The sequence below is a fragment of the Esox lucius genome, chromosome 3 (genome assembly GCF_011004845.1).
Source record: "Esox lucius isolate fEsoLuc1 chromosome 3, fEsoLuc1.pri, whole genome shotgun sequence".
Lineage (NCBI taxonomy): Eukaryota > Metazoa > Chordata > Actinopteri > Esociformes > Esocidae > Esox > Esox lucius.
This window is the reverse complement of record NC_047571.1, coordinates 21,742,481-21,868,852: the sequence shown is the minus strand read 5'-3', so window position 1 is coordinate 21,868,852 and position 126,372 is coordinate 21,742,481. Positions and strand designations below refer to the sequence as shown.

General features: G+C 41.7%; 5 protein-coding genes and 1 long non-coding RNA gene across 15 annotated transcripts; 4 read left to right on the top strand and 2 right to left on the bottom strand.

The window, feature by feature from the left end:
- Positions 1 to 18,911: 18,911 nt before the first annotated feature.
- Positions 18,912 to 54,537, top strand: LOC105020799. Of its 3 annotated transcripts, XR_004575623.1 has the most exons (5): positions 18,912 to 18,967; positions 19,234 to 19,256; positions 31,722 to 32,298; positions 43,318 to 44,416; positions 54,108 to 54,537. It is a non-coding gene; the product is annotated as an uncharacterized LOC105020799 (long non-coding RNA). The 3 variants fall into 3 exon arrangements; XR_004575622.1 differs by lacking the exons at positions 18,912 to 18,967; positions 19,234 to 19,256 and adding an exon at positions 23,712 to 24,277; XR_004575624.1 differs by lacking the exons at positions 18,912 to 18,967; positions 19,234 to 19,256 and adding an exon at positions 28,405 to 28,572.
- Positions 54,538 to 64,976: 10,439 nt separating this feature from the next.
- Positions 64,977 to 79,481, bottom strand: slc25a42 (solute carrier family 25 member 42). The gene is made up of 8 exons (XM_010888089.5): positions 79,064 to 79,481; positions 74,754 to 74,922; positions 72,583 to 72,697; positions 72,466 to 72,491; positions 72,182 to 72,348; positions 71,747 to 71,863; positions 69,323 to 69,474; positions 64,977 to 68,708 (listed from the first exon to the last, which is right to left on the bottom strand). The coding sequence occupies exons 2-8, from the start codon at positions 74,835 to 74,837 to the stop codon at positions 68,383 to 68,385; spliced, it is 987 nt and encodes a 328-aa protein (XP_010886391.2). The 5' UTR covers positions 74,838 to 74,922; positions 79,064 to 79,481; the 3' UTR covers positions 64,977 to 68,382.
- Positions 79,482 to 80,688: 1,207 nt separating this feature from the next.
- On the bottom strand, positions 80,689 to 86,033 carry armc6 (armadillo repeat containing 6). Of its 2 annotated transcripts, none has more exons than XM_010888027.4 (8): positions 85,949 to 86,033; positions 84,796 to 84,959; positions 84,531 to 84,610; positions 83,669 to 84,224; positions 83,429 to 83,574; positions 82,921 to 83,052; positions 81,829 to 81,966; positions 80,689 to 81,697 (listed from the first exon to the last, which is right to left on the bottom strand). In XM_010888027.4, the coding sequence occupies exons 2-8, from the start codon at positions 84,914 to 84,916 to the stop codon at positions 81,482 to 81,484; spliced, it is 1,389 nt and encodes a 462-aa protein (XP_010886329.1). In that variant the 5' UTR covers positions 84,917 to 84,959; positions 85,949 to 86,033; the 3' UTR covers positions 80,689 to 81,481. The 2 variants fall into 2 exon arrangements, with proteins under 2 accessions (XP_010886329.1, XP_010886339.1); XM_010888037.3 differs by lacking the exon at positions 85,949 to 86,033 and adding an exon at positions 85,830 to 85,939.
- Positions 86,034 to 86,277: 244 nt separating this feature from the next.
- mau2 (MAU2 sister chromatid cohesion factor) lies at positions 86,278 to 94,506 on the top strand. Of its 3 annotated transcripts, none has more exons than XM_020045486.2 (19): positions 86,278 to 86,801; positions 87,038 to 87,055; positions 87,245 to 87,310; positions 87,662 to 87,757; positions 87,930 to 88,024; positions 88,316 to 88,343; positions 88,639 to 88,791; positions 89,181 to 89,327; positions 89,430 to 89,520; positions 90,008 to 90,111; positions 90,205 to 90,282; positions 90,496 to 90,570; positions 90,665 to 90,748; positions 90,853 to 90,902; positions 91,000 to 91,077; positions 91,716 to 91,827; positions 91,925 to 92,015; positions 92,088 to 92,215; positions 92,409 to 94,506. In XM_020045486.2, exons 1-19 carry the CDS (start codon positions 86,568 to 86,570, stop codon positions 92,484 to 92,486), a joined length of 1,806 nt encoding a protein of 601 aa, XP_019901045.2. In that variant the 5' UTR covers positions 86,278 to 86,567; the 3' UTR covers positions 92,487 to 94,506. The 3 variants fall into 3 exon arrangements, with proteins under 3 accessions (XP_019901045.2, XP_010886379.2, XP_010886370.2); XM_010888077.3 differs by having other exon boundaries at positions 88,636 to 88,791; positions 90,496 to 90,561; XM_010888068.3 differs by having other exon boundaries at positions 88,636 to 88,791.
- A 2,232-nt stretch (positions 94,507 to 96,738) lies between these two features.
- On the top strand, positions 96,739 to 118,098 carry LOC105020742 (transcriptional repressor p66 alpha). 5 transcript variants are annotated; one of them, XM_010888013.4, is made up of 11 exons: positions 96,739 to 96,930; positions 106,143 to 106,673; positions 107,998 to 108,127; positions 108,861 to 108,989; positions 111,528 to 111,602; positions 111,858 to 111,986; positions 112,265 to 112,474; positions 113,537 to 113,810; positions 113,945 to 114,354; positions 115,960 to 116,086; positions 116,682 to 118,098. In XM_010888013.4, exons 2-11 carry the CDS (start codon positions 106,147 to 106,149, stop codon positions 116,816 to 116,818), a joined length of 2,148 nt encoding a protein of 715 aa, XP_010886315.1. In that variant the 5' UTR covers positions 96,739 to 96,930; positions 106,143 to 106,146; the 3' UTR covers positions 116,819 to 118,098. The 5 variants fall into 5 exon arrangements, with proteins under 5 accessions (XP_010886315.1, XP_010886290.1, XP_010886306.1 ...); XM_010887988.4 differs by having other exon boundaries at positions 96,740 to 96,930; positions 115,960 to 116,203; positions 116,682 to 118,097; XM_010888004.4 differs by having other exon boundaries at positions 96,741 to 96,930; positions 112,289 to 112,474; positions 115,960 to 116,203; positions 116,682 to 118,096.
- A 2,086-nt stretch (positions 118,099 to 120,184) lies between these two features.
- ndufa13 (NADH:ubiquinone oxidoreductase subunit A13) lies at positions 120,185 to 121,500 on the top strand. The gene is made up of 5 exons (NM_001310896.2): positions 120,185 to 120,299; positions 120,697 to 120,775; positions 120,884 to 120,955; positions 121,074 to 121,143; positions 121,272 to 121,500. Exons 1-5 carry the CDS (start codon positions 120,206 to 120,208, stop codon positions 121,389 to 121,391), a joined length of 435 nt encoding a protein of 144 aa, NP_001297825.1. The 5' UTR covers positions 120,185 to 120,205; the 3' UTR covers positions 121,392 to 121,500.
- Positions 121,501 to 126,372: the final 4,872 nt, after the last annotated feature.

Genomic DNA, 126,372 nt, shown 5'->3' with positions numbered 1-126,372 from the left:
TGTCAACCCACCAGCGGTAATTCATGTATCATTCGGTTTTTATAGCATAGGCGTTATTCATGCCGAATAAAATATGGTTAATCTGGTTAATATAACAATATTTCTGCTGCACTGATTAAACCTTTTTAACTTTTCATACGATTCCTAAGAGTTAACGTCTAAAAAAAAACTATGTTAACACTGGCTATGATATTATACAGGGGACATAAATGAGCACTGTGAGCTCTCATGTTCTCTGGTAGCCAACATTTTCTTTGCCTTATTGGAACCCAGTTGCCTGCTATGTATCATCAGTCTAACTCAACATGGTGGCAGCTCTGGTCTCAGCGCAGCAGTGTAGTGGGGTCAGTAGCAACACAGCAACATCCATACACATTATAAGCCGCACCATATGGGGAGGAAAATGTATGTTTGGTGTTGGTTTTCATCCCACTATTGCATATTTCAGAAGATATACATTTGGGCTGTGTATCTAGTGGAGTATCTAGATTTTGTTTGGGGGGTGCATTATCAAAGACACCAATTCGGATGGTCACATAGCAGATGAGGGCTCTGTCACGAATTTGAACGCAAGGGTTTTCCATCAGATATCTGCTATGGTGTAGGTCATCATCCACATCAATGACCAATCTTAATTTAAACATTTCAAATGAACAAAGATGCCGCCATATCAACATATACAAAATGAGAAAAACAACAAGTTTTGTTTTTTAAGCCTTTTCATATACATTAACCTACGTGGAGTACTGTACCTTTGATAAAACTGAAGTGGGTTTAGTTATGTGTTTCAGAATGATTAACCAATATATCAAGAGGAAGGCCTAACACTATTGTGCATTATTCATTATCCTAGAGGAAGGTAAAGCAAGTTATAAAAATATAATTATTTTTATAACTTGTGACAAATGTGACTGTGACGAGAGATTTCTGCTTCCAACTCATCATTCAAACTATAGAAAGATATGACTGAGTATGGTTCAAATCCACTGAAATAAGTTGCTAGCTTTAAGAGCAGGTTATAGGTGGTTTGCCATGCCTCTGAAAGCCATCTCTGTTCAAATTTAGAAGAAGTCTGAAAGTGTATGTGATAGTTGGAAGGACTTATCTCACTTATTTTATCAAGAGGAAAATGGAGGAGACATGGTACTTTTCGCTGATGTCAATTAATAGGAATAATACTTTGTATTATTAATGGTTTTATCTTGGTCTCTCTGTCTTTCCCACTCTCACTCACCCACTCACTCACACACACACACATACACACACACACATTCACCCAGCAAGGCCAATCAGAGCAGTCTAAGTGTATGTGGTGACTTTTACAAATGTCAGGCGTATACCCAAACAGCCATAACGGCGTCAATCACACACCAGAGAGAAGGCAGCCGTCCACAAACATGGTCATGTCTGGCACAAAGGCTTTTGGATAGGAACCCCCAAGTATGATCTGCAATTATCAACAATTATAGGATAACAAAAGTAAAGAATGAATCATGATAATATATCACATCACCCTGGGCCTTTTCACCCTGGGCAAAGCCACACTATAGACCTGGCCTAAACTAACACTTGGTTTGGACCGTGATGCCATATTGGTTAATGGGTGTCACTGTATGTGAGTGTGTGTGGGTGTGTGTGCATGTATGTATGGTGTGTGTTTGTTTGCTTGTATTACCCTCACTAGATGCAGCCTTTGTGCTGATGGGGCAGTCAATCAAACTATCGCTTGGCAGCCATTCCGGGGCTGAGTGTTCCCATGCCAACAAGCCCCATCTGTGCAGCAGCAGTGAAACTACCACGGAGAAGGAAGTGGGGGAGACGCTGTGAGGTTTCATCTGACCGTAACCACGGAGCATACCTCCACACTGTCTGATTAAAGGTTTCTTTCATTATGTCTGCTGCTTTATTGGACGTGACTCAGCCAAGTTTCCATCTAGTTGTGGTTTTTAGGCATTGCAGCTTTTAAAGACATACTTACATTTACATAAAGCCCATTCCCAGTTCCAGGTCACGCCAGATCAATAACAGATGCCCATTAGTGCACTGGGATTGTCCACTGGTTTAAGCCACTGTAGCCTGGGTTCTAATTTAGGTTTCGCTCATTCAGCAAAACATTCCTGTCCAATAAAGTGTGGAAATGCCAGAAAATATATATTTAAAAGAATGTAATTGTAAAATCTCACCTGAGATTATATGTTTATAATCAGTGGTCTGATTGAATCCTGGCTTCAACTTATGTATATGAAGGCACTGTACCTATGTACTGCATGTAGCTTGTAAAACACTAATAGAGACAGATATCCTACAGAGACCAGTGAAGATCAGTTTGCAGATGTACATAAGGTGGATATTCTTTGCATCAAGATCGTGAACAAAAATACTAAGGACTTTGTACTGTTTGGTTCATTGCTATGTTTGTCCCACATGTCCTTCAAAACAGTTTGGAAATGCAAATGTTTGGGATTGAGAATTGAAAACATAAAAAAACATAATTCGTAGCAAGGGATCCACATTGCAATGTTATTCCCCCTCAGCTTCAAACTGTTGGAGCCAAAGCAGGAAAACCTTTGCTTTTTTTACTTCAATTTGGACCGGCAATACTTAACATGGAACTGAATGTGCAGTTGGGCAATATGCAATGTCACTTTTTAGAAAGGTGGGAGTGGAGGGAAGAAAAAGAAGAACAAAGAAAGGGTGAGAAGAAGCGATAGAGAAACAGACGTCTTTTGTCTTAAAAGGTCTGGAAATGTTTAAATTATATAACATATATATATATATATATATATATCACAGCGTTATTCTGTTGTAAAATGTACATGCTGTTTAATGATGTGAGAGCCATAAAAGAGCTTGGGCAACAGCTTTTTCCATCCAAACAGAGGAACGAACACAATTAGGCCCTGATCCACCTAGGTGCTTAAAATTCAGGTCATGCACAAAGTGGCAGCTGTGTGTGGGTGTGTGTGAATTCGCATTTGTGTGTGTCTGTGTGTGTAAGCATATGTGAGATTTATTTGGTATGCTTATGTGAATGGAAGTTTCCACACTATTTAAGGTCCCTTGAACAGCATATGGGCCATGCTCCCATTTGAATTTGACTCCTCCACTTCCTCTACATCCAGCTCCTAGTTCTTATAACTCCACACTCTGTTCCTAGTTTCTGTATAACGACACCCAAGATCCAGTCCCTTTAACCCAAGATCCAGTCCCTTTAACCCCAGATCCAGTCGAGTCCCTTTAACCCCAGATCCAGTCCCTTTAACCCCAGATCCAGTCGAGTCCCTTTAACCCCAGATCCAGTCCCTTTAACCCCAGATCCAGTCGAGTCCCTTTAACTCCAGATCCAGTCCCTTTAACCCCAGATCCAGTCCCTTTAACCCCAGATCCAGTCAAGTCCCTTTAACCCCAGATCCAGTCGAGTCCCTTTAACCCCAGATCCAGTCTCTTTAACCCCAGATCCAGTCTCTTTAACCCCAGATCCAGTCACTTTAACCCCAGATCCAGATCCAGTGTCTTTAACCCCAGATCCAGTCTCTTTAACCCCAGATCCAGCTCTGAGTCCATATACCCCTACATTTATTTATTATTATTATTCATTACCATTTTAAGTAATTTTACCAGGCAGCTTTATTAACTAACAATTCTAATTTTTAGGAACAACCTGGGAGGGATGTTACGGGAGAGGAGCAACAGTTAGGGTTGACACACAATGCTCTTGATATTACTTATAACAAAACATATATAAATCTACTGGTAATGCAATGGTGATAAACTACACTCATGTGGAGAGGAAACTTGCCTAAGACCTGGCAATCAGAACTATGGGCAGACATGGTGTTGAGTCACACACAATTCCCTTGGGCTTTCAATTTAAAACAGATCCCTTAACAGATCACTCAGGATATCTGAACTGGTGACGATCCAGCAAAAAAAAAAAGATAGGAGCATCCTTTGCGTAGATCTGTTCCTGTATAGTTGTTATGGCTTGTAGTTTTAATCAAGCAAGGCCATTGGCTGCTTGAGAATTTCAGTGTCATTGCATCATCACTGGTGTTGATGTTTGACGGGTTGTTGGGAAAGGGTAACGCTCACCTTGTACACTTTTCCATTCTTCTGCATTCAGTTTTACGTTAGTTTTATGTTCAGAGAACGTTTGGAAACAAAGCTCTTTGAGGTCACACCGGCTAACCTTTCAAACAGGTTTCCCTATGGTCGTATTCATTGTTCACAAATAATTTCTGAGATAATTTCATAGCATCAGCAAAACAAAAAAACTTTTCTGACCTGGAAACATAGGGCTTTGTTCCCAGACCAACTGTGAAAATAAAAAACATATGTTCCTACAACTTCCAAGGAACCAAATGTGCTAGCTGGTTAGTGTACATCTGCTCTGCACGTATTCATTAATGAAAATGAAAATCATTGTTGTCTGTCAGTCCAGATGTCTATTTTTCTTAGTGATCATTCCTCTTTCGGTCTGTCTTTAGCCAGTGGTCCAACCATATTTTGTTAAGCAGAACAAATACAAAATGGCCATGACAGTGTATAAGCCCTCCGTTCAGAAGTGGCTGGACATGTCTGTTGATCATTTGGCTCCAAGACAAACATCGGGTCAATATTTTGGTCATATGCCAACACAGGGTGCAATAATGATAATAGCTGTATGTCACATGCTAGCATGACCAGGCATCACATAGGTACTTCACTAGTTCACATCACATCGTCCCAATTTTGAGTCATTGGCTTTGTGCAAAATCATGTGGTCATAATGATATTATACAGCAACAACATGCTTTACTTCAATGTAAATAACACAACACTAGAACCTGTTTACATCACAAACTAACGTTATTTCAAATAATTTTCTTCTGATTCAATTAATTTAAACCTTATAACTAAAGGCTGCTGTGCTAATTATCAGAACAGTTCTCACTATCTCTATACAGCCTGTTTTGATGAGTTTTTCTGCTGTGTTTACCATAAATGAAGTTGGTTACATCCGTCACCCTCTGGATGTGCTTTGCATTGGGGTAGATTTTGTGTTTACTTCTAATAATGTTTTGCGTTTGCTTCTCCTGTCTCCATGTCCTCTTCCTCCTCACTGTCTCAATCTCCTTTTTTCTTCATGTCTGTTCAATAGAGACATAAGGTTTCTCCCGTTTCTGCAAAGAATGCCTCTTTCTGGGGGGATGAGGTAAAAGTTTGGCGTACTGCTTTGTTGGATTACTGTAGCAGTTGATCCTTGTCCAGTTCCTTGTCTAGCTTTAACTCTGGCAAATAAGTGGTGTGGTGTTTCCAATTCAAGGATCTTTTGTAGCTGTCCTTTTGTGCATTTCTTTTGTAAGCTTCTGGACATTTACTGAGGTCAGCCATTTTGGGGCCAATTTCTTCTCAAGAGTTGGTATGGGGGTTTTCAGCTGTCATTTGAGCTCTGTATGCCATGTAGCCAACAAATAGAGAGCAGGAGCACTGGCAAAGCAGCCAGCCCCCATAGGCACTGCAAGGCAGGAGGGGTCCAAACAGTCTGGGGGCCCATAGCCTGTCATGTCTATTATATATATATATGTGTGTGTGGGTGTGTGGGTGTGTGTGGGTGTTAATAATGCTGACAGCAAGGTGTTTGTGGTGTACAATAATTTACATAGGTAAGTCAGACAGGCAATATAATATGTGATACTATATATCTCTGGTAAATTTTTCAACATGCTTTTAAAATTGCAGTCTGACTTTGGTGAATACCAAACCAATTTTGTGCTGGATGTGTAATATTTAGTTTGTGTGCATAATCTATAAGTAATATCACCATCATACCTCTGTTAGCCATGCAATTCCAAGTTTGCAAGTCCCTGGTTCTGATGACATGGGACACATGTCAGCATTTATACATGTCATACTGTAGTACACAATCCTTGGGTATCCATTTTGGCTCAACAGGCCAACCTATGGCCAAAATCTTTTTTCTGAATGTCCAGAAAATTGACACAATACTGATACCGGCTCAGGTTTGTGTGTACTCATATCATGTACAAGAGCATGGTCAAGTACAGTGTCAGAAATATCATTAGAGATCAATGTCTTTCTGTCTCCTGCTCTCCCTCGTCCATCTCCTCTCATTCTTCCTCTACCTCTCTCTCTGATCTTGTCATTCATTGTTCCAAATGCACAGATGAGTTGAATTGTCGCCTTTTCTCATGCCAGCATACTGATGGCTTGTTGTCTAATGATGCTTGTTAGTGTTTACAACTCGACAACCGTTTATTGAGAGTGTTAGAATTGCAATGGTTTGTTGCTGAATGGCGGTGTTTTCTACACACTGTTCTGTACTTGTGCTTGAGTAGTGCTTACAGTTTTGCAAAAAAATAGTGTGAATGGAACAGAGATATGTGTGAAAACAAGTGTTGGGTTAAATTTGTCAAATGATTAATATGGGGCCCTGGTGGAAAAAAGTTGGGAACCGCAGCTACAGTATAAAGTATGAAGTGCCAAACATATTCCTTTAAAAAATGCTTAGTACAATATACCTTAAACAGAATACAGTAAACCATAATTCTCTTGGCAGCCTAGTCCTTCTTGGGGTTGCCTATTGAGCTGTATGAAAGGCTATTGGAAATGTGTTCATAGTAGGTTGCTGGCTGTTATAATGCAGTAGGGTTATTTTTAAGTAGGTTATTATCATGTTAATCAGGTATTATCCACAGAAAAGTGTCATTGTTCCAGATCACAACATGTTGCTGAACTAATGAGCAGCATGATTTTCCATGTATTTAGTGGGTCCTTTTATTTAGATGGACAATGTCTACTAATGGGTATCTAAATAAACATAACATATACATGGGTGTAGCTCACTGTAGTTTTCTGTAAGCTATTTTGGTTAATTGGATCTCCAGTCTCTTTTTGTTTACTGTTAACGTTCCAAGCCTAAATCTAGATTGTGTCATGGCTTTATTGATATGTTGTAATAGCACTCCTACTTAGTGGGCTACCGGTGTTTTGTGTTCACATTTATTTATTCCATTCCCATTGTCTGTATTCTGTAATAGTTTCATCAAAACTGCTTTCACAGAAAGCATCCACACTCCTTATTTTGTTTTCTATTTCTCGTTCCAATCATGTAAAAGCCATGATGGAGCCTGCAAGCGACTGACCCACCTCCAGGAGTCTCTGGAATCGGAAGTGACAAGGCACCCCCTGATGGACCCCAACACACAGTCAGTACACCTTCACCAGGATGTGAACACCTGATCTTCTTTCACCTTCAGTCCTCATCCTGAAAGATGTCTTTGGGCCAACATAAACTGTTAGCCATGGTTCAGCCATTATAAACGTTAGCCATGTGCAAATGCCTTATTTGTTGTTTGTGTAATGACTAGCGTTAAAGGCCAATGTTATTTTAGTTTCAAATGTTTTTTATGTATTTACTTTTTATGGCTACAAAGGTTTTATAAGAAATATTGATCAATATTATGAACAATGTGAAATGACAGTATATATTAGCTTAGTATAGTAAAGAATAAACATGCTCACGCTCCCCCATTATTAATGTTTCCATTTTTATCTGGCAGTTGATAATTTTAGCTGAAGCTTGTAAGAAAGAAAAGACACATCTCAGGCTTTTCCTCAATGCTTTTCCTCAAGCCAATTTGGTTGTAAAGTAGTAAGCTAACGCCTTGCATTGAAAGAGACAAACATTGCTTGTTTTTTTAAATGCCTTGGTCGAGTTTATCTTCACATTCATGAGCTAGCTTAGTCAGCATTATAGCCAGAGACAGAAAGGTTGCCCTGCAGCATGAATATATATGGTGAGTGAGAAGGTACTGTGACGTGTCTACACCTTCTCCACCACCAGCATCGCACCCCTAAACTCCATTAGGCCCAGCAGGTCCAGGTGATACAGGACCATGGAGAGCACCGTTTCAAATGCAGACAGAACAGCTGCCTAAAGGAGCCCCAGCCGCAATTTCTTCAGCCCCATCAGAGGCTGCTTAAAAGGGCTAATGAAGATCTAAACCGATTAAGAATTGAAAGGGTGTATTGAGATATGCCATTGTATATCATTGTGTATGGATATTCATGAGAAATTCTTGGTGAAGTGTAATGGAAGCAACTTGTGAAGAAATGTAGCATGTTTGTTAGGAGTGCAAAACAAAGGAAATGTGTAATAAGTTACTATTTATTAATGCAGTGTGTTTCTTTGCACAGTGTATTGTACACAAGTCGACATTGTGTGTCACATCAGCAAAGTCTTACATGTTATGTTGAAGAAAAGTAACCAACATCTTATTATAAACCATATGGGCTGGACTGTGGTCACATGGTCTTCTCTCCCACCCATCCTACCTGTCTGTCCTACACACACACATTATATGTATGAAAACACTCACACGCTCTCACACACACATTATATGTATGAAAACACTCACACGCTCTCGCACACACAGACTTTCCTCTCCTCACTCTCTGGAAATAGCCCATCTGCTTGGCTCTTTTAATTACAAACATTTGATTTGTCAGCACATTACTGTATGTGCTGGCCATATAAAATAATGCTGTGTGGGGAAAGGGAGACAGCCAAGGGCACACTGTACTGTTACGTGAACAGGAAAGTGGTACAGGAGCTCAACAGAAAAACTTGAGTGGTACACAACTCTGTTCAGCTTCTACAGTACATCTGGAAAGTATTTAGACTCCTTAACTTTTTTGTTAAGTTACAGCCTTGTAACTTAACAAAAAAGCTATCTAGTGTTTTTCAAAATGCTATCTAGTGTTTTTCATCAGCAATCTAAACACCATAACCCATAATGACATCTCTCTAGAGATGTAGTTTGTGTTGCTCCATTCATCTTTCCCTCAATCCTGTCAAGTCTCCCAGGTTGCTTCCCCATAGGGATGGTATTGACCAGATGATGAGCAGGGCCTGGTTTCCTCCAGATGTGACGCTTGACATACAGGCCAAAGTCTTGGTTAGACCAGAAAAGCTTCTTTCTCAAGGTTTGAGAGTCCTTTAGGGGACCTCTCCGGTCCTGTACTTTAACAGATTCCTGTCTTGGACCTTAACGGATAGTTCCTTCAACCTTGTGGCTTAGTCTTTCCTCTGACATGCATTGTCAAATGTGGGACCTTGTAGGCAGGTGTTTGTGCCTCTCTAAATCAAGTCCAGTCAATTAAATTTACCACAGGTGGACTCCGATCAAGTTGTGGAAACGAAAACATGGTGTACCTCAGCTAAGTTTGGAGTGTCATGGCAAAGTATTTAAATGTTTTTATGATAATGTATTTTTAATACAATGTATAGATTATTTATTGGTGAGACGCTCAAGATATTGACACTGCATTCAGAATCTCATTGTTTGGATGCTGTCTACCTCGAGCATCTCACTATGTGGATGCTGTCTACCTCCATTATCTCACTATGTGGATGCTGTCTACCTCCATTATCTCACTATGTGGATGCTGTCTACCTCCAGTATCAAACTATGTGGATGCTGTCTACCTCCAGTATCTCACTATGTAGATGCTGTCTACCTCCATTATCTCACTATGTGGATGCTGTCTACCTCCATTTTCTCACTATGTGGATGCTGTCTACCTCCATTATCTCACTATGTGGATGCTGTCTACCTCCAGTATCTCACTATGTGGATGCTGTCTACCTCCATTATCTCACTATGTGGATGCTGTCTACCTCCATTATCTCACTATGTGGATGCTGTCTACCTCCATTATCTCACTATGTGGATGCTGTCTACCTCCATTATCTCACTATGTGGATGCTGTCTACCTCCAGTATCTCACTATGTAGATGCTGTCTACCTCCATTATCTCACTACGTAGATGCTGTCTACCTCCATTATCTCACTATGTGGATGCTGTCTACCTCCAGTATCTCACTATGTATATGCTGTCTACCTCCAGTATCTCACTATGTAGATGCTGTCTACCTCCATTATCTCACTATGTGGATGCTTTCAACCACCAATATCTCACTACTATCTCACTTAGTCCATCCACAGTCTCTCTACAGACTCAGTAGAGTGTAGTCTGGTCAGACCTTTCACAAGGTCGCACAGCTTGCTAATATAAACAGACCACATGAGCCACAGGAACTACATGGCTGAATTCGACTCTCTGGGGTGAGAAATTGGTCTAATTGTAACCTAGAGAAGACTCTAGTGAGCCAAACTTTGCTCTGTTGAGTCAGAGTACATCCTCACATCAGGGCATCTTCCTTACTGTTCCTCATTCATATCTTTTTCCTCTTCCTCTTAATGGAGTACTTGACTATGGAGGGAACATAATTGGTGTATATCATGTCTGAGAGATTTCTAGGACAGTAATATTTGTTCAACACATAATTTGTCAGAAGGAGCGAGGTATGTTTTTTATGATCCAAAAACCCCACGGTATTATATTACAGTGTGGTTTGTTGGGCTGCAACTGAAAGAACAAGCAGTCAAGTTTTGTTTCATTTTGCTAATACTCATGTTGCACTCATCGCACTAAGTCATTTATATGGAGTTGCAGTTGTCCTTGATTGATAGAGCCATTGGATGTCTTTCAGCAATGTTTCTCTCAGGTGATATAATGATAAAATGTATAAGGGATCAACATTTTGCCTCTTTATGAAAAAAAATAACTACAGCTCTGGGGACTTGACTTCCTGCTCTGCCATAGTTTCTTCCCCTCCCCTTCACTCTGTAGGTTTTTTCAACATCATCCTCCGGTAGACTGGATAATGCTAGCTAGCGAATTAGCTTACTTTAATAAGCAACACAATGACGTTTTACACTGTCAAATGTTCACTTCACATGTACCATCCACATCTCTACACCTTAACACTATTTAGTGTTCACTTCACATGTACCATCCACATCTCTATACCTCAACACTATCTAGTGTTCACTTCACATGTACCATCCACATCTCTACACCTCAACACTATCTAGTGTTCACTTCACATGTACCATCCACATCTCTACACCTCAACACTATCTAGTGTTCACTTCACATGTACCATCCACATCTCTACACCTCAACACTATCTAGTGTTCACTTCACATGTACCATCCACATCTCTATACCTCAACACTATCTAGTGTTCACTTCACATGTACCATCCACATCTCTACACCTCAACACTATCTAGTGTTCACTTCACATGTACCATCCACATCCTTACACCTCAACACTATCTAGTGTTCACTTCACATGTACCATCCACATCTCTACACCTCAACACTATCTAGTGTTCACTTCACATGTACCATCCACATCTCTACACCTCAACACTGTCTAGTGTTCACTTCACATGTACCATCCACATCTCTACACCTTAACACTATTTAGTGTTCACTTCACATGTACCATCCACATCTCTACACCTCAACACTATCTAGTGTTCACTTCACATGTACCATCCACATCTCTACACCTCAACACTATCTAGTGTTCACTTCACATGTACCATCCACATCTCCACACCTTAACATTATACATTGTTCACTTCATATGCACCATCCACAATTTTACACCTTAAAACTATTCAGTATCTACACACTGTTGCTGTCATAACACTTTTTCAAGTCTGACAAATGTTTGAAAATGCTTTCTGGAGGGACGCTGGATATTTCTGCCAGAATGCTGGAAAGTCTTGGTTGGTGTGGCGTTGCCAAGTGAGATACAATATTTGACCACAGGGGCGCTTTAAAAAGCTTGGCATACAAGACCTAATACACTAAAGTTTAATAATTTATGCTGTTGTAGCCCTTCCGTTGGGCCATCTGGTTGGACTGGTGAGTGCAATAGGAAATAAAATGTATCTCACAGCAAACCTTACTTACTTAATAGTGATTCTGAATTTATTATTTCATTACTTAAATTAGGTGTGTTGAAGTGGAACCAAATCTCAAACTGTTATTGAGCAAGGCTGGCCAATGGTCTATGGTCTCCCCTAGGATAGAATCTGTTTCGACAATTGATTGAAAGGTACCGCCATCTGGTGGAATTTGTTGGTGACACATCGAACATTCTCACAGAAAGGAGAAAATACAAAGCATTGAAAACACTACTGGGCCAGAAAAAACCCTAATGACATCCAGTGCCATGCATGGGAATATAGATTACATGTATATTCATTACAAAATTGTATCAAAAATAAGATCTCTGTCCTTTAGACATCTGCCCCTTACTGAACAATGCCTTGATCATTATAACATAACTAAAATATATAAAACAGTTATCTTGGTCCTCCACCAACCCCTACAGCTCACCCTTTATTCATTAATTTCAGTTACCTAGCGGCAATTATCTGGAATGAACTGCAAAAGACTCAACAACTTGACACTAAGCTTACAAACAAGCTGCTTATCAACACACACAATATCTGTGAATGTTTTGCTATATGTAATGTAATTTCATGATTATGTTAATGTCCCTTGTGTATAGTGTTTATTTTATTTATAATAATAAGTAATACATAAAAATAGAATATATTAAACAAATGTAGTGGGCATAGTCTTATAAGTCTCTCTCTGATAGATGCCTGTTTACTGAAGGCCACAGAGAAAGAAACTGTTCAGGTGGTGCAATTCCTGATTCCTGATTGTCTTGCATTGGCCCACTGTCCTGCTAGAGGAACATTGTTGTAACAGTGGGTAACCATGGTGAGATAGTTCAGATATTTCCTTTTTTGTCCTCCCTCTAAGGTTGTGGCAGATAACAGTACCTAGGAATTCTAATGATTCATCTGGACTTCAGCGCCATCAATCTTAATGGAGAGAAGTGAGGGGCGTTCCCTAAATTCCCCCACCACCTCAACTTATTTTGACTTCAATAGACCACCAGCTGGCCAACATCTTCACAATACATTGACAACCAGGAGAGTCATCTGCAAACTTGAGTAGTTTGACAAATGCATTGTTAGAGGTACAGTCATTGGTGCAGAATAGAGAATTGGGTCACAACCAAGTTGACTTTGGAAAGGGACTGCCAGTGGGACTTTGGACAGGGATAATTAAGCTGAATTTGGACAGGGACTACCAGGTGGATATCGATCAGGGACAACCAGGTGTACTTTGGTTACGGACAACCAGATTGTCTGTGGGCAGTACAGCCAGAGTCATCACATAGACTTTATGTCAGCAACACGATCAAATAAGTTTTGGGTAGGAGTGCTGTCCACTCACAGGGACAGCAAACTGACTGTCAAAACACTTGGCCTGGTTGTGGGGGGGTTCCATGTCATTCCCTGTGTCATTCAAACCAATGCAGTTGAAAAGATGCGGAACAAGTTGAAACAAAGTGCACATCGCCTTGCATTGCAAGCTTCTTGTTCACACCATTCCATGTACAGAAGTATTCATACCCTTTGCCAAGACACCCAAAATTGAGCTCAGATGCATTCTGGGTCCTTTGATCGTTCTTGGGATGTCTCTAGAACTTGACTGGATCCTCCTGGGGCAAATTCAATTGACTGGACATGATTTGGAAGGGCACACATCAGTCTTTATAAGCTCCCACCCTAACAACGTTTTGGAGTTTCTCTGCAGAGATGGGACGACCTGTCAGTAGGACAGCCATTTCTGGAGCACTTCATCAATCAGGATTCATGGTTGAGTGGCTAGACAGAATCCTGATGAGAAACGAATTCCCACTCATTACCACCTGGCTAATACCACCCTGACTGCAAAGCATGGTGTTGGAGCATCATGCTGTGGGGATGCTTCTTAATGGCAGATACTGGGAGACTGGGAAGGATTCAGGGGAGGAAATGCAGAAAGATCCTAGAAGAAAACATGATCCAGAGCACACAGGACCTCAGACTGGGGTCTTTCAGTACAACAATGAACCGAAGCACACATCCAAAACAAGGCTGGACTAGCTTTAGGACAAGTTTGTGAATTTCCTTGAGTGGTCCAGCCACAGGCCGTATTTGAACCCCACGGAACATCTGTGACAATACCTAACAATCACAGATTCTTTTTTTTTTTTTACGAATTGGTGCACATTTCACTCATTAAATCATTATGATCTATTTTGTGAAGATCAATGTAAAAAATCTATTAATTACAAATTGTCTATGGCCACAAAATGTGGAAAAATTGAAACGGTCTGAACACTTTCTGAAGTGTTTTCTTCAAAAATCAATGGCTAAAGGCCAAGTTTATTTAACAGTCAAACAATTGATTTAACCCCTGCAGATTGTCATTTTAACCACTTAAGTGTTGTCTACTAGTTATCCAGATGAGTCAAAAACAGAAAAAGGGTTAGGTTAAAAAGGGTGAATAAGGACAAAAAAGGTTTCTAAATCACTAAAGCCAAAAGCAGAAATGTTGGTGAGATAGACAATATGCATTTAAGCAATGCAGAACGGATGTCCTGTTGAGCTAAATTACATGTACAGCCCAAAGGCTGGAACAAAAACCTCATTGGCAATCCCAGAACTACTCAACCTCTAATTCAAGGGCTATTCTCATTTTTCCCACAAAGGGTCAGGCTTTCCCATATAATAACACAGCCACCATGTCAGCCCAAGCAGAGGGAAAATATGCCTATGTAGGAAGTTCACCTCCTATTCAATCTTCTTTTATTCACGTTGACAAAAGAGACATCAAATGAAGAGGCGTGGGAAAATGCAACGATCCACTTCAGAGGCCAGTCACTTGCTAATATATGCAACAGAGGGCTAAAGCGGGTGTAAGCTCTGTCAGTGATGGCGGGTATGTTTGGGTGTCCAATTTACCATGTGCTCTTTCTTCGTCAGTATATGACAGTAACCCAAACTTCAAATGATTCATTCCTACAGGGCAACATAACTGTTAAACAAGACAACTAAATAGCTCTTTCATTTCATCGCCCTGTCCGACATTCTCTATTTACGGAATACTACTGCAGATACAATATATGACAAAAAGAGGTATCTCATTAAAATATTGAGGAAATCAATAGTAATAAAGTATTTCTATGTCTCCAATAGCAAATTGAACATGTGTCCCTGAGCCTTATAACTCTTTCCTTCTATCTCAGTTGGACCCCAAAACGGCATCCCGCTAAAATAAATCCCAAATGACCCGTCTCACCCATGGCTGCTCACCCTTTCCCACCCAAATCAAAAGAGGGGAGTCATTGGAGGTCATGTCTGGGCAGGCCCCAGGAGAATAGCAGGGTCTCTGTCTGCCTGCCGGCTCTCCAACGGCCCTCTACGGTCCCTATAGCAACAGTCAGACGAGGAGAAGGCCCCAGACTGGGGCGTCCAACCAGATGCCCATAATTAATGTTATTATACGGCAGTGTCAGCCCTGCCAGTCTCCCCTCCACTGTGGCAGACTCTCTCACAGACCTGTCAGGACCCTCTAGGGCTGAGTGAAAAATGACTGGGCAGTGGGGGGCTGGTGGGGGGGGTTGGGGTGTGTGTGTTTGCGTTGGTGTGTGTGTATGTGGCTGTGTGTAGACTGGGTGAAAGATGGCTGTCCAGCGCCTGATTGCCTAGGGCAACGCTGCCATAGAACATGTATAGGGTAACTACCGTGGTTCTGGTACTACTGCTTTAGGGCAAAAGTTCCAAAACCCTTTTCCTTTTTAGTGCCGTGATCCACTTACAACCATTCAATTTTTCATGTGACCCGCCAGTTAATCGTAATAGAGACTCTGGCCGTAACCCTGTATGAAATGGACAACACCTACAAATCAGTGGGCCCTGACCCACCATTTAGAGAACAGTGCTTTAGGCTTCATACTGGCTACATTGTCATGTAGAATTGGTTCTGTAGAATTGGTTGTACCTTTTGTACCTTTTGTGTGTCCGGAGCTGCACCACAATGTAACATATCAACCTAAGTTCCAGGGAGTAGAGTGTGTTTATTGATTGACAGCTACTCATTAGGTTAGTGTTAGTAAAATATAGCATTAAACGAATTGTAGAGGTTCTATCTGTAACAGGGGCTCTGTGTCCACGGCCAAACCAGTTTAACGTGGTGCTGAGCTGGTGGCTGGCAGTAATCCTGTGAAGTCACTGGCTGGCTGTGTGGATGTCTGCTCTACACGTTTGACTGACACTGACTGATGGGGTTTCTATCTAAAACACTGCTGATATGGTAACGCTCGAGTTCACTTTATAAATGAGTAATTGCGTGATAAAATATGGACTATTAACCATAGCAATGCTGGCGTTTTTATATGATCATAGCTGTATTTTCATTCAAGTGATCCACTGGGTTTGGATAGCAGACATTTCAAAAATACTACTCAACAGCAGTCACACAATGACTAAGATATCATAACCTCTGGATCTATAGATCCGGCCCTGAACAAGTTAATCTGATCAAACCTGATTTGTTTAAAGATGGATCAATTTGCTGTTTGGCTGAAAACAACGCACTGTCCTGGAGTTCATCAAAATGCTCTCCGTCCAACTACACACACCCTGCTCCTAAAGGTCAAGGGTTCGTCTGACCCCTTGCCCCTGGTCAGTCCCACTTGTCTGTGATACGTAATAGGCTGTTTGACCACAACCGATCATGACTAGAGTCTATTGAGTTCTCTTGTGTTCTGAAGGGCCATAGTAAGTTAGGGCAGCTGACGCAGTACTAGTCAGGGACTCCAGCAAGGCAGGTAGTCTGTATAAAGGAGACAAGTTAATGGATACACAAGGCTTGCTAATTATTAACAATGGAATGGACTTTTGGTTATCATTAGTCTGTATGGCTCAGTATTTGTTTTGTGCTCAGTGGATTTAATTGCAAGTGGACCACACAAGTAACTGATCCACAATATATATACATGCATAATAAATATATACAAATGGTATGTGATACACATTGTTTCACATTTGTCTGGTCCATGGCACCTTTGGTGCGTGTGTTAAGCAGTGCTCTCTAACCCTGAACCTTGGGACCCTCAGAGAGTATTTTTTTACTTTCAGCCCAGCACTTATTTAACCTGATTTGCCTTGATTAGCTGCATTAGCCCTGGGGCTGGGACATAAATGTGCATATCACATCCTGTGGATTTAAAGACCAGTGTTTGAGATCTCTATGGAATTTATTCTATTTGGGGTTGAGGGGTCATAGATCCAGACACCATTTATGGGTCCCCGAATACAGAGTATAGGGGGGGCCAGTGGGTGTCTGGGCGAGGCCAATTATGGGGTGGCTAGACATCACTGTCACACTCCACTTCTCCCCTCTGTGGTGTCTCTCTTGTGAACATTGAATTCATCCCATGGTCCTGATCATGTGGATGTGAAGTCACTGGTGGCTTACTCATCATAAGTATTAGGGTTTTTTCACTACTTTTGTGGGGTCCGATTTTTTAAAAGTGCTGATCTTTAAGTATAGTCAGTAATAGGTTTAACGATATTTTCTATGCCATGATATCTCGTATGTGCTGAATGTTGAATAAAGCAGAATGAACTGAAAGCTTAACATGGTTTGGAGTAAAGGTTCAATATGAAGAAATATGATTTTAAATTCAATGAGTGATGTATTTACAGGAAGATGTAAACCTGTACTGTACCTTTTTATATGTCCAGAAAGTATGACTGTTCCTCCATAGCTTGCTTCTTCGTTGTTTTCTTCATCTTAGCGTGTAAAAACCTCATTACAAATGTGGAAGATATTAGGAAGGAATTAATGTAGAGGCTGCATGACTTGAGGAATAAAGTCATTCTAAATGCCATGATGAGACAAATAAATAAAGGAGAGCAGTAAAACAGTAACAGGAAAATATGGATAGGGTTTAGGGTTGAGAAAATATGTACAGGGTATATATAACCTCAGGTACTATACCTCAAATTATTCTATTCATTAAAACAAAAGCTTGAGTATTACTCTGGATGGTTGTAAGGCTGGATAAGAAAACATACTGTCTGTTAAGTTGAAATACTGTCCAGCGATTTTGTACCACTTTGGCTCACAGTAAAATGATTAAAACGCCAACTCCTAATGCACTCCCCTAAGAAGGTTGGAGGGGAAGTGTGGTCCCCTTGGTGTGAAAGTTCAGAATTGGAGGCCTTTGTGTGTTCAGTCCGTTTATAAATCAGATAGTTAAACAAAAACAATCTGGGCACGTTTATAATCCTCACAAAGTGTTATGTACGTTGATTTTAGGCAACGTGTCTTAAGTCGAAATACCAAGGCGCAAATAGTTCAGTAACTTTCACGATATCCTTCAGAAAGTAAAATGTGTCCATGGGTTCTTATTATTAAGACGTATGTGTTGATCTAGATAATGTACACGAAGTTGCTTAGTATTAAGACGCATGTCATGATCATGATTATGTTGACGACGCTATTATTTCGTTTTTCAACATAAATAGTTTTTCAGTAGGCCGAACAAATACACAGAAAATACAACAATAACGTCCAAATAACCTAATGCCTCATATGCGACCTGTACCTTTAAAAATCAAAGGGAGCCGAAAATAACTTTAGAAAATAACATTTTTTCTCGGATCAAAATAGCCTTTATAATGTTAAGTTTAGGCTTTACGCCTTATACTAAAGGCTACGATAATGTATGATGAGAAATCCATATAGGCCCGCGCCTAATGCAAATATTCTCAAAATGTTTATTAAGGATATTTACTTGTTTTATTTGTTATTATTTCAAATTACATTTTGACATCCACAACGATTGACATAATAACGAGTTTCTCAACGCTAGAATCTCAATGGGTCGACGAACTCTCCCACGACAGTGAGCGCGCGGTTTTTTCATAATGAGCCGCGCAACACGTATAGAATTGCAATGGAGGCTCATGCTTTGAGCTTGAACTTGACCGTCGGAATGTGCCTCGTGGGAACCCAGGCGCGAGTTTGCCCCCTCCTTTTATGATGCACAAGTTGGTGTCAACTCTTATTATCATAAAATCCAGCCTGCTTCAAATTAAGGAACGAGTCTAGAGGTACTAGGAGTCTCTCATACCCTAAAGACAGAGGAAGAATGAACAGCTTTCTCTCGAAGAAACCATTGGGTACGTTATTTGATAGACATTTCTGCATTCCTACTTGAGTCTACTTCTGCAACGCCAATTTTTTTTTAAATGTTCTTCATGATAAGAAGGCGCTGTAATAATAGCCCTACCATAGTCAAGTCTACAGAGTTTAATTAACATTTGCAAGACTTATGTTAGTCGTGCATGTATTATAAAAATGTTGAGGATAATCCAATTCGGATTAAATTATTGAAAAATGTTTACCTTTTCATAAATGTAATTGACATTTTCTTATTTCCTTGCAGATGACTTTAAGACATAGTAACAGGTAATTAAAAGAAAGATTACATATTTTTAAGTGTATTTTTCAGTAGATTGTCATTAGATTGTCATTAGTTACTTATATTATATCCAATGTATATATCTATATATTCGGTGAAGTGTACTTTATAATTTTCTGTTAATTGGGGTTTTTGTGACGCATACATTACTACATTGTCTTTCAAATGTTTCCTGTTTAGTATCCAATTGGGATTCAGGATTATTAATTATTGTAAAACTATCAATCAAACCTACTTCCTTTGGCAAATAAGTCAGTGCCGGTGTAAGTGCATATAAACGTGACAATAAAAGTGAGCAATTTTGAGCATTTTATTTATCTCATTCCGTAGGAGAAGTAAATACATAAATAATCAGTTCTTAAACTTATTTTACATTTTACTTTGACTATCTGTGTATTTTACACCCCTCTCAAAAAATAATAGATGGGAATATAACTCAGGTAACTGCAGCTAGCTTCGTGAATTTGGTCAAAGAGGAGTCAAAGTGGAGTTGAGGCCTGCGGTTTGGACAGAAATGAACGCACCAACTGAAAGCCCTGCGGTGGAATTCAATACCGTCTTCTTGACCAACAGAAACACTGACATAGTTTGACCTGGATATTTTACATTTTAATGACACCACGCTGACACCCGTAACGACAATACATTCTCACTTCATAAACGGGCGATCAGTGACGCTTTTGGGGGAGGAACTAGGTAAACCTTCAATCTGATTCTGCCATAACGAGCATGGCTGCTGTGCAACGTTCAAACATTGTGTTGCGTGGCTATTCAATTGCTATATGGCCCAACTGAGCCAAAATGCTGATGTTTTTATTGTCTTCTTGGCCGTCAGTAAATCAAATAATTGTATTTACTGGCCAGAGATTTTACTTACTCGTTGTCCATGATGTTCTGAATTATTCAGGTATTTAGAGAATGGAAATTAGAATATTTCGCCCCGCCCTCTTAAGGATTGTAATTATATAATGATGCGGTAGAAGAGTTCACCTCTTCACTGTAAACCCTATGTCATTCCTCAGCACACACGTATTGAGGTTAACACTTTGACAGTCAGCCAAAAAGACTTTTTGTGGAGCAAAATGTATCTACTCTTCTTTAAATAATAGTTTTGGGTACATTATTGTTTTCACCGTTCTCCTATGTTGACAGACATTTTTTACCAACATGCTTTCTGTACAAAATTTAAACTCGGGACACCATACTGTTTTGATCATTTCTACCTCAAGAGACAGGTATTTTAAAGAGGAATTTGGTAATCTGTACAGAAATTGTAAATTGTGTTGATTAAAGGTGTGAGACAGCCATAATGTACCACATCATGAAGTATAAACATAATATAAACATCCTAATAACGTCTAACAAAATTGGCATGTAAATGCCCTCATTCACAAAAACAGAACCACACTGATGTTAAAAAATATGCAGTTATTCTTCAGTGAGTTAGTTAATTTGGACACACTCAAAATACATCTTGCAGTAGAACACCATACCGCAGAAACTCTTCATTGTAATGTTTCGTTGTATTTTTAATTGACCACGTCAGGCACTTACAAAATACCTTCAAACTCTAACAATATGCCTAATTTACTTGATGCATACTGGGTCATGACATTAAACTATAAAACATGCAATAAACTACAGCTTATAGAATACATTATATGTAACACTGATGCACACACTCCCATGCAACATCATTCAAGTGGTATATCTTTCCTTCACTGAAATATAATTTGTAGAATGGAATATTATTTGTATTGTCACATATGTAGAGTATACACACAATTAAACTTTATTCGAAATGTATTTACATTTAAATACTGTTTAAAATTGACACCTCTGTACTTTTGTCAACATATATTATTTAAAAATATGGAATTGTACAAATAATTGTAGAACTTGATTGAAACGATGTACTCGTTCTTCAGCATGGTTTTAAATGGTATGATTAAACTTGTTTTTACAACAAATTACCCAAAACTTAATGCATATAGTAGTTAATTTGGGAGTAATTTAGCAATAAGGTATATGGCATTAAAAATAGCCCATATTTGCCATTTTTAATTAAGTGTAGGTTGTACATTTCAGACTACAGACATATACATTATGTGAGTTGCTAAATGATCATACATAGGTTTAGGATTGAATTGGCAGGTTAAATTGAAAGTAAATTCAACATGTCCCTGTGATCCTTCTGACTGTTAAGGGAAATTCTTAGTGAATTGCGGCATGAGCTGCACACGTGAGCTGATGGCGCTTTTTTTATTTATTCTGTAGGTAAAAGGTGATCTATCTATTCACACCTATTTACGATAAGGCTTCTGTTTAACTATTTTAAATATTAATGATTACGTTACTTGACATTTTGTCTGGCTTTTATCATTTTTAATAACGAAGTATATCGGTAAATTGAAGACATTAGAATTAAATGAATCACAGAATCGTGAATAGAGAAAATAGAAGTGGTTAATTGAGTCGTGACTGCCATTCTTCTTTGAATGTGTATAGAATCTTATCTGACGAATCTAAAATCTATCTAAAATCAATTAATAAAATATTGTAATTAATAATGCAGTTTGGATAACAGACTACCTACACAATACAGATACACTCGGAGAAGCAATTATCCTAAATCTACACAAATATTAACTACATTAAATATTCACATTGACACTAGCTGTTAATCATTATTTTTTTCGTTTTATCAAAAATAACTGACAAATTGTCCTATATTTTACTCTAGATACATTTGTTTATACGTATGGTTGAAACTACACTATATTCCAGTCCACTGAAGACAGTGTTCATGTCTCCTCTCACCAAAGAGTGTCGCTGTTCGTATCACTACTGTACAGTAGGATCGTTTCATATGGCAAAGCAAAATTACATAGTCCTGCCCAGTAACCTCATATTATTATTCAACTTGCCAACCAAATGTGTTATGGTTTTATGGGTTATTCATTTATGTTTTGTCGATGTGTTGCCAATTTTTATTCTGCGTGATGCGGTGGTTCTACGCTAAATATATCTGTTATGCTAGTCCTAAATGTATTCCAATATACTGTCAGGCTACTGTATAGGCCATTAGGCTGAAAAGAGTACATTATTGTAAAATAGTCCCTCGGGTGGAATACATGGATTTTAGTTGAGTTGGCTAAATATGTCAACAATTATTTTTACTATAACCGATTTGAATGCTGAAGATTATGATCTGCTGCGTTCTCGATCGTATACCTAACTAATGTGGTTCATTAAAGTGTTCCTCAAGCCATGTATGAATAGGGCAACAGTAATTAAAACTAACGTTCACTAATAGATAATATAACTAATTAATATTGTTTCCTATATAGGTGTGAAGTTCGATATTTACTGTATATTTAGTTAGTATTATTATTATCAGATTGAGAATCATAGGAGAATAAGAATTAGAATACAACTTTTCCATATGCAGTGTGTGTGCATGCGTGGGTGGGATCTTTTTTGTTGCTAATGTGTTAATTGACTTCATCCCACTTTTACATTTCTTAAATGATGCCTAGTTAGGCTATCTGAGAGTGTAGCATTGCATACCGCTCTGAACGTTGCTATTTTACAAAGCCATGCTGAAGTAGCCCCTACACCATATATGGTAAGACCTTCGGATGGCTTCCCCAAACCATTCACTTACCATAATGCGCATTATAAACCAGGTGGTTACAATCCTGAATGCCGATTGGCTGTTGTATGTGCGAGAGTATGAAATACTACTAAATTAGTAACATGTTTCTAATAGCAGGAAAGCTGGTTTGTTGCAAATGGTAACACTGGTTTGTTGCATATTGCCAACTATTATATTATGTTGTCTCATCATTTTGCTATATCCAGGCATTCCGCGATGCGTCGTGCTTATGAACAGCACGTGAAATATTGATCAAATCTCGTGCCTCATTAATTATAGTCATTTTCATATATCCCGCGAGAAGCGATGGACCTATCACTGCCTGAAAGAATGCAGAGAGCCAGCCGCTTTATGGGGGAGTAATTATCGCACTAACTTTGAACTTAAGCGTCAACCCCACCTCTGTACCGCAGTTTCAGGCTCGTGGTTAATGCCTGGCAGTTTGCCAAGCGGACCAAGTTACATGGTAATAAACAATAGCATCGGCATTAATTTGTTCTCCCATCTGTATGGCCCTCCGAAATAATCAAACCGACGAAAAAAATATTTTATAACTGGCAATATGGGCTAGCCTTCCTATAGGTATGGGCCTACGGACATCTGGTTCTTCTGATATTATTGTTCAATATTTGTGCAAACAGTCATCTTTTGACAAATTTGATATGTCACCTCCCTCCTCCTCCACCTCTTCATTCATCCATCCCCTCCCCTCTCAATCCCGCTTGCTGCACTCTCCCTCTCCCTATTTCTCGCTGTCTTCCTCACGCACCCCTTGCTCTCTTTCTCTGCCTGTCTCTCTATCTGTCTGTCTCTCTCCTCTACACTCGGTTGTGTCTGGTGGAACAAAAGCGATAGAGGATGTACATTTTGAGAAGCACAGAGAATAGGCCATCACGCACAGTAGGAACAAAAGCCGTCATCTGTGAAAGAACCAAGCAGTCGAGCTGTGGTGGTTGAGTTTCTGGCCACGTTCGCCGCTGCCGCGTGAGAGGAGGGGACGCAAAACAGATTTCAACCGCCTCTTCCTATCTCTCTCTCTCTGTCTCTCTCTATCACGCACACGCACACACACACACACACACACACCAACACACGCTTTCTTTCTCTCTCTCTCTGTCTCTCTCGCTTTCTCTCTAGTCTACGCAGGGTAAAATACTGTGAGACTCAACAGTGGAACCATAGGGTATTACTTCCTTCTCAATCAAGCACACTAGACACATTTTTTAGGAACATTTTAGAGGGCTAGCAGTCATTGGTGAGATTGATCAGGAATAGAAACATTATATATATTTTTACAATCATTTCAATGATTCTCTGGCATTGTTTTGGATTATCAAAAGAGGCTCAGTTGTAAGTACGAATACCTTTCTATTTGTAATATTCTTACTCTGTGAAGAGTTTAGTTCGCCTGATGATTAATTATATTGTAGGTGTATTTTATCATAATTTTATCTGAAATGTTTCCATTTCTATTCTTATTATTAACTTATCCAAAAGAAGGGTAGGTTCAAATAACTAATTCAAAGTATCACAGCCTATTAAATAAGGTATATGATAGGCCACCTTATAACTGTTAGGTTATGGAGTTCAGTTAGGGGATTGTTCAGAGCCTGGGAAAGTGTTTCGGGGCCTAACGAATGACGTGCTGACGCTAGAATCTCTTGTTCGAGGAACCTCGGGGCTTCCAGACGTTATTGTTATGCAAATGTGTTCCAGCTCGTTGTTGAACTTGATGTTGACTTCTTTCTTTGGGGGCTAATTTTTCTCGGTCACTTGTTTGTGGGAAAATCTTACAGGGGTCTTCAGGGCGGGTATTTGTAAATGGGTGTGTGTATGCCCGTTGACAATACAATGCACACCACTGAGGATTAAGTAGGCCTACAGACTTCATCCTTTTTTACAGTAATTTCTTAACCCAACATTTTCGTGTCAAGTTTTACTCATTCAAATGCATATGGGTTTATTTAAAATATTTTAGTTAACTGTATTTGCTTGAATGTACTGAATTTATTGTGCTAATTATTATTCTCAGCGAATCTAGAGTAAGTGCAGCTTTATGCAGATGGATATCTGCATTTTATTTAATTGGTGATGTGGCACGGTATACATCAAATTAATTTGATGTAAAATTCATTATAAATTAAACGTTATTTCCAGTGTGGCTATTTTATCGGCAACAGGTGTTGGTTGTATGGCATTTGTCTATTTATTTTATGCCGGTACAGAGTTCTGTCGTGGGAAAAATAAAAGTAAAGCAACCTCTAAATAAAATGTATTTTTCCACAAAAGGTTACTTGCATTTTCCCCCTGTACTCGCTCTCTCAAAGCATGATTAGCTGCATTAATGTCAAATTCTTAACCGACGAATTGAACTGAATTTGGGAAATGAAAACTATATATATGGCAATTTGAATCTCGGGGTTAAATTAATGGAAACTGAACTTTAGAACATTACTTGAGGATTACATTCAATTTCCCATATAAATGTAACATTCTGTATTTAGGTCAACAGTAAGTATTCTGTAGTATTTTGATTTGGCTTATATATTTGTTTTTATTAATTTTGCTTAGTATTCCTAATGTAAAAACCGGTGAGCTCCTGAGTTTACAATGTTTACGCTGGAGGTTGGGTGCAGTTTGACTATCTTGCTCGTACATTATGGTTGAGCGTGTGATCAGCAAGCTACTTATCCAATCAAAATTCGATTTGATAAAATTGTCTCAAATCAACAAAATGTTGCTTGCTGGTAGGCTGACCTTATATTGAGATAGTGTAATACCGTGTTTAGCTTATTTTGATGTTTACTAGTAGACTGTTCTTATTTTCTCTGAATTCGAAGGTTTTTTCTACAAAAAATTTGGAACGCTGCAAAAAAACTTTACTCACTTTATAAAACCCATGTACTTTGTAGGCCTGGAGTAGCCATACCGTGGCTTTATTTTTTCCTCAGGATATGAGGGCGTTTGTTTATAATTAGTCTGACCAGTGGCGGAACTATCGGGTTGCAGGAGGTGCAGTTTCACCCGGTCCCGCGGCGGATGGGGGGGGGTCCTTGCTTGGCCTGTATCATAAAATGATTTGGGTTTTTTATTTTATATCCTGTGTTTATATCCTGTAAGGACATCTTGCACCCCGGCCCGGCGTCACCACGCTACGCCAGTGAGTCTGACCCTATACACAACGTGTAGGCTAGTTCATAGTAATGTACCTCCCAAAGTGGACCTCCGTGATATCAACGCGGCTCTTGTGCAATAATAAGATATGCAATCAGATAATATAAGCATGTATTTTGTTCGGTTGAAATCTCCCTCTTCTCTCTTTATTGGTTTGCACAATAGAGCACACACACATACACACAAACAAAAACACACACACACACACACACACACACACACACACACACTCATTGTCAAAGATGAATGCGATAGCTAGCCTACTTTTCAGACTACAGTACAGCGAGTTGCGATTCCGGCTTGTTTCCAGTAGATCGGACAGATCCGTTTATCAAAAGGTGTGGTTGTTCATTATCATGCAATCTCATCTTTCTGTTGGCTAAGATATCCCCCCTAACATGCTTGATAACGCTGTACTATCTGTGGTAGGCCTACAGCGAGCACTTCTGAGGAAACGTGTGAGCGGGCCTATTTCAGCACCGCGGACAGAGACTGCGAGTAGAGGTTGGGAATGAGGGGATTTCAACCGTTTTAACGAAATCTTTATATAGAGAGCTTTCGGGAGATTTAATATAAATTATAATATTTTTATGCTGGTGTAACTTTATTAGTGGGTAACCTGAATGTGTGTTTTGGACTGGGGTTTTAGAATGTGTTACGGAGGTAGAGGATAATATACTGATATTTTATCTACAATGAATTTTCTGAATGTAAAACTTACTGTAAAAAACATAATAATGATGTCAGTTGTCAAACTGTTGTTGGCTTAGGATATCCTAGTGGTCCAAAATCCAATATCTACAGTGAGAAAACTGAGGGAACATCGGTGATGAACGTTATTAAAATAGATGCTGAGATCAACAGGTGAGAGAGAATGTAGGCCAGCTAGTTGACCCAATTCACTGCTCATGCGAATCATGAATTAGCAAGAGCTTGTTAGCAGAATCTCTCAGATGACGAGAAACTCAGAAATGAAAACTTGGAAGTTTTCGCAAGTAGGCTAATTGGATAAAATCCTTGCAGCACAAGTTTAAAATATATGCATGAAACAGATTTTCTTCAGTCCAATAAGTATCACATGCCTAAAAATACTTCTCCGTTTTTACAGCAGTCTTATTAAATGTAGTCGTTATGGTATAGGCCTAATGGTCGTGTTAGACAATGACTTATTCAAGTACAATATGAAGTTGAGGAAAAAACACAAAACAAATGCTGCTTCTTTCTTTCACACGTTTTCATGGACATGTAGTGGTGTCCAGTCATTTTTGTTAAACCTAGCCCCTGTACCTGTACCTTATCTGAGTATGTTCTGAGTATGTTCTTGCCTTTCATCTTGTAAAGCATTTCATTTAATGTATGTACAGTAAATACGGCAGAGAAAATATAATATTGGAGGCCCCAGGCAGGCAAATGTGAATGATTGAAAATATATAATCTAAGACCTTTGCATGTACACCCAAGAAGAAATAGCAAAATGTTTAAGGAAGAGGACCATTTTACTGAAAACAGGCCACGGTTGCAGTGGTGTCTGTCGTGAAATGACTGTAATGTAGTCGTGTACAAGTTATTGACACTTACAATATCTTAAAGTCTATGTTTGTCATATATATTCTTCAATGAACACTCTGACGTTTACGATGTTTACTTAGGTCTAAGTAATGCGTGCATGTTTCTCAGACAGACTCCTGGTTATTGTATGGTCTCATATTGGCTTATTCATGTAAACCGCAACATTGCTGAGAAGGTTGGGCAAAGTGAGGTACCGGAATCTCAAGCTAATTCTCAGTATTCACAGTTGGCATTATGTGCTTGTTGCGAGAGTTGAATAGCCTATGCTTTTCATTTTATATGCTAGTCGAGAATAGAACGGACTCTTGCTACAGAACTACACCACAATACTTAATTACATTGATAGTGAAATGGACCATAAGGCTATTTTAATTTAACATCTCTTTCCCCCGCCTCTCTTTCTTTCGGTAGTGTTTGTGTGTGCATCTAACTCTATCTAACTCTTTCTTCCTCTATGTTGTGTGTGTGTGTGTGTGTGTGTGTGTGTGTGTGTGTGTGTGTGTGTGTGTGTGTGTGTGTGTGTGTGTGTGTGTGTGTGTGTGTGTGTGTGTGTGTGTGTGTGTGTGATAGAGCATCTGTGATATTTTGTTAGTGTCTGTGAGTGGAAGTTTACTCACTAATAAAGTCCTGGGTCAGCGTGGTTTGGGATTGGTAGGCTACAGCGCGTGGGGGAGTTAACCACTGGGCATGTTGTGAGCTCTCTCATGCTCGTCAGTTGCTGCCTGTGTGTCAGGGTGGCGACATCGTTCTGTAGGCCATACATATTTGCCTAAGTCTACTTTCTTCAACTTGCATCTGATACCTTTATCTGCAATACACGCTTTCTATTTAGAAATTGTATAATTTTAGACATTGGAATAAGGGGATAAACGGAAAAACTGCAGCGGTACGCTACATCTATGGTAAGCTATCGTTATTTTAAAATGTTGGTTATTAGTTTTTTTTATTGTCATAGTAGGTTACATAGATCATATTCTGAACTGTATTAGGCATTGTGTGAAATGGCATTTTGAGTATGAACGATGATACATCGAAGTTCGTGTTGCCTAGTGATGGTTTTAGATGCGTTGCTTTTGGTGCGTGAACCTTCAGCATTTTCTGTCTTGTTTATTGGCTGTATTTGCAATAAATACATCCCGAGCATGTTACTTGATGGGAATTGAAAGGAGTTAGCCAGTTGTTCTACAATATAGACTAGCCAGGAGTTTTAGGTAAGGCTTTGGGATTTATTAAAATAATAGGCCTACTCCAAAGCAACACTATCTTGTTTTAAAGAATATATTAAAGTTTAAAGTTTACAATATGAGTGTGGTATTCTAAGATTCAAGTTGGTAAGTCTTTGAACTTGATTGATGACAGACTGTAGTGTTTTTCGTGTGTGTTATCTGTGTTTGTGTGTGTGTGTGTGTGTGTGTGTGTGAGAGAGAGAGAGAGAGAGAGAGAGAGAAAGAAAGAGAGCTAGCCTATGTAGTGAACATTCCCTAACACATCTACATATATAAAGAAACATAAATTGCATACATATATGCTAGGAACCCAGCATTCTGTTGTACGGCGCTACGGTGTTAGTGGTGAGGGGGAGCCTCTCGCTTCGACTCCATGTGACTACGTACAGCAGCTCGGTCTACGCAGCGGCCCCTTTAAGAGACGACGGGTTAGTTTGTGTCTTTGGTTATCTAGCTGTATGAGTTATAATTTCATAAAGCTAGAGAACCGAAAGTATAAACTAATTCCAATGACTTCAGAAGCCGGGACTGCGGCGAGGTGGCTATATCCGGGCGGGGAGAAGGTGGGGGCGCTGGATACTGCGCGAGCCTGTGCTAGTTTAGAACACTCAAAATGCCGACGTGGATTAAAATCAATTCTTGCTTGATCAGATATGATAGATACATTTGAATGTAGTCAGATAGCCTAACTGTATTCAGTTGTAAAATAGTAACTATTACTGAATCAGTTTAGCACGTAGCCTATCGCTGGCTGAGCTGTCAATGGGTAACAAACGCTCGAGCGTCGTGATGCTGGGGCCTAATGAAAATGTCTAGATAGATATTCAATTTAACTACTTATAACCGGAAATGTCAATTAGGTGTAAAAACGCCTTGTTACACAGTTGTTATGACAGTATTATTGCTATTCGATCTGGAGAAACAGTTAAAATACTAATTTCACCTGATTGGTCAGTTCTAAGGTGTCACGTGGTTGTGGAACCAGCGCTACCAGATCTCTCAGAGATTGGTATAGCGTCGAAAACCAGGCTTCAGTATACTATATTTAAAACAATATTGATAATCAAACGAATATATTCACCTACCTACTGATAGTTTACCTGTTTTTTAAAAATACATACATCATTCTTAAAAATGTAATGCATAGAAGAAGTTGCATTGACGATTCAATAGGCAACTTGATCTTTTTAATCATGGACTGTTACAACTGCAAACGTTATACCTGTCAAGAACTTTGTGATAGATTAATCTGTTGCTACATCAGTCCCATTGTACACGTTGTTAAGGTCGGAGGCCTGTCCTCTATAGGTTATAATGAAGGGTTATTCTGAATGCACACTAAACAGGTGTGAGTTTAAACACTGACATATTGTAGATGTAAAATCCCTCTATAGTATACTGTATGGAATATATATGCAAATAAAAAAATAATAATAGGGTGTATATAGGCTTCAATTTACAGTTAGAAAATCTTCCCCTATTTAGCTGCAAAATATCATTTTAATATCCCACCATGTTTATTTTTGCCCTTATGTAAAACAATGTAAATAAAAAAATGTAAAGCTTGTCAGTGACAGGTTCTCAATGACAATTAATGAATTCCATAGGTGTAACAGGGAACACAATCTCCAAAAGAAGCCACCCTAATTTGCCATAATTTCAACCACAGAGAAATGGCGTGGCTGGCCCATTTCCTATCTGTGTCTGTCTTGTTATGATGTCTCTGAGAGCATGGGCAGTGCCACTGAGGTAATCTCCATTTTAAACTAGTTGATTTTCTTCCTTACAAGTAAAATTAATTGGTTTACCTTTCGTGTTGGCGTGCAGGGTCGTTAGAGTCACGTGATCACATTACTCAAACTAGGTCATCATGATCTGCCTATGAAATGTGCTTGAGAGGAGGAATATTAACTTCTTCAAAATGTGAAATAGAATAAAGTAAAACTGTACAGGATAGTTTGTCTCTGTATTCTGTTCCTTAGTGACGATAATGGTGTAGTTTTGGCAGTGAGTGATATTCCACATTGTGTTTGGCGGCTAAATGACAAAGATCAATCTTATATACAGTAACCCCTGGGATGGTTAAATGTTAGGCCTTGAACTGGAATGAGAATGTGGAAGAAGATGAAAACTGATGGGCACACTCTTCACCAAGCTGTGCTACTGTAAAAGGATCAGATTGAACATATAAGCTACACAAGCAATGTTTTAGTGGACACTTTTTGAATAATAGATCTAGTTTAATAATCACTTGTCATTGCACACATCTTTGCAATAGTAAAAACATATTATCTGAATGTATGGTTAAGGACAGTATCTAAGCATCCAGCTTAGAGTTGTCTAAATTGTGCATAGGAGTGGTTCAAACAGTGATTCAGATTTGACCTTATTATCCATTAAAACCTATAGGCTTTATCCATCCATTAAAACCTATAGGCTTTATCCATCCATTAAAACCTATAGGCTTTTCCCATCCATTAAAACCTATAGGCTTTATCCATCCATTACAACCTATAAGCTATTTCAAATTATTCCTTGAAAAGGTCATGGTATCATATTTTATTACCCTTACTGACACTATGTGTATCCTTTAGCATAACTTAAGATGATCATGTTGGTTAGTGGGATTCCCTCCATGTTTCAGTGTTTTCAACTGATACAATATATGATGAATGATTTTCAAAGTCAGTATTTAATATAATTTACATCAATTGTCTTTTTTTATTCACACCTATATTTGCTTGTTGTATCCTAATTTAATCTTCCACTCACTATCCTATATATGCTTAATAACACCTAATAAATCTAATCCGTTTTTATTTCAGGAAGAAGTACAAGTGCACATAGTGGAAGGTGCATCACTGTCAAGTTACAAGATGGTGGCTGAGGTTACCTGCATGTCTGAAACAAAATGGTGGCTGAAGTTACCTGGTTATCTGAAACAAAATGGTGGCTGAAGTTACCTGGTTATCTGAAACAAGATGGTGGCTGAAGTTACCTAGTTGTCTGAAACAAAACGGTGGCTGAAGTTACCTGGTTGTCTGAAACAAGATGGTGGCTGAAGTTACCTGGTTGTCTGAAACCAAACAGTGGCTGAAGTTACCTGGGTGTCTGAAACAACAAATGACTGATTTTATCTGGGTGTCTGAAACAAGATGGTGACTGATGTTCCCTGGCTGTCTGAAACAAGATGGTGGCTGGAGTTACCTGGGTGTCTGAAACAAGATGGTGGCTGATTTTATCTGGGTGTCTGAAACAAGATGGTGGCTGAAGTTACCTGGGTTGTCTGAAACAAGATGGTGGCTGAAGTTACCTGGGTTGTCTGAAACAAGATGGTGGCTGAAGTTAACTGGGTGTCTGAGAGACCAGGGACTGGGAGGAGCAGGCTGTATCATTTCAAAGGTAAACAATTCTAAAGATTAAAACCGCAAAATGTATCATATTTGCTAAAAAAGTTTACCCTTTGGTCTTCCTATTTCACATGCATAATATATAATGTTATTTTTACAGTGAGAATGAACAGATAAAGATTTTAGGGTTTGCCCTAGGAGTTATTATTAACTTCACTTGAGAAGTCTGAGACCAATGCATATGATGCTGTTAGCCTGAACATTAGGTACTGTTGTGTAGTAACTAAATAATGCAGTGACTGGTCAAGTCACTGGTCAAGTCACTGGTCAAGTCATTGGTCAAGTCACTGGTCAAGTCACTGGTCAAGTCACTGGTCAAGTCAATGGTCATGTCATTGGTCAAGCCAGTGTTGTGTTCTTGTACAGAACCTCCTTCTATTGTGCAGAAACATAGAAAGAAAATCAATACCATTATCATCAGTGGTCATACCATTATGTAATTGAGACAATCTGGTATTACTATCATAATTTAGTGTCAGTTACCGTCATTTGTGTGTGTGGTTGTGGAGGTGTGTATGGAATTAGTAAGGCCTGTGTGTGTGGTTGTGGAAGTGTGTGTATGGAATTAGTAAGGCCTGTGTGTGTGGTTGTGGAAGTGTGTATGGAATTAGTAAGGCCTGTGTGTGTGGTTGTGGAAGTGTGTGTATGGAATTAGTAAGGCCTGTGTGTGTGGTTGTGGAAGTGTGTGTATGGAATTAGTAAGGCCTGTGTGTGTGGTTGTGGAAGTGTGTGTATGGAATTAGTATGACCTGTGTGTGTGGTTGGGGAAGTGTGTGTATGGAATTAGTAAGGCCTGTGTGTGTGGTTGTGGAGGTGTGTATGGAATTAGTAAGGCCTGTGTGTGTGGTTGGGGAAGTGTGTGTATGGAATTAGTAAGGCCTGTGTGTGTGGTTGGGGAAGTGTGTGTATGGAATTAGTAAGGCCTGTGTGTGTGGTTGTGGAAGTGTGTGTATGGAATTAGTAAGGCCTGTGTGTATGGTTGGGGAAGTGTGTGTATGGAATTAGTAAGGCCTGTGTGTGTGGTTGTGGAAGTGTGTGTATGGAATTAGTAAGGCCTGTGTGTGTGGTTGTGGAGGTGTGTATGGAATTAGTAAGGCCTGTGTGTGTGGTTGGGGAAGTGTGTGTATGGAATTAGTAAGGCCTGTGTGTGTGGTTGTGGAGGTGTGTATGGAATTGGTAAGGCCTGTGTGTGTGGTTGTGGAGGTGTGTATGGAATTAGTAAGGCCTGTGTGTGTGGTTGGGGAAGTGTGTGTATGGAATTAGTAAGGCCTGTGTGTGTGGTTGGGGAAGTGTGTGTATGGAATTAGTAAGGCCTGTGTGTGTGGTTGGGGAAGTGTGTGTATGGAATTAGTAAGGCCTGTGTGTGTGGTTGTGGAGGTGTGTATGGAATTAGTAAGGCCTGTGTGTGTGGTTGTGGAGGTGTGTATGGAATTAGTAAGGCCTGTGTGTGTGGTTGGGGAAGTGTGTGTATGGAATTAGTAAGGCCTGTGTGTGTGGTTGTGGAGGTGTGTATGGAATTAGTAAGGCCTGTGTGTGTGGTTGGGGAAGTGTGTGTATGGAATTAGTAAGACCTGTGTGTGTGGTTGTGGAGGTGTGTATGGAATTAGTAAGGCCTGTGTGTATGGTTGGGGAAGTGTGTGTATGGAATTAGTAAGGCCTGTGTGTGTGGTTGGGGAAGTGTGTGTATGGAATTAGTAAGGCCTGTGTGTGTGGTTGGGGAAGTGTGTGTATGGAATTAGTAAGGCCTGTGTGTGTGGTTGGGGAAGTGTGTGTATGGAATTAGTAAGGCCTGTGTGTGTGGTTGGGGAAGTGTGTGTATGGAATTAGTAAGGCCTGTGTGTGTGGTTGTGGAGGTGTGTATGGAATTAGTAAGGCCTGTGTGTGTGGTTGTGGAGGTGTGTATGGAATTAGTAAGGCCTGTGTGTGTGGTTGTGGAAGTGTGTGTATGGAATTAGTAAGGCCTGTGTGTGTGGTTGTGGAAGTGTAAGGGTATGGGGGTGGAATTGAGTGTGCGATTACAGTTTGGATGTGTGTGTGCGGAGTAGAGTGTGTTTTACAGTATGGTGTGTATGTGGACAAATGTCTTTTTCCAGGATAGTGTGTGTGAGTGGACTAGAGGTTGTGTTTACAGCACAGAGTGTGTGTGTGAGTGGACTAGAGTGTGTGTCTGTAGTATGGTGTGTGTGGACTAGTGTATTTGTACAGAATAGTGTGTGTGAGTGTGTATTTGGCAGACAGACAATAAATAGATAATTTATACACTATTTGGCAGTATGGCTGTTTTAATACAATTTCCAAACATACTTATCATCAGGAACATATTGTTTAAAGATATTCTCAAACACACCTATACAGTATTATACAGACACACCTATACTGTATTAGCTAAATACCACTTCTTTCTTTCTCTACCTGCTATACGCGAACAATCACAGACAGCACACACTTATTTTTAATCATTTTTAAATAGTCAGATATAATTTGTCAGGTGGCTTGCTGTGGCTGATATGCACATGGGAGCAGGATGTGTAATCTATATCTGACAACCTTCGCTGCAGTGCCTTATCCCTTTACGTGAGCCCGGGGCCAGGGGCTCAGTCAGGCCTTGGGACTGCTCATGTGGCTCTGCCCCCACACCACCTGAACGCCATTATTGTCCCACTCCTTTCATTATTTCTCACTCCTTGTTCCATTAATTGAGCTTCCATTATCATGTTCACTTGTTTTTCAGGAATGGCCATATTGTCTACACATTAAATGCTTACGTGTCATTTTCCAAATATAACAGTGTTGTTGTGAATGTCAGAGTATAGGAGATGTTTTATACCTACATTAAAAACATCAGAAATAATGTGGCATTTATTCTGCTAGTATGGTTGGTCAGTGGACCTAAAGCTGGCTTGTTACTATTTAAAGATGTGCTTGAAGACATTACAAAGAGTACCTAAACAACAAGACCAGGCCCAAGGTCAAACCATCATGTCATCCAACCACGGGGTGCTCATGAAGCTAGATTATTGAAGTTTGGAAAGAGCATCTTTGACTTGATTTCCAAACTTCCTTACCATTATGGTGTCTGATCAAATGTATAGCTCTGTATGTCAATGAAGGGGAGATGTGTGTGTGTGTGTGTGTGTGCTTGTGCACAATATAAGGGATTAACAGTGAATTGATAAAAACAGAAACATTCACACCTTCGGTTTATTGGTTGCTGTTTTCCTATTTTCAAGTGTAATTAAATATACTATGAACATGTACTAATCATTATGTGTAAGTGAAATGACGGAGAAACAACGTTCATCTAGCCAAGGCAGTACAAACACATACACACATTTGAGGATGGGGTGGCTAAGGAACATCAGGCCGTGAGGGCAAAGAGACAAACAGGGAGAGAGGGAGATCTTTGGGGTCTCTATGCAAACTAGGTCTGGAATAATGAGATGTATTTATGAAGGCAAAAGCAGGAGTGTGTGGGGTGGGAGGGGACGAGGGAGGGGTTAGTGGCAGCTATTGAAAGGCAGCAGACTGAATGTGAGAGAGAGAGGGAGCGAGGAAGGGGGGGAGAAAGACGGGGGGCACAGGGGGTTTGTGGCAGGGGCCCCATTGGTACAGCCTATCTGCCAGAGCAGCTGTGAAAAGGGGTCTCGTCTTTTTCCCACGCCCAGCAAGACGGGAAACAGTAGATCAGCTCGCTAGGGTCAAGTCCTATTGCTAATACATACACACACGAATACACACACAAAAAGTGTGTATACATGGAGACACCTGCCATTCTCCCAGAACACACTGCAGCTCACTTGAGGGCAGGGGGTTTGAAGGGGAGACAAATTATTCCTATTAAACTTCAACTTGAACTTAAACTCTTGTAAGAAGGCAGACACTGTAAACGTGGCTCCTTTTTTTTTAGCTGCACAATACGACGTTACTGTGTCAGATTTGAAAGATTGTTATACGATGCGTTTGTAGACAGAGTTAGATAGTTGCAGTGATGTTGATCGTTGTGGTGTCCAGTTGTCCATCCCCCACTCCGGACCTCCTTTTGGACAGACCCGGCCTCGATCTGGGACTCATAAGCTTGGCTGTGTAACACACAAACACGCTCACTCACACAGATTGAGAATGGACTTTGGGGAGACACAAAAGACGGCAGATTTAACCAAGGGGACGAGGGGGATCAGGTGGATGTGCATAAGTGACTGTGTTGGTGGAAGACATGGCAACTTTGGAGGAATTCAGACACTCACTGTGACCTTCGACCTCTGTCCAAATAATGGATGCATGGGTGCAAGAAGTATCCGGCTATATACACTGACTACCAAAAACACCATCTTTGATTCATGCAGGAATTCAATATTAACAATAGAAACAGAACCTCAGTATTTCTGTTGTAAAGTATCTCGGGTGGGACTGCTGTTTAATACTCTGTTTGATGAGCACATTATCAGTCCTTTAGTCATGTTTTGAAACAAAATAGTTCTTAGAGAAAGCATTTTTTTAGGCTTTAAAAACTTGCCCAGTGTGGCCGACAGATTGACATCATCCAAACTCCTATCAGTGGTTTCTTTGTTTGAGATGAGCGGTGACTAGTGTTGTCTATGACTAGTTTTGTCTTTGTACTGTTTGTTGCGGTGGCATTGACACCCAAAGTGGTGTTACACTTAAATCACTCCCCGTTGCCCTCCTCAGCTTTATCAATGCTACTTGGAGCTGCGTCACACTAATATGCTCCCACCCTGACTGGATTACTCACCCTGCTTTACGTTCCATCAGAAACCCTTGTCATTTGAGTTAACAGACTAATCCACCCCTCTCTCTATCCTTTACCCTTGCCTCACCCTCTCTTTTCCCCTCCTGCCCTGTTATTCAAATGGGGGTGGAGAAAAGAGAGTGGGACCTCCTCCTAATTAGCTCAGTGTAAAGACGTATTGTGACCGCCAGTGTGTATTGTGAGGATCTGTGCCACAGGCAGTGCGCGTATTGTGAGGAGATGTACACTCTGTTTATTGGGTTTGTTAGCGGAGTTTAATGCCTGCTGTTTGAATAGAATAACCCTCACTCTTCTTTAGCCATTGAAGGGACATGAATGGAGGGACATACAAGGTGTTCACCAAAGTACACATACTAGTTAATATACTGTGTTGCCTTGTGTGAATTGTCAGTGAATGGATTATGGTCTTACATGCAGTGTAGCTCTATGAGCATAAACACAAACTTTTTATAGTAAAACGTTTTTGGAGTGCTATTTTGTGTCCATCTCTCATTTAGTATATATATATATATATATATATATATATATATATATATATAGGGATAGGGTTTCTATAAATATATATTATCATATATATATATATATGTCTTCAGTATAACAATCTGATTGTATAACAATCTGATGTATATGTGTATATATATATATATATATATATATATATATATATACACATACATACATATACATATATATACTAAATGAGAAATTGTTATACTGAAGACAGAATGGGAGGAAAGGATAGGAGAGCTGAGGAGATGGGTGGGGTTAAGGAAATGAGAGTTGAGAAGAATGGGTCAAGTAGGGAAATGAAAAGGAGGGTAAGAAGGGAAGGTTAGAGTCAGAGAGCCCACCTGACTGTCTGTCGGCCTGCTCGGAGATTGTAAACTGTCAGTCAAAACAGACACAGAAACAATACATAGACAGTCATCCGCTTTGCCCAGGTTTTACCTTCTTCCCTCTGTCGATCTTTCTCTCTCTCTCTCTCTCTCTATAGCATTCATCTTTTCTCCCCCTTTGCTCTCTTGTTTTTCTGTGGTGGTTAATGTGTTTTAATTGAGTTAGCTATAGCCGTTTGCTCTCCCCTCTTGTTCCTCTTGGTTCACTGATCATCCACAGGAGGTAGAAGGGTTTGGGGTCTTTCCCCTGTTTTACCAGTGTAATCCTTTACTGCAGAACAAAGCAGTCCCCCTTTAACCACAGGGGTCCATTAGCCCCCCAGTGAGAGAGGGACTCTATACCCCTACAAACTAGCTCCCCCTGTAACCACGGACAAATAGGTATTTTGAGGTGGCTGTGTGCTCTGAGCTTTTTATTGAGATTATATTTCTTCACTCTGCATTTAGCTCTAGTTATACCGAGCAGAGCCTGTAGATCTCCTGCTAGCGGTCAAGCCGTCTCTCTCCCTCTGTAACTCCCTGGTCTACCGTTCATCACTGATAAACTACATTTAAACTGCTTTTATTTTTGATTAATCTACATTCATTTCAGTAAAACACAATCTATCCATGTCATTTGCTGGATAGTAATTTGTTTCTTACAGAATGTACCCAGCAAGCCACATCTGGTTCCATGGAATGTGAGGAAATTATTCGAACATCAACCACCTTCTGTAGTGATGATCATCAAGAGAACATTCTTTACAGTCAGGACACGGAGTGCCTGTTTGTCAGAGCAGCTTATATTCCTAAATTCATACATCCTAATGATGTACGCATCTTAATCTGCCCTGCAACAATAAACAAAAGTCTCCTATAAACAATTGGCGACCTTAAACCTTCTTCCAGCAAACAGACATGTTTCACAGTAACTCGTAGACATATATCTCTGTTCAAGGAACTGTGTCTATTTTCATCAACCATTATCCTGTTGTCTACCAGTGTCCTGCTCTCTTTGGACCAGTGGTTTTGCAAGCTCAGCGCCAAATAATATTTTGCGCAGATATTTAACAAGCAGTGAATAAGTTTCTACATAACACACAAAGCATACAATATGCATTCAAAGCATACAATATGCACGTTTCCATAACATGTAATAGGTTTCACATTAGTTGTGTGAGAGAAGCCAAAGGTGCAGCTTAAACGGAAAGTTCTAATAAAAAATAAGTGAAAATTTTGCCTGTTCTGGGAATGTTTTTTATTTTTTTGTTTCTGGTTTCTTGAACGTTTTCAACACTGTGCAACAACAATAGAGCTTCCATCCATCATTCAACTATCCTGCCTCATCCTCGTGTTGCAGGACTAAGACATATTGTTCCCAGAACGTGATGTGTTAACTGGTTACCTAACTCAGCTGCCCATAATGTGGACCAGGCCCGGTAGTTCCTGATGGAAGTGGAACAATGCATCTCTCTTGCAATGGCCAACATGTACTTTGTTGTTTCCTAAAACACCCATGCAGAAAAACGTTCTGCAAATATGTTGTTACACCATGTGTCAATAACAATAGGACTGAAATAAAAGTATAACGTTAACACATTTTTCACAATGCTGACTTATTCTAATTCTTAGCCAATGAGATTTGGGTCATTGCACACTTACACGTGATGTAAATATAACAGACATAGCCTACAATTAGCAGAATATAAGGATCACACAACCCTGTTTCCAAAAAGGTTGGGATGCTGCATAAAATGCAAATAAAAACAGAATGCAATGATGTGCAAATCATTTATCCCTGTATTTAATTGAAAAAAGTCCAGAAAACATATCAAATGTTGAAACTGAGACATTTTATTGTTTTTGGAAAAATACAAGCCCATTTAGAATTTGATGCCAGCAACACGTTTCAGAAAAGTTGGGACAGGGGCATGTTTACCACTGTGCTGCATCACCTCTTCTTTTAACAATACTCTGGGTTTGTGAACTGAGGAGACCAATTGCTGTAGTTTTGAAAGTTAAATGTTTTCCCTTTCTTGCTTGAAATAGGATTTCAGATGCTTAGCAGTTCGGGGTCTCTTTTGATGTATTTTTTATTTCATAATGCCCCAAATGTTTTCAATAGGGGACTGGTCTGGACTGCAGACAGTTTTTTTACTACAGAGCCATGCTTTTGTAATATGTGCTGAATGTGGTTTGTCATTGTCTTGCTAAAATAAGCAATGCTTTCCCTGAATAAAATGTAGTCTGGTTGGCAGCATATATTGTTCCAAAACATGTATATATTGTTCAGCGTTAATGGTGCCTTCACAGATGTGCAAGTCACCCTTGTCATCTGCACTAATGCACCCCCATACCATCACGGTTGCTGGCTTTTGAACTGTGTGCTGATAACAAGCCAGATGGTCCCTTTCCTCTTTAGCTCAGAGGACATGGCGGCGGTAGATGTTAAAACTATTTGAAATCTTAAATAAGCTCGGGCACAGAGTAGGTGGTGGAATTTCTGGATCTTGTTTAGATATGATTTCTTCTTTGCATGGTTGAGTTTTAACATGCATTTGTGGATGAAGCAACATACTGTGTTCACAGACAATGGCTTTGGGATGTGTTCCTGAGCCCATGCAGTGATTTCCACTACACAATCGTGTCTGTTTTTGATGCAGTGCCGCCTGAGGGCCCAAAGATCACAGCCATCCAATATTGGTTTTCAGCCTTGTCTCTTGCATATAGAGATTTTTCCGGATTCTCTGAATATTTGTATTATATTATGCATTGTATATGATGAGATCCCCAAATTCTTTGCAATTTTATCATTATTCTTAAATTGTTGCACTATTTGCCTGCGCAGTCTTTCACAGACTGGTGAACCCCTCCCCATCTTTACTTCTGAAAGAATCATCCTCTCTTGGATGCTCTTTTTATACCCAATTCTGTTACTGGCCTGTTGCCAAATCACCTCATTAGTTGTGAGATGTTCCACCAGTCTTTTGTTGTCCGTCCCAGCTTTTTTGAAACGTTTTGCTGGCACCAAATTAAAAGTGGCCATATATATTTCAAGAAATTATGACATTTCTCAGTTTCAATATTTGATGTGTTGTCTTTTTACTATTTTCAATTGAATATAGTGTTACATCATTCCATTCTGCTTTTCTTTATATTTTATTAAGCTTCCAAAAATTTTTGGTAATGGGGATGTAATTGAATATAGTTAATTGTGTAGGCCTAGGCTAATAGGTTTCTGCAGTCTATTTTCATTGTCACCATTTTGATTTTAAACATATTTTTATCCTTTGCTTTTTTGTAACATTTGCGAAGACATAACTTCATAATCAATTTAATAGTGATGTTTAACAGAGAGACAGATAAACACCTATTGATTCATCAGATATCTTTTGTGGAAACAAATTACACAGAAGGGCACTTGAGTTGTAGCTAATTGTAGTCTGTTGGCTAAGTGGTTATTGTCACGACATCTGCAAGTTCTTCAGTGACAACTATGGTGCACAGGATAGCAAAAATTTTCCACACTGAAACTTCTGTTGTGCTGTTGGGATTTGGAAATATTTCTACATTTGCATCAATGCAAAAAATTATTGTGTGTGAGTGTGTATATATATAGAAACACACACACACACACTATATATAGATAGACAGACACTAAGGAGGCACTGATATATTGGCCTGCAGTTGGTATGGCATGAATGGCAAAAATTTAATAATCATATTGACTGATTGCTTTACATTTGTCAGATTATTTCAGACCGATTGATACTGAGGATTTTATCATACAACTGTTTCAATTCCAATTGATTCAATTATTTGTGTGAGACTTTTGTTATTAATATATATAGAAAGTTGACTTTTGTAAGATTGAATTTGCATTAGTTGAAATTAGAAGCGTCACCTGAAACCACATATACATTGTATTTATGCCAGGGTACACAGATACAGAAATGACAAAACACCAGTATCGGACAGTTGTCTTATATGAACATGGACTGTCGTATCTGCCAAGACTTTTCTTGCTGGTGCATCCCAAGTACACACACATCAAAAACCTCTTTCCATTAAGGGAAACTACTTTTCAATGTTGAATGAATAAACTCTCTGTGTTCCTCCCATCTCTGTTTGTCCTAAGTCCAAATCCACGAGCACCAGGCTACCCAGCCAACAGTGCTGACACACAGACGAGTACCCTGCACCCCTCCCTCCCTCCTCCTCAAACACTCCCTTCTCTCTCTCCCCTTTGCCTTTCACCTCCAACCCTCCAACCCTCCCTCGGCCCCCGTCTACATAATGCGGGGCCTTATTGGGTGCTTGGTGGAGGGCTGCCCTGAACTAACATTGTCCCCCAGCCCGTCTTTGGTGGGTAGCCCTCATTGTGTGCACAGTAATGGGGAGTTAACACCCATGTCTGAGCCCTCTCAATGGGTGCATTGTGTCTGAATCTTCCCCTTCGCATTGACCATCGTGGCTGCAGCCCTGGTTTCTTTGGTGTCTTCTGTCTTAGGCAAACACTACCTCATGCGCTGATGTGCGAAACACACACACACACACACCCACACGGAGAAACACACACACACACGCGAGTTCTGTACGGCAGTCGTCCACTGAAATGCAAGGTCCCCCGCCCACCGTTGACTGACAGACAGCTAGTAGCCGTGCTTTTTTAAATGAAATATCCTCATGTTTGCATTCCTTTTCAAAACTCACAAACACTTCTGTACATCACAGCTAGGTTCCCATCATGCTTACTGTGCCCCGTATGTCGACATCACCCAGCCCCTGGATATGTAGGCAGAAACGTGTGTGTGTGTGTGTGAGGTGGGAGGCCCGGGCCAATCCTACGGAAAGGAAGGACAAAGGGCATATGGATATATAAAGGAATGTCCCCTTTGCTATTACCATGAGAACAGGATTCAGGACACCATCAGAATAATCTCAATCCTCTGGCCTGGAGGGTGGCTGAGACATGGCTTTCAGAAGACTTTGGGGAACCCACAGGAGATTATCAGAGAGATATTAGTGGGATAACTAAAATGTTAATTACCTGTGTTCATTTGTAATAAATGATCTGTTTTAGTAAGACCATGGAAGTAGCATCTAGTATTTTAAATTCAGCTGTATGTAATGCATACTGTGGGTTTAAGCATGTAATGTAGTGGCATTGTGGATCATTTGGCTAGTTTTTGTATATGATAGCGCCTTCAGGCCATGTTCCAGAAGTCTGAGCTGGCGTTCACTTCCCACATCTCCATCATCAAAGTGCTGCTATAACACATTTGCATGAAGCAGAGCGATATCTAATGCTATAGCTGTAAAGTAAAAAAAAATAAGTTCTCTGAATGTTTTTTGTCTTCTTTCACAGATGAAGGATAAAAGAAAGTAAGAAAGAAAGAAAGAGGGAGTGGGTGGATGGAGTGAAGGATGAAGGCAGGGAGGACGACTGAAGGCCCTATGTGGATCTTCATCCGTTCAATGCCATGGGCTCTTGTCCTCGTCTCTCCTGAACTAGTCCATCGTTCCATCCCAGGGCCATTTGGAGCGAGCGAAAGAGGCCGAAAAGGGAGCTTGTGAGTGGGCTGATGAGGCTGGAAGAAGTCCCTGCTGGTAATCAGCACCTCTGGAGCTGCCGGCAAGAGAAATCAATATGGAGAAGAGAATGAGAAGAAGATAGTGGGGTTGTCTAGGTTAGCCCATGGCCTAGGGGCCTTGAGACCTCCAGAGGAGAGGCCCCTCTCGACTTCGCTCAGCCCCAGCCAAGGCTTCTCAGACTGGGCCTGCGTCCGTATCCTTACTGGGTGTGTGTGGTTCTGCCGGAGGGGCCCTCTCAACAAACACCACATGATGCACGTTTTCCTAAGTGATTGAGTCTTTTTTTTTAAGAATGCTAAAGGGGAAATCCCTCTATCTTTCTTCAAAAAAGATTGACGTCCTCCCCCACCTGAACCCCAGAGCTGCGTGGATGCTGATGGGAGGCTCAGATTCCTGATTCAGTCTTCATCTTCAAATCCAGATTGCTTATTCCCCGGGACGCTTTAACATTTGACAAAGAGACAGTTACATCTCATTTCAAATAAAATATATATATATATATATATATATATATATATATACTTTTTTTTACAGTGGTGTGCATCTTCCATAGCGGTATACAAACCATGGCTGCTGAAAAAGATTTGTAAATTGACATGATCGAACACAGAAATTCAAATTGACCACAACTAACCAATAATTTCATACCTTGATTACACTAAGAGAAGATCACATAATTTTGTTGGTGAGAATACTTTGGAACGGATCTCCTAAATTAAGCACATGGTATGCTCCTAATATTTTAGTTTTTTACCAAAAACTGTTGCTGATCCCTGACTTCAAGTATCTACCAGGGAAGCCACCATCAGAAACACTACGGATGACTGAAACTTCCCTGGGGAACAGAGACCCAGCAGACTCCTATAAGTCTGGTAAGACCAGACTCTCCACCGTTACACATTCCTGGTTCTGTCAAACACCGAGCACCTCCCTGTAATTCAGATATCATACAAAACCAACATATACCTGTATATCCCGCATAATAATGTGGTTCTATGAAGAAAACGAATACATACAGGCAACAATCATTGCATTGGTCTGTGGCATCCATTTTCCTAAAGATGCATTGTACCCATCTACTATGTGGTAGTTCTAGTTACTAAGACCAGCCCGTGACGGAGCTGACCCCGTCTTTCTCTGTCTATTCAAGCTGGAGGCAGCCGTCTGTTATAGGGCTCTATAGTGCCAAGCTACTGTCGTAGTCAGGGTGACGCAGCGCTGTTGTTTACATCCAGACGGGCACAGCCTCAGACAAAATGGCCGCCGCTCTGTTTCTTTGACAAAAATGGCGGCCACTGGTGTCTCTTCTCTAGCGCCATCTGTTACCTTGCCCATCGTGTGCAAATCTAGGCTAATTGCATTTGCATATACACTTGATTTTGTGTGCCAACGTAGCTAATTGCTCGCGAACGTACCATAGAGGTAAGACTGCGTACATTAAGTAGAAAGGCTCATCACCACGGTTCCTTCCCCTTTTGCTTTGCGCAGTGTGTGTGTGTGTGTATGTGTGTATGTGTGTGTGGGTGGTATTGTGTTTTATAGTAGTGAAGGTGGCTAAACTAAAAGTGGTTATCTGGCAGTGCCATATGGGGCATATGTGTGTCAGTCTAGGAAAGACCCTGTATGCAAATCCTTCACTGTACAGAGGCAGGGGCTTTTGTTAATCAAACGCCCCAGACACACACAGACTTGCAAGATGCAGCACACACAGACACACGCATATGCAATCAGACACAAATGTAGCACACACACACATTCATGTGAATAAAAAACGAGACAGCCAAGTACACAAACGCACAAGCACAAATACTTTAATTAAGAGGGGATACCCAGACCCTCCAGACAGACCTTAATAGCCTCATTATCATGCACATCAGCTTTCATAGTGGGATGTCTGTTTCCATGGCATTGGACACATCTGTGTATGTGTAGTACCCAGTCACCAAGCTGCGTAACTGACTTTGCCATGTCCCTTAATAATACAAAGACTGTCGACTCTTTGACCAGTCTGCCATGTCCCTGTATAATAGAAAGACTGTCGACTCTTTGACCAGTCTGCCATGTCCCTGTATAATAGAAAGACTGTCGACTCTTTGACCAGTCTGCCATGTCCCTGTATAATAGAAAGACTGTCGACTCTTTGACTAGTCTGCCATGTCCCTGTATAATAGACAGACTGTCGACTCTTTGACAAGTCTGCCATGTCCCTGTATAATAGAAAGACTGTCGACTCTTTGACCAGTCTGCCATGTCCCTGTATAATAGAAAGACTGTCGACTCTTTGACTAGTCTGCCATGTCCCTGTATAATAGAAAGACTGTCGACTCTTTGACTAGTCTGCCATGTCCCTGTATAATAGAAAGACTGTCGACTCTTTGACTAGTCTGCCATGTCCCTGTATAATAGAAAGACTGTCGACTCTTTGACTAGTCTGCCATGTCCCTGTATAATAGAAAGACTGTCGACTCTTTGACTAGTCTGCCATGTCCCTGTATAATAGAAAGACTGTCGACTCTTTGACTAGTCTGCCATGTCCCTGTATAATAGAAAGACTGTCGACTCTTTGACTAGTCTGCCATGTCCCTGTATAATAGAAAGACTGTCGACTCTTTGACAGCTCTGCAATGTGCCTTTATAACAGAAAGAAAGTCGACTCTTTATCGACTCTGCCATGTCCTTATATAATAGAAAGACAGTAGTCACTTTAACAACTCGGCAATGTACGTATACTGTATAATAGAAAGGGAAGCTGAAATGAAAGATGTAGCCTACAATAACAGGGACAGAAATAGCATAGAGTCATTTAAATATGTGCTTTTCATGATAATGTGCTTATTGCTGAAAGAAATATCTGATACTTTTGCTTTCAAGTATGCCCTTGTCTTTAGTTTTGACAGGTCAGACTGAGAGAAAGAAATACCTAAAAAAAGAAATCACCATTTAAAACAAATAAACACATATGTGAGGAAAAATGTCACTGCATATTTCCTCATTGGAATTATTAAATATCTAATAACTAGCTGGAATGGTCAATTAATTAAAATATTGTAGTCTAGAAATTAGTCGGGTAGAAATGAATATTACATATGCATGAAATAATCTTCCACCACATCGTTTCCATAGTATAATCTGAATGACTGTCTCAGTTTTTGGGCATTAATTCATTCGAGGAGAATAGTGTGAGCAGCTGAGCGACAATGCTGTCTTCGTATTTGCATTTGTCCATGCAGCCAGGCAGCTGCAGCAGTTAGTCCAGTACAGTTTGGTATACTGTGGGCAAAATGGCAGTCACGCGAATCATAGGGTCTGTCTGCTGGTTTGTGGGAGGGAAGGGGGGCAGCGAAGAGGGAGGATGGGGACGGGTGCATTTTGGAGGTTCTAAGGGGGAGACTGTGGGGTGATTTCGGGGTCTAGACTTGGGGGTTCGGTTGGGCGTGGGGTGCTTGGAGGGGTAATAGTTTTTCGGGGTCCAGGGTTGGTTTGGGGTGGGCTGGGGGGGCTGTTTGTGTGACTGTCTGGTTTGAACAGAAACCATTAAAGGGGGTGTTGGAGGAGGAGGGGGAATTGCATGTCTTGGTCTGTGGGTGTGTCATTTACATATTCAGTGCAGCGAGGGAACCCATATGCTGTCTGACAACCCAGACACATACACAACCCAGTCTGCCCATTAACACAACACAATCACGCTTTGTTAGAACTTTAACAGGGAGGAGGACCATAGACACCAACACTACCACTAGCACCGTAACAGTATACAGCTCTAGACACATCTATTGTACTCTGCATCACTGTCCAATGACAGGACGCAAGGTCGATTGTAGCCAATGGAATACTTGATAAAACAGGAAGAGGATGAAAGAAGGTGGGACGTAGAGGGTTTACCCCTGCAGTGCCAGAGAAGGCGAAATCAACAACACTGTAAGCTCTGAGAGAGGAAAGAGAAGACGAGAGGGGGCTGGTAAAAATGCAAAAGCACTCCGGCATCTCAAGAATATACAATATGAGTCATTGACTAACCTGATAAACAGTTGAGATGTTCCATATTAAACCGGCTAAGATGTCCACAGAAATTACTTTTGATGGTGATTTTGTCTTATGTGAAAAAGGGAGACCGCTCTGCTGTCAAAGACGAGGGTAGTCTGTTGCATTAATCAGAATATAGCAACAAAATCTCCAATGCAATTTCTTGCAATAGCTAATGGTGAAGGGAAAATGATTTAAGGTATGATTTTGGGGGGCTCAGCCGTACTGACAGAGGGGTTCATGGGTGCAGAGCAGACAGGCAGACAGAGACACAATGCAGATCTCCATAATGTCCTGTATGAACACTGCTGGGTGCTGCTGATGGAGGGGTGAAGACGGGGCAAAACCAGGCTGTTCCTGGAGGTCTGGACTGAGAGCGTGGGAAAGTCAGAAGAATATATGCAGAACAGCCAGGCACTGGCTAGACAGTCGCCAAGGCCTGAATGCCTCTGGAGCAGGTGAAAGAGGACCCCAGAGTTCAAGGGTCAAGGCCAACTTGGGAGCCGAGGGGGCCAGTCTTTCTCTCTCTCTTACTGTGTGTGTGTTGCGGGGGGGGACTACTCAGTCTGTCAAGTCTGGCTGGATGCTAATGAAGGTTCAGGGCCGTTTAATAAGCAGTAGCCATCTTTTGTTTGTCTTGGAGTTCAGAGCCCCTCTCAGACATGGAGTGGGTCGGACTGGCTGCTGCAGGGCTAGATGATGAAAACATCCTCCATCATCTGCAGTTACTCAGAACAATGACAGACAGACAGAGAAAGATAGAGAAACGGATAGATAGATAGATAGATAGACGGAAAGTTTGAAATTGTTGTCTGACTGACATTATGATTTCTTGAGGCGTCACGTCCAAACCATTCACCATCCCCCTTCACGGAATGCTGTACCTCTATGGCCACATTATGAGACTATGCCTTTAAGAGAGGACACCATTACCTCATCAGGATCTCTCCAAAGGGAGGAAGAGAGTGAATGGGTGAAGGAGGGCAGCTCTAACTCTCTTGCTTCTCTCCTTTATGCTTTGGGGTGTAAGGTTCATTAGCTCTGCTGAAAGGGACAACCCCCCCCCCCCCCCCCCACAGTCTGCTCAATAGACCCTGACTGTGTATCATAATGCGTACTTGCGTTCTCTCGTTCTTTCAAGGGTGAACTTCCAAGAGCACCTGAGAGAGCGTACTGTCTAGTATGGGGGAACACAGAGAGCTTAAAATCAGTTGAAGGGGGCCCCCGAGTGGCACAGTGGTTCAAGTCACCGCCTCACAGCACAGCTGCGTCATTGTGGCCAGGAGTCTGATTCCTTGTTGTGACATAACTACAGTGGTCTGGGGTGAAAATGTACTAACCACGGCCCGGGGTTGATGGGTACTAACCACGGCCCGGGGTTGATGGGTACTAACCACGGCCCGGGGTTGATGGGTACTAACCACGGCCCGGGGTTGATGGGTACTAACCACGGCCCAGGGTTGATGGGTACTAACCACGGCCTGGGGTTGATGGGTGGATTTCGGACACGGTTGTCTTGTCTAGTGAGTCTTTGCGGTAGTTTGGGCGTCTGCATGCTGAATCTCAGTTGTTGCCTGAGAAATGTTCTCTCCTCTAGATTTATAAATGATTCGCTTACATTTGGTAAAAATATCTGTGCTGTGTGAACAGGAGCTGGGTTCAACCAGTGTCGTTACTTAAAGAAAGCTAGTTTCACTCACTTAGTTGTGTTTAATTCACTGAATGACAACCAACTGACAAAGTACATTTTCCAGAGGTCTGAATGTATCCATGATTAGAGAGATAAGAAGGAAAACAGGACCAAAATTGGGCAAGAACCCAAGTACACATTTAGAAACACTGCACCCTGTCGTCCTGTTCCTAAGTTTGAAGAGTGTGTGTGTGTGTTTGCATTTAGTCTCCCAACTTGCACAAGCCATGCCCCAGTTTCTCTTTCAATCAAAGTTAGCAACTGACACATTAGAATCTCAGTATATTCTCTCTTGGCGTCTCTTTCTCTGTCTCTCTCTCTCTTTCTCTGTATCTCTTTGCATCTCTCTCATCAGTATTAGTTCTCTTTTTCTGTCTCCCTCGCTCACCTCTTTTCCCCAATATTGTAACATGTACAGTAATTTACCGGCTGTCTTAACTGTATCTGCTCTTATTCACCTTCAAAATCCCATTTTCATTCTCTATTTGTAAAAAGGCAGATCCCGAGGAAAGATGTCAGGGCAGCATAGCTAATTCTTATGCAAATAGTTTAAACACACAGACACGTTCACAAGCACACACCTTTCAAACATACACACATCCCAGGCTGAATTAACACTGTTAAAGAGGAGAGGATTCTGCAGTCTTGTTGTAACTGAGCAATCTTCTCCGTTACCTCTATTTCCCATCAGGCACTGTCTGTGGACAGCCATGTTGGGTCCTAGTCTGGCGGGTGGGAGGAGAAGTGTAGCGGATGTTCCTGGGTAGCAAGAGGCAGTCTAAAGGGGTGATTAGCATGACCAGCGCCAACCTTGGTTCTGTTCATTGTTACCACACTGCATTAATGAGCCTGGAAATACATTCAGGGCTGTTCTAACACATAGACGTCCTCGTAACCACCTCTGACAATAGCCCACACTGCACACACTTACGCAACCAAACATAGGACGAATGTGTTTTTTTTAGTTACTGCCCTCGGTATCACCTGAGACTGAAGTTGTTCTACTCCTCATCCTCCTCTTTGACTTCCCCTTTTGCTGTCAGACAAGTTCGTAACAGTACTACAGGCCAACCTCTGGAGACAGAACCATCCTGTGTACTGATTTGTCGAAATGTGTAATCTCTATAGTCCAATCTTAAATTTAGAGTCCATCTGTAGTCCCTGTTGTAGTCTGTAGTCCCAGTTTAAATCTAGAGTCCATCTGTAGTCCTTGTTGGAATGAATAAGTAATAAGAGAATGTAGGTGTAAAATACCTCATATTTTAAATTGTTCCGCTGTAATCTGGGACATATTTAAATCTTTTGGTGGGTGCAAAAATTATCTGGTAGAACAGGAAAGCGGCAGTATATGAGATGCTGTACAGTAAGTTGAATGTTTTTAAGCTAAGAATTGAGCAGACATTTTGCATTTCATTATGTCTAGGTCATGCCTCAGCCAATGGTAAAAAGAATGAGTGAAAGTGAATATAAAACATAATAAAACCTGGGAGGGAAAGACGGAGTACAAGCTTGACTCAGAAATACTGGCCTTGATATCTGCAGCTGTGGTAGAGAAAGAGATAAAATGAGACAACCATGTCGTGGCCTGGTTCTCTGGTTCCACAGGGAGAGAACCATGTTGTGGCCTGGTTCTCAGGTTCCACAGGGAGAGAACAGTGCTGTGGCCTGGTTGTCGGGATCCACAGGGAGAGAACAGTGCTGTGGCCTGGTTCTGGGGTTCCACAGGGAGAGAAACACATGGTTCCCTGCTAAGTAATAATGGACTGGGCTAGCTGCATGGGTCTACTGAGAAAGCAGACTACTCAGAACCCCAGATTGAAAGAAGACCCTCTCTCTCTCTCTCTCTCTCTCCCCCTCTATGTCTGTTTCTCTCTTCCTCTCTCCCTCTCTCTCCCTCTCTCTCCCTCGCTCTCTCTGTCTCTCTCTTGTCTCTCTCAAATGTAAAATGACTGAGGTGCTAGAAATCTACATTTACAATTCAACCATATAAACGCTGCTTATATGGTTGTATTAGAAATAATATTGAAATAATATTGGGTTGAGAATAAAGTGTTCTAGTCTTAATGTTGTTCCATTGTAATATTTATTTTCTATTTAAATTATTTGTATATTCATTTTTACACTTAAATGTATTTTTACACTTTTGATATTTTAGTATACTGTATTTTCTTATTAAATATTTTTTTGACTTAGTTCAGTTATATTTCACTGGGTGACTGTTACTTGAGTCATTTTTATGAAGGCATCTTTACCTTTACTCAATTAGTAACAAAACTCTACTGCTGTTTGGCCTACAATCTAAGAATTATAGACTCCTCTTAATAATTTCAGTCTATGTTCATTTTTTCTCTTTGTCTTTTACATTATCTTGCATCTGGCTTATTTCTCTTCTGATCTCTTTCCCTCCAGTCCAAGTTTGCTTTTGTGTAGTTTACATAAAGGAAGTTCCAGGAGGATTGTATTTGTGTGTGTCTGTGCGTGTGTGGGTGTGTGTGTGTGTGTGAGAGACAGGCGTGTGTGTGCGTGTCTATCAGACAGCCCCTGACCCTTGACCCAAGCCTGCTGTGAGGCTGTGGTTCCCAGAGGCTGTAGGCCGTAGGCACACATAGACAGACAACACGCACACACAACACACACTCACGACACACACATACACACACACTCACGACACACACATACACACACAGGGGCTCTATTGGCCTAGCTGTCCTCCGGCCACCCATTCATGACTCAGTCACGGCCACTTAGAGCACAGCAGACTCAGTGATTCAGACGAGGTGTGATCCAATGACATGTATTTATAATGAGGGGGCCATGGGGACGTCTTTGTTGGGCGGACACAATATCCGAGAAGGGGGAACGGAGACATGGCAAAAGAGAAACACAGAAAGTGAGAGAGAAGGGCAGGCTTCCCTGATGGACGTATTTGTCCTGTTCAGCTCCTGGGCTTTCCCCGCCCCACATCCCTCCCTGCACACACTGGCTCTCCCTTCTCTCTCTCTTACTTTTCGGGTAAGGACAATTGGGCATCACCCATATCCACCAAATATAGGGTTCTAATTGGACAATAATGAACTGCTAATCTGTCTGGCAGTGCTGATAGAACACCATCCACAGGTCTTGATATGGAGCCTGACCAGACCGTCTGACACAAACCTGACCAGACCGTCTGACACAAACCTGACTAGGCATGACCGGGACGACAATGGTGTGACAGATTTGAAGGGGTTAGGGGACAGGGCTTCTACCCCCTTTTTTCCAGACAACATGTAAACCACCTCTGAATTTAGTAAGCCACTCTGGTGGGGGTGGGGGTCACAATCCACGATTAGAGACTAGACGAGGAAAATTAGCCTCTAGAGGACGTGCTCTTGTGTCTGAATCTCCACAATCCCCATGTTCATCATTGTCTGAACACATCTTCTCAGTCCCCATGTTTATCTTTGTCTGAAAACATCTCCACTTTCCCCATGTTTTTCATTGTCTTAAAACATCTCCTCAGTCCCCATTTGTTTGTCTTAACAGGGACTAGCCTTGCATTGTGGGCTGTTTCTGAGCCCCACTAGTGACCTCCTCAGACTATAGGAGGGTTTTGCTGTATGCCTTATTGGTTGGCAATAATGTTACATTCTTGTTCAGTTCACACAAGTAAATTGTCCATAAGACCATATATATACATGTCTCTATGTCTGTGCTTTAACTATGTATCTGTCTCATTTAGGAAGTATTTTAGGATGTGAATTATTTATTTGCACACTTCCAATATTTCAATTTTTTTATATTGACTTATCATGCCTTTGTTTCCTTGCTGAATTGGATCTATAGCGTTTTAATATTTGCCTCTAGTCAAAATGCATTGGTTCTTGTTTTAAACCAACCAGTCATTTATGACGATGACTCGTTCTTATTCGTAATGAAGGCAGTGCCTCTCAGCAGGAAGTGATGTCAGCCCAGACATCAAACAGTGTAGATGAGTCAGAGGGTCATGATGTTGCAAAAGCCAGACAGGAGAAGTGTGTCTCCAAATGTGCGTCTGTGTTTTCCCTGAGGTGTCATTTCAAGTGTCCCAGCTGACTGCACCTCCTATAGACGTCCAAGTCCCAGACCCCAGACCTAGAGGTCACACACACACACACACAAAGACAAAGGCACACACAAACACACACACACACGGACACACACACACAAAGACACACACAAAGACAGACACAAAGGCACACACACCCAAAGACACACACTCACACACAATGTCTTGTATCCACGTACAGAAGCAGGGGAGATAAGGATTGTGACATGTGCCCAGACACACACACAAAGACACATACACACACACCTACCCGCAGGACTGTTGGGTAGAGATGGGATTAACACACACACCTAACCACAGGACTGTTGGGTAGAGATGGGACTAACACACACACACCTACCCGCAGGACTGTTGGATAGAGATGGGACTAACACACACACACCTGCCCACAGGACTGTTGGGTAGAGATGGGACTAACACACACACACACACCTACCCACAGGACTGTTGGGTAGAGATGGGACTAACATTCACACCTACCCACAGGACTGTTGGATAGAGATGGGACTAACATTCACACCTACCCACAGGACTGTTGGATAGAGATGGGACTAACACACACACACACACACATCTAGTGACAGTGACAGTATGTAACATCATCCAGCACTGATTACATACATCCAGTATGCAGAGTAGCCATGCTTCACACTACTAGTTTAATGGACTGATGGAATGTCACTACCAGTAGCATTGTAAAAACAGCCCTGCACCACTGAACGACTCACCTATTGTCTAACTCATTGTCTTTGTGTCCATCCAGATCAACATGGGACAGTTCAAAGAAAGAAGGTACTGGACTGGATTGGACTAACCAAAACCTTGTGAAGCCTTGTGGACCCATTGGCTCAACTTACAAAACAGACAAAAATACTGCTATGACTTCAAGCTGGCTGTGAAGATCAATAGAACATGGAGTAACATGAAACATTCAAAACCTGACAAAATCCCAATACGAACATTGCTAGTACAGAACTGATGTTGAATTAATATGTATACTCACCTTAGTTGTTCATAGTTGCTCTGTTGCTCTGAAGCAAATCTAGTTTGGAAAACAAATTTACAATGGTCGCAAATAAATTTGGTTTGGTTTGGTAAGCTGAAAAAACATGTGTGTATTTAACATATGATATACTGTATGCTGCATCCAGTTATATAGACCAACACATATATAAATAAAAGTGGTTGTTTTTCTAAAAGTATTGTTGTTTTTTCAGTCTTCATGTTTTAACATCAAATAATAATTTGGCTCTGGGCTATATTTAATTGTTATGTCATACATAACATACTAACAGAATTAACATATTACCAAAATATTGAAATGCAAACAAAAACTGTAAATTTAAAAGAAATGCTAATTAAGTGTATACTTCTCCTATTGGATGGAATGGAACGGACAGTAATCATACACTTCTAAAACTATAACCCAGCTTTCCAAAGCCACAGGGAGTGTGGAACATAATATCATAAATGATTAGCCAACAGAATGTCAACGGATAAACTACTGTAATAGTATAATTTCCATGTTAGTGTTAGTTGATTGTGCCAGACGGACCTTGCTGGCATTAACAAGTGTGCACCAGGGTTAAAGGTACGCTGGGAGACTGGCCAAGGTGTCCACGCTCAGTGATGGTGGCTTATACAGAGGGATACAGTATAAACATACTTGTTTGTGCCAAGAATCATTTGCATTGTTATCGCCAGTGCAAAAATTGGGCTGTAAGATTTTTTATGGTGCTCATGCATAGAAAAAACATATATTTCAGACAACTTGAGTTTGAGCTATTTATTCATTTACCGTGTTTTGTTAACACTTATTTTTTACAATTTTCTAGTAAATACATTTTCATGAACAAATCGTGTTTGAAAAATGTGGAGACCACTGTCACTAAATGGAAGTTAAACATACATTGTACTTTTAGAAGATGTTGAGATTATGAGTAGATTTTCGGCTATACATGTATTTACCAACAATACATAACATGAATCTAAAGGAAATTATTTAATTCACCAACAACAACAAAAATAGTATTCATTTTTGGGGTTTTAAAGACTTACTGAAAAAACGGTAGGCTTTTAGCCTGTAACCAGCAGGACAAAACGTATTCCGAAAGTGGTGCAGACGTTATTGTAAAAAGAAAACAGCTATTAGGCTATGCCATCTAATTATCCTGGAAGAAATTGTAAGAAAAACGATAGTACATAATTCTGATTTAAATTTAAACTAAAACTGGAGTTAATTTTGATGTAATAGCAACGTTTGTTAATGTACAGTCGAAAGGTTTGCATTTGTATGTTTTTTAAGTTTTCCAAATAGATAGGAATCGAAGTTTTTATTTAAATACTGCAGTTAAGATAATATGCTCCCATGAATCACATTTAAACATTGGGTTAACAATTGATGACGTTTAAAGAGCAGGTTTGAACAAATGCATGACAGTAAATCTTCATATATAAAGTAGTATGTAACAAAATGTTTATTTTGTCAGGTGTATTACTTAATTGACTTGAAAAGAGTATAAGAGAATATCTGAGAGTATGGTTATTTTGTAAATCACTTTTAAATACATTTATATTGGTGCAAGAAACAAAATGTGAAAAAGTACATCATATTTAAAAATCCAATGTAATATGCCACTAATATAAATAGCGTGTTTTCAGATAATAGGCCTACAAGCGCATATAAATACTCTATATCCTATTCACTAATGTTTTTCCAACATAAACAAACATCTCACATTTCCTCATTAAGACAGCTCAACACCAAAAGCAGACATTGTCCACCGGTACTAACTAATGTGGCAAATTATATCAGGCTACAAATGTTGATTTTTAATTAGTTTTAAAACCCTTTACTTTTTCAAACATGTCCACTTTATCAAATAAAAATACACCGTTTTTTAATGAATCCTCTTCGGTAAAATACGCTTATGCAAGGTGCGAATTAAGGGGATGGTATTAACCCCTATCTAAATGCAACACTAGTAAAATGTAGGGGAGGTCTGTAAAGATAGGTACTTAATACTCTTATTTGTTAAAATTCTGTAGTATATATGTTTTACAGTGTTATATGAAAAAACAACCTTCAATATTTAACGAACACCAACACCTTTGGCTGCTCATGTCAACTGACTGCAGCGTGTGATAGTGAGTAACATAATCCGAAATTCTCTATAGCGTTGAACAGAGGTTTTTTGTTCTACTAAACTGTGTCAATTGATAACGTAGGCTACGGGAGGAGCACGTGTTTCGGATGTAAAATAATCTGCGGTCTGCAGGTCAAACGAACGACTGAAACTAACAAGTCACTATGAGAAGACCAGTCCCACGAGTCAAAAGTCAATAAATCGTTCAAAAATAACGCATCTTTCGTTAACTGGGATTCTCTGTTCTGGTTTGGATTCTGATTATGTTCTCTTCCTGAGCATGGTTTCTGTTTAACCGCTTAGCTTATTTTGGAGCGGAAGTGGTAGATAGCCTTCTTTTTAAATGCGTATTTTTTGCCAATCAAGTAAAAAAAATTTTTTTATTATTAATGGGTTGTGTTCAGTTTACATTTCTAGACTATATTTCAAAACTTACAGGTTATTCTAAGAATGTGCAGCTTTTTTGACCGACAGCAAATCTACATATAGTGCCTTCTAAAAGTATTCCCACAGCTCCACTTTCTCTACATTTTGTTGCGTTATGGAATTACATGTATTTATTTTGCTCTAAATCCAATTTGCCGTAACAGGATTCAGCTCTTCTCAGGTTTTGCTCCGTTTTTTTCCAGACCCTAAATTCCATGGATATGGTGTCTGTCATGCAGTATTTGTCTTTTTCCTTCCCTCTTTGGGCTTTGCACAGAAAACATCCTACTAAAAGCAATCAGAACTAAAGTTAAAGTTGCCTATTCCTGAAGCCCCTTATTGTATCCTCCACAATGTCTAAAAAGACTTTGAAAGTTTTAGCTTTCTTGAAAATAAAAAAGCTTTGCACACCCATTCTTCCTTGCAGATCCTCTGAAGCTCTGTCAGGTTGGATGGGGAGTGCTGGTGAACTGCAATCTTTGTCTTGCTAAAGTTCTTACTTTTGCGAGACCACCCAAGGACATTCATGGAGTAGTCCGGAAGCCACTCCAGTATTCTCTTGGTTGTGTGTGCATGGTTGTTATCGTGCTGAATCTACGATGAATCTCTGCCCCAGTCTGAGGTCCTGGGTGCTCTGGATCAGGTTTTCTTCAAGGACCTCTCTGCGTTTTGTTCTGTTAATTGTTCCCTTAATCCTGACTAGTCTCCCAGGTCCTGCCGCTTAGAAGCATCCCCAAAGCATGATGTTCCCACCACCATGCTTCAGCGTAGAAATGGTATATGCCAAAAGATGAGTGGTACCTTGTTTTCGCCCTAGTTAGTGCCTGGCATTCATGCCTAATAGTTACATTTTGGTCTCATCAGTCCAGATAATCTATTTACTCATGCGTTTAGCGTCATTGAAGTGCGGCTTGGTAACCTCCAATCGGCACGTCATGTAATTTTTATTCAAGGGTAGTTCATTTTCCATCTAGCCACTACTATAAAGGATTTTGATTGAGTGCTGCAGAGATGTCCTTCTGGCAGGTTATCTTTGTAGAGAACTCTGATACTCTGTTATAGGGTTTTTCCCTTTCTTGCAAGGTTACGGGCAGATCTAGGAAGTCTTGGTGGTTCCAAATTCTTCCATTTCCCAATGATGGAACCTACTGTTCTCCAGGGAACTTTCTACGCTTTAGCATTGTTTTTATAACTTTCCCCAGATATATGCCTCAACAGAGTTCTATATCTGAGGTCGGTGAAGAGTTCCTTGGACTTAATGTCTTGGTTCTGGATCTGACTTGCACAGTGAAGTGTGGGACCTCATATACAGTGGGGAGAACAAGTATTTGATACCCTGCCGATTTTGCAGGTTTTCCCACTTACAAAGCATGTATAGGTCTGTAATTTTTATCATAGTTACTCTTTGACTGTGAGTGACAGAATCTAAAACAAAAATCCATAAAATCACATTGTATGATTTTTAAGTAATTAATTTGCATTTTATTGCATGACATAAGTATTTGATCCATCAGAAAAGCAGAACTTAATATTTGGTACAGAAACCATTGTTTGCAATTACAGAGATCATATGTTTCCTGTAGTTCTTGACCAGGTTTGCACACATTGCAGTAGGGATTTTGGCCTACTCATCCATACAGACCTTCTCCAGATCCTTCAGGTTTCGGTGCTGTCGCTGGACAATACGGACTTTCAGCTCCTCGGTCTGGAGACTGGCTAGGCCACTACAGGAACTTGAGATGCTTCTTACGGAGCCACTCCTTAGTTGCCCTGGCTGTGTGTTTCGGGTCGTTGTCATGCTGGAAGACCCAGCCACAACCCATCTTCAATGGTCTAACTGAGGGAAGGAGGTTGTTGGCCCCATCCATCCTCCCTTCAATACAGTGCAGTCGTCCTGTCCCCTTTGCAGAAAAGCATCCCCAAAGAATGATGTTTCCACCTCCATGCTTCACGGTTGGGATGGTGTTCTTGGGGTTGTACTCATCCTTCTTCTTCCTCCAAACACGACGAGTGGAGTTTAGACCAAAAAGCTCTATTTTTGTCTCATCAGACCACATGACCTTCTCCCATTCCTCCTCTGGATCATCCAGATGGCCACTGGCAAAATTCAGACAGGCCTGGACATGTACTGGCTTGAGCAGGGGGACCTTGCGTGCGCTGCAGGATTTTAATCCATGACGGCGAAGTGTGTTACTAATGGTTTTCTTTGAGACTGTGGTCCCAGCTCACATCAGGTCATGTGAGGGAATTTTCTGTAAACTGCATATATAATCACACGTTTTATGAATATATCAATATGCATGCATAATCACAAATTTTTGGGAACATATTAACGAGTGATCCAAAAACACTATGAGTTCTTAGATGATGCAGCCCACGCAAACACACAGACAGAAAAGCCTCAGAAAACATATGGCTTTGAGATTGGGGCATTTGGTCTTGACGCTCCATAGGGGTTCATCAGTAATAGTGCATTCAGCAGAAAAGCATCCTGTGTCCAGATATTTATGGCCTTGAAATTTACAGCTTCTTGGTTTCACTGAAAGTGTGACCCCAACATGAACCATGAGATCTTCAAGTTAAGTTAAGGACACTCAGGAAGTGATGAGGGGCAAGAGGTAAACTCCGCCCTAAAGGGATCTTCCAAAGAAGGATGGTCAGATGGCGTGATGGTTGGTCAGATGGCGTGATGGTTGGTCAGATGGCGTGATGGTTGGTCAGATGGCGTGATATTTGAAGATTTGGTATAAAGATAGGGGGGCAAGAGATAAACCCTGCCTTAAAGGGGACTTCCAAAGGTGATGATCATTTGGTGTGATGTTTGAAGATTTTGTATAAAAGCCATGGTCCTGTACTTAGAATTTGGGTGTATCTGCAGAAGGGCTTTAATGTCTGTCATTCTCCTATGATTTTCATTAAAGTCTATTGGATTCACAAGTTCCTGAGTTGAAGTAGTTGTGGACTTGGTTTTCCACGACAGTCATTGACCAGGTCCTGCCATGTAGTTCTGGGCTGATCTCTCACCTTCCTGATATTCATTGAGGGCTTCTTAAAGAAATGCTAACAGGTTTGTGAGAGCCGGAATTCTTACTGGTTGGTAGGTGATCAAATACATATGTCATGCAATAAAATGCTAATTCATTATTACAATGTGATTTTCTGGATTTTTGTTTTAGATTCCGTCTCTCACAGTTGATGTGTACCTATGATAAAAATGACAGACCTCTACATGCTTTGTAAGTAGGAAAACCTGCAAAATCGGCAGTGAATCAAATACATGTTCTCCCCACTGTAGACAGCATGTCCAGTCAACTGAATTTGATTGAACATGATTTAGAAAGACACTCTAATCAAGTTCTAGAGACATCTAAAGACACACTGGATGCATTTGAGCTCTATGTAAAGTGTCATAGTAATGGGTCAGAATAGTTATGTACATGAGACATTTCAGTTTCTAATCATCAATAAACATTTCTTTAAACATGTTTTCGCTTTGTCGTTATTGCGTGTTGTGTGTGGCCATTACACAACAAAATGTGGAGGTGAAGAAGTCTGAATACTTTCCAAAGGTACTGTATATTAGTACAGACTGGTAAAACTGTGAACAGATTTTGTACCACAATATACAATATCTCAAAGAAATTTGTACACCCCTCACATTTTCACAAATATTTGATTATATCTTTTCATGTGACAACACTGAAGAAATTACACTTTGCTACAATGTAAAGAAGTCAGTGTACAGCTTGTTTAACAGTGACAATTTCACTTAAGGGTGTACTCACTTTTGTTGCCAGCGGTTTAGACATTAATGGCTGTGTGTTGTGTTATTTTGAGGGGACAGCAAATTTACACTGTTATACAAGCTGTACACTCACTACTTTACATTGTATCAAAGTGTCATTTCTTCAGTGTTGTCACATGAAAAGATATAATCACATATTTAGAAAAATGTGAGGGGTGTACTCACTGTTGTGAGATACTGTATCTTTATTATGTCAGTTAGATTGGAGGCCTTTTTAGTAGAGCCCTGTTAACACAATGGAATAGTGATCTACAAAACCTAACTGAAGCCGACCTACTAACACAGGAAGCACTGAAGATGATTAAACCCTGCCCACTAGAGACCCAAATATTTAAAAGTAACTTCTGTTGCATTTAAAAAAAAAAAAAAAATTTTTTATAAATGGTAGTCCAAGACTGTCAGGAAAAAGTATTTTACAATTAACTTTCTGCTATTAGAGGGAGTCAAGATCTTTGAAAAGGAGGCCACTTTTAAATATATATTTGAGGCCTTTTTGTTTTGTGGAGTTTTAAAAAGAGACAGATTATGGATTGAAGACCAAGTGATTGAACACAAGACCACCCGACAAAGGGCCTGAACAGAAACTGCCCTTTTTGAGTAACATCTTCACAAACTCTGTTGTACTCCTTTGATAATATTACAGAATCTAGACCTGAAGAAAGAACATCCAGTTGTGTCGGTCAAGCAAATGCTAAACAGATAAACAGATAGACAGTGTGAATGGCCTTGTAAAATGGCCTTGTAAAAAGGTTCATAAATTGAGTAGCACAAAGATTTTTGTGATCAAGGCAATTTACTACACATTTTAAAACAAGCATAATGTATTTGGTTGTATATTTAAAACTATGTGCACATTTAGAATTAAATAAGACTTAAAAAAGTTCTTAGCTGAGTCTTGGTTAGGGATTCTAATGCTTTATTTACACTATGTTAGTTTTATTTAGATAAACATGACTTGTAGCAAGATTTGCAGCGGCTGTACATCTTTTTATCTGAATAAATACCTTCACTTTCTCAAGTAATGTGGAACACTTTCTGGACATGGTACCTTTATCATGACTGTCAAAAAACTTGTAAAAGTTAACAGATTCAATAAAACTATTTAAGATGTCAAAAGATCTTACAATTTTAAATTTTAAAAATGGATAGCTTTAGCTAGGTACGAGCCTGAAAATAATGTACCTGCAGTCATTTTTGATATTCTTAGGATCCATTTTATTCCTTGTGACTGTAGACACTTTTTGTTCTGTTAAAATCAAAATGTTTGGTCATGAAAACAACTTAATATGTCATGAATTAAAAAAGCGCTCTAGCAACATCTTTAGCTGCCTAGAATACTAGCCTAGCTCGTTAGGTTAATGAGTGTGCACTCCTACCCATTATATGAAATAAAAGTAAATTGTTATATAATTGCTGATTGTTCTCTGCATCATGGCAAATATATTCTGAAATGCAAGGGCCCGCTGGAGGTTAGAATCCTGGGGCTTTAAATGCGAGAGTCCGGGTTTAAGCATAAAGGCTGAGTAGTCCGGGTTTAAGCATAAAGTCTGGGTAGTCCGGGTTTAAGCATAAAGTCTGGGTAGTCCGGGTTTAAGCATAAAGTCTGGGTAGTCCGGGTTTAAGCATAAAGTCTGGGTAGTCCGGGTTTAAGCATAAAGTCCGGGTAGTCCGGGTTTAGGCATAGAGTCTAGGTTTAAGCATAAATTCCGGGTAGTCCGGGTTTAGGCATAGAGTCTAGGTTTAGGCATAAAGTCTGGGTAGTCTGGGTTTAGGCATGGAGTCTAGGTTTAAGCATAAATTCCGGGTAGTCTGGGTTTAGGCATGGAGTCTAGGTTTAAGCATAAAGTCCGGGTAGTCCGGGTTTAGGCATAAAGTCTGGGTAGTCTGGGTTTAGGCATGGAGTCTAGGTTTAGGCATAAAGTCTGGGTAGTCTGGGTTTAGGCATTGAGTCTTGGTCTGCTTTCGTCTGTTCCATTAATTCATGCAACAACATGGGGTGGGTGTGGTTTATAAAAAACAGTAGAACTTGTGCTATATGCTGGCAAAATGCTTCCTTTACAATTCACAACAGAGAAAGTTTGCTGTAGCCTATATGAGTGTCAAGGAATTAAGAAATGTATTGCAATAGAATCATTATCTCTTAGACACCAATTAATAAAAGCAGTAAAATGTAACTTTCTTCATGAATTCTGATGCATTACTGTCATCATCTGGGACAGTGGTTAGGGCTTCTGACTGGAGGGCGAAGAGTCCTTGGTTCTAATTCCCCAAACACTAAGGTGAAAGTTATGTCCTTATGTCCCTGGGCAAGACAGTCAACCCTGATTGCTCCTTCTCCCCCCATAACATTCTTCCAAGGTAGTTGCTGTAAATAATAATTTGTACTTACCCCCTGGTTATATAAAAATCTGTTTGTTGCAACCTATCTCCATATATTGAAAAGCATATGTTACTGACAGCTAGGACTTACTAGAGTGTATCTATGGATTCCCGAACAGAGACGATGTTAGGATTACTACAACGCTGCCAATGAATTCTGCTGCAGTTTTTTCCCGCAGGCTTTTTGTAAGCATTGTTGGGTAATATGTGTGCATTATATTTAATTCTATCACGTGTGAAATAGTGAGCAAATAATGTACGCGTGCATCTGCTGACGTGCCTTTGCATTATTTGAATAAATGCAAATAGATTTTTGCCCTACCTGGCATTCTGCCAAGTACCTATGGCAACCACATCTTCTATCCCTGTATCTCCATTCCTTTTTTCACTCTCTTCAAAAGCCCACTTTCCTGTTCTCCGCCCTCTTCTCTTCTGTTAAGATGACGGGTGTTCAAAGGAGACTCCAGATTGGTTGGAGGCCAAGGCGGCCCACCGCTCACGGTCAAGTTTGGGAGTAGGCAGCTGATCGCCTATTTGAATAATCTAATGGGGCTTCATTGGTTTGCCTTCAATCCCTACATCTGCACTAATGAAACACGAGAAACCTGGTGTAGGACCAATCCATCACATTGCTTGCATCTGAAATGTGTTTTCAGGTTTGGGCAGATTAGTATGGAGAAGATGCCTATTGAGATGCACTCCAAGTTGGACTGTACAAGTTTGATCCAAGAACTAAAGACAATAGAAGAACAGGTTCAAGAATATAGAAGTGTCTTTCTTCTTTGTTGAGTATGATAAAAAACCCTTAATTTGCTATGCTTTATAACATGTAACAAGATAAAAAATAAATAAAACATAAGAAACTCTAAAATACTACATACCAAGGGACATTCTGATCGAGCAAAACTCAGTCATTTTCCTCTCAGTGTTCATCTAGTTATTGGAAGGAGACTGGGAAGGTGTTTATCCCACCAGTCAGATTCCTTATACAAAATGTGATTCAATGACAAGAGGCTTGTTGAGACTATAAGGACCCAATTGTGATTAGTAGTAGTGAATTGAAGCAGTTTTTTTGTCAAGGTCAAGTTCAGGGCAGTAAGGGTACGCCATCCCCATCTTAAAACACATTTTCTATAGTAGTGATGCACTGCCATCTACTGGACATTTGCAGAAGGTTGCATCTTGGTCGCTCTCGTTTATTAAGGGGCCACAGTTCCAGTCTGGAAACATACTCAACCTACAGACTGGCACCCGTATTTACTGATTTACTGCCCACGAAGACAATTCCCGTAGACGTTCCCATAGAGAAATCAGAATTAGATAGCGTCTATTAAGGGACTTAAACCAGAGATCTGGAATAGTGAGATATGGAATGATTCAGCCGGTTTTCCAGAGCAGAATGGATCATAGAATAGAATCCTTTAGATTCTATTGACCCAAAGTCAGATTCCACAGGCACAAGGTGAAGCCGACAAAAGCACCCCACTGCAGCCACCTCTCGGGAACCATCCTTTCTCAAGCCACTCTATACTGCCATCTACTGGGTACATCTCTCAGAGGTGTTTTGCATCTTCTTAGGAACAGTCGTTCTTGAACCGTTCAAGCTAATGGCGTGTGCCACTGCATTACGCTGTTGCTGTCAATTAAAATATTAAATCGTGAGTGAGATGCTATGCTAGCCTTGTAGGCACAGGAACAACTCCAATATGACTTTTCCTAGGTTTAAACCAAGAGCATTGGGATCTCTGAACAAGGGGTTGGGGAGAAATGTGTCTTTTTCATCATTTTTGCAGGATTGAAAAGAAGAGCAAATCCCGCTGTCACACCTGAATTAACATACAAAGATCTTCAAATCGTGTAATAGAGACAGCAGTAGTACTGAATGTCAATATACAGCTTTATTTACGAGAACTTCAGAGATTTGTCAAGAACACCATCAAAAAAGACTGAATGCACACGGATCATACGTGTTAGTTTCATTCACATTACATTGGCACAAATCATAATTTACCAAACAGTCATATTAATCAATGCAAAAACCGCAGCTAATGGTTATGACTCAAGTCACATGCACAAACACTGTCTCCTGGTCGGTATCATTTTGAAAACATTGGTGTTGAAAACATTTCAGTTTTTCAATGGGTACATTGAGAGAAAAAAAAAAAGAATATCACACTTTCTGAAACATCACTTGAGCTGGGAATTAGATTGGTATTCAGGCTTCATAAAGGCCACGTAAAACTCATCACAGAACAACTTGTACATTTGCATAAACAAATGACGCTTTGGCATTGCCTGATTGTCTGAAGAAGTTTCTTGTTCATCGGTCATTTCCTCAAAGGAAAGTTTTTGGAGGTGACCCATCCGGACAGAATACATTAGTGCAGCCTTTTAGGTCCAAACTGATCTCCAACCTATATATTGGAGCACACTCCAATATATAGCTGCAATAAGGAGTCAGCAAGTCACAATAGAGATGGACCCTGAATACCCCTATTGTATTGGAACAAAGCCAAAACTGTACATTCATACTCAAGACGTTTATACCCTGAACTCCAAACCTAGCATTAGTTTTACTCCGGTGTTATTGGCATAAGATATATTAAAAACACAGAGAGCCAGGCAATAAAATGGAAACAAGCCACAAGACGTTCGTGAAGTAGAGTATCATTCATAGTAAAATAGTTACTATTTCTCTCCAGGCACTTAAAAGAATCAGTAGCAAGAGCAACTGAACTTAGTCACACAACATATCAGGAACAGAGCACACTCGCTATAACACAGCAGAGAACACACCACAAAACCCCGGAGCCAAGCTGGGTCGGCTCTAAGGTATCACTATACAATTGTAGAGTTTGGACACAGTTTTTAGCCTACCCTAAATCTGTGCCCAAGGGAGAACTTCAACCCAGAGCAAGCAGGCAGAAATTGTGACGTTTGTACAGGACAACAATGACAACTGTCCAGAGATAGAATACAGGCATCACAAAACTATACACCCAAAGGTAAAAGTTGTACACAGTCAACAACGCAATTGGAGCAGTAAAAGGCAATGTAATATCAGTGGTATTCGGTCAATCAGCATTCAGGCGGTTTATAATGACTCCTAAAGCATCCCTATGGAGTAGGACCCAATCCTGGTCCTGGACATCCACTGCACTTTCACTCTCTATCGATGAACATCTATGAAGAAAGCTTGTGCTTGATCACACTGAACTGGATAATGTCCGAAGTGCTTTCTTTAATAGTGCTGGAGTGACTCACCAGATGTCAATCCGGATAAATAATACATACAAACACAATCATATTTCTGACCATAAAAGACAGCATGGTTCTGCAGAAACCGGATCCGCGAGCCCTGGGGTTCCTCGGAGGACAGTACTGAAGGTGTAAGCTCCACCCTTACAGTGCATCTTCCCACTCCTATATCCCTCCAACTAGCTCCACATACAAACCCCCTCTGCAGCCACTGGCATGTGTCTGACAGCAGCCAGCCAGGAAAACAGAAGCATGGGTCACTTTCCAAATATATACCAGAAGCCTATTTTAGGCCTGCGGGGGGGGGGGGGGGGTTTATTACACTCACACAGACAAAAACAAAATGAATCAACACGGAGAAACTTCATACTGCATGTCCCTGTTAGTCAAACTCATTTTCTAGAGGTGTGCATGGTTCCAGGAGAGTGAGTTACAAACAAGCATCTAAAACCGCTACAGCTGTGTATGATGACCAGCTGTGCTCCTTTTCAATGAGAACCGGCCACATTTTGTTGATAATATATCTTCTCTAAGTAGAAATCAACAAGTATAATGTCCCTTTTGTATATCCTTAGGAATAAGTCATTAAAACAATCAATCCATTAATTAAGTCAAACAAATCTTAAACCATCAAACAAATCTGGGGGCACACTGTAGCTTGATAAAAGTCTAATCTAACTGATGTCAATGGGTAACTGGGTCCAGTAGGTGTGCATGGGAAAATGTTTATATTTGTTAAGGAAATAATAACAATGAAAGAAAATCCTGGTTTAACCTTAACTCTCCCTCATTTATACAGCAAAACTCTAGCATGCACGACAGCACAGGTGTTATTCAGGCTTTTCCCATGTTTTTCTATTCATACACACATTCTGCTGATCCTCTAACTCTAGACCTAAACTTTATGCCTAAACCTAACCAAAGCAATTTTGAAAAGTCAGCCCTTGAAAATGTTTTAATGTAATATCAGGACATTTTGGTCCCGAAATGGTAGATAAACAAGAACACAAACACAGAGAGAACCTGTCCGTTACATCACTGGAGAATTTAGCATTTTGAGTAAATAAGTATCATATACTGTACTCACACATCAAAAACTGAGCATATTGCATACCACCTTCACAGGATGGTAATGTACATTCATCTTCCACCCAACCTCAGCATCCCTTAACACAGTTACCCTCCGTGTATGTAACGGAAACTGAGAACACTGCAAATAATGGTGATAAACCACATTTCACTTAGGAACAAGCATTCGTGTGTGTTAGTGTGTTCACATTTTGACAAAAATAAATAAATAAAAAAAATACACAAAGAGTAAAACTAGGAAAATGTTAACTTTTGGGGACCTTTTGCTGGTCCCCAGAAGAAAGTTACTTTTTGCATTGAAGTTAGGTTTAGGCTAAAAATAACAGTCCAGGTTAGAATAAGGATTACGGTTAGGATTTTTTTGGGGGTAGGTTTAGTGAAGATTCAAGATGTTAAATGGGAACCAAACAAGGATAGAGATGCATACTATGTAGAACATACTGTATAGTCAAATCGAATACAGTAGGCCACAAAAATATCAACATACTACACACATCCATATATCTAAATGCCCAACTGCGTTGACCACAGCAATCTGTTTATTTCGGTACAGTGTATACATTTAGCTGATTACCAGCTGTTGCCAAACAAATCTGTCTGTACCTAAAATAATTATTTTATTATATAAATAGACCCTCCTGGCATTTAAAGCGTACTACATTGTGTACCCAAAATGCCTACAATTTAAAACACCAGCACTGGTATTCTGACATGACCTGTCCAGGTATGTCTCCCCAATGGGCTGAACAGGATTACTGGATCAAAATCCCCAGTCCTCCATACCTTGACTCTTAAAAGAGCAGAGGTTCTCTCTCACCCTGGCCATCACATCCTTAGTGCTGTGGTTCTTATGTCCCCAAGACAGTCAGGCTTTTCTCCTCGGCATGGCCTGTACACTTTCACGTCTTTCCCATCAGTCCATCTCAACCTGGTGGTTACCTGTTATTATACCTTAACTGGTACAGCTTCTTCAGCAGGATCTGAGTCAGATCAAATGTTGTGAAGCTGATCCCCACGGCGATGGGCCCTTTGACCCAGTTCATACTGAGGCCTTTATAAAGGCCCCGCACCACGCCCTCCTCCGCTACGATTTCCCTCATGGTGCCCTGGATGGTTCCGTACGTGTGCCCCGTCACGCCCGCGGTCTGCATGCGCCGCCGCACCACGTCCAGCGGGTAGGAGGCTGACTGGCCAATGAGGCCCGCACACGCGCCGAACGCCAGCCGCTCATAGGAGTAGGGCTGAAGTCGACCGCTGCGTTCTGGAGAGGGAGACGTGTGAGGGGATCATGCAGGGAGGATTGTAGAATATAAAGACTATGCTAGCCATATTATTAAGACAGAATATATACTTTATGATGGTAGCCATATTATTAAGACAAAATATATACTTTATGATGCTAGCCATATTATTAAGACAGAATATATACTTTATGATGGTAGCCATATTATTAAGACAGAATATATACTTTATGATGGTAGCCATATTATTAAGACAGAATATATACTTTATGATGGTAGCCATATTATTAAGACAGAATATATACTTTATGATGCTAGCCATATTATTAAGACAGAATATATACTTTATGATGGTAGCCATATTATTAAGACAGAATATATACTTTATGATGCTAGCCATATTATTAAGACAGAATATATACTTTATGATGCTAGCCATATTATTAAGACAGAATATATACTTTATGATGGTAGCCATATTATTAAGACAGAATATATACTTTATGATGGTAGCCATAATTAAGACAGAATATATACTTTATGATGGTAGCCATATTATTAATAACTTTATGATGGTAATATGTAATATGAAATAAGGGCAGATTATACAGATTATACAGAGAAAGTACACTACCTGCATGAATCTTTTTGAGTGTCTCATAGGTGTAGAAGCTGAGTCCAGCGTAGGGAATCACTCCCAGGATGGTGGGGGTGAAACCACGGTACAGCGTCTTCAAACCCTCCTCACGCGAGATCCGCTCAAACACATGAACAATGTTGCTGTACCTGAGTAGGGACAGGGGGAGGAAAACCTGGGAGTTGTACTCATTTAGCAAAATCAGAAGAAGTGAGAAAATCGCTCTGATCCTCAGGTTATTTTTGTTGTACTCATTTTGCTATAGTAAAACGGACCAAATCAGAAGAACTGAGAATATCTCACTAATCCTGAAAAAAAAAAAAAAGATTTTGGGTTAAGTGTCATGTTTAGGATATAAAGTTAAGTTTTTAGGGTTAGGATTAATTTTTTCTTTTTATTAAGGAAAAAGATCAGCTTCAAATTTGCAGATAGCCTGTGACTTCCAACAATATACAGGTGCTGGTCATTAAATTAGAATATCATCAAAAATTGATTTCTTTTAGTAATTCCATTCAAAAAGAGAAACTTGTATAATGTACATGTTTCTATAATGTATACATTCATTCCACCCAGACAGATATATTTCAAGTGTTTTTTTCTTTTAATTTCGATGATTATAACTGACAACTAATGAAAACCCCAAATTCACTATCTCCGAAAATTTGAATATTGTGAAAAGGTTCAATATTGAAGACACCTGGTGCCAGACTCTAAATCAGCTAATTAACCCAAAACACTTGCAAAGGCCTTTAAATGGTCTCTCAGTCTAGTTCTGTAGGCAACACAATCATGGGGAAGACTGCTGACTTGACAGCTGTCCAAAAGACGACCATTGACACCTTGCACAAGGAGGGCAAGACACAAAAGGTCATCGCTAAAGAGGCTGGCTGTTCACAGAGCTCTGTGTCCAAGCACATTAATAGAGAGGCGAAGGGAAGGAAAAAAGACGTATGCAAGATATGGGTTTCAGCTGTCGCATTCCTTGTGTCAAGCCACTCTTGAACAAGACACAGCGTCAGAAGCGTCTCGCCTGGGCTAAAGACAAAAAGGACTGGACTGCTGCTGAGTTATGTTCTCTGATGAAAGTACATTTTGCATTTCCTTTGGAAATCAAGGTCCCAGAATCTGGAAGAAGAGAGGAGAGGCACAGAATCCACGTTGCTTGAAGCCCAGTGTAAAGTTTCCACAGTCAGTGATGGTTTGGGATGCCATGTCATCTGCTGGTGTTGGTCCACTGTGTTTTCTGAGGTTCAAGGTCAACGCAGCCATCTACCAGGAAGTTTTAGAGCACTTCATGCTTCCTGCTGCTGACCAACTTTATGGAGATGCAGATTTAATTTTCCAACAGGACTTGGCACCTGCACACAGTGCCAAAGCTACCAGTACCTGGTTTAAGGACCATGGTATGCCTGTTCTTAATTGGCCAGCAAACTCACCTGACCTTAACCCTATAGAAAATCTATGGGGTATTGTGAAGAGGAAGATGCGATACACCAGACCCAACAATGCAGAAGAGCTGAAGGCCACTATCAGAGCAACCTGGGCTCTCATAACACCTGAGCAGTGCCACAGACTGATCGACTCCATGCCACGCCGCATTGCTGCAGTAATTCAGGCAAAAGGAGCCCAAACATAGTATTGAGTGCTGTACATGCTCATACTTTTCATGTTCATACTATCCAGTTGGTCAACATTTCTAAAAATCCTTTTTTTGTATTGGTCTTAAGTAATATTAAAATATTCGGAGATACTGAATTTGGGATTTTCATTAGCTGTCAGTTATAATCATCACAATTAAAATAAATAAACATTTGAAATATATCAGTCTGTGTGTAATGAATGAAAATAATATAATAAGTTTCACTTTTTGAATGGAATTACTGAAATAAATCAACTTTTTGATGATATTCTAATTTTATGACCAGCACCTGTATATACCGATCAGCCATAACATTATGACCACATGCGCAACAACACTTACACGTCTACTTTCAGTCTATACATACCACATCATATACATCATCTACAGCAGTCTATCATTTTGTCTGTTTATTTATTAATTACATTTTTTTGGTAATCTATTTTTGGGGAAAAGCACTACAAGATTTTCAGTTCATACTAAAACAGAAATTTGACAGTCTCTGAGTGCGTTTGATCCGGAAAGGGACCACAAATCCCTGCAGAGACAGTAACACAAGGCTCATTTGACCTTGGGGGGACATCTTGCCAGTACTCATAAGCAAAAAGGCTATTTTCGGTTCAGGGGTTAGGTTTAGGGTAATACTTATAGTTGGGATAAGGGTTAGAAAAAGGGTTAAGACTAGATTTTCGGGGTCAGTATTTAGAATGGAAATAATGTTTGGAGACACCAGAAAGACAGTGAAATGTGTTCTCAGGGTTACAGAGGGACAGTTGTCTTACATCTCCTTGGGTGTAACAGCCATCCTGGCTCGTACCATGTCCAGGGGGTAGGTGAGCATCGCAGCTGTGGTCCCGGCCAAGGAGCCCGCCAGTAACCTTGGCACTGGTGGCAGGGCCCTGGAAAACAGTCATCAATTTTGTTTTACCTTAACCACACCAGGAAGGTCGACTGTGAACATTCTCATTTACAGCAAGGGACTGGGCAGCAATCTGGGTTAACTGCAATGCTCAGAGGCAGAACAATGTATTTTTTCAGCTTGCCGGCTCCAGCCACCCTTGGATTACTGGTCAGATGCTCCCACCACTAGGCTACCTCCCGCCCCCCATCCGATAGACAGCCCTGGAGCAAAGCAGACATCTGCCAGGCGAAGACAGCAGACACTTCCAGTGGGTTCCATGGGGCCTGGGCGTGGCCGGACGGGGACGGATACTCACTTTCCCTGGAAGCCGTAGTATCCTCCCAGCAGCCTCTTGTACTGCTCATGGGCACAGAACTGGATGGCAGCGTAGGGGATGACCCGCACCATGGTGGCAGAGTTGCCCCTCCAAAGGCTCAGGAAACCATCCTTCAGGTAGGTCCGGTAGATCAACCTGTAGGCCTCCTGGTGGTGGAGCAGACAAAGCTTTCAGTATCTCCATCATTTGTATCACCAACATCACAAAAGTGCATTTTATATAATCATCAAATATTTACACATCACATGGGTCAAACCACTAACCTTGGCAGAGAATCTCGCTGAAGACACTAAAATTAAGAAGAAGCAGATATACAATTAAGTGAAAATGACATACTGTAGACAGTATTTCAAAATAATGTTAGAAGTTTGGCCTCCTACCCTGGAAGATAATCTTGGTTCTGTCGAGCGGGGCGACTGCGGTTTTAGCCAGGGCTCCTGCCAAGGCCCCAGAGAGAAGGGAGTTGACCACAGATCGTGTCTGGGGCTTCAGGGTCTGCAGATGAGCAGCAGCAGACGACAAAACAACAAGAGGTGGAAATACATTCATTGAACAAAAACATTATACATACAGTGCCGTGGATAAGTATTTAATTCTTTGTGTTATTGTTATAACAGCCCCTCAACATGAAGGCCTACACAAAGAAGCAGGCAACATCTGCAACTTAAAAAAAAAATAAAAGAAGCAAGCCTTTACAATGTCTTCACGCGTTCACATTCATATTCCTTTTACATTCTAAAAAAGTTCAGAATTATGTAGGGGAGGCATTGTGAGGAAAATCGACTTCATGTACTGGTAGATGATTCCCGGTGAAACACATTAAAGTCTGTTCAAGTGGTAAATTAAGGTAGACTCAGTCGTGCTATTTGAGATGTTGAAAAGTTTTGTATTGAGTGGTTACTGTATAATGTTTTCAAAATGAGAAAGCGAGCAAAGACCGGGTTTTCCTAGTAATGGAGTTTAACACTACATTTAAACCTGGTTTTGCTATAAAAACACACTAGTGCATCAGCTATCAACATAAATGGTAAGAAAACGAATTAAAGGTTTAGATAAAATGTAATTGCTAAATATATATGGGCGCAACATAACTTCTAAAATTGACTACCATAACTTCCAAGACCAAATATCTGATTTTCATATAAAATATAAAATCAAGACTTAACATTTAAATATGGTTTGCAAAGGCATAATTTTCTTTGCATTTACTACATAACTTCCGTTTGTCTAAACGCTTTTGCAACACATACGCCTTGGGAAAACGTGGGCGCTTTCCCAAAGACACAGGTCCCGTTATGGAAATGCAAGGTCTAACAGCAGTGCCTTGATCCCTTCAAAACTGAACCTAATCCAAAACAGAGATCTTGTTACCATGACATTTTAAAAATGCATGTGGCTGAACACACCTTCTGGCTGTTCCAATGGTTCATTCCAAGACAGTACCCCTCCCTGTCGTAATGTAGCTATATAACTATGCAACCAGCCCTGGTTCCACACAGACTCTCCCCAGCTGAACCCTGAAAGCTTTGTTTGAGTTGCAATAGATCATTAAGCTTGACTTGCGTAACAAGAATATAATGGCCCACATCTGCCCACTCTGACCAGGCAGAACAAGTTATAAATGGGCCCAGGCTTGGTTAAAGACCAAGCCAGCTAAGCAAACAGGCGGGAGGAAATCTTTTGGGAACAACAATTTGTGCAGTACCCAGGCTTTGAAGCACTGGACTGGTGGTAATGTCATCTAATAATGTGCCAGCAAGAGCAGAACACAGCAGAGCACAGACAGACACAGAGAAAGACAAAGACAGAGAGAGAGAGCAAGAGAGAGCGAGCAAGAGAGAGCGAGCAAGAAGTAGACAGAGAAAAGAAGGAACGACTGGGGAAAGCAGTGTGTCAGCTCACTCCTCCTCTGTCCTCATTCCAGAGATGTCTCACAGTCCAAGGTAAACAGAAGCAAAACACACTTGTTAGAAATTAAAGGAGAGTTTGGAAGATGAGCCAGGTTTTTGACACTGTATCCATGTGTGAGTGAAAAAACAGCAATATCCTAAACTCACTCTAATTATTGTGATTCTGTTAACATGCATCCAATATCACAAACAAATCAAGCTTAATGTTGAAAAACACTTGTCAGATCTTTCCTCTCATTTTGCTACACCTACTGTCTTGCATAGAAAAATCGCAAGAAACTACAACCACAAAGTACTTTTACTTTGTACTTATATCTGAAAAGGACCTATGTTCCAAAATTTGGACCACGGGGGTCAAAATCATTGCTTGTGGGTTTTCACTTGCCATTTCAATTGATCGATAAGAACGTCCCTTGCCAGGTGAACACACCAATTACTTTCAGTTTGTACCAGGCAGAACTCTTGCAGTTATGTTGTTAATGCAATAGTATTGCAGTATATAGAGACCAGAATTATAAAAACAGGGCCAGTTTCAGGTAAATCAACCAGGGGAAAAGGTCTTGGACCTTTTTAGAGTGTTTTGTGATCACATGTCCTGAGCAGGCAAAGCTCCAGGCCCTGGCCAATGAAATACAGCCTACCTCCGCCTGGCTGGCAGAGGGCACCGGCAGCACCTCCCCTTGTGTGAGAGGCATCGCCTGGTGTTCTTGGACTCCATTCCCCATCCCTGTGGTACCACAGCGCTCACCAGCCACCGCTGGCACTCATACACACCGGCCACCAGGGGGCGTCGACGCCAGCTACCTAAACCTGAAGGGAAAAAAACATTAGATTAGATTCAACTTCATTGTCATTGAACAAGTACAAGAACAGTACAACGAAATGCAGTTAGCTTCTAACCAGAAGTGCAAATAGAAGAGGGCAGACATTTACAAGTATTAATTACAATGTATTTCACAGATGTGCAATGTATAGATTTGCCTTCATAGATGTGCAATGAAGGCAAATGCAGTACAAATAAGACACATGCAGATGACATGAATGACTGTCAATGCAGATTCTTGTCTCAAAGAATCTTTGCACTGATCCCAACTGTTTTTCAGATTACAATAAAAAATACATTAAAAAAAACATGCAGTGCAACTGGAGCTCCATTTCTTAAATTGTATGAACTATGCTGGGACTATAAAAAAAACAACTATGAAAGACTTTACACTCTGTAGTAAATGCCCCGTAAAATGTTTTGCTTACACAGCCTTTAAGGGATTGTCCTAAGCCTATATTTTGCCACCAAAAGAAAAACGTACATGTTCTGGTTTTTCCACACATTCTCGGCTGCTCTGACAAAGATATTGAAGGCTGAAATGTAAAATGACTAAAATAGTGAGTTCCATTTCAGGCACAATAAAATTAAAGGACAATTAAGTTATTATAACAGGACAGTAGGCTATATCCAGATTGTGCTTGGACAGTGAAAGATTGACGAGAGTCATTTGAGACTCCCCTTTCTGTCAGCCCAACATATCTGGGCAATAATAAGTTACTGGGCAGGAGTGCAACATGTTGTCAAAAGCAGCACCTCTGACACAGAACAGAGCCGCTACCACAGTCAGAAAGAGGGCTCTACACAGGATAGAGCCGCTGCCACAGTCAGAAAGAGGGCTCTACACAGGATAGAGCCGCTGCCACAGTCAGAAAGAGGGCTCTACACAGGATAGAGCCGCTGCCACAGTCAGAAAGAGGGCTCTACACAGAATAGAGCCACTGCCACAGTCAGAAAGAGGGCTCTACACAGAATAGAGCCGCTGCCACAGTCAGAAAAAGGGCTCTACACAGGACAGAGCCGCTGCCACAGTCAGAAAAAGGGCTCTACACAGGATAGAGCCGCTGCCACAGTCAGAAAGAGGGCTCTACACAGGATAGAGCCGCTGCCACAGTCAGAAAGAGGGCTCTACACAGGATAGAGCCGCTGCCACAGTCAGAAAAAGGGCTCTACACAGGATAGAGCCGCTGCCACAGTCAGAAAGAGGGCTCTACACAGGATAGAGCCGCTGCCACAGTCAGAAAGAGGGCTCTACACAGGATAGAGCCGCTGCCACAGTCAGAAAGAGGGCTCTACACAGGATAGAGCCGCTGCCACAGTCAGAAAGAGGGCTCTACACAGGATAGAGCCCCTGCCACAGTCAGAAAAAGGGCTCTACACAGGACAGAGCCGCTGCCACAGTCAGAAAGAGGGCTCTACACAGGATAGAGCCACGGCCACAGTCAGAAAGAGGGCTCTACACAGGATAGAGCCGCTGCCACAGTCAGAAAGAGGGCTCTACACAGGATAGAGCCGCTGCCACAGTCAGAAAGAGGGCTCTACACAGGATAGAGCCACGGCCACAGTCAGAAAGAGGGCTCTACACAGGATAGAGCCGCTGCCACAGTCAGAAAGAGGGCTCTACACAGGATAGAGCCCCTGCCACAGTCAGAAAAAGGGCTCTACACAGGACAGAGCCACGGCCACAGTCAGAAAGAGGGCTCTACACAGGATAGAGCCGCTGCCACAGTCAGAAAGAGGGCTCTACACAGGATAGAGCCACGGCCACAGTCAGAAAGAGGGCTCTACACAGGATAGAGCCGCTGCCACAGTCAGAAAGAGGGCTCTACACAGGATAGAGCCGCTGCCACAGTCAGGAAAGGGTGGGGAGCAAAAACATAGCAAGCTCAACATCAAAAACATCTAAGCTGACATCTATGCTAATAACCCGACTACACCAGCCTAGTTGTGTCTGTGAGTGACGCTAAATAAATACATGCCCACACCCACCCCTAGAAAGAGAGCAGACAGAGCTATAGTCAGGGACCACTAATGTTAGCATCACCACAGTATGGCTTCATGCCACCCTCTGCATTCACCCCCCCCACCCCCCCCGCCCACCCCCGCCTCTCCCCTCACACCTTTGCCCTAAATCTCAATCCTTCTCCTGTTCCTTACAGTCCACTCCTGACAGCCATTTAACTGTCTCTTCTTCCCACAGCTTATCAATTTACAGTTCCTGTGGTAGATCCCCTCAGCAGGGGCCATGGAGAAGCCATCATGGTATAGCAGAGTACGAAAAGGATCTTGGCTCTCTGATCCAGAATTATTCTAAGAACTTTTTTTTTTGAAGTGAAGAGGACGTGAGGTTTTTCCTACCATTAAACACTAAGGACTGTATTGGTTTAATTGATTTTATCAGCTAGGGCACTTGAAGGAATCACAGATACAGAAATAGTTCACTAAAATAGAGTATGCCATTGTGATTGATGTGAAAGAGTGTCTTGTGATCTGCCCGCTGTATTCTGTAATAAACATGGGACCTGGGGAACTGAGGCGAGCTGTCATGCTTGGTAATCATTTAAGTATGTAGCGATAGAGGGGGTAGAAGTAGGGTAGTATGGCTTTATGTCATGTCAGAATGGGATCAGCTCAATTTTCAACCCTGGACGAGTAAGGAGAACAGTAGTGATGCAAGTTAGATCGGCCATCAACCGGTATGGGATAATTATACACCAAAATGTTATAATCGGTATGGGCCAACTGCTTTAAATGTGTCTGATATTTCGTCTGATTGTGCTTTCCGGCGTTTCTGCTGGATTCATAGCCACCACAGGAAGAAAAACTAATTCCTTATATTCATCTTTTTTTTTTAGACATGAATTTCCTTTTCTTGGTATTCAAATAATCTGTCATGTTACAACAGTGTTCTTAAGGTGATTGAGTTCCTGGTGCTATTGTATTTATGAGCGATTTAAGAAACAAAGAGCACACTGCTGGCTGCGACGTGAAATGAATACAGGACAGGACAGTCCGATTCAAGTCAGCTGGCGAGTGGACTCTGACTGATGTACTCAAGTGCTGTTGTCTCCATCACCACAGTAACCCCCTTTCAGGCGCAGCTGAACATTTCCAATCTGTGATGTTTTGGTTTAGAGTAGACTCAGATTAGGTCATAGGATTTTTTTTGTAAATTGAGCAGCAATATACCACATTACTTGTTAATGGTAATACGTTTATGCTGTTTTTGAATCAGTACACAGCATACTCGTTCGTTTTGGGTTTTATGGTTCAAATTGGTTGGATGCCAAAATCAGAATCTACCTGGCATATTTGCTGGTGAACCAAAAGGTTAACTTGATACCCTGCATAGACAAATTAAGGGCTTTAAACACTTGTGTAATTTTTACATAACTGTACATTTATCTCTTTCAATATCAGAGTTATTTTGTTTTTATATATGGAAAGATAACATTTGTAAGATTTAAATTACATTTGTTGAAATAACAAGCATTATCAGAAGCAACATATTTGTATTTAATTCACGCCAAGGTACACAGGTACAGAAATGACCAAACATCTGGATTGGCATTGGCAAACTGTGGCATATGAATATCGGCAATCTGTAGTGGCCAATAATGTTTGATTAAAATATATGACTGAAAATGCCAAATAAGTGAGGAAAACAAAGTCTGTATAGAGTTAATGTTGGTTTGGGGGGAGGGGCAAACATGATTTTGTAATAAAAAGGGAATAAAGGGAAAACATGTGGAATATACTGTAGAATGTATTCAGTCAGCATAGGAATGAATGGTACTGAGTGATAGCGAAGACATTTCAGGATTCCTCAAGACAAGATGACAATGACATATTAGGCTATCCTTTAGCAACGGTTCCATAAGTGGCATTGGAATGGCGGCTGTACAAAGTCAGTGGCACAATAATTTCACACATATGGACATTTTATGATAGGCAGCCAGGAGTGTCATGTGATATGAAATGAACAATATAAAGTTGTTTGTCAATATCAATACTAAACATCTTACAAACAGTAGCCTTGTTAATTTATATGTAAATACCCTTAAAATAGCCAGTTAACTGGTTATTAAATAGGAATTTAACGTTATAAAATAATTATTTTGTTCTTACCTTGTTTGTCGATATTCTTATGCCACCTGTGGATCCCTCCTGTCTTCCCTTGTTAAATACATGAATTTTCCAACGGATCGGTTGACAGCCTCAGTCTGCACCCGCCTAGGGTGTATTTGAAGTTAGCGATGGCTATCGGACTGATTCTGACAGCAAACAAAAACACAGCTAACGTTAGCTACCCAGTCCAAGTAACGCAGCAGGCAGGAGCTAGGCTATCTGTCACGTCAATGTTCAAAGTGTCTCCACGTTTTGCAAACAAAACTTTAAGTGTAACACACATTTATGTTGCTAATGTCTTTAGATCGTGGAGGCCCAGTCTAGTACTATTTTATTTTCCATTGTCCCAACTATGACTTATTATCTAGCAACTTCCATGCTGTTTTGGTTCTGCTGTGACTCTTCTCGCAGCAATCTTGACAAGGGCGAGTACGATGGAATTGTGGGAAATGAAGTCAGTGGGAGGTGACAAACACATCGATAGGTCTGTTTGAGGGGCGTTAACCACATAGCGCGAAAAAAGCGAAATCATTTGGTGGCTTTTTTATATGATCTTACGAGTACTATACCATGAAAAGAATATTGTCAAGAAAAGATACATATAACATATAGAATTGAAATATAATATTCTTTACGTATATCTTAATTATTGTGAACCACAAACAGTACGCGGTCTTCATATTTGGCGCTCCACACTGAAAAAAGTTAAAGAAACCATCACATTTCATTTGACTTAACTGAAGTTAATTTGAAAATACAGCTCACTACATCTAATTAGTGAACTATTATCATATGCAAATTTGAAATTACAGAAATGTGCACAGATACCTCTGTGTCATTGACAGAACGAGTAATTTAGCCTACGTAATTAGCCAACAAACAACGTTTTATGGGAGAATAAGTTGGATCAGATGCCAAAAAAGGCAGCTCTTTACTCGTATGCTATTTTAAAAGTTCTGCAGATCTGGTAGTTAACCACCCAACTAATTGAAATGGGTAATTAACTGAAAACTACCAGGATTGGAATTTAACCTACCAAACTTTTCACTGACTAAGTAGTTGAACTATACAGCTTACTTGCCCCCAACGTTTGCATATTGTGCTGATGCAGTTTACATTATTTTACAGTCAAGGTCCAACATAGCTTCAAAACAGATTTTCAACCAGAGGTTCTTTCAGGTCATCTGCACTTAGTTCTGTGTTTTATATATATATATATATATATAAAACATTATTAGGGCAACAAAGTTAAATGTAAGTTTTCACTTAATGAATCCATTGTTTTTCATGGAGTCATAGACATCCTGGATGATAACACATTTTTCTGTCACACAATAACTCATGCCTTTGTTTACAAGAAACATGGTTTTGTCTATCTTTTAAGGGGCTCAATATAATTAACTCTTCCACAACCAAAGGTTAATTTCTAGCTCCTTTAGTTACTATCAAAAACAAGGTCAAACCAAACATCCTCTTTTAATCAACCCTCTACAAATGAGAAAGGTGTAGGAGCTACCACATTTGGGAACCAGGGAGTAATTAGGGCTTTTTCCTCACCTTGTTAGGTCAGGGATTCAAATAAGACAACTACCACCTTAATGATGAGGTTCAGATTGACAAACATGCACACAACACAATCAAAGGTTTTATTATTTTGTCACCATTCAGTTGATGTGCAGAGATCAGGAAAAGGAATGTATCAGAACTTCAGGTTTTGTACTGTAACTGGGGATAAATAGATACACTTTAAATAGAAAACCTAGTGTGGCAGAGGTTTTGGGGTAAAAAAATGAAATGAAATATTTTATACAATAGTGGAGAAAACAGTTTTTTTCTCTCAAATCTAATCATTTTCTGAAATGACTAACTTCAACTTGAATTAAAACCATTACATGGGAGTTAAGGAACGTTTGTCACAGAAGGAGTAAAGATCAAAGGTCTAGCACTGCACAGAAAAAAATACGAGTACAGGCAAAAGCCAGGTGACAAGAGACTATGACAAAGCATGCTTGCATTTGCCTTGTAAATACAACACCATTGACAGGATTTAATTCAAAGTACAAATAAACCAAACATGTATCCTTGTTGTTCAAAATAACAAAATATATGTACAGAAAATTATAAACATAATAAAAGTCCAAAAGCTCTACTCCCTCTAGAACTCTGCTTCTCAGGCATATCAGAAACCTAATTTGGCCAATTGGCAGCCCTACTGTCTAGGATGAGCAGCTCAATTGACTGGTTCAGTGGTTCCAACAGCAGTGGTTCCCAGTCCTGCCTCTAGAGATTGTACGTTTAAGTCCAGTACGTACAAAACCCACCAGTTTCCTGTTCAGGTGGGCATTACATTATTTAGATAGGATGGAACAAAAACCTGAACCTCACATTGACCAACGTAAGTAAGGCAGGCTTTTAAAATCATTCTCTGGTAAGGCTGCCCTTCTTGCCTGTCCACAACTCTCGGAGCTCCACCTGGCAGCCCAGGTCCCTGAGAGCAGCTTTGGCCAGGTCCCTGCAGTCCGGGTGGGCTGCCAGAGCCTGGGTGATTAGGGACTCTGCTCCCATCTCCAAGATGGGTTGGGTGAAGTGAGGCATGCGTGCCACCAGGTTCCTCAGCAGCATACAAGACTGTTTCTGAGGAAGAAAGAAATAGATCAAGCATGGATCTGAAAAAATTAAAAAGTGGTATTACCAAAAAAAGGTGGCTGTCAAAAATGTTTAGCCTACATAGGGCCAACAGGGAATTAAGGACATCCTTGTATTACTTGCACATTGAGGTCATTTGGGTGAGTCTTCATAGCCAGCAGAGCAGCCAGAGCCCCTCCCTCCTCCATAATGACCTGGCAGTTGTTGGGTTTGCGCAGAGCAAGGACAGAAAGAGCAGCACACCCCTGCTCACAGACCTGCAGGCAGGAGAGTACAACACAACATATAAACATTCAGTTGAGTTCCTTAAGTATTTGGACAGCAACACATTGGTCCTTAACAGACTAGACAGACATTTTAATTTGTTTATTTTCTTTAAATCTAAATACAGAACCCAGATTGAAGCCAATATTTGCAGGGGTTCTCAACCTTTTTGGTTACTACTACTACTACTACTACCTAATTAATTTTGACTTGAACTGGGTACCCTGATGTACCCCCAGATGTCCCAGTACCCCTGCCCAAGGTAACTGAAATGTGTCATTATGTCCATGTGAAAATGACAAACCTTATCAAAGAAGTTGAGTTTCCTCCAAACAGCTTTGATATGCTGGCAATATATAAATCATGTGGAGGTTATAGCGCCCCACTGTGGTTGGTATGGATATTCATGTTGAGCCTTGACTTGATGGAACAACTAACACTTTGTAAATATTTATTGGTGGTTTTAGGTACCGAACATTATAGCGGTGTTCAACATTTGTCAGTCGGTGTCACATATTATATCTGATGCTGATTGGTAATTTGGTCAGAGAAGTAGCTTTGAAAGTATTCTTCACAAAATTGTAAATGATGGACATTCCAGAGGCAAGTGTATTCCTAGTGAAGAGAGGGTCTATGTACTGAATATCATGACAAAAGTGGTGTGGGGCACACTTTGAAAACATCAGCATTTTTATCTCCTGTTATGGCATTACCATTTGGTTTATTCTTCTGTTATATCACTATGATCTGGTTAAATATTGTAAATGCTGTATGGCGATAGAGCCAGAGTCCATTCAATCATGGGGGACAAATATCGGGTGCTGGAGACAGAGGATAATTGTTTTGAATTTGGCCTAGTTGTGGCAATTCACAGCTTGAGTTGACACATTCTACATTTAGCAGTTTTAATGACTAATACAAAAATCACAGGAGCTGTAGGGTTTCACCTGAGCATTGCCCATGTGTCTGTTCATGGCGATGACAATGAGTTGTACTCCACCCGCATTTGTGATGGCATCTTTAACATCATCATTTCCTGCTATGGCCCTCAGCGTGCTCAGCACCTGCCTGGTCAGTTCCTGACAGGGGAGTGATGTAATTAGGGAGTAGATTAAACCAGCATTTGAACAATAGTCTTGGACAACCTCTTCTAACCTCTCTGGGACCCCAAGACGCAATAATTGGTTTTAATCCTGAACTAGCGCACCTGTTATCACAGGATGGCAGGTAGCCTAGCAGTTAATATTTGGCGAGTAGCCAAAAGGTAAGGATACTAAAAGGTGAAAAATCAGTCCATGTGCCCCTGAGCCCGGCACTTAATACTGGTCACTCCTGTATGGCTAATAGTATAAAATACTTTTCTGGAACAGCCTAAATCCATGCAACGACTTGGGGTCCCTGAGGAGAGGTTTGAAAAAGGCTAATGTCTGAGGCACTTCTGTCAGCATGACTTACATGGGACTCATAACTGTCTGCCAGCAGGGTCAACATGATCTTTAATCCTCCCAGCTCACAGATGTCCTGACAGAACTCATTTCTCACAGCCAGGCTGCACAGAGTAGCACACAGGACACTGAGCACAGGGGTGTTCTCGGGGTGTGCTGAGAGGGAGAAGAAACAGGAAATAGTTAAAATAGGTCACTATCATAAACAATAAATGTACATACAGCCTTTTATAATGACCCTATGCATTACCTTTGGCAGCCTCGATTATGACCTTCAACCCATTGTGTTCCAAAACAATCATCTTGGCATGTTCGTGAGCTTGACCGAATGGAACTCTGATGTCATCATCAAAGGTCATGTACCTCAGGGCAGTACAGGCCTCCTTGACCACATCAGAACGTCCAGAATGACACTGGATGGCACCGGTCAGCAACGGCAGTATTCCAGCCTTCACCAAATCCTGCCTGTTCTGCTCATGCTTTAAACAGCAATGACGGACAGCACGGATGCCTAGTAACGTCAGTGCAGGGTTTGTCTGGTACATGTCAAGGATGCTCACCAGGAGATCCTTACCCTCCGAGTCCAAGAGGTCTGGCTGGCCATCTGTCAGAGCAGCCAGGGAGGAGAGAGAGACCAGCAGATCATCTTGGTCCAAAAGAGTCTTTCTACAGCAAGATATGATTGTAGCATAGGCACCTTTCTGGGCTGCCAGGTGCCTCTGTGCGAAGCCAAGGGAACACTGCTCTGTGAAGCATTTCAGATCTGCAATAATACTACTGTCAGACGCTTTAAGGGATTCCAGAACCTGTAAATCGAAAAGGAACAGACCAGTGGCATGACAGGCAGCCTCGTGTTTTTTTGTGTTAAATATGACCCTAGCTCATTGAATGAATGTGAGTAGTGATCTCTTATGTTAAGAAAATGCCTTTTAGCAGACATTTGTTATTAAAGTGACTAACAGTCAATCATACATATTTTTTTGGCATCGCAATATTTTGGCATCCCAAGACCTACCAGAGCCAAGCGTTTTAGTCTGGATTTAACACTTCCACCAGCTGAGCTACAGAGGGCCACACTGTTGTTTTCTGTGCTGAACATACTCCATACCAACCTGAAGAACTTTATGCTCCTCCGTTTGATTATCAGAGGCTGCCGCAGGAACAGCTTTCACTATACAGCTGAGGTCCACCCCTGGAGAACGAGGCAAACCATTGGAGCGGGCCAAGATGTATCCAGGTTTAGAGGCAAGAAATCTAAAATGAACTACCTTAACATTATGATGACTCAAAATACACTGTTGACTAATTATATGGTTAAATTACACTATGTTAACACCACACGTTCATTGAGATCCAGATCAAATCATGTAGCTGTACCTTGGGACACAAACTGCTCCACCGCCTCCCTTAAGGCCTCCTCAGAGTCCATGTCAAACTCCTCGATGTTTTCCTTTACCACTGCATCGAAGGTCTCCTGGGTGATCCTGCGACAGGCCATGTCTGCAACGTTCCGTTCCACTCAGATGAAGAAACCACTGAAACTGCAATAAAACAACGTCACTAAATAGCCCGCAAGGTCTTCTCAAACATGATTGTTATCGTTGACTGCGTGTTTGCGGGTAAAATATTAGTGTCAGGTGACAACTAGATGCTTAAAGATTTACCACCAGAAACAAATGTGTTTTATGCCTCTAGAAGATAAGCTATCTAGCTGCTACCACCCCACCCACCCCCAGCTGAACAAGTAGGAGACAATGCATATCTTGTCTCCTTTACACGGACACACTGTGGTTTCAACATGTAGCCCAGCTTCAAGTCCCAGAATTGGCTAATATAAGCAAACTGTCTGAAGCTGTACAGCATTTAGCTACCCACTGTAACTAGGCCATGGACATTTGCTTTACTTGTTTTTATCAATTGGCCGCAAAATACGGTGCTTTTAATCGGTAGACGGTTCTAATGGAATATGAATCGTTTGCAGTACTATTGGATTTTAAACTGGGAATCCGTATAAGCACTTTGTGACCACTGCTGTAAAAAACGTTCATTAAATATATTTAATTGATATCCAAACAATGTCCAACAAAAAAGTGAATACAGGATAAGAATTAGAGTATTGTGCGAGTATCAAATAAGTATTTGATGCATTCACTATAATAGGCATTAAATGGGATGCAAATGATGTAATATTGTTGTCACCAGAACAATACCAGTGTATTACTGAACAATACTACTACGTTGCCTAATTATCATGGGTGGTTACATACATGCTATAAAGCTGGTCCCAGAATACATGACTTGAGCCTAAAAGTAATTGAGTCTAGAGGCTATTTCATCCAACAAGCTAGCTAGAAGGCGCCTGCAAAATGTATCAGACTTTACAGAAAGATAGCGAAATGCCGACTAGTTACCTATTTGTTCAGACGGTTGCAGTGTTTTTATTAAACGGAATTACATGTATACTTTTCTAACGTGTTCAGATAGGGAACGGGTACCTCACAAAATAATAGCGTGTTCTCGGATCACTTACCACCCGTTCAACACCACCCAGTGACTGTGCAGCTGGATTACGCAAATAACGTATCAGTGTTGTGGTCGATTACTACGTAGATAGTTTGTGAATATTAGAACATACGCAGGATCTTCAAATAAATCGTCTCGGCTAGGTTGATCTTTCATTTAAAAATTTAGTTCCGCATACTCTTTTTGTTTCAGGGCTAGCTAACAAAACCGGAAACTAAAGTTAATCAATACAACAAAAACATTGGACTGAGATCAGAGTATTGGCGATAGAGCCTGCTATTTATATCACAGCTGAAAATAATCAAAGTTAATCATATTTAAAATCATGTTTCAAAAGTTAAATAAACGCATTCAGTTTTAATTTCACATGGAATAAATTACTATGTTGTAGCTTATCAAGAGGCAGGGCCCGGGGATCTTTAGTTACAGTTTCCACTGAATAAGGAAATCGCGCGGGGTCTCTTTCTCTTTATGAGCGTAACCAGGAAAATAACCACCAACCACAACAATTGGTGAAGTCAAAGAACATAACTGATCCTAGATCAGCTTTATGTAGCAAAGTATCGCTGAACAGCCGCAGTGGTGAGATAGCGGTGGCGACTGTTGATGTTTTTGTTGTCAGCAAAATGGCGACAAGCGGAGAGGCCCCGGAATCTTGGTACCTGGCTCTGCTCGGCTTTGCCGAACATTTTCGGACGTCTAGTCCCCCGAAGATCCGTCTCTGCGTCCACTGTCTACAGGCGGTGTTTCAGTTCAAGCCGCCACAGAGGGTCGAGGCCCGAACTCATCTCCAGTTGGGCTCAGTACTATACCACCACACCAAGAACACCGAACTCGCGCGGAGCCACTTGGAGAAAGCGGTGAGCATTTTCTAGGAAACTCCGTGGATTTGGTAAAGGGATGGGAATATAAGGCCCATCTATGGCAAAGCCCTGTGTTACTTTTAAGCGAACTATCGTGGTAGTTTTATCAGTGAGAATAATACAATTTCGCGTGCCAAAAACAACAATTATTTGGACATCAATCAAGTTATTCAACAGTCCATGTAAAAAAAAAAAAAAAAATAGTAACTTTGGCATTCTGTTTTCTTTCACAGTGGTTCATATCACAACAAGTATCCTTTAATGTTAGAATGACATTTGTGTGAGCGTCAGACTGAACAGTGCGTGCCATGTCGTGTGTTAGAGCTTGCATCTAATTGAATGTCTTCCCCCTGTCTCCATGCTTTTACGTTTTTATTTTCTTTATTGATACTAATGTTATCATGTAGAAAGATATCTATTTCCTTATAAAAGAATGCTAGATCCCTCAGTTTGAAGATGTTAAATTTGAAGCTGCAAGTCTTCTGTCTGAACTTTACTGCCAACAGGTAAGATAAGTATAAAGTTGTTACTGATCCCTGAATGGCCTCAGTGTTCACATGCTTATAGTTATATTGTTCATTTGTACAGTCATTCCACATTTATCAAGACAAAATGAAATTGTCGTTCATTTTCCTCTGACGTCATGTATTCATAAAGTAGGCTTAATTAGTAATCCAATCTTTGTCTTATCTGTCATTGAGTGGTTTTTGTATGTGAAACTCTAAAACAATAAGAAAGCAGCATACAGTACAGAATGCTGTTTAGAAAACAGGTTGTTGGCTTCTTTACTGTTTTGCCGTAACTGTTATTCAAGTCAGTGAACTGATGATTATATTGGATCTGGTCTTCATTTGAAGAATCTGGTTGACTCTGCAAAGCCCCTGCTGAGGAAAGCCATTCAGATCTCCCAGCAAACTCCTTACTGGCACTGCAGGTTACTCTTTCAACTGGCGGTAAATTAACCTAACAACTGCAATTATTTCCTTTTAGAATTAATATCAGTTAAATTAGGTCTGTAATCATGGTCAATATGTTAGATAATAGTTTGCATGTATGTTGGTCATCATTTACTTGTCCTTAATATTGGGTTAAAGTTATTTTATCCTGTTCTTTATTTGGTCTTAGCAACTGCACACACTGGAGAAGGATCTGGTGTCAGCCTGTGACCTTCTGGGGGTAGGGGCAGAGTATGCCCGGGTGGTAGGCTCTGAATACACCAGGTAAGGTATCATGGTAGAACAAATCACAAGGTAACCAGTATGATCAGTTCTGGTAGTGTGTGTGTGTGTGTGTGTGTGTGTGTGTGTGTGTGTGTGTGTGTGTGTGTGTGTGTGTGTGTGTGTGTGTGTGTGTGTGTGTGTGTGTGTGTGTGTGTGTGTGTGTGTGTGTGTGTGTGTTGTTTTTTCTTCAGTCTTTTACTGGCCCATTGACACAGTGTTTTACGGTTTACATAGTGATGCTGTCTGGCCTGTATGACGTTGCTGATTTTGTTTTTTTTCCATCGTACACAGAGCTCTCTTTCTGTTGAGCAAAGGGATGGTAAGTTGAAACATACTGATCATCATAAAAACATTATCTTGTGATGATGAACTAAAATCAAGTAGAGATATATTGATAAGTAAATTAACTCTTAACGTTATGACCCCCCCCCCCAAGTAAACATGTAAAGAATATATATGTGTAGTTTCTTCGGTCTGGTGGTCAAAACACTTCTATAACACCAGAGTCACAGCAAACATGTCCTGAATTATATTTTCCAAAAAAGAAATGAGGCTGTGATTGTGACGTCTTTTAAGAAGAGTGAAATGTCATCTTGTGTGTTTGTGTAAAGTTGCTGCTGATGGAGAGGAAGCTGGGTGAGGTGCACCCTTTGCTGACACTGTGTGGCACCATCGTGGAGAACTGGCAGGGAAACCCCATCCAGAAGGAGTCCCTCCGAGTTTTCTTCCTGGTGCTGCAGGTCACACACTACCTGGATGCTGGACAGGTACAAAATCTCCTTCTGTCAAACGTACATTAACATTTACAAAGAATTTAACTCACTGTTAAATGATAGCTGCCAGCTTTAGAATATAGACAGGAAGGTTCATCTCATATTCCTACTCTACACTAGCTATAGGAAATCTATGGTATGCCTTACTCCGTTGGAGTACGGTGTGAGTAGTGATCACAAAGGCCTGCTTGCGCAAGTCTAGTCACAGGCAACAAAATGTAACAGTCCATCGCCTGTTATAGAAACCGTTTGAACGCTTGAATTACAGCTGCATGAACACAATTAACACTTATCATACAGAACAGACGTTGTTCCAAACGGAAACCCACCTGTAAAGGCGCACGCGTGACTGACGTAACAGATGTGTCTGTGTGGGGTGTCAGGTGAAGAGCGTGAAGCCCTGTCTGAAGCAGCTGCAGCAGTGCATCCAGACCATCTCCACACTCCACGACGACGAGATCCTGCCCAGTAATCCCGCCGACCTCTTCCACTGGCTGCCCAAGGAGCACATGTGTGTCCTCGTCTACCTGGTGAGATACTGACCCAGCACTTGAACGTTTGACCTCTCCACGTCCCTGTTTCGCCGCTGTCGCTGGGGATGTTATAAAGGGTCGTTTTCTTTTCTCTCACAGGTTACAGTCATGCACTCAATGCAAGCTGGCTACCTGGAGAAGGCCCAGAAATACACAGACAAAGCACTCATGCAGCTGGAAAAGCTCAAAAGTAAGTGATGGTAATCCCCACTGGAATTAGTTACCAAAGTCATTTTCAATATGATCTCTCTGAGCCTCACCTGACCATCATCCTTTCACTCAGAGTAAGTCTTTCAGTCATTTTCAGCTGTAGTAGCATTAATGGCCAGATTGCAGCAAAAGGACCAACATAAAATGTGCAGGTTACTACTGATGTTTCATTACTAACCCAAGTCTTTTATTGGCGCTAAAACAACCTTTGTTGCCACAAAAAAATAAAGTGTTAACCAGCTGGTCTAATTCAGTTACAGTGCCAGACTTGCAAAATAATAGCTTAAATGGCACATGCCAGTATTGGTCTTCGTTCGCTGAGTCTGCCACCAATTAATTAATATTCAGTTCAGTTCAGATCAGATCTATGGAAATATTTAAAAGGTAAATCTGAGAATATCATAATATTTCAAATGAAGTTCTAGGACTGGACATTTGACTTTGTTTTTCTTGTCATTTTCTTCTAGTGCTGGACTCCAGCCCCATCTTGTCCACATTTCAAGTCATTCTACTTGAGCACATCATAATGTGTCGACTCGTTACCGGCCACAAAGCAACGGCCCTGCAAGAGGTACGGAAGTGGCTGCACGCACACGTTCATTCATATACCGACAGTCACACTGACCTGGCAACCACCTTCATGTTGATGTCTGCCCATTCTCAGATCTCTCAGGTGTGTCAGCTGTGCGCACAGTCACCCAGGCTGTTCACCAACCATGCATCACAGCTGCACACCCTGCTAGTGAGTATCAAGAGATGTAACCGCTGCCCGACGCCTTCAAGTGATTTGATATATCCGTTTGTTGTTATGGACAGGAAGGGGTTTCTTCCTGATTTATTCATGCCAGGGAGGGATAAGTACAGGCCACCGGTGGGGGGGGGATTGTCCTGTCGGGTGTGACGGGTCGGGCTTCTGAGGGCGGGGGCTCACGCCTGTCGCCGCCTGTGTTTTCAGGGGCTGTACTGTATCTCCGTGAACTGCATGGACAACGCGGAGGCCCAGTTCACCGCCGCCCTGCGGGTGAGTGACGTGAGTGTGTCTCCTAAGATCCCTTTTGGAAAGCTTCCCAACCTCTCCGTCCCGGGTGGGCTAACTGAAATACCTGTGCCTTTCACTCTCCCAGCTGACCACGCACCAGGAGCTGTGGGCGTTCATCGTAACAAACCTGGCCAGCGTCTACATCAGGGAGGGCAACCGGCACCAGGAGGTCAGAGGGCATTTGGGGTGCATTCAAGATCGCTGGGTTTATGTAGATATGATGAATGCGATTCCTATCCTTGCTATAATGTCTTTTTTTTATTTTTATAATAGCTTTATAGCCTGTTGGAGAGGATAAACCCAGATCACAACTTTCCTGTCAGGTATGAAAATGTTTGTATTCTTACCAATGAATTTTGCCGAGTCAAGTGCAGCCTTGCGACTATGATGTTGGATTCTCCTGTTCCTCTCCCGTTCCAGCTCTCATTGTCTGCGGGCAGCAGCCTTCTACATCCGTGGCCTCCTCTCGTTCTTCCAGGGACGCTACAACGAGGCTAAGTACGTTTATCGACTGCTCACCATACTCTGGTAGAATCCATTTCCAATTCATCACATAGAAATAAATTCATCATAGACATGAATAAATAGATGGCACAACATAATTTGCAACTAGACAAACACAAAACAGATTTTGGTTATTGGGGCCTAGACCCAAACAGAGAAACTATGCTTTCTGTTTTTTGACCAAGTCCTTCTTTACTAAAGAAACATTCCCAAAGTGTCTATGCCAATGCTGAGAGTTGAATGCACACTTTTATCACTAAGAAGCTTGACAGACAGACAAACAGATTCATATTTAATTGACTTTTAATGCCCTACATGGCTAAACACGTGTCTGGCAGGTTTTTAGATGTGTGTGGTCACTGCCTCAGATCCAGTGGTATGGGCTTCATAGTTCCAAAGGTGAAAACCAAAATCTTTGCGCCGGCCTCATTTAGCCCCCCTGTGTTTCTGTCTAACACATGTTCTTCAAGAACCTTTTTAGAAACATTATTTTATCCTTTTCTTTTTACTTATAAAGCACCCTGAAATGCATTTTAATGTAATTAAGTTGCATAATAAGTGTGACTTGTAAACCTAAGAGCATACATGTGAACGTAAAACGCCGACAGAAATGTGTGTGACTGTCCCATTAGGCGCTTCCTGAGGGAGACTCTGAAGATGTCCAATGCTGAAGACCTGAATCGTCTGACCGCCTGCTCTCTGGTTCTACTGGGACATATCTTCTACGTGCTTGGGAACCACCGGGTGAGGCACCTCCGGGTCTTGTAGTGCCTGCAATGCCTCAGTATTGCCAGGAGGTCTGACTCAACCTGAACTATTCATCTGTCTTGGGTTTCTCCAGGAGAGCAGCAACATGGTGGTTCCAGCCATGCAGCTGGCCAGCAAAATCCCAGACATGTCAGTCCAGCTCTGGTCCTCGGCTCTGCTCAAGGGTAAGAAAACCACTGTGTGCGTGTGTGAAAGGTTGAGAGTTGTACTGACTGACACGGTTTTCCTCCCCATAGATCTGAACAAGGCATGCGGAAACACAATAGACGCCCACGAGGCAGCTCAGATGCACCAGAACTTCTCCCAGCAACTCCTGCAGGACCACATTGCTGCATGCAGCCTCCCTGAGCACAACCTTATTAGTGTAAGGATTCCTCAACCAATGGCTTTATTTCTTCACCGCTGTCCAAACTTCATTAGAATAAGAGCTCATCACGCAATTAATCATTCAATCAATTGATACATCAGCCAATTAGGATCAATATATTTATATGGTAAATGTTTATCCACGTACAAATGAGGAATGGATGATAAGAGAGCGGTTTTTGTTGTTTCAGTGGACGGACGGACCCCCTCCGGTTGGCCAGTTTCAGGCCCAGAACGGACCCACTACCAGCCTGGCCAACCTGCTCTGAGCACCACCTGGTCGTGGGAGAGTGGGAGGGGAGGGGGGGGAAAGAAGGGGAGGACTCTGATCGGCATACAGCCTAGGGGATCGTCGGTGTCCAACATTGGCTGGCTTTTATTGACATTACCATGCCAACGAGCAGAGTTAACCAATGCAGAATCGGAATACTACCTAGGCCACATATTTTATATGGAATTCTATAGATCATACCTTATTCTTTCACTGGTAGGATTTTTTTAGTGGGCGGGTGGTGGGGAGTGCACAGGGGATAATGTCTTTAGGTGGTGACATGAAAGAGAGTATAGATCGCTGATCTTGCACCTACCTCAGAGAGGCTGCCACTGGGCATTGCATTAGCAGAGACTAAATAACGAAAATAGTGTACCATCTATAGTAAAATTTCAAATCTGAGGCCCTTTATCTAAGTTCAAGTTTTTACCGATAACCACATGGCAGTCAAAGACACTGATAAGCTACCTATAAGGTAAACTATCGCCCCCTGACAAGAAGCTAGCTTTTTGGTCTAGCTGGTGGTGTGTGGTTTAAATAAAATTTCTGACAACGAGTTAAATAACAGGTTTTTACACACAGTGAAAAGACACCACCTGTACTCCAGGCAGAACAGTAAACCTGTTGGAAGATGGTTTGTTGGATACTGGAGCAACATGTTCTGGAGTGGCATTGGATTGGATTAATATTTGTCTTCTTTTTTTTTTTTTACTTGATAATCATTTTGAATTGAAAATTGTAGGGAATATTTTTCCACCATTTTTTTTCAGTAGGTGATAACTCAAACGTTACACTTCACTTGGATATTTTATTCCTACTAATTTTACCTCTTGTTGTTTCCTTCATGTTTGGCACCTTGTAACTCTCACCACCCCTGCAGTCCTGTTCTAAAAATGATTGTCCCTCTAAAAACTTGCCTATAGTACCCGTTGCAACCAGATGGGGGTACTGCAGAGTCGTATTGGAGCAACCTGTTGGTGAAACGCCAAAGGACGCTCCAACCTGTATTTTAATAAACTTATCAGGGTTTGTCCCCTAACAAATCTATCACCAAGAATACCACAGTGCGTATTTTCTAAATCTATTTAAATGTCATCATATTTTTTTTTTTAGTAACGTATCACAATGCAGACTCTTATTTTAGCAACCATGTTGAAATGATACCTGTGTGTTGCAAATATTTACCTCTTTATTTTTAACAAATTAATCAATTTACTAGAGTTTGTAAATTTCACTATTTATATACCACATTGGACAATAGTTTCACTATTTTGTTGATTTTTGTGAAGATATGGCAGAAAATGTATGTGTATTTTTATGTTTCTTATGAATAATGATTTAAACATGAAAGTGCTACGTTTGGTCAGTTGTCAAACAAAATGCTACAACTATGACAGCCTTAAGTCGGTTATTTTCAAGTATATGTTACACTGTGGGTCATTAGGGTATTTTAATACTGGTAATGTTTTTAAATCCTTTTTTCCCCTCCAATACATTTTCAAAAACATTTTTTAATTAAAATTGAAAATGGACATTAAGTTATCAATTGCATCAACTGGCCTTTCTGCTGATCTGAAACGCTCCCATTTACAAACGCCATCATCCTAATCTTTTGTATGTGACTGCCCGTGTTTTCCTTGCCTGCCGGCGGAGAGTTACTGGAACCATGGGTGTCCGGGGTGGTCAGCCAGGATCTTTCTTGCATCTTCTCTTACTCTGGAGCCTTGTAGGACCTTGGTTGATGGTAGACAGCCATTGACTTTTCCTGCAGATCAGACAATGCGTTACAGATAACCCCTTCGGTGGGCAAACGCGACCCAAAGCCATAGGAGGAGTTGAGGTCGGACACTACGGTTCATATGCAAAGCCGGATCAGAATCTTTTATTTTATTTTTTTTCTTCACCTGTCACAAGTGGTATGTCATTGGTCTCGAGGCAACAATCATCTACAAGTTCTGTTCAAACCCTGTACACACTGTGACTGTGAAAACTGCTTAAAATACACATTTGTACATGTTTGTTTGAGGGCATGTTTATGCTTAATGCGTACGAGGAGATGCGTGAAAATGGCTGACGTAGACCAATCAATGATGGAAATGTCAATTTGAATGAGTGTAGATTTATTAAGTCAGTGTGATTGGGCATGGTTTTTGCATCGTGAACGGGCTCTGCAGATATTGATCAAATCTAAATGTTTGAATATGTGAAAAAGGGAAGTGTCTAGATGTCCCAGTGACCTAGTCTCTCGGCTGTTTGCCGTACCCTGTATCTGATGAGTTTGTACACAAATTCTAATACTTATTCCCTATCAATCTCTAAAGGTTTACTTTGATTCTCAGTGTCTTTAGCACCATACTATTTCACAACACTGATTCTTTCCTGCAAACCTGCTCCAATCAAAGACACGATTTAAGACATTTGAGGTGTATTGTATGGTTTGGACACCATAGTCATTGAATATGTCAGTTAATATTTCCTATAAACCACTGATACAGAATTACATATTATCTTCCCCCTAATGATGAAGGCTAGTGTTGTGGCACTGTAACCTGGTCCTACATCTGTTGTTGGATGTATGTACTACATCAAGCCAATGTGAGCCAGTTCTGCGATCAGTCCTTCAGAAACCAATCATGTCTTTGTCTGATTTGCAGAGTCAAGGCTGTGACACTGCAGTTTAATGTAAACAAACTGCAGATTTAGGATCAGATAACTTATCAAAATCTTAACCGTTAAGCAAAGGAGAATATTTCATTCACCTCAGACAGCTCCATTAAAAGGGCAGCAGAAAACCAATATTTCACCATCTGCTTCATCTCAGTGTAATGAATGCCAATAATTACCTTCCAATTGTTTATGAGATGTTGGGAGGAGAGGAAGAGTGAGAGATTGGGGAGGTGGTGGAACTAGCCAGTAGCCAATGATGCTTATTAGGTAATAGGTGTCTTAGCAAAGCAATGAGAAGGAGGCCCTAGCCACTTCCTGCCAAATAGTGAGTGGGGCTGATCGTGACAGCAACGGCTACTTCCTGCTTTGTTACAGTACTTAATGGGGATTAAGTTGAAGCTGTCATGTTGTTACTGGCGGCCATTACCTCATGCAGGGAGAGAAGGGAAGCCACGATCCGTGACCAGACTACAGTGAAATTTATGCTGTGTGAATCTGAAATTAGGACGTGGTTCTTTTCTTGTATCGGTTGATCATCTTGTATTGCGGTTGGTGAATATTTAAGAGTGCATTCATATTTTCACATTTTGACATCAAAGACCCATAGTTTCCTACTCAGTTTAGAACAATGAGGTGGCCTTACAGTCTTTGTGATCCATAGTATTGGATAGTCTCCGCTCCTGAGCCACTACACCAGGCAAAAGTAAATAATGATTAAGACTATAACTGAACCAAGGGAGCAGAAACCAAGAGCCAGGACACTGGATGTTTACAGGAAACTTAAGGCCAGGACAACTAAGTAGGGAGTTGTGACTGAACATCTAGGTGGGAAAGGGCTCCATTTGCTGGCATCTTATGATAAACCAGCACTTTTTAACATTTTAGTTATTTACCAGATTACCAAGACCATTAACTGAAAAATAATGTATTTTTTGAGATTCCCTCCCCCAACTTCCTCTGCTGTTTCTTCCTGAAAAGGATATAAGATCAACATTTTATTTTACCCTGCACAAATGCAAACCGTACTGACCTTAGATCAGTATTAACATCATCCTACGTTATCACTGATCTAAGGTCAGTATTGTTTGCATTTGGGCAGGGTAAAATAGAAAATGCCGATCCTACATCTTTTGGTAGAGGCAACTTAAACTCATGTCTTTCCACTTCACTCACAGAGCATGACTTTAAACTCAGGTCAGGTGAACAGGGATGTATTATATTACTAGATTAGAGCACTGACATATTCCTTCGTAAAAAAAAAGGAGAGATCTCAATGATGCATGCCCAAGGCTAATCATGTTAGTAGCATCATCTGATGATGAGGCAAAGCATCATTGCATCCAAATAGGACACAGACACATGTTGTGGCTACTGATCTGAGACCAGTTCTCTGTATTTAAGTCTTCAGTTTGACAACTGTGGAGTACAAAGCAAGCCTGATCCTGGACCAGCTGTTACAGATAATGTATGTTATATGGAACCTCAAGACCTAGAGGACCCCTGGCATGTATGCTCCTTTGCCCTCATGGTGGTTAGTGGTTATAGATGTGCATTGGTCCCCTTGGCGTGTTCAAGCGCGCATGCCCACTGCGGTGACGCCGCGGCTCCATGTGTGTTGAGAAGCGCATTATTTGGCAACAGAGGCGGCAGCGGGGAGGGCCGAAAAAAAGAGGGTATCCCCTGGATTTTTAAAAAACATCGAATTATTGGATCCAATTGTCACCCTAAATACCTTGAACGACCCGCAGTCAACGGATAGCTGTCAAATCTACCGAGTAAGTTGATTGAGGTGTCTCCGAAGTTTTTCGGGGAAGTGGATTGAGGGAAGTCTTTTATTCGGACTTGTCGCGAGCCAGCTCCTCTTCCTCCACCTATCTGTGACGATAGAGAAGCTGATGGGCTGTTGAAAAGTAGCACTTCTCCGCAGAGCAAAAGCTACGGTTGGGAGAGTAACGGGGGGGGGGGGGGGTCGTGTGTATATGGAAGTCGCATCTCCTACTGACTTTATGATGTCTACACATAGTTTTACGACATTTTATATTTTAATGCCACTTAAGGAGAGACATATTGGGTAGACCGAACAGCCAATCTGAATCTGTATCGTCCAGTGACTGTTCGTTGACTCACTGGGAGTTCGACATTCTTTTTAGAGCCCTACTAGCTAACGTTAGCCCCTTTACAACCCAGGTAGATAGCTAGATGTCTTGCTAATGCTAAAAATGCGTAACACGAACTACTCAAAACATGTAATAAGTTATCAAATTAGATACATAACTAGTTAGGTAGGTAAGACATTTAGACAGTTGTGTAGTTTAAATTTTCCGCTGGCCACCTTCTCCCCACCGAAAGCGAGCTTGCCCCGGCTTCCAGAACGCTAACGTACTTCTTGATTGGCTTGATGGTACGGTACCTAGGTCCGGGTACCTGGTGGTTGTTGTTGTTGTTGTTTTTCTATATATTTTTTTTTGCGTAGCTAAGGTTAATATCAGCCATTTTAGCATGGTCGCTAAGGATAAATTGGCATTTGCTAGCTAGTTGGGCTGTATAGTGGTTTGGGAATTTATAAACACAATTAATTTCCTCTGCACTAAACCTGAACGAAAAGCCGGTCAGAATACAACGTGGGCTGTTTAGTTTTTAAAGGGGGGAGTTTGCATTTTGTTTGAGTGTGGCGTAATGGTGGACGGTATTTGTGCCATGGTTTGAGCCCCTACTAGTCGTGGCACTTAACCCTACAGGCTGCCAGTGTTGTACTGTATCAGAAATAAGAGTCCCTGGTAGTCTTCCTACCTCTGTGACGACCATGGTCTTCCTCCTCTTAAAGCTGAACCCACACACATTACACACACACTTTCTATCCAGCCTAGTGGTATGAGTCGGGTGGTGCAGTCCGTGCGCTGCAAGTGTACTGTGTCGGAGCCAGCTTCTGTCAGTTAGAGTTGTGTTTGTTAGACAGGTCTAGATTAACTGTGAAATGCTTGCTTACCGACCCTTTTCCAACAATGCGGACTTAAGAAATAAGAGAAACTGATTGGGGGGAAAAAACAAGACTTAATGCAAAATATACAAATATAAAAAAAGATGAAAACAATGAATGACAGTGGCTTGGTTGTATAACATGGTGTACAAGTACTGTGTCAATGTACAGGGACCATGCTGATAGTTCAGGGATCCACAGATTGATCATTTATCAGTCACTTTAAACTGTTTTATGGTTTAGGTGTAGAAGCAGTGTGAGTTCCTGTGAGTTCCGGACATGATGCACAGGCATTGCATTTGGGCCATTTGCGCTTGTATAGAAAACAGACCATGATTTGGGTTGTTGACTAAGTTGGAGATTTCCTCAGGCACTGTTTAATCTCCTTCCCAGATATGTGCATCTAGATGCCTGAAGATCTGGTAGTATAATGTTACATTTGTCTTAAAGGGACAATAAAAAACAAATTGTAAGAAATTCAGTGTTGGCTTAAGCAGCTTCCAGCCAGTTATCTCCCACAACACCTTCACCTACGCTTCTTGTGCAACCAAGCACCAATTTCTGTGTGTGGGACCGCTGAGCATACAGAGCAGCTGAGCTGTCTTAATACTCCACTTACCCCTGAAGAAGGGAGTAACTGCTTTATGAAAAAAAAATACTAATAATAATTGTCATAAATTAATGATGCAAAAGCACTTAGCAAGTGGAAGGTGCATGACATTTAGTGTTGTGGGCTTCCAGCTCGTTAGCTTCCGAGTGGATGGATAAAATGGACACTCTCAAGGTGGCTCAGTTGCCATAAAAAGCAGGGTGTCCGGATGCTGACGATGGTCCAGCGTTTTAAGGATATTGGGGTCCATGCCAAATCTTTTCCGCCTTTACAGGGGGATGAGGCACGGATGTGCCCACCCACTTTTTTTGTGTTAAAAGCTCTCAACCCTCCACTTCGTGAAAGGGGATGGGCTCTTTCCTCCTTGTCCTGTAGGACGCGGTTAGATCCTTAGCCTTGCTGATGTTGACAGAGAGCTTGTTGTCCTGGCACCACACTGCCAGGTCTCTGACCTCCCTGTAGGCTGTCTGCTGATCTCCACTGATCAGGCAGACCGGCGTCATGTCGTCAAGAAAGTTAATGGTGTCCGGCACTGAACAAGCACCCCCAAAGGGCCCCCTGAGTAGGGACCCCAGTGTACCCTCTGGCCCGGGGCCTTGCGAACATTAACCTGTGGGAACGTCTTATTAACGCAAGAGCAAGTGGTTGTCCAGAAATGCTGGTGCTCTCTTGCATTGTTGATAAGCATTTTGCTCCTCCGGTAGACATGTTTTGCTGGGCAGCTCATGGCTAGCTGTCACTTTGCTGTATGTATATCAGTGACTGATACGTACACATTCCAGTATGATTTTTGTTCGTCTGATAGTTTTGCTGGCTTAATATGCTTTGTTCATTTTGGTCGGGACATTTCTACTCTATTGGGGAATTAATGGCCTGTAATATCCATGATTATTGTGGCCATTGATTGTCAACCGAGTCATCAGGTTTTATGAGTCCAGAGCTGTTCCCAGTTAAGTTGGAAATGAAGGCATTTCTCAGATCCCTAGGAAGCAAGTAGCCTGGACTGTAAGCGTCAAGGTCCTGCTTGGCCAACAATTAACCCATTCAAATAATTAGATGAGAATGTTTGGCTGCTTTAGTGCTGTTACCTCTGGTTTCTGTTAGAGGTTCTAGTGGCGAAAAAGGAGAAAAAAAGAAAAGTTCTGGAATAGTCAATCTGTTGTTCATCAGCACAATAGCTTTGGAGATTCTTTGCAATGCGATCTGTCACATGGTTGCATTGATAAACATCCCAGTGGGGGGCTTGGAGGACCTTATAGATGTCCTAACATTGCCTCTCTATGCAGTATGGTGTTGGATGGAGAGTGCCAGAGTAGAGACTTTTTAAGCCCTTCCCTGGCCTTTGTAACTGCATTCCTAACATTCAGTTTATAGGGTTGAGCAACAGGTCTAAACAATTCACTCAGTTGATTTCGAAGAATGCCTGTACCTTTGATTTCATGCAAGGGCCAGTCTGGTGGTTACCTGACTAATGATACTCAGTTTAATTCCTCTTCGATTCATCGCGCCATACTTTTAGTCTAAATGTGCAATCCTGGTAGTTGTTTTGGCTGGTCTCAAACTGAAGGGCACTTTGCAAGACAAATTAATCAGCGATTAGATCCTTTAACTAGTCAGAACATCAACGTTGATAACATAATCACGTAGGTCAAAGTTAGGGTATCACTTGGCCAGTGAATACTGGCTTTTGGCCGATTGTAAAATAAATGACAAGCCGATGCATACTGCATTTCCTTAGCCGGCCAAATGTCCAGGATACACACCATACTCCAGGAAGTGTTTAAGATTTGGGGGGCGGAAGCAAGTGCCTGTTGCATACCACAATCAGCTACAAGTGAAGGCTGTCAACTTTTCAAACTATTTAACCATAAACATCATTATTAAAAGCCTGGATGTTTCTTAATTTTTTGATTTTTTTTGAGGCATTTGTTGATGTCCATGAGAGTCGACCTTGCCCTGAAGCAACCACCTTAAAGTAGGAGCGAGATGAAGATGGTGTATTCCGATTCACATCTCACCAAGCTGCTACTTAACACACGCTGCTGGCTCAAACAGGATCTAGAAGCTGGAGCAGAGTGGATTATTACGTTTTATAATATACGCAGCTTTTAGACCTTACCTACGCTTATTTAATGAGAACAATTGTTTGAACGGGTGACCGTTATTAGTTCTACAACATAACTGTCCTCCAGCACAGTGATCGGACCAACAATTGTTTGTTTCCCCATGCAGAGACAATGACTCTTACGGCATTTAAACTATTGGCTCGTCTTGTCTTTGCAAAGAGCCTGGTAACAGTTGGGAACTATTTGGAACTCAGGGAGTGTGGATTTATTGAATTATAAAAGTCTGTGTCAATCAAACAACTATGAGCTGATACTAAGTTAATAAACTGGTCCCAGTGGCTAACCATCCCATACCAAGAACTGTTAGTGTCATGAAATGATTATAATGGGGTGCGCTGAATTTAAAACCACTTTGTTTCATTTTGAATGAATAAGCTAAAGAGGAATTTTGACTGGATAGGAACCAATATGTCGGTCTGTGTATCACAGGGGACCTTCGGCAAATGTTTTTCTTTTACTTTGGTGGTTGTGTATAACGCATAGTGATAATGTGAAGAAAGATCAACCTTTGGGCCAGTGCAAACTAACTGTAGGCCTGTGGACAAGGCGGACACCACAGGGAGAATTTCTCTTCTGTTGGAACCTATTCTGAATAATGATGACTGCTTGTCATCAGTCACCTGTCCGTTCTGGTATGATGGTCCTGCAAACATTGTTCCGAAACACCAGAGGTCCACCTACCCCTAAAGATGATGGCCCATGCCGGTGAATGTTCTCTTTGTCCGATACAGGTTCTCAATTCAATTGCCGTTAGCCTATGTAAATTTTGCTAGGCAAATGCGATGATGCTAGCAATTCAAATTCTAGACCACTTCTCTGTAGTTTGTTAGCAGCATACAGAGAGATGCTAGAAAGTTAACCATTGAATTTCACAGTTCTGAAAAACCTAGCCATCAGCTATCAGTGTACAAAGTTCAAGGCGCTCAGGGAGAGACTGCAGTCCAGCTCATCAAATTTCACCCATGCTGTTAATTTAAAAATCATAAATTTTCCCTCTCTCTTTTTACCACCTTTTCTACCCTGCAAACCATTTTACATACGGCATGTTAACACGAGTGGTGTCTGTAACCGGGTGAAGCCTGTGGTATGGGAGGTCTGAGTTTTGGCTGCTGTTTAAGGACGTATCAGCCCTAACCCATGCAGACGTAGAGGCTGGCTAAGCCTCAGAAGATCCACCACTCACGCTAATTACCTAAAACCCTGTCTTTCCTGTCAGCCGATTAGTTAGGCGGCAGACAGGTTTAGTGTGTGTGTGTGTGTGTGTGTATGCGCGCGCGTGCATGTTCATATTTTACATGTAATGTCCTGGCTTTTTGTCTGTCAGTGAGGCCTATCCACAAGACTGAAAGCACGTTAGACATATGGTGTGATGAACAAAGAAGCGTCTCAGACAGTTTGTCTGCCATCATCTGCCAAGATTTTTAGGAGTCTTATTTTTTTCTTGAGCATTGTTGATTTGGAGCTGTTATGACATATGGTTCTCCATGGATCCATTGAGCTGGGTTGAATCCCGCACTGCAGATAAAAATGGCTTCTCACCAGGGTAAAGGTCTGTATTGGTGTGTAAACAGCAGGCTGGAGACTGATGCAGCTACGTGCTGCTAAGAAAGTGATTACTCAAGTCTGTTAGTGGGTTACAGAACCCACACAGTGCTTGGACATGATCGGCACAGCACTGATTGCCTGACCTTGGAAAATCAGCATTCAGTGCCAAGGCCACATCTGTACACCTATCGTTGGAATCAGCCTGTCAGGTCACTCTTCTAGTGGTGTTTGTGTGAGTGGGTGATCAGGTACTATGGTTGCTACGTAGGCATCAATAAAATAAGATATGATACTCAATTAAGTACAACAAAGGATTTTCCAATAGGAGTAGCTGAAGGGACACAGAGGTGAGCTGTAGGCTAAACAATTAGAGTGCATTGGCCGGAAAGGACAAGGTAGCAGAGAGTCTGAAATACCGTGAAAACACACATCCATGCAGAGTTGCAGGCTGAAAGGCCTTCCCATTGACCCGTGGTTGTTGTACGGAGGCCTTATTTTTATTTTATTTCTTGGCTAATGGCGATTGTATGAGAGAACCAGCTGTTGACTTTGAGACGGTGATGTTTTGTGGCAACGGTGATGAGTTATAAAAGGTTTGTCATAGTTGTTTAAATAGAATAAGGCCTCAAATGATGAGACATGGGAGAGAGCTTTCCACAGGTAATGCTAGTTTGTAATGGTCTGTCTCATGTTTGGCCCAGTCCTGTTCAGAGTCAGAGTAGTGTGGCACACACACATACAGCAGGAATACACTCTGCTCCATGGTAAAGCCCTGTTTGGACTTGCATGACATCACAACCTATAAATACTGTGTGGAGACACACACACACACACACACAGAAACACATACTCTCACACTGACACTTTAGTCAGTGGAGGAGGTATGGTGAGATTCTCCTGTGTCACGGTAATGGAACGCTTGCTGATGGATGGATCTATCAATATGTAGGCCTTTCTCACCTTGTTGTTGAAAACCTTGAGAAAATTGGAAAAGTAGGCATGAGTGGAGCGCTGACAGCCAGTGTCTGCCTGCTGATTGGCTATAAGTTGATTTCATAAACAAACAACCACCCTGTCCTCGGAAGCAAAAATGTATGTTCATTTACATTCTCTGTGTGTGGCTGTGTATGTGTGTGAGGTGCCATAAAGATGTAACCTGATACCTGTCAGCCATTGGGTAGTTCAGATGCTGACCTTCCTTGTTAAGCGGCTGACCTGCCCTTGGACATGCTCCTCAATGAGCTCAACTCCACTAGCCTGTACTCAGAGGGACTCTGCACTGTATGTTGAAGTTGCCCCTAGAGCACTGAAACTGGTCTCAAGTCATTTTAATAGCTGAGTTCAGGATTTGGGAATGTTGAGCTGGTCCTAGATCTGCATCTTGGCCTACAGACAAGTTCTATGCAAATATGTAGTATTGGCCTTGTGGTATTATCCTAGTGTTGTAGTGTTGGCCATCACAGACAGGTCACAGTGTTGTAGTGTTGGCCTTCACAGACAGGTCACAGCTAGACCCCCGGACCTGGGTGATCACAGAACTGTAATGTTGTTCTCACAGAATTAGTGATGGCCTTCACAGACATGAGTGTGCATCAGTGTTGATATGGTGAGGATTTGCTCATTCCCTGTGTTTTGGAATGCTGTCCTCTCACTCTTTCTCTCCCTCTCTCCCTAGCCCCTCCCCTCAGTATCACACAAGCGTATGTCAGTGTAGGAGCTGTTTCCGTTCCAGACCTCAAAGGGTTAACCCTGCTTCAGCCTCTCTCTCAAACACACACACAACACACACTCTCACTCGCCAACCGGTTTAAACTGGTTCTTAGGAAAAGTGCTTTGTGTCCCTATGAATCCTGGGAAGGGTCATGTGTGTCTCAGTGATGTCAGAGAGATTGGAAAAAAAATACTTGACTCAGCCTTTTATCAGAGAAGGTGTGCTTCTACGTGTGTCTGTGTGTGTGTGTGTGTGTGTGTGTGTGTGTGTGTGTGTGTGTGTGTGTGTGTGTGTGTGTGTGTGTGTGTGTGTGTGTGTGTGTGTGTGTGTGTGTGTGTGTGTGTTTAAACATGCACAGCCCAGGTACAGTGATCAGTACTGCATATTGGCCTTCATAACTACCCTATTCTGAGTGGTGGGGGCCGGGGGCGTATATCTGTGGTGAAAGGGTTTATGTTTTCTTCGGAAGGCATAGCTTCCTGCCCTGCGTCACTTGGCAGACCCGAGGCCTGATTGCCTGAGTGTTCTATTTATTCATGGATGGCATTGGATGGCAGCATTGGGTCTCCAGTCCACATGTACCACGCAGGACTCTGTCTGTCTGTGAGGATGACTTTGATTGTTCTCCCAGTGACCCATACAGACAATGACAGTGGAATCTTCGCTCAGTCTTCTCTGGCCTCTTTCCCTATTTCCTTTTAGGTTTCCCTGGAGCTCTCTGGCTGGCTGTCCGTCTCTGATTGGCTGACGGCGTTTCTTTGACTGGCTGTCTGTCTGTCTTGGGCTGTTTGTTTGTCTGTCAACTCCTGGCTGTCCATCTCCTGGCTGTCCATCTCCTGGCTGTCCATCTCCTGGCTGTCCATCTCCTGGCTGGCTGTCTGTCTCTGGCTGGCTGGCTGTCTGTCTCTGGCTGGCTGGCTGTCTGTCTCTGGCTGGCTGTCTGTCTCTGGCTGGCTGTCTGTCTCTGGCTGGCTGTCTGTCTCTGGCTGGCTGTCTGTCTCTGGCTGGCTGTCTGTCTCTGGCTGGCTGTCCGTCTCTGGCTGGCTGTCCGTCTCTGGCTGGCTGACAGCATGTCTTCGACTGGCAGTTTGTCTGTCTCTGTCTGTCCATCTCCTTATCACGGTCTGTGTGTAGTCACTGGACCCTTGTGTTGATAGCAGATTGGCTAGACCTCAATGACTTGTGCAGTCGGACTGAACTGTGACTCAGGTGGACATTGACTGATACGTAGCCATTGTCTGCCTCTGATGCAGTATTGGCAGGCCCCTGTAGTAGTCACTCATCCGACATGGAGACGACACTGCTGGTTTAACACTGGTGTCAGCCCAGTGTCCCTGGCCTGGCCACAGGCTGTAGGAGTAGCTCACTGCTCTGGACTGTGCTGACCACACCATGTATCAGAATGCAGGTTTCTCTGGTCCGCACAAGGATACTATGTAAGTTATGGTGAAACAATAATTCAAAGTGAGGACATTTGGTCGGTTCTGACTTTAACCATCTGACATGGGGATATGTTTAGAATTAGGCTTAGGTTAGGGTTAGATACAATTGAAAAAATGTTCAGGTACAAAATTGCTGGTCCTCATGTTGATTGTAAAACTTGTGGGTGTGTATGTGACAACAGTAGGCAGGGATTAAGACCAGCTAGCATCTGGGTATCTGGCACCAAGATGGTCATGTGTGATCCATCCCTCAATCCCACAGCCATCAGTTCCACAGACAGGCAGAGACCGAAGATGGTTAGCTGCTGTAAGTCTCGCTCTCCATTTTGTACCATGTAAAAACATCTGCTGCCCACTCCGCTTCATAGAGAGGGACCGAATCTGGCGCTATATTTTGTCTCTTTCCTCAGTAACTGCTTCAAGGTCAGCTTGGCTTTATCACTTAAAATGGATTTATCTTTTATAGCTGATGATGTCAGCTACGCTCTTCCCAGACAATAAGTTTTACTGTGTACTGATATTAGCGTTGTCTGTTCAGGTGAATGTCTGACCAACTCCCCCTCTCTGGTTTTGCAGGGGGATGTCTGAGGAGGCTGTTCGTCAGACGCGCAGCCAGAAGAGGGCAATGGGGAAGGAGGTCCCGTCCCCTGATTCTGAAGCCCATCCCAATGAGTCAGACAGCAAGAAGCCCAAACTAGACCGGGCTGAGGCTAGAGCTCCGGACCTGGATGATCTGAGCTCAGCTATTCCAGACCCACAGCCTGAAACCACAAACAATGACCTGGACCAGGTGAAATCTGTGGTGAAAGCCCCGGAACTACCCCGGTTAAGATTACCATTAGAGTTATCGTCCCAGCTGGCGAAGGAGCCAGACCAGGACCTGGCCCCAAAACGGTCAGAACCAAGCTTAGACCTCCGGACTGAGCGGAATGATCCCAGCGAAGGGGTCAGGGTGAAGAGTGAGGTTCCTCTAGATGGGCAGAACTGGGCCGTGTGGTCAGAACCAAAGGTGGCCAGTGATACGATGCCAGCAACAGAGGTGAAGGCTACCATTAAAGTGGAGGTCCAGTCAAGAGAGCAGGCGCTGGACATGAGCACCTCTAGAGGGTGAGAAGGAAGCACTCTGCATTTCAAACTGACTTGAGATCAGCTCCTTTGACATTATGTCTAGTTGTAGCATGTACCCTATGTCCCACTCTTCCTTACTAGTCAACTAGTTTCTAGTTGCGGATGGCGCTGAGGTAGTGTTATAATTTGGTTTGGGGGATGGGTGCAACATATGAAGAGATCAAATGAGAGAACAGCAAAATAGTTTTTTAACATTCTTTATAGTAGTCATTTCACTTTACTACTTTCAGGTGGTGGGGGGGGGGCATTTTCAGAAAGACAACTGACCATCTTCCAGTGTCTGACCCTCCCTCCATTTTCCCCCTCTCACCACCTGAACCCTAAAACTCCCCTCCACAAAATGAAGTCTGTGTGTCACAAACCAGTTCCAACCGGCTGTTGCCATGGTTTCAACTGTGGAAGGAACAGTGAGGGGAGGGTGACGTGTGAGGGGCAAGGTCATGTGACGATGCCTGAGTGGAGGGTCATGTGACCTGCTTGGAAGAGTGATTAATCCACAGGAAGTGGTAATGTTGCTGCTAAACCCCAAGGAGGGAGACACGATTGAGATGCTAAGTCCTGAGAAGGAAGTTGGCTGGCCCTGCTTACTTAAAAAAAAAAAAAAAAAAAGAAACATGTAATTCCTACTTTTTCAGGACGGACATTGTAATTAATTATTTCACTGCTCTATGTCATACTTCCATTTTCCAGTCTAAATGGGGTTATTTATATCCATAACTTTAAAGCTGTCCACTTCATCCTGATCAAAGTCAAACAGAATGTAATTTAGACTAGTTGTGACTGGCAAGCCAACGCGTGAGTTTTTGACCACCACTTCCACACAGATATAAACTGTCAGTGTTCCAGTAGAAACACTGCTGTTCTAGGTGTCGGGCATTCATAAAATAGTCGCCTCCAACTTCGTATCATGTCAACACAGCTTTATGTCTCCTGATTAGAAGAGGGGAATGGGGGCCATTTCTCCAGACAGCTGGCCCATATTAGTGACTGTAGATAACAGAGATCCGATCTTAACATCCAAAAAGACTTCTGTTCATTAACAGTTTTTGATAAGTTCACCATGTGCAACACACATCCGTGGTTAATGGGCTACACCTGATGTGCAGGCCTGCATTATTAACTCAACCGCGAAAAGAGGCTAGTCAAGTGAAACCTGCATCACTATTGTGGAGGTGACATGATGAGTGAAAATCCAAAAGATGTTAGAAATGTACACTTATTACCACCTTGTGGGCAACGCTGGTTAACGCAAGTCTTTTTACACAATGCAAATAGGAGTCGCACTCTTTTCTTCTTTGATTAGTGCCGTAAAAAGAGAGAAGCGCCCCCCATCCCCAGATGATGATGTCATTGTTCTTTCGGATAACGACTCCTGCAGTCCACCATTGAATGGCTTGAACCACTTCAAGGAACTGGACACAGACCTACTAATGGTTAGTGAAAGAACCGCACCTGACTCTCTCAACCTTGCATGATATTCCATGTTAAAGTCAATTTCTCAGGCACTCTGTTCCTGAAACTCCCACACAGTAACTTTTTCAAATCTGATCGCTTATCCACAGTGTCATAGAGTAGTAGTAGTTATATACTGTTTAATTATTATTCAAAACGTTTAATGGACTAACAACACCATTTCTGAGTTTTCGGCTGACCACCGGCCTGTTGTAGTTGCTCAAATTGTCTTTTTCACCACGGTCAGCTCTAAGCATCACAGTGTGGTGAGCTAGATGAGAGCAGGAATGCCTTCCTCACCTCCATTAGCCTGTAGCCATGCAAGGCCAATTTGCACAGCCGATTATTGGCCACGAATCACAACCGGCTTTGACACACCTGTGGGATAAAACCCAGGGAAAAGTGGTGCCTCAACACTCTGATGTAGGGCCTTGTAATGCTGCGCCAATCTGGAAACTTATGGAGCGTCATTTTAGACTTAGATTATAATGAATATATTCATATGTACAGATCATATATCAGCCTTGTGTGTGTGTGTGTGTGTGTGTGTGAACAGGTTTTCACTATAAATCACTAAAATGCCACATTTATCTTGTCACAACTTAGGGTTAGAGAAGATAACGACATATACAAATTACTTTTTGTGTCCCCTCAAGAATAGATCTTTCTGAAGTCTCTCTCTCTCTCTCTCTCTCTCTCTCTGTGTGTGTGTAGAAGAGCAGTCCAGAGGAGAGGGACTGCATCATAAAGCAGCTGAAGGATGAACTGAGGCTGGAGGAAGCCAAGCTGGTCTTATTGAAGAAACTGCGACAGAGCCAGATACAGAAAGACACACTGCAGAAGGTATGGACTAGGGAATGGGACAAAACAAATCCTCATGTTTATACTAAAATGTATATTTTAATACAAACGGACGTATAAAGATCGTACAACAACTTTGGGGCAATATGCTCCTGTAGCCGTCTGCAGGGACATTCCCTCCGCCACATTCATAGATGGTCTCGTAGGTTCTTGTGTGAAGCTGTTTGCTGTTGTTGGGCCGTGGGGTCTCCCATGGTTGTACACAGCACCCGTCCCACTACTACAGGTTCATATGCGTTTCACCTTCCCATTTCACCCCTCAAACCAGTGCCAGGCATACAGGACGAACACAGGAGATTATTTGCATCTCTCATGGCAAGGGAGGTGGAGGGGAGGGGCTCAGCACAGACAGATCCGCCCCCAGGCAGATTGAGTCAGCAATGTGCACAGTAGGCCTGCCTGTCTAAAGCTGTACCTCACAGCAGGCAGACAAATCTCCCAATTTCTGGGCTTTGAACGGTTTCCGCACACAACAAACAAGACTGGACACACACTTCCAAGACAGTGAGAGGATAGGGCAGAACCATTCTCATTTCGGAAATCTGTATTTTTTATTCATAACCAACCAAACACGTGCTTCTCCCTTGCTGGTTAAATTTAAATGACGCATATTTCCCCAGGCCTTTATAGCAGGATGTGGCAATTTTACATACTCAAACATTAAAGGTAGATCTACATAAAAGGCAGACAATGTATGAGTGGTTGACTCAATGGAGTTAAGGCCCAGACATGCTTGAGGAAGCAAAACACCTATACGACTCCTTTACGATCACACTGCTTGCTGGTATACATGCGGTGAGAATATATTCCCTGGGCAATCTCTTGTGGACAGACTAAGTAAACAAATGGTTGCAGAGATCTGTTATGAAACAATGGTGTTTCTCCAGTAGCATTAGATCTGGTGTTTTGGACCAATCACCAATTTGGAGGTATTTTCATCTGATTGGTAGTGCAAAGGAAATTTGGCCCATGCATTCTGGTGATTTTTAAAGGGAGAGGACGGAGCTCTTCGTTCCTGTTCGGATCTCATCTTACACATTGACTCAGAACTCAATTGAGCAACTGACCGATTACATGAGACTTTAGGTCTGGGTGAACAGAGATTGTCCGGCCAACAGTTTGCAGACAATCTACCACCACAATGGGTCACTAGAGTGCAATGTGACCAGATGGCCTCCTGTCCAAAACCTAAGCAGTCAACCCTGGCTGTGCTGAGACCAAGGTTGTCTCCCTATGCTGCACACCAATCCATGCCCAGGATTTGAACCTCCAAGGGCTTTGCAGGAAAATGCCCCAGCTAAATCAGGGTTCCTGAACATATTCGGCTTTAACCAGAAAAGGGAGTTTTTGGTCCCATTGATGATACGACAACTAGCGCGAGAACACGACATTTAGGAAACGTGGTGGACGTTATGGAGTAAAAGAGCACAGTATTTTAGTGATTTGGAACAACATTATTGCTACTACCTACGACAGGGATGTAGATGTTTTCTTAAAAACAATTTGTACAATGTTCTTATATTTAGTTTTTCTGCTGTCAGGGTCTTTTTGCTACTGTGGGGTTAGAACTATGAAGTATGTTAAAACACCATTCCTGTATCGACTATGCAACTATGCTACCTTTGCAAATGTCACATATTGTAGGCTCCCACAATTTGGGTTATTGGCTTGATTAATGTCATTAGTTTTGTAATAAGTGCTCTATAAATTTAAAAACATTATTATTATTATTAATAATCACCTATACAAAGGGCCTATTGGACAATAAAATCATGTCACGTCTCTTACAAACCTACTGTCACTAATTTTCTGCCAGGCTTCCAAAATTGCTTTTTTACTATGAGTTTTTACTAAATTATTACTTTGGAGAAATCGCAAAGCAATACAGAGTTTGTAGAGTAAAAGTTTAACCCCTTTGGGTTACATTGGACATGTATGGGTTAGGAACGTTGGCCAAATAAATGATTGAATGTGTGGAAAAATGATAACGTTAAACATTTTCAGGATATTTTGTCGAGCACGATGCACAGTGCAGGCTCTGATGTCAGTTGGATGAAATACAATCCGATTGGTGGATGAGCTCAACTTAAGCATTTGCTGGCTATATTTTCTTCAAGAAAATGTGTATATGATGTTCATGCTCTCCGTCTGGATCCCAGAACTCTGTTCAAATTGTGGTATGACAGAACTTGCTAATTTAATAATCCTGCTTTCTGGAATACCACTCTGGCTTCATTGATGAAGAATATGTTTCGCAGTACCCTCTTAATCTCCCTGTGTGTTTTTTAACAGTATTTATTTCTTTTTAAGCGTTAGCCAGCTAGCCTGGGTGCTTGACAGCTGTTGTTGTTGTGAGGGTAGACTTGGCCAGAGGATCCACTGCCTGCTCTAAATGCTCATGGCGCATTTTGGAAAAACTCCGAGTACTCCCTGAATTTTACGGTCCAGATCCTCTGTCACTTGAGGAGTTTACAAACACAACCTCCACCTCTAACCTCCAACCTCGCTCTTGTTCGACAGCCCTCAGGATTGTCGGGTTCTGCGCCTCCATCTCTGATCCGGGCATCCAACCCAGCCAGTAAAGGCTCCCAGCAGGTCAGTCACCCATCTCCTGCAAACAAGCTTTTGCGCACAGAGAGGTACATCATATTTCATTCTGTGTAGTTGGAAGAAGCATTTGGGCTCAGCGTCTCCCACAGCAGCAGTGTTGTTGGACCAAGTGGTGGCGAGGTATCCAGATCATGGCCCACCACATGTGCAGTGTGTTCTAGGCATGTAACCATGTCAAAGAAGGGAGAAACGTTCTTACTGAATTACGGAGACACACGTCTGAAGACATTTAATCCCCAGGTGGCGTCAAGCAGGAGTTCAGGCACTGTCATTCCTCCTCCTCTGGTGAGGGGCGGGCAGCAGATCTCGTCCAAACATGGCTCCCACAATTCCCAGATTATCATGCCACCACTAGTCAGAGGAGCACAGGTAAGAATGGCCTCTGTCTACCTGGTCATCAACTCAAACCCGATACGGAGTGCTGATGAGTTTTGTGTGTTAGACTATGCTCATCTGTTTTCTTTTCTGTCTCTTATTCCCCTCCCTGTCTCTCCACCCTCCCATCACATTGCTGCGGTGTCCCTCCTCATATTGTTTTTGCATTGACCTTTCCCATACACCCTCTCTGTGGCCTATATTGTCCCTCTTTCTCCCTGCCCTGTCCTTCTCATTCTCCTGCCTGTTCCTGATGTGTGTGTCCTGGGTAGCCAATCGCTGTGTCTCCCCAGCAGATCCAGTCTCTCCGGCAGCAACAGCAGCAGTCAGGAACTGGCTCTGGGGGTTCCGGCCCCCCTCCCCTGCTGCTGGCCCCCAGGGCCAATGTGTCTGGCTCCCAGGCACAGAGAGGCCTCATGCAGTCAGGCCTCATCAGAGTGGGGAATGTCAACAATGCCAGTCTGCTAGTCAATATCTCACAGGTGGGTCACGGGTATTCAGATATTTCAGATATTCTCTTGGAGGATGGGGGGAGACAACTGCAGTGGATGACAGAAGAAATGTCACCATAATGAACAGAAAAAAGCTGTTGAACTGATCAGGAACGCACTCCAGGAGGTAGACATAACTTTGCAAGTTCCGTCTTTTGTTCATGCTGAAGATGATATTTAAATAATTTGTACTCAAAGTTATAACAAAGGTTGGATTGCCTACAATTATAAGGAAAATAATACAACATGTATCGTATTCAATTAAAGCTATCCACTCAAGTCTGAAGTTCAGACTAGTCCAATTTTCCTAACATTAAGATTTAAAAAAAATTATAACAAAAACATTTTGTAAATTAACTGGGTTAAAATGAGAACCATATGAATACAGTGGTTTCTATTAAAATGGTCCTGCATCTTGGGCTGTGAAGCTTTAATGCCTTGATGCTTTAAAGTTTTAACAGCAATTCTTGAACTAATCAAGCAAGAGACACCAACTTTATAAAAATGTTATATAAGACAAATCAACTTTAACTTAATCCTCAACGTTTGTTATTCCAATGGAGTGGTCTGTAAAATATCTCAAACTGGTCATTCCTTAAACCTTTGCTTTTTTTAGTAGTCATTCATTTCAGTTCCTCAACACCAATGACTGGAACAAATTGCAAAAGAAGATCTGATTTCCATACAGGCATCTAAACTAGAGCTAGTGTCTATTCTGACACTAGGTACAAATACATTGTACAGAACAGCTTTTTTAATATATACTCTTAGCTATTTCTATTGAACTAGCAACTAATGACTGTTCTGGCCTTTCTTGAAGCAACAATGTGGGTATGCACTCAAGTCTTTTAGCTTATGTAGCATCTCTAGAGATAAGGGGTTCTGCTTAGAGCAGAACATAGAAAGGTAGTCACCCTTTCTTTGTGTAATGGATCTTTCCTCCTGAATCTGCAGCGATTTTGTTTAATCTGTCATGCTGTATTTGCTTGACATCAATCCTCAACTCTTCTTCCTTACCTCCTCCTTTGTCCCTTTCAACCCCTTCTCTCCCAGGCCTCCCCAACCAACATGAAGGGTTCTCCTATGACCTCTCAGTCCGGAAACAGCAGCGTGTCTGTAGTCAATGTCAACGACTCTCCTGCTGCCCGTCAGGCCGCAGCTAAGCTAGCCCTGCGCAAGCAGCTGGAAAAGACCCTCCTGGAGATCCCTCCACCTAAACCCCCAACTCCAGAGCTCAACTTCCTGCCCTCTGCAGCCAACAACGAATTCATCTACCTGGTAGGACTGGAGGATGTGGTGCAGAACCTGCTGGACTCCATGATGAGAGGTACAGTAAATAATAAGCTGCCGTAAACACTACCATCACCGGTGACACTGCAAACTGTTAAGCCTTCTATTAGTATACTGCTGAAAGGAGTTTGTCCACTGTCTAACCCATACTATTCTCTCTGTACTCCCCAGCTAAAACAGGCATGCCCCCTGTCAAGCCTGCTGTCAAGGAGCCCTTTACCTGCACTCAGTGCAGTACCGACTTCACCTGCCGCTGGAGGCAAGACAAAGCCAAGGGTGGGGCCATCCTCTGTGCGGACTGCATGTCCTCCAATCAGAAGAAGGCCCTGAAGGCTGAGCACACCAATAGGCTGAAGGCTGCATTCGTCAAGGCCCTGCAGCAGGAACAGGAGATAGAGCAGCGGATTCTTCAGCAGTCTGCCTCCCCCGTCTCTCACGCCACCCCTTCCTCCTCCTCATCGTCGGTGAAGGTGGAACATCTGGTGTCCCAGCAGTTGAAGCAGGCCCAGGCCAGGGCCGCCTCTTTGCAGCACAGCCGAGGACAGAGCATCGCACGCCACCACTCCACCAACATCAAACAGGTAGGGCTGGCACCTTCAGTTAGATACAGACCATAGTCCAGCCCCTGGCACCTTCAGTTAGATACAGACCATAGTCCAGCCCCTGTCACCTTCAGTTAGATACAGACCGTAGTCCAGCCCCTGGCACCTTCAGTTAGATACAGACCGTAGTCCAGCCCCTGGCACCTTCAGTTAGATACAGACCGTAGTCCAGCCCCTGGCACCTTCAGTTAGATACAGACCGTAGTCCAGCCCCTGTCACCTTCAGTTAGATACAGATCGTAGTCCAGCCCCTGTCACCTTCAGTTAGATACAGACCGTAGTCCAGCCCCTGGCACCTTCAGTTAGATACAGACCGTAGTCCAGCCCCTGGCACCTTCAGTTAGATACAGACCGTAGTCCAGCCCCTGGCACCTTCAGTTAGATACAGACCGTAGTCCAGCCCCTGGCACCTTCAGTTAGATACAGACCGTAGTCCAGCCCCTGGCACCTTCAGTTAGATACAGACCGTAGTCCAGCCCCTGGCACCTTCAGTTAGATACAGACCGTAGTCCAGCCCCTGGCACCTTCAGTTAGATACAGACCGTAGTCCAGCCCCTGGCACCTTCAGTTAGATACAGACCGTAGTCCAGCCCCTGGCACCTTCAGTTAGATACAGACCGTAGTCCAGCCCCTGGCACCTTCAGTTAGATACAGACCGTAGTCCAGCCCCTGGCACCTTCAGTTAGATACAGACCGTAGTCCAGCCCCTGGCACCTTCAGTTAGATACAGACCGTAGTCCAGCCCCTGGCACCTTCCGTTAGATACAGACCGTAGTCCAGCCCCTGGCACCTTCCGTTAGATACAGACCGTAGTCCAGCCCCTGGCACCTTCAGTTAGATACAGACCGTAGTCCAGCCCCTGGCACCTTCAGTTAGATACAGACCGTAGTCCAGCCCCTGGCACCTTCAGTTAGATACAGACCGTAGTCCAGCCCCTGGCACCTTCAGTTAGATACAGACCGTAGTCCAGCCCCTGGCACCTTCAGTTAGATACAGACCGTAGTCCAGCCCCTGGCACCTTCAGTTAGATACAGACCGTAGTCCAGCCCCTGGCACCTTCAGTTAGATACAGACCGTAGTCCAGCCCCTGGCACCTTCAGTTAGATACAGACCGTAGTCCAGCCCCTGGCACCTTCAGTTAGATACAGACCGTAGTCCAGCCCCTGGCACCTTCAGTTAGATACAGACCATAGTCCAGCCCCTGGCACCTTCAGTTAGATACAGACCGTAGTCCAGCCCCTGGCACCTTCAGTTAGATACAGACCGTAGTCCAGCCCCTGGCACCTTCAGTTAGATACAGACCGTAGTCCAGCCCCTGGCACCTTCAGTTAGATACAGACCGTAGTCCAGCCCCTGGCACCTTCAGTTAGATACAGACCGTAGTCCAGCCCCTGGCACCTTCAGTTAGATACAGACCGTAGTCCAGCCCCTGTCACCTTTAATTAGATACAGACCATAGTCCAGCCCCTGTCACCTTTAATTAGATACAGACCATTAGCATGTTTTTGTACATATGGTTCTCCTGGAGTTCTTATCACACAGACATTTGTCGGTCAGTCATCTTTTCCCTGCTCCTCCCCCCAGAGCCCCCTGGGCCAGCTGTCCCGTGGCGGTGTCCCATCGGTGGGGGTGAGGGGGGTGTCCCACTCCTTCTCCTCCTCCTCCCAGCTGCAGAGTGCCGTGGCCGCTGCGGCCTTGGTCAGTCGGCCAGGTAAGCATGCCCATGTGCGCCCCGCTACCCAGAGTTCAAAGGGCAGCTCCAGTGGAAACAGCAGCAGCGGTAGTGTCCAGGCCACTGCATGGAGGAAGCAGAACAACATCAACACAGGTAGACTAATACTGTCCCGGACCATAACCCACTGGCCACACCGGTCCCCCAGCCTCTGTCTCTACCCAACCCTCCCCCTTTCCCCTTTCAATAGTTACTTCTATTTCAGTGTTGACTGTTGAATTATGGGAAACAGACCAATGTAAGCGGTATGGTTGAAACTTTGCTACACCTGTCATTGGCCTGGGTGGAGTCATCAACATAGTGTTTCCACCTATGCCAATGGGCCTGGGGTTGTTTTTGGACCGGGCTGCTGACCGTTCTGTCTCCTTTCTGCTTCGGACCCTCTTGGTCGCTGGGTTTCTGCTTTGACTCTATGACTAGTTCATCCCCCCCCTGCCCCCCTCCCCAAATAGTGCAGTTAGTCTATGTTTTCTCTGCTCTGAAATCAGTTGTATTTACATGTTTGAGCCTGTGTGATTCTGCCCACTAGACTGTCCCGTTTGGAGACTGACCCCTCTTCCCCCCCACTCTGCAGGTGTGACTATGGCCTATGTGAACCCCAGTCTGTCAGTCCACAAGACGTCATCCACAGTGGATCCTCGTCAGAGAGAGTACCTACTGGACATGATCCCCTCACGCTCCATCTCCCAAACAGCTAATACATGGAAATAATAATCTCATACCCATTACATGATCCTTTTATCGATATCTACTGTTGTCAATGCCAACAATACAGTCAACCCCCCACCCCCCCCCACACATTTGAGGACACTTACCGAAACGCAGCCTCAACATTTTGAGGAGAAGCGTTCTCTTTTTTTGCGCAGTGTTTATTTCTTTTTATATGGTTTTTCGAGTCTATTGTTTCTTATGAGGTTTACCGATGTTTGAGCAGTATAAACGGCGATATACACCGGAGCCAAAAGAAAAATATGCATAGAAGGGCTTCCTTCCATATGTTTGTCAGCCATCATACCTGTGAAACCATGATGGTTTGTGCATTGGTGTCTCACCATGGAGAGGTCTTATACATGTTGGCTGGAACTATGATCTGATTGGCCCTCTGTCATCATAGACAAACTGTTGGGGTTTGATCAAGGTAAAATGACTCACTTCCTTGAACTGTTTGCTTCATATTCAAGAGTACCTTAAAAAAGGCACAAAAATACAAAAAGATCTGATCTCCAGTAAACATTGTCTTTAAGTTAAATTAACTGGAGTGATGTTTTCAGTGCATAACCTCCGTAGCAGATTTGAAATTTGTATTTACAGTAAGTTATTGGTTATTTTTTCAAACTGATGTATAAATGAAAAAAATCCTGTCATGTGTGGTTTTAACAACTGAAGAATTTATACCACCCTCATACGCTTTTTTTAACTGATGTTTTCCCCCCCTTTATATGTTATTCAGCTATTGGACAGAGTTGGACAGAGCTGCTCCACACTTCTTTCCATTCATATTTCCCATATGCAGAAAAAGTAGATCTCTTATATTTTTGTCTTTAGTCTCAGCTTTGGTTTTTAATTGAGTTGCCCCCTTCATATTTGTAAAAAAATAACATGTCTGCTGTAAAGAGTACTAGTGGTAAAATAAAGGCTGTCTGAATTCCATTCAAAACAAGTTTCGGTGGAAGAAATCTGATTCTCGACTCGGAGGAGTTATATTTCAGATGTGTTTGGATTACAGTACATCTATTTTGTTTTGCACTGCTGGTTAATGTTCCTGATTTAGTGAATTTGTTAACTTTGTTCAGTTATAAAAACATATGTTTTAAAAATATAAAAGTCATAGCATCATTCATTACATGTACATGTTTTGAAAAAGGCATTGAATATGAATTGGTTTAATATGCCCAAACTTTAACAGTGATTGTTTTTGGACTATTTTAACACATTTTAGAATATACTAAAGTGAGGAGAGAATAAAGGTTTAATATTGAACTTGTTCATTGATTTCATCTAGCTGGCATCAGGACCAACCACCAGGTCTTTGGTGTGGTTACTGAACATCCATGGCCCCCTTTTTTCTCCCTCTAGTCTCATATGCTTTTCAGTTTTTGTTCTCTATGGTTTATAAAATTATTGACATCTGTGTTTGGGTTTCTGTCTATTGGGGGCCAAAAAATATTATTTTGAGTATCAGATCAAATGTCATTTCAGACAAATACAAAAACAAATCCTGCAGAAAGAAACATTTCACAAGTGACCTACCTTTTTAGTGTAGCTTGAGCTCTTCATTGTCAAGAGTAACTTTCTTTGGAATTCTCAGTGGAGCTGGATACTGAAGCCTACTCCAACCCAAGCCCTATTAACTAAAGCCAAAGCCCAGGCCCAGTCCAACCTCACCAGAATATATTGAGCCTGAACCCTAAAAAGGCCAGATTCAAAATAAAGTGAAAAACGGGACCTTTCACTAAACCGTCGTGTGAGGAGGGAACTTCGGCTTGTGTAAGTAGAGGGGGAAACAATATATTCAACAGTTGTTGCTTATTTCTGGCTCATAAAACAACAATAACCTGTATATTTTAGGAAATCTGACAGATGCTGAATTGTCTGTTGCCTGTGTGAACAGTTTTATGCAACCGTCAATCTATCTAAACTCTCTGAAAAATCTAGTTCCTGAATTTGATTACTGTTTTATAATAATAGTTTTAATAACAAATAATCTGGGATTTCTCAAAGAAATATATGAATCGTGAAATGGTCCAGAAAATGTACAGTCCTTTTATCTGTCCCATTTTTGTTATGTTATAGACTTAAAGACCAATTCATTATTTTTTTTATTACCCTGAACATACACTTTAATGAGAAAGCAAAAAAACACATTTTTAGAAATGTTTGCAAATGTATTGTAAAGGAAATATTTGAAAAATCTAATGTACTTGATTAGAGTACACCTTTGGGGATTTAGGCTAGACCGATGCCATTCCTCCAGATAAAGGGAGCCAAATAGAGAGTTCCTTGAATTTAACCAGATCCAGAGCACACAGGACCTCAAACTGGGTGAAGATTTGTCTTTCAGCACAACAACGACCTGAAACACACATCCAAAACAATGCTGGAGTGGTTTTGCGGGCTGGGAATTATCTTGTTAGACAGCCAAAGTACCTGTACTTGAACCTCATTGTACATCTGTGGGAAGACCTGAAGATCACAGTTTATTGATGCTTCCCATTCAATATGACAGAGCTTGAGGATCCACACTGATCAAATACAAGTGTGCCAAACTGGTAGAGTCATACTCAAGAAGACTGGATAGTTATGTACATGACAATTTTAAGTTTTGTATTTTCAATAACTCGTCAAATATATCTAAGAATGTTTTTGGCTTTGTCATTATGGGATATTTTGTGGAGATTGTTAATTTTTATCAATTATGAATTAAGTAACAACAAAATGTAAAGCAAGGGTCTGAATACTTTCCAAATGTACTGTATTTTTATCAGTAGGGCTACACCATCACATTAAGATCATGGTGTGTTTGCTCATGACTCTCCTTGTTGATCTCTTTTTTTTATTATTATAATAATTATTCAAACTAACAGGTAATAACTGAGGCAAAATTACTTTTGGTTTCATTGAACTCTTCTGCACAGTCGTAATTGAAAACCAACTTTTAATGAATTACTGAGCAGACATCTGTTTCCTTCATTAACAAACATAAAATAATTCAAAATGACTCTCCCCACCACAATTCTTTAAAATTATGTTTCTTTAATAACGTGAAATGTAACTAACAATCCATGAACAACTGCTCATATACAGATCCTTCCCTTTACACATAATACCATATTCGGTAACAATTTTCCGAGCTCAAGTAAGATATATTAATTTTTACCTCATCAGTTGATATGAATATTTAATTGTTGATTCTGCAAACAATAGCAAAACCAAGATATTAGCATCATCAATCTTTGCTTTGTTTTCCATTGCGCATTGGCTCTGATTCGGGTGGGGGCGATAGAGCCCGTTTGACTCTCGTTGCTGGCACACATGTCTAGAAGAAGGGGTCTCATTTATGATGTCACGTTCAGGACTGTTGTGAAGAAGGGGTGGAAGATGGCGGCGTCCAAGGTGAAGCAGGACATGCCACCTCCGGGAGGTTATGGCCCGGTTGATTATAAGAGAAATCTCCCTAAACGTGGACTTTCTGGTCAGTATTCTATTTACATTTTAAATGGGCAAAGTTATATGTACATCCCTGTATAACCAAACACGTCATCTGTCAAATAAGGAATGCTAGCCTGCTAGCTATGTTAGCACCACTTATGTTAGTTATTTATTGTAGCTACACTTTATATAGTATTTCCGCTGATTGATTACCCCAGTATTTTACTTTGTTAATACAAATAAAGGGGTAGCCCAATGTATTTATTGACTAGTTAGTTCGTTTGCTGTCTGCCTTGGTGCAGTAATGTAAACAACAGTAGCCGGCAAGTCCAAGTTCAATTTGTAGCAATAGTGCCTTGCATTAGTGTGGTGAAATTGCCTGTAGAGATTCTAATCTTGCTGAAATATCTAAATGAATACTGAATGCATTCTCATTTCAGGGTACAGTATGTTTGCCATAGGAGCCGGTGTTCTCATTTTTGGATATTGGAGACTCTTCAAATGGAACAGAGAGAGGAGGTAAGAATTGCTATAACAAACAGATGTCCCTGCCAGTTATTCATTTGACCTATTCATATCATTTAGATTGGTTATTGGTCAATGTACTGATCTGCTTTGGTTTTGTAGGCGATTGCAGATTGAAGAGCTGGAAGCAAGGATAGCTCTCCTGCCTTTACTGCAAGCAGAGCTGGACCGGAGGCAAGAAAAGCAACACACACACACACACACACACACCCTCTCTCTCTAAACAAAGTGGTAAAGGTGATTTGAGTATTTTTGAAAGGTTCTGAATTTAACAGATTTTCCTTTCTACTAGGCAACTGCGAATGCTGCGGGAAAATCTGGAGGAGGAAGCGGTTGTAATGAAAGATGTCCCTGGCTGGAAGGTGAAGAGAACCTTATTTGCTTTATATTTCTTTATTATTAAGAGGCTTTAGATAATAAATGTTAGTAGTGGTGCACATGCTACTGTGATTATCAATAATATGCTTTCCTCCTGTTTGTATTCGTCAAGGTTGGTGAAAGTGTTTTCCACACAGACCGCTGGGTGACCCCCCTCTCAGAGGAACTATATAACCTTCGACCTCGGGAAGAGCTTCTCCACAAGCGCTTTGGCTTCCTGTGCTACGTGTAGTGATGTCCATTCTAACCGCATCACCACAGTGCTCCTCTGCTACCAATCCCTGAGTACACAACTCAGAACCTGTAAATGATCTATATTAAAGTTCTTTTCTGTACCCCATAATTCTGTTTTCTCCCCCTCATTTATCAAGGCATAACATAATGTGGGATTTTTTTATGTATTCTATTATTGACCACTATGGTAATGTCACTGATTTGTGCAACAGCAAAAATAATTGTGGTCAATGAATTATATAGTTTACCTTGCATATAAACACTTTTCTAGCTGCCGAATCCAGTCAGGTTACGCTTTATTTGGAAACGCCATCTGTCAGTAACATTTTGAAGATCTAGGTAATTCTACTTATTGTAGCCTAACTCTAGCCCTAAACCCCTTATCCTTACTGTAACTTTAGCAACTCAGACTGTTCATAGCATGACCCCCAGGAGAGCATCTACTGGACACTGACCATCTCAAACTCATTCATGCACAATATAACAGTGGCAGCCACAGATGGAAATAGGTCATGTGCTCTGTCATGTGGAGTCTTTCAACTGCACAGTACTTATTTTTACAACAAAAATCCAATCAAAGCTGGCTAACACCTCTGATCTCAAGTCAGTTGTTTGTTATTTATTGTTTGTTTATGGTTAGGACCCTAGATCTGCTTCTGTAGAAACTATTAAAGGGGTCATATGCAAGATTTCTACTGTACTACTACCATAAATAAAAGCACAAATTACCAGAAGACATCTGCAGTTCATGACCAACTGCAGTAATGCGGTTGATGTATCGGTCTGTCGTGGTGAAGAAAGAGCTAAGCCGCAAGGCGAAGCTCTCGATTTACCGGTCAATCTACGTTCCTACTCTCACCTATGGTCATGAGCTTTGGGTCATGACCGAAAGGACAAGATCCTGGATACAGGCGGCCGAAATGAGCTTTCTCCGCAGGGTGGCTGGGCGATCCCTTAGAGATAGGGTGAGAAGCTCGGTCACCCGGGAGGAGCTCAGAGTAGAGCCGCTGCTCCTCCACATCGAGAGGGGTCAGCTGAGGTGGCTTGGGCATCTGTTTCGGATGCCTCCGGAACTCCTTCCTGGGAAGGTGTTCCGGTCCCGTCCCACCGGGAGGAGACCCCGGGGAAGACCTAGGACACGCTGGAGGGACTATGTCTCCCGGCTGGCCTGGGAACGCCTCGGTGTCACCCCGGAAGAGCTGGAGGAAGTGTCTGGGGAGAGGGAAGTCTGGGCATCCCTGCTTAGACTGCTGCCCCCGCGACCCGGCCCCGGATAAGCGGAAGATGATGTATGTATGTATGTATGTACATCTGCAGTTACAGTTTAAAACATCCCTGAAATATTTCCCATTTAAACGTTCTTGCCGGTCTGTCTATCCGTTTGCATTTTTGTGTGGTCTCTTACTTGCTTTAGGCACTCAGTGATAGTTAACACTTCTAGTTTTATTGGTTTAAGGAGGAGGATAAGTCATGTTATTGTATAAATTCAATGCAGTTTTCTACAAAGTGCTCCTTCAAATGAATTGGTTTTATCTATTCAGTGAAGAAAGGTGGGTTTACACTAGTCCCTACACCCAGGATTTGAAACACTGAACAAAAGAAAACCGTTTTCAGTTGTGCAGATGAATGCTATGATTCTGGGATTTTATTTATTGAGTCTTGGAAACTAGTAAATAGTTCCCTGAATCAAACACACCCATGCAATCTTCCTAGCTGCTTTGATGTCCAGCTGTGTAACCCCATGATTTAGTTTAGGATAAAAGAAAACTGCTCAGTTCATCTTTAATTTTTACCCAAGGTCAGTACTGGAATCACAGTAACCCTCAGACTGGATGCGTGTTTCACTGAGTTGGAGTGACAAGAGACACAGAGATGAGTAAGAAAAATGAGAAAATAAAACAAACATTAGCTCCAAAGTTGCAACAATTAAACAGAGATAGACTTGATATCTGATTTCTGATTCTGAAGGAATTTCTGACCTGAAGGAAATGCCCATAGTGCCTCTACATTTCCTGAGGTATGACTTCATATTTCCTCTTGTTAAAGGCCCTATCCAGTAAATTATTTAGTTTCCTGTATTTTTGTTACATTGTAGATGAGACAGTGAATTATACTGGGCCAGACATTGAAAAGTATGTAGGATAGTGATGGATTGGAACCAGCTTTACTGAGCTGATCAATACAATCTGAGCAGTAAACTTCATCTTCAGAATAATTTTTGTTGGCTGATGCATAAATGTATATTTAACTGAGAGAACAAGACCCGAATAGTGAAAGTAATGATTGTGCTGTAATTCAGCTAATGTCCACAAGGTGGGAGCCCATTTGAGATAACACCTATAATGCATCCATGCCTAAGAATCTATACTCACAGTTTCGAATTTAAAGATCTTATTGTCACCAGATTTTACCTTTTATCCCTAAATAAAATGTTTAAGACATCCTGCTGAAGTTTATATATTACCCCTTCATTTTGATTGCTAGGTAAGCGGTAAAAGGTACATCAAAAATAAAGCACCATTATATCAGGTTACCTGGTAGAAAGTTCAGCCCCTTGCTTCCTGATCTCACACAGGTTGACCAATGATTAGACCAGTGATACGCCCCCCTTAAAGGACACTTGCGTGGTCCCTCTATTCCTGCTGATTTCCCCCAGTAATGAGGCAGCAGGCATGGAGACAGAATTATTGGGAGAGTATAGCTTTGGATCACAGCAGCTGATGGTGTTGACAAGGCCTCCAGTGGCATCCTGCAATCTTCATGTCCTCTTATTGACATCCCAGGTGACCATACCATAATTACCTAACATGGAGAACGTATAAAGTCAGTGCTCCAGAGGAACGTGGACCAGATGTGGCCTGCAGTGTTCTGTGTAGATGCTCTGTTTTCCAAGGGTCTGAAGTAGGCACTGTTCAAATGTTCATAAAGGTGTATGCCACCATTGTCTACTGGGTAAGCAGTCCTGCTTTCACCAAACATTTAATGTCAAATTAAGGGAGAAATGAAGGAAAGATTATTTGTAACGAGGCAATGTTGCAGATATCTTTTTGTGTATAAGGACCTACAGCTTTCAGTTGATAATCTCAGAAAACCAGTCAGACTTCAGCCTTTAAGTCTCTGAACCCCAGGAGTATAAACTGATGAGCCAAAACATTATGACCACACACAGGTGAAGCGAATAACTTTGATCATCTAATCATGTCAGGTTCAATGAGATGGTGAGTGAACAATCAGTTCTGATAGTCACCATGTTAGATGCAGGACAAATGGGCAGGAGTAAAGACCTGACTGACTTTGACAAGTGTCAAATTATGGCCAGACGAGTGGGTTTTTCTGAAACTGCCAGACTTGTGGGGTGCTCCTGGTCAGCAGTGGTGAGTATCTACGGACAGTGGTCCGAGGAGGGACAAACCACACACCTGCGACTGGGTGTTGGTCACCCAAGGCTTATCGATAACCGAGGGCAACAGAGGCTATCCCATCTGGTCTGAGCTGACAGAAGGTCTACTGTGGCACAAGTCACAGAATATGTTAATGATGGTTACAGGAGGAATGTGTCACAACACACAGTGCATGGCACCCTGCTGCATACGGGGCTGCGTTGTCGCAGACCGGTCAGACTGCCCATGTTGACCCGTCCACCAACAGAAGCGCCTACAATGGGCATGCGAGTGTTGGAACTGGACCTTGGAGCAGGAGTAGAAGGTTGCCTAGACCGATGAGTCCTGTTTCCTTTTACGTCACGTGGAGGGCCGTGTAGGTGTGCGCTGTTTAGCTGGGGAAGTGATAGCACCAGGATGCACTGTGGGAAGTCAAGCTGGTGGAGCAAGTGTGACACTCCGGGCAATGTTCTGCTGGGAAACCCTGGGTCTGGGCATTCAAGTGGATGTGCCACCTACATAAACATCGTCGCAGACCAGGTACACCCCTTCATGACAATAACAGTCCCTGATGGCAGTGGCCTCTTTCGGCAGGATAATACGCCTTGCCACAGAGTAATGTTGAGTAATGACTCGAGGAACATGATGACTGAGCATCTGCGGGATGTGCTGGACCAACAGGTCCAATCCAAGGCGGCTCCACCTCACAACTTACAGGACTTGATGGATCTGATGCTAATGTGTTGGTGCCTGATACCACAGAACACCTTCAGGGGTCTTGTGGAGTCCATGCCTCGGCGGGTCGGCACTGTTTTGGTGGTACTTGGAGGACCAACAGCATGTTAGGCAGGTGGTCATGTTAATAAAACACTACATTACTGTGTTAAGCGTGTGGACCGCCAAAACTAACCATCACCTGTAAATTGGTCAATGCTCATATTTTGGTTTAGTTAAGGACTTTTGCCAAATTAAACAGAGGGTTATTAAACAAGGGACATTTCAATTGTTGTTGAACATTCATTCATTTTGAAATACAATGAATAAATAATAGTTTAGAGAAATTGTTAGTGTACATTGTAATTTCTAGGCCTGGTAGTAGTTTAAATGGTATATTTTTTTCATAGAACATTTCACTCCGACATCCCAACTCATTCAGAATATGTAGGAACTCCAAGATTGTTGGAAAAGCATTCCAGGTGACCGAATGCAATGTGTGCAAAGCTGTCACCAAGGCTGAGGGTCGCTACTTTGAAGAACTTACAATATGAAATAAATGTATCTGTTTTCTCCTTTTTAGTTGCTACATGATTCCATACCTGTTATTTTTCAGTTCTGATGTCTTCACAATTATTTTACAATGTGGAAAATAGTCAAACTAAAAAAGTACCCTTGAGAGGATGTGTCCAAACATTTGACTGGTACTATAGTTTGGCTGGGCAGCCAGATCTAGGAACGTTTCAGTAGTTATACTACTAACCCTAACTTCCATTTCACCATGGAGCCCAATAAACTTAATTTAGTCATTTTTATTAGTCATCCCCAGACGTATGCCTTGACAATTTTAACATCCACGATCTTCCTTTGATTCCATAGATTAGA

What these genes read in the sequence shown, in the direction of transcription:
- slc25a42 (XM_010888089.5), bottom strand. Translation starts at nt 74,837, where the DNA reads ATGGGGAATGGAGTCCAAGAACACCAGGCGATGCCTCTCACACAAGGG. An exon ending in CCTCTGCCAGCCAGGCGGAG is followed by an intron (nt 72,698 to 74,753) that starts GTAGGCTGTATT and finishes GCTCATCTGCAG; the next exon opens with ACCCTGAAGCCCCAGACACG. An exon ending in ACTCAAAAAGATTCATGCAG is followed by an intron (nt 68,709 to 69,322) that starts GTAGTGTACTTT and finishes CTCCCTCTCCAG; the next exon opens with AACGCAGCGGTCGACTTCAG.
- LOC105020742 (XM_010887996.4), top strand. Translation starts at nt 106,147, where the DNA reads ATGTCTGAGGAGGCTGTTCGTCAGACGCGCAGCCAGAAGAGGGCAATG. An exon ending in TGCTAGTCAATATCTCACAG is followed by an intron (nt 112,475 to 113,536) that starts GTGGGTCACGGG and finishes CTTCTCTCCCAG; the next exon opens with GCCTCCCCAACCAACATGAA. An exon ending in GCTGGACTCCATGATGAGAG is followed by an intron (nt 113,811 to 113,944) that starts GTACAGTAAATA and finishes TGTACTCCCCAG; the next exon opens with CTAAAACAGGCATGCCCCCT.
- armc6 (XM_010888027.4), bottom strand. Translation starts at nt 84,916, where the DNA reads ATGGCCTGTCGCAGGATCACCCAGGAGACCTTCGATGCAGTGGTAAAG. An exon ending in CAGACAGTTATGAGTCCCAT is followed by an intron (nt 83,053 to 83,428) that starts GTAAGTCATGCT and finishes CTCCCCTGTCAG; the next exon opens with GAACTGACCAGGCAGGTGCT. An exon ending in CAAATGACCTCAATGTGCAA is followed by an intron (nt 81,698 to 81,828) that starts GTAATACAAGGA and finishes TTTCTTCCTCAG; the next exon opens with AAACAGTCTTGTATGCTGCT.
- mau2 (XM_010888068.3), top strand. Translation starts at nt 86,568, where the DNA reads ATGGCGACAAGCGGAGAGGCCCCGGAATCTTGGTACCTGGCTCTGCTC. An exon ending in CACAGCTGCACACCCTGCTA is followed by an intron (nt 90,283 to 90,495) that starts GTGAGTATCAAG and finishes CTGTGTTTTCAG; the next exon opens with GGGCTGTACTGTATCTCCGT. An exon ending in AGGGCAACCGGCACCAGGAG is followed by an intron (nt 90,749 to 90,852) that starts GTCAGAGGGCAT and finishes TTTTTATAATAG; the next exon opens with CTTTATAGCCTGTTGGAGAG.
- ndufa13 (NM_001310896.2), top strand. Translation starts at nt 120,206, where the DNA reads ATGGCGGCGTCCAAGGTGAAGCAGGACATGCCACCTCCGGGAGGTTAT. An exon ending in CCCTAAACGTGGACTTTCTG is followed by an intron (nt 120,300 to 120,696) that starts GTCAGTATTCTA and finishes TTCTCATTTCAG; the next exon opens with GGTACAGTATGTTTGCCATA. An exon ending in AAATGGAACAGAGAGAGGAG is followed by an intron (nt 120,776 to 120,883) that starts GTAAGAATTGCT and finishes TTGGTTTTGTAG; the next exon opens with GCGATTGCAGATTGAAGAGC.